Source organism: Hemibagrus wyckioides, linkage group LG07 (assembly GCF_019097595.1).
Source record: "Hemibagrus wyckioides isolate EC202008001 linkage group LG07, SWU_Hwy_1.0, whole genome shotgun sequence".
NCBI classification, from domain to species: Eukaryota; Metazoa; Chordata; class Actinopteri; order Siluriformes; family Bagridae; genus Hemibagrus; species Hemibagrus wyckioides.
Window position 1 is genome coordinate 13,354,901 of NC_080716.1, and position 106,552 is coordinate 13,461,452.

A 106,552-nucleotide genomic window follows, 5' to 3' on the forward strand; every position below is an offset into this window, starting at 1 on the left:
ATAGATAGATAGATAGATAGATAGATAGATAGATAGATAGATAGATAGATAACTCTCAATTGTCAGTTGTATGAATGGAGATAAAATGTAAGTTGCTCTGTATAAGGGTGTCTGTAACTCATCAGTCTGAAGGAGTGACTGAATCTGAAATATTTGGCCAGATAGATAGATGGATGGATGGATGGATGGATGGATGGATGGATGGATGGATGGATTTGGTTAGTCCTATTTCATTTTCTTGAGAAACAACAAATTCTGAAAGAATATGAAGCTGACAAACCATCATGTAAGTCATCAGTCTGAAGGAGCGACTGATCCTAAACACTCTGAAACCCTTTATTCTTTCTTAATATCTCACATTCTCACATTATAACAGCTAGAAACCAAACATGCAGCTTGTCAGCAAGTTAGTAAGAAACTGCAAAGCACAAATACCTCTCTCCTGAGACTTTCACCTCAACGTCAGACATTTTCTTTCTGTAAATGTTAAATAAATAACTGAAGTGTCCACCAAACAAGTTCATTCCTACTGATTAAAAGAGCGATTGGGAATGTGCACCAGTGTTTTGTGGTGTTTTTGGCAGCATGTTGATTGTTTGTAAATTGTGTACTCATTCAGGTGTAATTAAAAGTCCTGCAGCTAATGAAACTGAAAACCAACAAGAAAAAGGAGGCACTGGTAAGTAATCTTTAACCAATTATCAATATGCACATAATGAATAACAACTAACTGTATCATATCAAACAATAATACTGAACTGAGCAGATATAAGGATGATTAATTTTCCTTTAACTCATCAGTCTGAAGGAGTAACTGAATCTGAAATATTTGGTAAAATAGATAGATAGATAGATAGATAGATAGATAGATAGATAGATAGATAGATAGATAGATAGATAGATAGATAGATAGATAGATAGATAGATAACTCTCAATTGTCAGTTGTATGAATGGAGATAAAATGTAAGTTGCTCTGTATAAGGGTGTCTGTAACTCATCAGTCTGAAGGAGCGACTGAATCTGAAATATTTGGCCAGATAGATAGATGGATGGATGGATGGATGGATGGATGGATGGATGGATGGATGGATGGATTTGGTTAGTCCTATTTCATTTTCTTGAGAAACAACAAATTCTGAAAGAATATGAAGCTGACAAACCATCATGTAAGTCATCAGTCTGAAGGAGCGACTGATCCTAAACACTCTGAAACCCTTTATTCTTTCTTAATATCTCACATTCTCACATTATAACAGCTAGAAACCAAACATGCAGCTTGTCAGCAAGTTAGTAAGAAACTGCAAAGCACAAATACCTCTCTCCTGAGACTTTCACCTCAACGTCAGACATTTTCTTTCTGTAAATGTTAAATAAATAACTGAAGTGTCCACCAAACAAGTTCATTCCTACTGATTAAAAGAGCGATTGGGAATGTGCACCAGTGTTTTGTGGTGTTTTTGGCAGCATGTTGATTGTTTGTAAATTGTGTACTCATTCAGGTGTAATTAAAAGTCCTGCAGCTAATGAAACTGAAAACCAACAAGAAAAAGGAGGCACTGGTAAGTAATCTTTAACCAATTATCAATATGCACATAATGAATAACAACTAACTGTATCATATCAAACAATAATACTGAACTGAGCAGATATAAGGATGATTAATTTTCCTTTAACTCATCAGTCTGAAGGAGTAACTGAATCTGAAATATTTGGTAAAATAGATAGATAGATAGATAGATAGATAGATAGATAGATAGATAGATAGATAGATAGATAGATAGATAACTCTCAATTGTCAGTTGTATGAATGGAGATAAAATGTAAGTTGCTCTGTATAAGGGTGTCTGTAACTCATCAGTCTGAAGGAGCGACTGAATCTGAAATATTTGGCCAGATAGATAGATGGATGGATGGATGGATGGATGGATGGATGGATGGATGGATGGATTTGGTTAGTCCTATTTCATTTTCTTGAGAAACAACAAATTCTGAAAGAATATGAAGCTGACAAACCATCATGTAAGTCATCAGTCTGAAGGAGCGACTGATCCTAAACACTCTGAAACCCTTTATTCTTTCTTAATATCTCACATTCTCACATTATAACAGCTAGAAACCAAACATGCAGCTTGTCAGCAAGTTAGTAAGAAACTGCAAAGCACAAATACCTCTCTCCTGAGACTTTCACCTCAACGTCAGACATTTTCTTTCTGTAAATGTTAAATAAATAACTGAAGTGTCCACCAAACAAGTTCATTCCTACTGATTAAAAGAGCGATTGGGAATGTGCACCAGTGTTTTGTGGTGTTTTTGGCAGCATGTTGATTGTTTGTAAATTGTGTACTCATTCAGGTGAAATTAAAAGTCCTGCAGCTAATGAAACTGAAAACCAACAAGAAAAAGGAGGCACTGGTAAGTAATCTTTAACCAATTATCAATATGCACATAATGAATAACAACTAACTGTATCATATCAAACAATAATACTGAACTGAGCAGATATAAGGATGATTAATTTTCCTTTAACTCATCAGTCTGAAGGAGTAACTGAATCTGAAATATTTGGTAAAATAGATAGATAGATAGATAGATAGATAGATAGATAGATAGATAGATAGATAGATAGATAGATAGATAGATAGATAGATAGATAGATAGATAGATAGATAGATAGATAACTCTCAATTGTCAGTTGTATGAATGGAGATAAAATGTAAGTTGCTCTGTATAAGGGTGTCTGTAACTCATCAGTCTGAAGGAGCGACTGAATCTGAAATATTTGGCCAGATAGATAGATGGATGGATGGATGGATGGATGGATGGATTTGGTTAGTCCTATTTCATTTTCTTGAGAAACAACAAATTCTGAAAGAATATGAAGCTGACAAACCATCATGTAAGTCATCAGTCTGAAGGAGCGACTGATCCTAAACACTCTGAAACCCTTTATTCTTTCTTAATATCTCACATTCTCACATTATAACAGCTAGAAACCAAACATGCAGCTTGTCAGCAAGTTAGTAAGAAACTGCAAAGCACAAATACCTCTCTCCTGAGACTTTCACCTCAAACTCAGACATTTTCTTTCTGTAAATGTTAAATAAATAACTGAAGTGTCCACCAAACAAGTTCATTCCTACTGATTAAAAGAGCGATTGGGAATGTGCACCAGTGTTTTGTGGTGTTTTTGGCAGCATGTTGATTGTTTGTAAATTGTGTACTCATTCAGGTGTAATTAAAAGTCCTGCAGCTAATGAAACCGAAAACCAACAAGAAAAAGGAGGCACTGGTAAGTAATCTTTAACCAATTATCAATATGCACATAATGAATAACAACTAACTGTATCATATCAAACAATAATACTGCACTGAGCAGATATAAGGATGATTATTTTTCCTTTAACTCATCAGTCTGAAGGAGTGACTGAATCTGAAATATTTGGTAAAATAGATAGATAGATAGATAGATAGATAGATAGATAGATAGATAGATAGATAGATAGATAACTCTCAATTGTCAGTTGTATGAATGGAGATAAAATGTAAGTTGCTCTGTATAAGGGTGTCTGTAACTCATCAGTCTGAAGGAGTGACTGAATCTGAAATATTTGGCCAGATAGATAGATGGATGGATGGATGGATGGATGGATGGATGGATGGATTTGGTTAGTCCTATTTCATTTTCTTGAGAAACAACAAATTCTGAAAGAATATGAAGCTGACAAACCATCATGTAAGTCATCAGTCTGAAGGAGCGACTGATCCTAAATACTCTGAAACCCTTTATTCTTTCTTAATATCTCACATTCTCACATTATAACAGCTAGAAACCAAACATGCAGCTTGTCAGCAAGTTAGTAAGAAACTGCAAAGCACAAATACCTCTCTCCTGAGACTTTCACCTCAACGTCAGACATTTTCTTTCTGTAAATGTTAAATAATTAACTGAACACATTTAAACCCCAGTGCAAAGTTTATACGTTTCTCTCTTTTTTGTTCTTAAATAACAAAAGGGTTTTTTACCATTCATCATACAAATCCCTATAAATGTGTTTGTAGAATTAGAAACAATATATTGTAAACTGTAAATAATATACACATGCATTAATGCACACATGGATTTTATAAATGCGCATCAATTGTATAAATTAAAATAATGCCTGCTTTAAAGACATTCTGTAAAAAAGAGTCATTTCTCTTCAGAAACACAATCTAGAACATCTGTAACACCAGTGCAGTTGCCCACTAACACAACACAGTCTCCAGATCCGACGACTAAGATCGATGACAAGCAACCGAACCCAACAACCACGTTGGACAAACTCAAAACCAACAGCAAAGGTGCTGAACAAGGTAAGAGAAATGATCATATCATGGGGGATTTGTTTGTTTGTTTAGTTGTTTTCACAAATCACTTTTCACAATTCACAAATCACAAATCAACAAACTATGATGCATATCACAGTTTTTTGTGGCAATTTTTGGTTTTATGTTATGTTTTAACCACTCAGCTGTAGTGACTATTTTCAGACATCATCTCAAGCAAATATTCGATTTATGTCTTGAAAAATTCCTTGTATACCAAAGCAGTTTATCAACATTTCCAATTTTTACATTCATCAGTTTGTAGGTGCTTGTAATGGTGTGAAAAGTCCACTGAACAAGTTCATTTTTCATTGAAGTGTACACAGTTGGGAATGTGCACCAGTGTTTTTAACAGCATGTTGATTGTTGCTTGATTATTTTTCCTGTAGGTCAACAGTCTGAAAACACACCTAAGAAATTTGGTAAGTCTGAGAGCCAATTACAAACATGATAAATGCCTAGGGTTAGGGTTAGCACATACTGTCTTCATATCAGATTTTCAGATGACTCTCAAAATTGAGTTTTTTTCTACCTGGAATAGCTAGGACATTTAAGACATGGCTGAATATTTGTGATTTTCAAAATGCACAGCTGTCATCAAAACACATAAACACAGAGGCAGTAACACTGTTGGAAAAAAAACAGACATCCTTATCGGAATCATCCCAGGGGTTTTGACTGATTATTATGTGCTTAAAATCAGATTAGGAGAGGTTTACATGTATGTATGTAATTATAATGTTTCTATGAACCTTTTTTGTCATTTAAAAAATGACTTCTTTCTGTAAAGCTGCTTTGAGGACATGTCCATTGGTTAAACTGCTGTACAAATATGATTGAAGAACTCTTGAACATAGTCATAATTATCCAGCATTTCCTATTAGATTATAGCCAATTTATTAAACATATAGCTAGATATTTCTACGCATTTCAAGCTTAAAATCAGCTTGTTCTACACTGTCAGAAAAAAGGGTACCGTGGAGGTACAACTTTGTTCCTAGGGGAACAAAAAATTTAATGGTACCTTTAAAAGTACACAATAGGTCCTTAGGGTACAATTATGTTCCCAAAATGAGTTATAAATTTATGACTAGAGGTATAAAATTGTACCCTTCAGGGTACCACCCCAGCGATGGCCACTTGAACCTTAAAAGGTACAGTTTTGTACCTTTCTTTCTGAGAGTGTACTGGCAGATTTCTAATGTGAAAAAATTTTAAAAAGTAGAAGAAGAAAGAAAGAAAGAAAGAAAGAAAGAAAGAAAGACGAAAAATGTAGCTATATTTCCTGCTAACAATAAAAGGATTTAAAACTACAAATGTGCAAAACACTTACAAACAAAGAACAGGAAATGAGAGATCAATTTTCCCATACTGAATATATATTTCACTTGAATACATATCATTTTGCAGTGTAATATTTGTCGCTATATACAGAATAGTGAAAGTACTGTATTAGCTGCATGTGGGTTCTTGCACTTGCACTTCCAAATCTAATTATCTGATGGTGATGCGACTGTTAGCATATAGCTAGTTAGCTTGGGTTAGGACAGCCAGGAGAAACCTAATGCACATAATTTAATAAAGAGAAATGCGCCTTTGAAATTTGGGAACGTCTGTCTGCCTTCACAATCTGAAATGTCAGCATATAATGTTAATGTGATCTTATCAAGTTTCCGACATCGTAAACATTTTCGGTCTAAATTGTATTTTTAATGCATGTGATGATGCACTTTCTGTTTGGCAGCAGTATAGGGAGAACTAAATAAGCCAAAAGTCCCTGACTAAAAATGTTTATGTAGTATGTTCTGTGCAATAGTACCAGGCTAAACCAGTCAGTACAAAGAAAGCTGATTTTTACACAAACTAAAAGATTGCATTACTAATTACTACAGTGATGTAACTGGTGAATACTAGAATAGTTGATTGCCTACTGCTGCAGTAAGTGTACTTCATCTCAGCTTTCCCTGTAGCAGATCTGTGCTACTGACCCTGAGGATCTCAGTACTAACACTCAGCCAGGTTTGGCCACTTGAGAAGAGTCCTTAAGTTGTGTAATTGGATCTTACTTCCGTAATCTCCTCTGGAACAAAATGCCTTGTATCATTCATTCCCTAATATTTCATATTGTTTCCCCTTGCATGAAAAATTGCATAAATACTTTTAAGTCTTGGGCTAGTTTCACTTTAGCCCACTTTCCCACAACCATGTGCACAGTTCAGAGAGCATGGTGTAATGAGGTGCTCAAGCCACTATTTCAATACACTGATGTTCAAAATAATGCCACTGTATTAGATTTTCTATGGGATTAAAGTGTGTTCATGTGGCAGGGTCCCATATTGCTTGTCAAAGAAAGAAGTTGCACAGATTTAGTCTGCGACTCTCAAAAGGTTTTACCGTGAAACCTGGGAGTGTCAGTGATGTGCTCTGTATTAAATGCTGACAAACAAATAACAATCCAGTCTTAACTTACATTTGTCCAGATGTATCACTTCTGATATTACAACACAATATAATAAGTGCAATACAGTCAATCACAGCTATTAGTTGACATAAATAATAACTGTGTTTGGGGAACTTAAGAACATGTGCCAAATGAGGAAATGAGCATCTAATGTACCTTCAAACAAATTGTTGTATTGCAGATGCCAGATACCTCTGGCTACTGGTCTTGGTAGTTGCAGTCCTGGCTGTGGTAACATACTTCAAGTGTTTTAAAAGGCAGACTCTTCCAGGTATCTCTCAAATTCTGTTCTATTAGAGTAAATTTTTTTTATCCTGTACTTGATTTGAAATCTGTCTTCATTTGTGTTTCGCAATAGTTGAGACCATGGACCATGGAACAGAGAAGTGAGTATGTTGTGTAAAAAAATCTGTTTATATATCCAGGATCATTTTGAGTCTTGCTTAGAAATGCTGTTATACACTGATACACCATAATATTATGACCAATATTGGTGTTGGCCCCCCATTTTGCTGCCAAAAGAGCCTTGACCCTGTCATGCACTATGTATTCTGATACCTTTCTATCAGAACCAGCATTAACTTCTTCAGCAATTTGAACAACAGTAGCTCATCTGTTGGATCGGATCACACGGGCCAGACTTCACTCCCCACGTGCATCAGTGAGCCTTGGTCGTCCATGACCCTGTCGCCGGTTCACCACTGTTCCTTCCTTGAACCACTTTTGATAGACACTGACCACTGTAGACCGGGAACACCCCACAAGAGCTGCAGTTTTGGAGATGCTCTGATCCAGTCGTCTAGCCATCATAATTTGGCTCTTGTCAAACTCGCTCAAATCCTTACACTTGTCCATTTTTCCTGCTTCTAACACATCAACTTTGAGGACAAAATGTTCACTTGCTGCCTAATATATCCCACCCACTAACAGGTGCCATGATGAGGAGATAATCAGTGTTATTCACTTCACCTCTCAGTGCTCATAATGTTATGCCTGATTGGTGTACATTTTCTCAGCTACCTTAAACCACTTAGCTAGACAAATTCACAATGCTTGCACTGAGGTTATGTTGTGAACATGTTTCCCTGGGGTCCTAATTGTTTTCTGTTCTTCCATGCTTCTGCTGAAATTTCAGTGCTTCATTCCAAAGGACTGAGAGTAAAGATGGAGTCATGCTATTGGGAGTCAAATCAGGAGGGGAAGAGAATGGTATGTGTACTACTTGACATTTTTAACCATTCCTGCTTTCCATGCCATTCTAACATTTATCCTCCCCTGACCAAATGGTGCTATGGACCAAAGTATCTAAGAAAATATTGTTGCTGTGTATTGTACAATTTAATTCCTTTGGCTTTTTTTGCTGCTGTTATTTAAAAGTTTCTGATGTCCTGCTTCAACTACCTCAGCATGTTTCGGGGACTCCTCAAATTTTGTACACGGTCCAAAGACACTGAGACTAATAAAAAGTTCTAAGCTCATACTAACATTCTGTATACTCTTCTGCTGTTACAATAAACTTCTGCAGCTTAGCAAGGGTAATAACGTCCTCACAGAGCGACTCAATTAATATTGAAAACTAGACTCTAGACTAGATTCTAGACTTGACTCAAAGCAGAGAACTCATAGAGACAAATCCCACTTAAAAAGGATATTTACTCCAGGATGAATGTGGTTCCTTCTGGCCCTGTATTGCCATTTATCTGTTCCAAAATATTCAGCTGCTCAGAGGAAGCCTGAGCTTTTAATAACTCATTGTGAGTTAGAGCAGACAGGAAAGGTGTTTCCTGCTGTTTATCTCTCCACCTCTCTCCCCTTCATTCCACCCTACAAAAAAAAACCAATTGCAAGATGATAGAGAACACTCTCTATCAGTTACTACCTATTCTAGTGAGGCATTATTGTGTAGCGCTGTGCAAATGTCACAAAAATCCCCAAGAGCATTGATTTTTATTTTATTTATTTATTTATTTTACTTGTCTGGTGAACTGTTCACTGGGGCATTGTACATAGAGCTAGCTTTATTGTATTTGGTTGTCCTTTAGACATGCAAAGCCACTTTTACTTCAGTGATTGTGAGTCTGGAAAGAGTCAACATTTGAGAACCTATCCCTTAGGATTTCACCAAAGCATTGTGACTTTTAAAAACAGCAATTATTCTTCTTGTGTTCCTGTTAACTTATTGTTGGAGTAATGAATAGCTACACAATTCTGACAAATATAGTGCAATTATTTAGAGCCGTCTGGTGACTCAGTATAATATCCAGTGTGCCAGACAGAGATTAGCTGGCGCGGGGTAAACTACAGAATCACAATGTTGTCGTGATCAGCTTTGATTTGTTTGCCTGTGACTGTCCAAATAATGACAAAACTCATCAGGAATATCAGATGAACCCAACTCCCCCAACATATTTTCTCCGACTTGTTAGTGTACCCAGCTATAAGTAACTAATGTGTGATTATAATGCTGTTTTAACATAATCATTTAACAATTCTTTATTATCATAGTTGTGTCCTTCATCCTGGAGTATTTACAGTCATGCTAACATGAGGTCTAATAGCTCTATTTTTCATATTCTCTCTCATTGGCTGGTTTTCTGCTCACTTACTGCCCTCTAGTGGTGACAAAGACCTTTTATTTTGTTGCATGTTCTTGTGGCTAATGCAACTGGCTATGGCTTTGGCATGAACATACAAACATACACAGTGATTTGAACGTTTCATTAAATTCATTTCATTGAAATCCTTTTAACCTTGGTGCAGCTGCAGCAAAATAAACAGACAAGCCAAAGCGACACAAGCCAAAAAAATATCAGAAGATTAAAAAGATGAAGATGGCACACTTCAAGGATCATCCTTGAGAATGAAATGAAATGAAGTGACATGTTTTACAGTTGTATACAGTACGTATAAAGCGTATTAGCAACATGAATAAATATGAACAATGACTGCTTTAAAAATGATATTTTTACTGTATATGGGATCTCGAGAATGAGTATACAATATGATGTTATGTTGAGGTCATTTCTGGAAACAAACTTCTGTTAATTTCTGTACATAACAAATTTTAAAGGTGCCATTATATGTGATGCATACAATTAATAATTATTTCATGTTATTTCAAGCTTTAATTTGCATAAAGATATAGGTTCCTCAAATGTGTTGAAGAAATTTATGTTATTGTGAAAGGATTGAAGCTTTGCAGAAAAATGGATATAGAACACCTAATTCTTTTACATTCAAGAAATATATTACTCCATTTTCATCCCCATGCATGGTGATGAATAGAATTTCACTTTTATCTAGTTTTATCATAACATTTATTCAGTGGATTTTCATTTTTTTCATGTAACTTGTTTTTACTCTTACAACCTTTTAGTTTTTCCAAATTAGATGATTTGTACATATTAATAGTAACATTTAAAATTCATTATTACACACACACACACACTGTCTTTACGATTGTGTTTTAAGCTTTGTGCAGTGTTTTTGTCATGTGTTTTTATTTCATTGTAGTTTAATAAATGAATTTTTGTGCCCAATCTGACACATCTCAATCATATATTACTATAATATCATTCAGACCACATACTCTATATTTCTATTTATATAAGAATTATTCCAAAACAATAGTTCATACACCCTGAGCAGCGATGATATTCAGGGTTGTATACTTTCAGAGCTTTTGACTTAAGTCCAAGTGTTATGTCAGTATTTACATAGGTAAAGTTGCACATGTTCTGACTCAGTTTACACACTGGCTTATGTACATTTTCTGGGAATCCATTCAAATTGTTTATATGACCTGTGTGTAGTTCATGGCTTGGTGATTGCCAGATGAATTACCTTAGAGAAGGTTTCTCAAGAGCATCTACATCACTGATTTTAAACACAAGCACTTGTCTTAAGCCAGAAAATAAAATCAGGGAACAGAATGCAGCTTGATGCAGAGAGATGAGCAAGCAGAGGGTTTTGTTTGGTTGCTTGGTTTCAATTATAATTTAATGTAAAATTAAAGCAAGAGAATTAACATTTTAAAAACAGAAAAGACAAATATGCACTATATTGCCAAAAGTTTTGGGGTACCCCATGTCTTTATGGACCTTGCTTTGTGCACTGGTGTACAGTCATATTGGAACAGGAAGGGGTCATCCCCAAACTGTTCCCACAAAGTTGGGAGCATGAAATTGTCTAAAATGCCTTGGTATGCTGAAGCATTAAGAGTTCCTTTCACTGGAACTAAGGGGCCAAGGGTGCCCCAAAACTTTTGGCAATATAGTGTATTATTATTTAAAAAATATTACATATTTATGTAAATGAGAAGATGGGAAGCCTTGATATAGATATGCAATAGGCACTTGGTACATTATTGGCTTATTATAGGCCAGTATTGTAGCATGAATAATCCTTACAATAATAATAATAATAATAATAATAATAATAATAATAATAATAATAATAATAATAATGATAATGATGATGATGATGATAGATACTTTATTGATCCCCAAGGAAATTCCAGATATCCAGCAGCAATAGAGACAGTAAAGACAGGTTGTATACCTTACATATAGTCAGTATACGCAGGGTAATGTGATAACTGACCAGACGTTACTAGTTCAATGCTAAGAACAAAAACTACAAGATATATAAGAAGCATTTAAATAAAGCATATAAATCACAATTTAAAAAGGGTAATGGCAAGATACACAATAGTGAGAGTAACTGAGTAGACCCTGAATCTAACGGATGAGAGAGTTATACATGTAACACCGTGATGTATATAGCAGATGAGCCTTAGCCTAGATCTCCCAGTCCACATTGCCATGTCCCTGTAGAGAGGTGTTGAAGAGTCAAATGGCTCTGGGAACAAAGGATTTTCTAAGTCTGTCCGTTGAGTAGCTTTGCAACTGAAGTCTTCCACTGAACACACTCCTCTGTTTGCAGAAAACTATGTGCACCGAACCAGCTCTCCTGACCACCTTATCCAATCATGTGGCATCCCAGCACACCACCGTGTAGAAAAGCACACTTGCCATGACTGATTGATAAAACATCAGCAGGAGCTTTTTACAGATGTTGAAGGATCCTAGACTCCTCATGAAGAACAGCCGACTCTGACCTTTCTTATACAGATAGTCAGAGTTCACTGACCAGTCCAGTTTGTCATCCAGCTGTAGCCCCAGGTATCTGTATGTAATAATAATAATAATAATAATAATAATAGCAAATCAAATTCAATTTATTTCTGAAGCTACTGTATGAGGTCAATCTAACGAAATTCAAAGTAAAAAAAAAACCAGTCAAATATAGTAACATTTTTTACACTTTTTAATTCTTTATTTGGAGTTGCATTAATACATAACTGTTTACAAGAATTATTCTATCCAATAATTAGTATTATATTTATATATTTAATATTGCTCTCAAATAGCCATAGTTTGCTTGAGTGTATATACATTTTTAGCATAAAACATTGCAGTTACATCAAACAGACAGTGGTACTGGACTTAATGCTGCTGTTTGCTCACACAATAAGAATGGGCTTAACTGACACACCCTTCTGTTTTTGGCTAACGTTACCACCTTGTGCATTTTATACTGGATGTGCTTAAATCTGTAATTAGATGAGAGGTCTGAATTCCAGTGGTATTAAATCCTCACAATGTCATGACACGCCTCTAAACTCTGCCCATAGTGAATTACAGAACTTCAGTGATGCAGGTTTTGAGAATACCTGCCTTGTAAAGGACAAGTGTTCTGCAACTGATAAGACACGGAGCCAAGACGTCAGGGTTCGGGAAGCCAGGCTGTTTGTTTTAAATTCAGCTCTGAGAAAATAGGTTTAACACTAGCAAAAGAAGACAGTATATATTTAACAGAATTGTACTTATGTTAGACAGCCACTGGAAGAGCCAGATGAAATGGTAAGAGCAGCCTTAAGCACATGTATACACATAGCATTGGGACTGTCAACACACAGTCATGCAAGAGACACACCGACCCCATGATGAAAACAATGTCTGGTCTGTGTACGTCTGTGCCACAGCCTGGAGCAGGAAATAGAGTCAATAAATATAGTAAATGTATATCCCAGAATCCTATGTTTAGTAAAAATACATGCTATAAAAATAAAAGGATGTAAACTGTAACTATAGAGTCAGCTGGTATGTGTACATGTGTTAATGTTCCACAGGCTCTGGGTTCTAGCTTAAACAACAAGGCAAGGGAGTTATATATACATCAGCCATTCAACAAATGTTCGTCTTCATTCACTTTATAGATGTCGTGCAATGGTCGGGTAGCATGCTCACTTTCCTATTCAGCTCTGTAGAGTTATTTTTACAAATAGTGGTCAAAATAGAGCAGACGTTTGATGCACAATGGGACAGGCATCACGCTGCCCCATGTTTGCTCTATGAACATTTTGTTTATAAGAAGGTGAAGTACAGCAAACAGATATGTTAATGACAATAAAGATAGATAGATAGATAGATAGATAGATAGATAGATAGATAGATAGATAGATAGATAGATAGATAGATAGATAGATAGACAGACAGACAGACAGTTAACAGTTACTATCAGTTATTAACGTTATAATCTTCTTCTCTAAGTCTCAGGAAGTGTCCTACAAGATCTGGGTCAACCTGATTAGAGAGATTTCACCTGCAATCCATTTGCAATCCCACTGTAATAAGAGCTTCAGATTGGACCAGCTGAATAGCAGGACAGGTTCAGGGTCAGCCAACACAAGAACCCAGGTTTGTGCTATGCAAGTTACTGATAATCACCAACAGCTGTGGTGGTTTGTCATTACCAGAACTGGCTCTCATTTCCTCTCCTGCAAAAGCAGTTCAGCGAATCTGCATCATCATATAACCTAAAGTGTTTGGAGGGTTTAGAGTGGCCTATTAGTTGCTCGATTTAGTTTTATCAGACAAATGTTTAGCAAAATAACAGCTGAAATAATAATCTTTTTGTATAAATGCATGAGATCATTGCATACTCCTGATCTCCTGATAATCCATGTAATTTCCTAGCAAACAGTATCATTGACTGTATATATCATGCTTCTTTTGAATACTATATAAATATATATAAATTTGAATATGTATTTAAAAGGTGTTGCTAATACTAGTAATCACACTTAACAGGAATGGAAATGTGCCTTTCATTCCTTTTGCTTGATATGGAAACACTCAAAGGTTTTCCAAGAAAGCTGGCTTCATATGATGGAAGTTGATGAGTCATTTCATTTACTGATGGAGGAAAAACATCCAGGGAACAAAACACTCCATTCTACACAGGCAGTGATCCCCGGACCAAATGAGCATGAGAATGAAAACACTCAAACAGGCTCAACCCACCACACTGGCCTTCCCATCATCATATCACTGCACTAAACCTCACCACTAACTTATGGCTAAGTGCAGGACGAAATAAAAAAACACACCCACACACACACACACACACACACACACACACTGGTACAGTCAAACAGTGTTCTGGTATTGATTATTATAAAAGGTGTGTGATTGCTAGCTGGATAGTTCTTTCACTGTTGTACAGAATTCATATGGTCAGTGTAATCGATTTTATATATAAATTTATCCATAAAAGGAAGTGCATTTTTGTGTATATCTTCTTATTCACAAGATTGTATTTATCCTCAGATCTGCAGAAGAACTACTTTTGCATAACCTGGTTATTCATCTTAAGCATTAAAATGACAGTGGACAGTAAACACACTGTGAGCTCTTTATTCTCAGGTTGCAGTCAATAATGATGGGTGCATAAAAGGCTGTGGCTCATAGCGCTTACTATGGTGAAGCACTTTGAAGCCAAATTAAAGACAAACAGCACAGAAATCAAAAGACCCATGAATCAAGCAGCTTTGTTTATCATTCTTCTTCTTCTTAACCAAGACAGAATGTTCTGGTACTCCGTTGTATCCTTATTTATGCTTGACACGAGGTGAAAAGCTGTTATGTATACTCAGAACGTTTAGGAGATCATAGTAGAAAAAGGCAAATGGCCCTGGCAGTTGTCAGACATGCCCTGATATAGTATTTTTGAGCTTCCCTTGTATATCCTTGTTTCTATCTCCATTCAGAAAGGTCAGCTGTGTTGCTTGTATACCTCTTGGAGATGCTTCATGCAGGGAAATACGTGTGACTATGTTTTCTTACCAGGATCTTTTTCGTGCCATGTGACCTGCTGGATTCCATTACCCTTGGCTCTACTCTGTGCATATGTGTGTGTGTGTATGTGCCTGTGTGTGTGTGTGTATGTGCGCGTGCGTGTGTGCGTCAGAGATATTAAATCGACAGGGTCACATTGCATGGAGAAAACAGGGTTGACGGCACGGTATAATAAGCTTGTTTTGCTCTGGGTGGTTACTAAAAACCTTCTGTAAGTTCTGTGCTAGGATCAGGGAGCAGTAGAACTGTATCAGCACTGTGCTGAATATGTATTTCCAAACAATATGTTGGTTTAACTGGTGGCTATGTCTCATATGTCCTCATTCTGAGGTTTTGACCAGCAGACTACTGTCAGAGAGCCACTGTATGAAGAACCATGTCCTACACTGATAAACACATTATTTGGACTGAATAGAAAATGGTTTGAGGTTCCATAGAATGCAGTATTTATGATTTAAAGGACATTCTTGGAATGAAGTTCTTTACTTAAGCCCGATTTCTTAATGCTGCTAAGCATACAATTTTGTGATTTCACTATCTTTGGTACCAAAAAAATAAAAAGTATTACATGCAGAAGAATTGGGTCATGCTGGGTGCAGAATACACTCATGACTGCAGATCTTCAAGGCTTTAGTCCAAACACTTTGCACTAAATAGTATGCCTAAATAGTAAACCCAGCCGAGGATATAAATAATCTGTTACGTTGATATTACAGAAGTGCCGGTCACAGTTACTGAGTATTTGTAGGAGGTTTTCCTCCTTCACTTATCAACAAGACTTTCTTTTTAGCTACTGTCAGCTGGTTACCTGTTACTGAGACTGCCTGATTCAGCAGGAGACTTCCCCTTGAATATGCAACCTGCCATTATGTAACTACATTCCTGCAGTATGATTTACAGCACATGTACATATCCTACCGAGGTTTGAAGTCGTAAAATACAGCATGAGTGCACTCAGGATTCAGTTCTATTCCTTTAGCCAACGTCTTCACGACTGTAACAATACAAACTTCACAACAATTTCCTAGCTTCCCAATGAGATAAAGAAGAAATGCCTAAGGGGGGAAAAAAGCTAAAACTCCACCACAGCTGAATCCCTGACCTTACTGACTGTCTCACACTCTCACTGTTATTACTCTTTTTCTCACCTGTTCTCAAAGTGTAAGTGGATTTCATTTGTCCCTAAAGTTGGGCCAGTTCTGTCTGGACACCCCTGACGCAGTACTGGCTTAGAATTTCTATTTCTATTAATGGATTGTCTGGACAAATAAAAGCAACTGAGGTACCTCATGTAGCACAATCGTTTGTTATCTTCACACCACAGCTAGTAGAAAAGTGTATTATTTCTTCAATACAAAGAGGTCAAATGTGAAGATGCTTAAAAGTTTCTCCATAAAACTCATTATAATGCTTGTGCGTTATAAACCGAGAACAAACAAACAAACAAACAAACAAACAAACACACATTTGAACTGTATGACTGGATGGGATCAGATGCAATCCCTTAATTCTTAACCAAATTTTCTGACAGAGACTGGATCTGAGGAAAGTGCCTTGTAAGTGTTGCAAAAGATTTCACCATTTAAATCTACATTCAATTTCTATTATATTTGTATTTGTTATTTATTTATATATTGCTTCTTAGATTCAATTAAAATGAAAACAGATAATAAAAAAAGAAAGAAGTGAGCCTGATAACACTTTTATCTCAGTTTAGTTCGTCTGTGTTGTATTAGACGGAAACGGGAGGAAAGTACACAGGAGGTATAGCAACAAGAATCGCCTTACAGCAATTGGTTGGTGGCGTGGACACTGGCCAATCAGATCATCTGACTCGTGCAAGCGCTGATTGGCTGGCCTAACTTGTGTCTGGAATTTGATACTCTGTTCTGATTGGTGGACGGCGTGTGGTCGTTGTCCGTGGAATCCCATAAATACTGGTCGAGCGTTTTTCGGCATTTCGTTTGGTGTGAATGTTTGAGTGTGTGTGTGTTTGTATGTGTGTGAGGGTTTTTTTTTTGCGTGATTGAACTATTTATATGAAGCCTTTCATGACAAATATATTTTAACTTATTTTATAAAGGTAAGTGCAACCAGCTTTACGTCTATTGTTTTGTTCTGTAGCAGTTCTTTAATAAGCCCGTGACAGGTAACTGCTTTGTTCGCCCTGTGGTATAGAGCTGGAAGTTTTTCTCGAAGTTTCTATGTTGTTCTGCAGAGATGAGGTGAACAGATATGTCATGACTTGGGTTAGTCTGCAGCATTGTTTAGTGCGTGCAGGCTGAAATGTTGGCTTTGTTTAAAATTCCTCCTTTTTTTCCCGTTTCAGCACTTTATAAGCCCAAGAAACTAATCCAAAAAGGGGTTTCCTTTCACAATGGTTGCAACAAGCACACAGAAGAACAAAAGCTCTGAATTCATCTCGGATTTTGTTGATAAAGGATGCGACCAGTCATTCATCGACAACGGTAATGTGTGTATACATATTATTTTTTCCTCCATGTTAATGCATTTGCAGCATCACTGTTATTTGCTATAGAGCCGGGGTGATGTAGATCAGCTGTAGTGCATGTTTACAGCGCTGTGGATGCGGAGCTGCAGGGCAGGAGGCTGGTCGCAGTGACGTCATCGACTAGATGAAGTCATGCTTTTTTAGGCAGCACAGCTCCTTTTGTCAGCCTGAGTGTACATCATCATGCTATAAGCTGCAGACATAAATGTCAGCTTGCAGAGAGGTCTACAATCAAACTGAACGGGTGCTCATTATACCCACACATTATAGCGCTCTTTCATTACATCGCCACTCCCACTGTCTGGGGGGGAAAAAAAGATTGTATTGTGAACACAGGGACATAATTTGCTCCAAATGTGCCCTAATATCTTGGTTAGAAATAACAAGTAAAGGAATGATGAATAATGGCCTTGTGCATGTCTTGAAATGCATGCCCTTCACAAATAGACCCTAGTGAATGACCCTATTTTTTTTTTTTTTTTACTGTTATTATGGGTTACCTGTAAGTATTATGAAGCATGACATCTGAATGGAGAGTAGACAATAACCAAAAATTTTGTGGTTGTTAAATTACACTGGTTCCTTAATGGTAAATGTCAGCTTGGTAAAATGACAGTGATTTGAAATCACACCAAAGATTTGGATTAACCTGCAGCCAGGTGCAGCTTCTTGTGCCTTATGATCTCATTCTTTTGCACCGTTTAGAACTGGACTTCTGGGAGCGCTGCCTGGCCGAGCCGTACCTCAGCGTTGAGGCTTGTGAGGAGTGGGCGTGCCAACAGCTGGCACGGCTGCTTGAGGGCTGCTTGGCACGGGCGAAGACCAGCACTCTGCATTGCACAAGAGTGCTAGTGCCTGAAACGCTGACCCGGCGGGTGGCAAGGGACGTTTTACGGCTGGCGGCAGTCGAACCCTGTGGGTTACGCGGCTGCGTGCTGGATGTGCGCCTCGAGCTGGAGGAGCACCATAAACAGCGGCGCTGTGCAAAGCTTGAACGGTTTATTTGTGATGCCAGCATGGTGCCCACGTTTGAGCTCACTCTAGTCTTCAAGCAAGATGGCAGCAGCTGGTTGAACTTCCGGGACTTCCTGCGTATCGGCACCTGCTTCTCACGTCGCACGCTCAAGCTTGGCCCTGGCTTCCGGCTCGTTAAGAAGAAGCTCTACTCGTCAGCGGCTGGTACCGTAGTCGAGGAGTGCTGAGCCACTGGGTTGATGTTTAACGGTACAATGCACTTCAACACTTAGATGTATGAATGTACAGGGCTGCCTTTTGAACGGCTCGTTTTCTTTTTCCTGCACTTTTTATACTCTGTGATCTAGTTAAGTAGTTTCACTGTATGTTCTGTTTTGGGGGAAGTAGAGAAACGCATTGAGCCATTTGATGCGTTGGTGGAGTTTCATGTCTTTTGGTATAGGATGTTGTACCGATAAATGTGCTGTCTGTTATTTGTATTTCCAGTTATTTCCTAGTGCACAAATGATTGTGACATTAATTCTTTCTGATTGTCACTAGTGTGTAACCAAAACCTTAAATATTAAAAAGGGACTAGCACAGTTTCATATCGGGTGTGTGGAAGAACGGCACGTCTCTCAAAGAAGTGCTTTCTGTGGAGTACCTGCTTGTAAAAACATGCTGCCAAAGGCATTAAAGCTCAGTGTACATGTAAAAATGTTTTCACTGTTCTACTATTGTTTAAAAGAATTTTTGGCTTTTCTAGGAAGTTTGCCTGATCAAAGAGCCTGTTTAGTGCTTCCCCCTCCCCAATGTTCTGTCTTTTCTATCACCTTTGCAGTGCTGTTCTGAAAACTGGACATATTTTAAGAGGTTCCTGTTACAGGAAGTGGAATTTCTTGTCTATTTGACAATAAACTATTTTGAATACATCTGGTTTGCTTCATTTCAGGTCCTTGTACATTTGGCCTGCTGGGATACCAGCACTACTGATGGTCTGTTTCAACAGTACAATACAGTAGCCTTGAGAAATAAATCTAATGTTCCAGCAAAATCTGTTTTTTCTTTTTTTTTTTTTTTTTCTTCTTTTTCAACAGCGTGTACTCTGATTCATGCTGATAAATGCGTTTTTTGCTGAACAGGGAGTTCTTGTGCTTACTGTAATGAGAAACTGGAAGTGTGCCAGCTCTGTAGAAATTGACATGCCTTCTTTGTATTTAAAATTACACCACTTGCATGAATACACTACAGAAGGCCAATGAGAAAGCTACCACAGATTACTGCTACTTGTATGGACATGAAAAAGATGTACTTTTGTGCTATACCCTATACTAGGGGTGTAACACAATGACTATCTGTTTAGTGCACAAAGTGTGTGTGTGTGTGTGTGTGTGTGTAGCTAAAGAAAATGAATATACAGAACAGAAATTATATTCGCTCTCAATCTCCAATATCCTTAAGGTGGCATTTTGAAATGAATACAATACCTCTATACACCTATTTAGATAGAGATAGAGATCACACCTAACAATTGATCAACAGTACCTCACCATTGCGAGGCTTCAAACAGGATGTTCTCAGAGGGAAGTGGCCACCAAGCTTAGAGTATCAGAGTGTCATCAGCAGGTTGTGACAGATACAGAGAGACTGGAAGAGCATAGAAGTGGATGTCCTTTGGCCACATCCCATGTTGATGACCACTTCATTGTGAACAGTGCCCTGCAGAACCGGACGATGAATGCCACTCAACTCCAGGCACATTTAAGGGAGGTGAGAGTCACCCAAGTGTCACGTCAGACCATTCGAAACGGTTTACATCAGCGTGGTCTGTGTGCTAGATGACCTGCAAGGGTACCTGACCACACCACCAGGCACAGGTGTCATCGCCAGGGATCATTTATACTGGACGAGGGACCAGTGGGCCTCAGTGCTGTTCTCTGATGAAAGTCGATTCACGTTGAGCAGAAATGATGGCCGCCAACGATGTTGGAGATGTCAAGGAGAGCGCTATGCATCAGCCACTGTTGTGGTGGTGTTACAGTCTGGGCAGGTGTGTCTACTCAATACAGATACATGTGTCTACATATTGTGAATGGTTCAACATAATTAATCCAGTCATTGTGCCCCTGCATGAACAACACAAGCCTAATTTCATCTTCAAGGATGCTCCAGCTCATCGAGGTCGCATCATTAGGGAACGGCTGCTGGAGGCTGGGGTACCTCAAATGGAGTGGCACTTTCTACAGACCTGAATCCCATAGAAAACCTATGGGATCAGCTGAGTTGCTGTGTAGAGGCACGTAACCCTGCACCCCAGAACCTCAGTGACTTGAGGGCCGCCCTTCAATAAGAGTGGAATGCCAAGTCACAGCAGACAATTAGTCGACTCGTGAACAGCATGAGACGTCGTTGTCAAGGTGTAATTGATGGTCAAGGGCACACGACAAATTATTGAGACACTGACATTTTTTGTTGTGGTATACCCACCACTCTTGTTGGCTTTTGTTTCAATAAATTGTTTGAGATGAGGAAATCACCATTGCATGCTTCTACTTAAATGCCCTACTTTCATGATATAATATCACTGTAGTGTGAACTTTTTACATTTTCCATAAATTTCACCCAAAAGCCAAATATTCTTAACTTTTTGTGAGTATTGTATACGCGCGCACATGCACTATCTATATACACTGTATATTATTGTACTTAATGCACATAATATATGATTGCACTTGACATTTTATCTGCTGTAAATACAACTTGCACATACCTCTCTATGCACATGCTGACATAGCCTTATTTATTGATGTACATATTTACATATTTATCTGCACTTGTTCATTTGCACAGTTCCTACTATTTGCACTTCTGGTAGATGCTAAACAGCATTTCATTGCAATGACAGTAAATGTCTGTCTGTCTATCTATCTATCTATCTATCTATCTATCTATCTATCTATCTATCTATCTATCTATCTATCTATCTATCTATCTATCTATCTATCTATCTATCTATCTATCTATCTATCTATCTATCCTTATGGCAATGAAAAGGAAACATGGTCAATGTCAGTAATATATTTCTAATAGTTTAAAATGTTTCAGTTATATTTCTGCTGTAATAAAAACGTCTTATTTTTTTCCTCACCATGCATTCAACCTGCCTCCCGGGTCATTGGGTGATCTTTGAGACTGTAATTACTTTTCTTAATTCAGATTTGTAGATGTGTTGTAATTCGTAATTTGGTGTATGTAGAAGAGTAGACAGTTGACTAGACAGTAGACTCAGCATGGTCATGTTACTTTATCAGTATGGTGATTGGAGGGGAAGTTGTTTGGTGGGCTAGATGGGGAGGGGTGTTCATGTGTGCGTGTGTGTGTGTGTGTGTGCGCGCAAAGAGTAGTTGTTGGAATGGTGGTTGAGTAAGGTAATATGATCAGGTTTGGTTGCTGAGAATGTTGCGAGTATGTGTGTCATTTTGTTGTGTGCGTTTGTGAGTATTCTGCTTGAGCTGTGTGTTATGACTTTGGTTATGTGGTTTGTCTGTAAGAACTGTATTGTTAGCTATTGCGAAGTGTTTCCCTGGTGTATGTATGTATGTGTTCAAATAGAGTTCAGTTTAATAGTTTGATGCAGAAAGTTTTTTAATTGCTATGTAGTCAATTGTCTGAATAAGCAGAGCGAAAGGTGTGATTTAGACAGTGAGATATTTCCTTACTGATTTCTTTCCAGTTCTTAACTGGTGTGCAGTCCCAAATGGTGTACTTTGTGTGTTGGATTCCCCATAGCCCATTTTATACATCTATTACTCAACCTCTGAGCTTTATGGGTTAACTTTAAATATGAGATGTGAGCTAATAAGCACTGCAGTGTGGTTTGAGGAAGAGGTCTAATGAGCACATTATTATTATAATTATGCAGGATTTGTTACTAGATACAAGTTGAATATTTGGTGTGAGTTGTCTAGCTGTAGACTAACTGTATACACACACCAGTCCTTATAACAGTGCCATCTCTGAATTAGATTAGAAGCAATGTTGCAGTGTCAAAAATGTCTTAAAGTCCTTGAATTGTTTTATAGAGTATTGATGTGCTGATTCAACACTGCTGTAATTGAAAAAATAAAAAATTATGACAGTTTTGTGAAGTAGCACCTGCAGTCTTGCCACTATGGGGAAATATCTGCACTAGTTTTATTTTCCATTTCACCCATATGTCCCTGTTCATTTGAAGCTCAATGGTTTAACATGGAATTTTTCTGTGGTCTTTATGTCTGGGTATCATTATTTCCAGATTTCTAGAAGCTGATTTCTCAAACTTAGTCTAATAAAAAAGAAAATGGCACAGTGCTGTGACCTGTTGCCCCTGTGTGCCCTTGTATGCTTTAGACAGTCACTGAGAAATATACAACTGCCAAGATGAATAACATCATCTGCTGCTGACTCAACAACATCAGAAATAGACTAACAAACTATGATGCAAAAAATATTAATTCCTTAAAATGTCAATTTCTATCAATTTCCAGAGCATTTCTATGGATACTTACAAATGTTAGAAAGACTTGTACAGAGCAAGTTGTCAAAAATTAGTGACATCACTTTAGTGTGATGAACTAATAGATATGAGACTATAGGGCAGGTTGTCAGATTTTGGGTTTGAATGTCTACTATTATTTTTCATGGCCTCACTGCTTTATAAATGTAATGCTAATTCTTCATTTATTTTTCTTGTCCTTTTGGCCAGAGTTCTCCATGTCGCATTTGCATTTGGGGTCTGTTACTGCTGTTGCTCCGGTTGATGACTGAAGATGTGTGAAAGAGCAGCAGAGCAGGCCATCAATAAAACATTTTACATTAGCTGTTCACTCAGCAGGCAGACGCTTTCATCCGAAGTGACTAAAGAGTGAAACAAAATACAATCCAGGCATTTTTATTTAAATGAGGGGAGATTGTCTTCTTGTTGAGCAAACCTCGGGGCTTTATGTCCTACAGAGACAGATAAAGCAGTCCTATAGAGGGGACACAATAGCCAACACCCAGCAAGAAGCAAGTTGTAGTAATCAAGTTTTAAGTTCAAGATGGACTAAACAAGCCTCCTCAGTAAGATATGGATAAATTCTATTGAGCCTGTACAGGTGATACATGCGTGAGTGAATAAGACCAACAGACTGAATATTTCCACCAAGTTCCCTTAATCAAGTGCTTAAGATAAATGGAGAAAGAACATTTCTGCAAACCCAGAAATATATACTCAGGACAAGCAGTTACAAAGCAGCACTGATACTATGAATGATGCAATCTTTTCAGTTTAGACAAACTTGCATTACTACAAAATCCAATATTAACAATAATAAACATTTCCAGGATCCTGAGCTGCAGAGTATGCTTTTTTCAATATGCATCAATATGGGTTCTTCAGTTTCCTCCCAACTCAACTCGGAGAATTGTTGACTCTAATTTGTCCCTAGGTGTAAATGAGTGTGTGAATGTGTTTTGTGTCCTGTGATGGACTGCCAACTCAGCCAGGCTTGTTTTGCAGTCTTGCACTCAGTGATACTGGCACTGGTTCCACCACGACTGTGACCAGGATTGGGACTGGAGGGTTGTCTCAAATCTCATACATATGAACTATTCTACACAATTTTGTAGTATAAATAGTGTGAGCCATGTATTCACACTGAAAATTCCAACAAGGAGAAGTGCAATTAAAGTACCTGGATGATGCACTTATTCACGTGTGGGATGTTGGACACTTCATGCACTCAACACTCACAGCTTTGCTTATGTAGTGTAAGAGGGGCTACCAGGCATGATGTTGGAAAGATGGCCGACATTCAGGTGGACAAGATACACTATATTGGCAAAGGTTTTGGGACACCCAGCCAAATCATTGGATTCAGGTGTTGTTTTTCAGGGGTTGGGCTTGGCCCCTTAGTTCCAGTGAAAGGAACTCTTAATGCTTCAGCATACCAAAACATTTTGGACAATTTCATGCTCCCAACTTTGTGGGAACAGTTTGGGGATGGCCTCTTCCTGTTCCAACATGACTGTACACCTGTGCACAAAGCAAGGTCCATAAAGACACGAATGAGAAAAGAACTCCTCTGGGAAGGATTTCCACAAGGTTTAGATGTGTGTTCATGGGGATTTTTGACATTTGTGAGGTAAGGCACTGATGTTGGACAAGAAGGTCTGGCTTGCAGTCTCTTCTCTAATTCATCCCAAAAGTATTGAGGTCCTCTGTGCAGACCAATAAAAATTGTCCAAAATGTATTGGCATACTGAAGCATTAAAAGTTCCTTTCACTGGAACTAAGAGGCCAAGCCCAACTCCTGAAAAACAACACCTGAATTCAATGATTTGGAGGGGTGGGTTCAAAACTTTTGACAATATAGTGTATCTTACAAATGTCTTTTAAATTAGCTATTGTTGTGTGATATTTATTTTTCACATAGAAAAAACACAGTATAAAATTCACCTAAACCTTGTAGCATAGAATTATTTGCATTCATTTGCCATTGACTGGGAATCAGTTTATACTTCTGGTTAGAAAAAAACCCCCATTCCACTCTCTAAAATTCATACAATAGACAGAAGAGTACACAGTGCATAGTGAAAGTGCATAGTGTATATTATGTCATTTGGGACACAAATTTATACATATTCTTTGTAGTCTCTAATCAGAAAACAGATCCTCATGCTAGTTCAACAGGTCAGGATCTGAAAATATCTAAACTAAACCCTGTTAGGGAGAAGGTAGAACAGGACAAAGCAGTTACTGAATATAAATAAATGAATGCAAATGCATGGGCCACAGGACTACAGAATATAACCTCACTGATAGCTTCATAAGATGTCAGTATTGCAAATGAGAACATACCCAGAGACATATATTATCTGAGTAATTTTTTTTCAACTACCATGGGAAAAAATGTGACTGAAATATTATTTTCATAGTAGTAATATATCTCTTTGCCTCCCGGTACCTCACACTAATTCAGTGATCTGTAAAAGTCTCCAGCTTTTACAGAGCAATGGGACTTTGAGCTTTGAGATTGCGAAAGTGTGTCAAGTCTTATCATATTAAACAACATCAGCATATTTGCATAATTACCTTTCCAAATGGCAAATGTATTATCTACACCCATGAGATGGATTCTGCAGTTCACTTTTGATATGAAACCCGGTGTCTGTAGTTGGATTATAGGGAATGAAAACTGATTCACACACACCAGCATATGCTCTGGCTTTGGTGAAGGGGGGTGGAGTATTGTGTGTGTGTGTGTGTGTGCTCAGCAGCTGTTGTCAGAGTGGCCCAGTGTAATGCATCACTGCTGATTTAGCATTATTTCTTCCAAACTATGCAGCACTTCAACCAGAGGTGGAAGGACGTCACCCATCCTCACTTACAGCCACAACAAGTTGTGTGAAATGATTGTTGATAGGTTTCTGCAAGACAGTAACTTAATCTAAAAAAACAACAAAAAAAACAACAGTATCACTCTTCAACAGCTCCCTGAACATATGAGAAGTAACGTAGAAGTAAAGAACAGTCAGTGTAAGTATAAAGACAATATGTACAAGATTGTCTCCAGTTTATTCTGTTTTTTGCCAAGGAATATAAAAATATATATTTAAAAAAATACCTATTTCTGTTTTTGTCCTGAATCACATATTGTAATTAAATGCACTAGAGATTCAATATACAAAATAAAGCACACTGATTTCACATAAACCACAGCATAAGTGCCTCAAAGCCTGCTACTGATTGCTCAAACTCTCATACACACTGCCTCAATGCATAACTGCATTCCTGTAAGGAACAGACTGTTGCCCTGCAAAGAGGCTTTCACACAACCTGTCCTGTCCTTTGCTTCGTAGCAGGATGTTTTACAGATTGACACAGTAAAAGCTTAATGCTTAAAGCTTTAAAGCTTAATATGTGGGGTCTCTAGAGTATACATGCATCTCTAGCAATACATGGGAACTCCTTGACACTGGATTCATTGGAATTTCCACCAAATTACCATGCAGTATAGCCTAATTATAGAATATCCCTAAATATAACCTTAGTCAGTTGGCCATGTGGAAACAGAATCCCCGTTTCTTAACTGTCTTGGGGTTTTTTTTCCTACAAAAATCTTAATTATGCAACAATTAATTGATTTTATTTAGGAGATTCTGTACAAATATTGCTGTATGTATTGCTATTGTATGTAAACACTCAAGATATCAAGATTTTAATAATGACCCTAGCTGCACTGTATGGAAAGTGTTTATTGCTTCAGTTGACCTTTCCAGTCGACGGCATCCTGTTCACTGTCATTTTAAGAATGAAATCATGAATCATTCTGTCTAGGGATATGCTGAATTCTTGGCCCAGGATGTTTCTGGCTATGGGGTTTGGTGACGATGGTGGTGTGGGCGCTGGTCCTGGACTGACCTTTAATAACAGCCTTGATCAAAACTGTTTTCCATATAAATGTGCCCACTGCATAGAATAGGCTCTCTGTGTGCCAGGATATGCTGGCTAAAAATATCAAATCCTTTTTGCAATGTCACATTCCACTATCCAAAGTCATCAGCTCATTTGCTTTTTAACAATATGCTCACTTAGTACCTTTGTTTACATAGTAATCATCCTTTTTAGTAATTTACCATTATGAGAAAATGTGAAGATTATCTAATTATCTCGTAATATATTATACACAGACTTGAAAGTTACATAAATTGTATAAACATGCATTTACTTAACACATATGGCTCAAAGCATACCTGGCTCTGACTGGGTCATGTCATCTTCATTACCTTTATTTTCCTTTTTCCACTTTAAAGCATTTATCTTTGTGAGTCTGGAGCTGTTTTAACGCAGAGCATCCAGTCTGGGTTTAATTGTTTTGGCCGGGTGAAGATGTTTTTACTGGGTTTTAACAAGAGCATTTATTTATTGTTGCATAACTGTAGTTATATAAAGACAGAGCGCAGAGATCAGATGATTCCAGGACAACATAAGGGTCAGTTACGGCAATGGTGAGTACAGTGAGGCGTGAAAGTGGAACAGTGACATTTGAAGTTTTTATGCACATCCATCACATACTCTACACATAGTCTTATCAAGCATTACTGTGTCTGTGTTCTGGCAGACATCTGGAGTTCCTCACCTCTATTCCATTATGGTATGTGGGTCAAATAATAGTAGCAAGTATGGGTTAACACTGAGCCATCACCTGTCTAGTAAACATCTCAGAGCATCCTGAAATTGTTTGTTAGTATCAAAATGAAATGCATGTTAAATTTCCTATATGCTAAATTGAAATGCTACATTCTTGGATGCTACATACAATGCTTTCCTGACCACCTTTCATCATCTTTGCTGACTGTCTTTACTACTGCACATTATTCATTACAGAACTGTGTACCGGTCAGCTCTGCACGGTCCCTTGTCAGTTATTGTACTCTACTGTCTTGCACTGTTTGCACACATGCACTTTATGCAGGTCTATGCTGTGTACTAAGTTCTGTGTTGTCTCTTGTAGTTCTGTGTTTTGTGTAGCACTATAGTCCTTGGAGCAATGTTGTTTTGTTTTACTGTGTATTGTACCAGCTGCATGTCAACAACAGCTTCTTCACTTGACTTTTTTGTGTCAGTCTCTGCTCTGGAGCTTCTTCACAGTTGGCCCTGACCTTTCATTTGCACAAATTCATGTTGAGGAAGGGCTTGTTCATGACAGAGTGAAGTACTTGGTAGCCAAGATTGTAGATTGCTGCTTTCACAAGATATTTCACCACCTATGACTTCATAATGTGCAATATGTTTTTGTGTTTTTTAAGAGTGTCTTTTATACAGAAATCTTTCCAGAAATACTCGGCTTAACTAATAGAATGCAAGGATTGGGAATAAGTAGTTTTGTTTATACAAGCAATAACACACTGCTATTTCTCAAGCAGTCTAAAAGTCTCTATAAAATATAATTGGGAATAAGAAGGGATTGGGAATAAGTTTTTTTTTTATACAAACAGTAACACAGTGCCATTTCTCATGCAGTCAGAAAAATCTCCATAAAGGAGAATTGAAATTTTCAGGCTGATTATGAACGTTGAGACTTTGACGTTGAAAGAATGATGTGATATTTTAGCGAGTGTGGACTAACATAGCAAGGACCTTCTGTTCTATGCAAGAGCAACTTTCATATGGGAAATGTTACAGATCAAGGCAGATACAGAACACAGCATGCAGTACACAGTGTTAATCTACAAGGACAGGACAGGCTGTATTGAAGCAACACAGCAGGTCTTTTTTGGGTTAGGTCAACTGACTAAAATTGGGACACAAGAAGCATCGTTATATTTAAACATGTTTCAGGTCATGAGAGGAGCAACTCATACAGTATTTTACCCCTGCAACTGCCTACCATTTCCATAACAAGGTTGATAAAGATAAAATGGAAAACGTCACCACACAATTTTGAATCACCAATTTTAGCATTACATCAGATACTACAGAGGCAGAATGCAGAGGTTGTGGTTGTGAGGAATGTGTTTCAGGCCATCTGTTAACCCACCAAGATGATGGACCTGGCATTATATCTGCCCTTCCAATGTTTCTTGTTTTATCCAACAAACGCAGGTTTATATACAGTATATACAACAAAAAAAGCACCCTACACAGTCATAGCAAGTGATAGGTTTATGCTTGAAATTTTCACGAGAGACCGGAAATGGCAAAACTGCCCACAAAATTAAGTACATTTTCTCTCAAAATATTTTAACAGATCTTAAAATGGGACTGACAGATTCTATTACAATCTATTAAAAAAAGTTTATTGTGTGGAATCACTGATGCTACAGTAAATTTGTGAATATGCTGTATATGATTTTACACTAAAAATTCATGATCTTGCAAAAACAGAATGACCTGAATTTAGTCCGAAAGTGAATCATCAGAGCCTGTTTTCTACAGAGAAAGCAGTAATTACTCTTTCTGCTGAGACGAGCACTCTTTCATGACTCAGAACAAAAAAAAAATATCCAGATTTATTTATTTATTTATTTTATTCACTATTTTTTTTATTTCTTATTGATTTTACTTTTATGACACAGAGAGTCGATAAAGCAGTTCACTACATGTCCTATTGTGGATGGTTATCTATGTGGCGAATAAAATTTGATTGTGAATTTGAATTGAAAATCCTGATCAGCTGTCACATGTCTATGAGTCTCTCTTCTCTTTTTCAGGGCGTGTACCATTTTCAATACCTCTAAAAAAAAAAGAAATTGTATATGTTTTTTGTGACTAATGGATTTGTTTGCCTTGTTTTCAGTGAGATCTAGTGGTAAAGGTGCTGGACCACTGATCAGAAGGTTGTGAGTTTGAATCCCAGGTCCACCAAGCTGCCACCCCTGAGCAAGGCCCTTAACCTTCAGTTTGCTAAGTTGTATAAAATGGGATAAAAATGTAAGTTGCTCTGGATAAAGGCATCTGCGAAAAAGCCATAAATGTAAATCTTCATAAATAAATTATGACTATGATTATGGTGGTAAAAGCCATGATAATTGTATTTATTTATAAACTTACATACAGTAGGTTTATAATACTTGTGTAATGTAATTCAATGCTGGTGAAGGGCCATTTTCTAAATCTTGCCCAGAGACAGACAGGGTTATTTAGGAGGTTTCTGAGGAGAAAATAAGGTTGAGAACTCCAGCATGTGTGTGTCAAGTCACATCTCATTGGGAAGTCTAAAGATTAAATCAAGCGTAACTGTGTGATATTCCAACCAGAGACGGTTGTTTTTCTTTCTTTCTTTCTTTCTTTCTTTCTTTCTGTCTGTCTGACTGTCTGTCTGTCTGAGAAATTTGACTCTAGTTTTCATTCAGTAATAGATGCACAATACACCATTCCTGAGATAAAACAAACCACATCAGAGTCAAGAGTAACATTAGGGTTCGTCAGTTCAGATGTCATGTAAGACTTGACAAATTGTTAAACTAGAAATTTGTAAGAGAATCCTGCAAAAAGGACAGTAGCTGTTCTCAGTGCAAGGATAGCAACTACTCCTTAGGGATGCATGATTTTATTGCATTCTTGAAGTTTACATTTTCTTGTCCACCCTTTGCATCACTGCTTGAAAAAGTCATGAGACAAAGAAATACTTGTCTTATTATTTTCTCAGATCATGTGATCATATTTTTGAGAGAAACAGAAATGGGTCAAAAGAGTCTCAGAGGCAGTATGAGCAAATGTGTGTGAAATGTAGAATCATAGTCTGAGGTTTGACCCCTCTCTCTCGCTCTCTCTGTGTGTGTGTGTGTGTGTGTGTGTGTGTGTGTGAGAGAGAGAGAGAGAGAGAGAGAGAGAGAGAGAGAGTGAGAGTGAGTGTGAGTGTGAGAGTATGTGAAAGGGGTGGTGGACATTGAAACACAATACAGTCAGCTTGATCAGTAATGAGCAGCCAGATATCTTTCAGTACCTCTATGTAGGTAGTACTTCAAGCATGTCTGTAATTTTATGCCAGCTATTTGACGGTAACAGATTTCAGCTCTTGCCCTGGGTGGCATGCCATCCTGCCCACTGTACTAACTGTTTGTCTCATGTGCACTGTGCTGAATTTCCACATTTGCCTCATATCATTTTCTACTTTTATTTTATATACATAAACAAGTACAAATACTATTGAAATTGTATTGCCTTAGTTTAGCCAATACATTGGAATAATTAACACATGCTGAAGTTTCCACTGGTTTAAATTTTTGTTGTTCTAGATATGAACGTGTGTTAGATTACTAAGTGTTAAGGTAAATGTTAATACATAATGTAGCTTCACTAAATGCAGTTATATTGGGATATTGTAGCTGTTTCTTTCAACATCTATAAGGGACTGAGTAGAAAGCGTAATAATGTGCAAAGCATGTCCACAAACCTTCAGCCACAAATAGTGTATATATTCACTCACCATCCAGTCAATCACGTGGCAGCAGCACATGGAATAACATCATGCATAAACAGGTCAAGAGCTTTAGGTAATATTCATATCAAACATCAGAATGAGGAAAAAGTGTGATCTCTGTGACTTTAACCATAGCATAGTTATTGGAACCAGGTGGGCTGTTCTGAGTATTTAAGAAACTGCTGATCTCCTGCAATCTCCTATGGATTTTCACATAGAAGAGTATGTGCAAAAAATATCCTGTAAACAGAGTCAGACGAACTGAAATCAGATGTTCTTGTAGCTCATCCACCTCAAGGTACAATGTTTTGTTCATGCTGAGGTGCTTTTCTGCTCATTATGGTTGTAAAGAGCAATTATATGAGTTCCTGGCAGCTCGAACCAATCTTGTCATTTTACTCTGATTTCTCTTATCAACAAGGCATAAAGAACTGTTGCTTGAAGTTCTTGCACCATTCTTTGTAAACTCTAGAAACTGTTGTATGTGAAAATCCCAAGAGATCAGCAGTTTCTGAAATACTCAAACCAGCCCATCTGGCACCAGCATCCATGCCACAATCAAGGTCACAGCAATCACTTTATTCTCACTCTGATGTCTGATGTGAACTTTAAATGAAGCTCTTGACCTGTATCTGCAAGATTTTATACATTGCACCACTGCTACATGATTGACTGTATGTATTACTGTATGAATGTGCAGATGTACAGGTGATTTCAGATGCTATATAGATTATACACATTGTTGTCTCTGTCTATTAAGGCTGCTTAAACATTTGAGATATGAAATGAAACCCTGTTACATAAAAAAGACCATGGCTTCTAGTCAAACTCATACACCAGCTCTCAGCCATTTGCTTTCTGTGTCACAGCAGGTGCAGAATGTCTTTACAATGGTGCCTGCAGCCATCTTGTGGAGCTTCCAGTGATTGCACCAAAGAACTTCCTCTGATCAAAACAATAAATGGTATTTGATACAACGATTGAATTTCAGGGCTAATAGATTGTATTTATTGCACGAACAGTATATGTTGGATATAAGGAGATGTGTTCATTTATATATGTTTTTTTCTTTCATTATAGGAAATAAATTAGAGTGAATTTCTGTTAAAAAAAATTAATAGGGTTGATTTTATACCTTTTGCTGAGGAAAAAATATCTGTCATTTATTTATACCATTATAAAATACTGTAAATTGTCTACAGATAATGAAACAGTTATCAAAATAATATAATATATAATAACAATATAATTTCTAATAATTTTGAATTGCATTATTTTATGAATCCAGGACCTTGAGACACTGATGACTGAAATTGTGTAAAGACCTCATTTTAATTCAGTCTGACACATTCTGAAATGGTCTGTCTGTGGCTGATAGTCATCTAATTGACCACTTCACAGTTTCAACAATAGTCTAATTCTTGATTGGCACATTGTTTAATCATCAAACATTGTTTAAGACTCAGAAGCAGAAATGGGTCATGATATTTTAGCTTTTTTTTTAAATTGTATTTAAATGCACCATTCTGTCATTTTGTGAAAAACAGGACGAAATAGGCAGTGCAATGACATTAATAACTTAAAAGAAAAGATACAGTACACATTAAATATAATATAAAAATATAATATACAAAACATGCACTGATAAGGCATCACATTATGAGCACTGACAGGTGAATAACACTATCTCCTCATCATGGCACCTGTTAGTGGGTGGGATATATTAGACAGCAAGTGAACATTTTGTCCTCAAAGTTGATGTGTTAGAAGCAGGAAAAATGGGCAAGCGTAAGGATTTGAGCGAGTTTGACAAGGGCCATATTGTGATGGCTAGACGACTGGATCAGAGCATCTCCAAAACTGCAGCTCTTGTGGGGTGTTCCCGGTCTGCAGTGGTCAGTATCTAGCAAAAGTGGTTCAAGGAAGGAACAGTGGTGAACCAGCGACAGGGTCATGGGCGGCCAAGGCTCATTGATGCACGTGGGGAGCGAAGGCTGGCCCGTGTGATCCGATCCAACAGACCAGTTACTGTTGCTCAAACTTACTGAAGAAGTTAATGCTGGTTCTGATAGAAAGGTGTCAGAATACACAGCGCATGACAGGTCAGGGCTGTTTTGGCAGCAAAAAGGGGGACCGACACAATATTATGGTCATAATGTTATGACTGATCCGTGTAATTTAGCTTTTCAAAACTGTATTTTAAGGCAACATTCTGTCATTCTGTAAAAAAAAACAAAAAAAAAAACAAACATGAAGTAATAGGTAGTGCTATAACATTAATAACTTAAAAGAAAATGTACAGTACACATTAAATATAACAGTACAATACAAAACATTTGTGTCATCAGATACTCAGTTGTCTCCAGACATTTCCAATTTTTGAACCAAAAATGAGTTTGTCTGTTTGTAATATACAATTCTTTACTGTTCTCTGTAACACTAAATACTCATTGATGGATTAACAGAAGTGTGTTATCTTTATTTTTATTTACTTTTATTTTAAAAACAGTATACAGCAGTCATGTGTGTTGTTGATGTTAGCTTGGACCGAGTTTAAGATTATATATAAACCAACGCTGCTTTAATAAGCAACGTGAGTATTATTTGCATAATTTTAAACCAATTACAAACTAGTAATAGGCCATTTGATTAACAACAATTAAAAGTGAAAAATATTACATAATATTAATAAAAAAAACTTTTCCTATGTTAACAATAATAATAATAATAATTCATAAATCAAAGATTTTCTTTGAGACACCAGTCTCTCTAGTTTACATGGCGACGTGCATCACCGCCTCACGCCAGCAGGACGACGCTGATTGGTTGCTTTGTGAGCGCGGTGTCCCGGATGTACTGCCTTTCTCTCTATATAGCCCTCTGAAGGCGGGAAGTCTGTTTCAAACCGAGACCTTCTGGAATTGTCTGGACGTTTTACGAGAAATAAATTCACGAAATGGTAACGAATTTTTTCTTTCCGTGTTTTTACACCCAACGCCTTTTCGAAAGTTCGTTCGTATTTCATTATATACACGTGTGTGTCCTTTGGTGGTTTTAGCCGACATGCTATTGTCTGTGGCTTAACGTTAGTTAGCATTGAAGCTAACGTGAATTGTGTGATGCAGGCCAAGGGCAAATATTACGCTCTCGTGCTTTTAGTAGCACGTTTTGAGCTAAATTCATCTGAAGCACGGAAGGTAAATTAATAACTAGCGAGTGTGTGTTAAAATGGCTCCATCTCGTGTATTTTTTTAGGCAGGAGGAAAAGCTGGAAAGGACTCGGGCAAGGCGAAAGCTAAGGCGGTTTCGCGCTCACAAAGGGCAGGACTGCAGGTCTGTACCGCGGCTCCTCGCGCTTACAAACACTTCCTTCTCCGTTTGTTTTTATTTTAGTAATTTTCCTGAAAAAAACATAACTTAACTATGTACGGTTTTTCTCTAGAATATGAATGGGAACTTATTTTATTTTAACTTTTTTTTAATTATTCTGGAATAACTCTTAATATGTATAACCGATAATTCCAACTTCCGGCTTTATTATGCTATATTAACTTGTATAACTCCCCCCCCCCCTCCCCCTGCACGTGTCTTCTCCTCCATTCCTTGCTTTCCAGTTCCCTGTTGGACGTATTCACAGACACCTGAAGTCCAGAACAACAAGTCACGGCCGTGTAGGAGCTACTGCAGCTGTTTACAGTGCTGCAATCCTCGAGTACCTGACTGCTGAGGTAGAGAGACTTGGAAGGCTCAGTGGTTCATCATGGACAACACTAACCAGTGTTTCCATGCAAATTAGGCTTCCAATTCCCAACAACTTTCAGCTGTTTTGATTTTGCATGATGGCCCCCACTGTCCCCGGGTTGTACCCTCCATGCAAATGGCTAATATTGTATACATCATGCAAAAAAGAGATTTGAGCCATCCCTAGATTTTAGATTAATCTGAATCACTTAACATTAACGTTGTGCATTACTGGACATGTAGTATTTGGGGTGCATGTATTTTTTTTTCATTAATCAGCTGTAATAAGGAGCCAGGAAAACGGCTCATTCTCCTCAGTAGTGAAATAGATTGGGCATAGCGAGAATGTGCCATATGGAGGCAATGGCAAGATGCCCTAAAAGTGGCTGGTCTGATTGCTTACGATCATGCTGCCCTGTCTGATATCATTACGCTTCAGTAGCTTTTTCCTTCTGCATTAAGGTCCTTGAGCTGGCAGGAAATGCGTCCAAGGATCTGAAGGTGAAGCGTATCACACCACGCCATTTGCAGCTCGCCATCAGAGGTGATGAGGAGCTGGACTCGCTTATCAAAGCAACCATTGCTGGTGGTGGTAAGTTATGCAATCTTCTGTATACCATATTTAATACCTTGTTAAAGATATTTAGCCAGTGCCATAGAGTTGGATTGCTGTTTGAACTAGATAAAGGGTTATGGAATGTGTTGGTTGAATTATAAGCCTTATTATTGATGCCTGAATATTTTACACTGACTTTTCTTCTGTGTTTATTCAAGGTGTCATTCCCCACATTCACAAATCTCTGATCGGAAAGAAGGGGCAACAGAAGACTGTGTAACCTTCCCAGCGAATCGTGTGTGTGGTGCGTCTCAGGATTTGCTCTGGAAGAATTCAGAAGTGTTTTTGTGTAGTTTGGTAGTTTCATGACCTTGTGTTCAGCTTTGCATTTACTCATTTCTGGGGTATTTTTAAACAAACAAACAAAAAACAAAACATGGCTTCAGAGAAGCCAATTTTTATTTTTGACAAGTGTAGTGTGCTTTGTGATTTTTAATTGGTGATTTGTGTTGAATCTGAAAAGTTGGTGGGTTTTATTCAAATAAAACTTAGTGCACTGTATTAACTGCCTGTGTTGTCTTTGCCTTAAAATTAATCCTATTAATATTAATGCCTTTCCATTTTGCTGGAAATATTGCCATAATACATCTTGCCGTAAGTATGCATGAATGTATGGTGTGGTAATTGAGTTGATTTTAAAAACCAAACCTCATTGCAATTGTTTTTAAATGAACACATTGCTTCCATAATCCTATATATTTTGGTCTACAATTGATTAGTGTTTAGCAAATTTGTAGGTTTTTTATAGGGACATTGTGATATTTTGCTAGTTTGGGTAATGTAAAATATTAGTTGATTGTGCAATTGAAGAATAAAAATTGTTTTTTGGTTTTTTTTTTAAACAAGTAAGGCTTACTTGTGCATTTGTGAGTTATTTTAATTACTATTAAGTATGCCTGTCATAATAGCATCTTATTTAAATATACTCACTTCACTTTATTAGGAAAACCTGCACTTTTATACAGTTACCTAATTGATCACCTGGTAGCACAATGCATAAAATTGTTCTGATACTAAGGAAGCTCTTCATTTACTGTTCACATTAAACATAAGAAATTTGGAGGGGGTGGAATGTGATCTGTTACTTTAAATATGACCTGGTTATTGATGCTAGATGGGTTAGTTTGAGTAGCTGGTGGTAGCTCATGTGGATAAGGCTCTGGGCTGTTGACCAGAAGATTGGGGTTCAAGCTCCAGCACTGCCAAGCTTCCACTGGTGGGCCCTTGAGAAAGGCCCCCAACCCACCCTGTTCTAGGGCTGCTACATCATGATGGACCCCAACCACCAAGGATGGGATATGTGAAGAAAGAATTTCAATATGTATATCAATTGATTATCAGTAATGTATATAAAGTTATACATAACTTGAGTATTAATCTTTAGAATTATGGGCATAACAAAGAGTGACAGTTCTGAAGGTTTGATGCTTTGTTAATGAGAGAGATTTCCATTCTAAAGTTGTCCAGTTTGGGTGAGTCTGCCCATGATTTCTGTTCTTTAGCCTGAAAGCCTCAACGTTTGATTTTGTGCGTGCTGAATCTACTGCATTCTGCATTTTTCACCAGAGCTGAAAAGTGTTTGAGTTACTATAAAAAAAATATGTAATAGTTTAGTCCTGCTGGGGTTGCATTCTTAATGTGACAGAGGTGCAGAGTTTGTATAGTGAGTCAGACAGACTGAAAAGACTGTGTGACTGACAATTATTTTGGACTGAGAATAAATTCTCCTGAAAAGTATTTGTGGCAGTGACAAACATCATGTAACACGTTTAGTGCACAAATGTAATACACACTGATCATAACATTATGACCAACTGCCTAATATTGTTTTGCTCCCCCTTTTGCTGCCAAAACCTGTCATACACTGTGTATTCTGATACCTTTCTATCAGATCCAGCATTAACTTCTTCAGCAATTTGAGCAACAGTAGCTCCTCTGTTGGAGCAGATCACACAGCCCAGCCTTCGCTCTCCACGTGCATCAGTGATCCTTGGCCGCCCATGACCCTGTCCCCGGTTCACCACTGTTCCTTCCTTGGACCACTTTTGATAGATACTGACCACTGCAGACCGGGAACACCCCACAAGAGCTGCAGTTTTGGAGATTCTCTGATCCAGTCTTCTAGCCATCACAATTTGGTCCTTGTCAAACTCGCTCAAATCCTTACTCTTGCCCATTTTTCCTGCTTCTAACACATCAACTTTGAGGACAAAATGTTCAATTGCTGCCTAATATATCCCACCCACTAACAGGTGCCATGATGAGGAGATAATCAGTGTTATTCACTTCACCTCTCAGTGCTCATAATGTTATCAGTGTTTAACTTGTGTGTTAGGTTATGATTTAAAGAGACATATGCAGGTAATAACTAAAAGTGACAAGGTTAGAATAATAGTAATCACGGGTAATCCAGACACTCATGGAATATTTTAGAATGCATATAGTTATTTTGTGTTGTTTCCATCAAAAGGTGTATGTATACAGTTACAACTCTGTGCTCTTTTGTTTAGCTTTAGTGGCTCAGAGTCACAGCAGAGAACAATCTGTTTACAGCAGTGCATTTAGATATAAATATTTTACAGAATTTAAGCCAATGTTAGGGTGTGGTCTTGGGTCAAATGACAGCGTTGCAGTATTCAGTTACTGGGGCTTGAACACTAATCAAGTAGATAAGGAAAACTGAGATGGTGAAGTCATAATGATGGGTAATCAAGTCAAGGCTGCTTGTGTAGATACCACACACAACCTTTGATAGATCACTGGATGCAAATTCTTGAGAAGGACAGAAGAGGCAAAATACATTTCAATTCAAATACATAGAATCATAGATCAGTTTTCCATATAATATACATAGTTTATTAAACGGGACTGTGCCATGACCCAATATAACCACAAATGAAATATGCATGCATAATTTTACATACTGAAAAAAAGATATTTGTTTTTTGCAATCTAGATCTTTCTTGCTTTTTGTAGAAATAATTGGATTCATCAACATGAAGAAAGAAACCAGAACAAAACTGATGAAAACATTAAACGAGTGTGGTGAACATCTTTAACACTGCAATACCCAAACAAATCCAGGTCCAATCACTTATTACTACTAGATATTTCAAGTAGGTGAAGATGGCTTAGTGTTAGTGTTTGCCTCACACCACAAGGGTTTCATTCAATTGGAAGGCTTGCTCTGTGTGCACAGAGTTTGCATGTTCTTTGGGGGTTTCCTCTGGGTACTCTGGTTTCCTCCCCCAGTCCAAAGACATGAGTTGTAGGCTGACTGGTATCTCTAAATTGTTTGTAGTGTGTAAATGAGTGTGTGATTGTGTCCTGTGATGGGTTGGTCACCTCATCCAGGGTGTCTCTCACCTTGTGCCCAGGATCCAAGTTTCCTGTGACCCTTTGTAGGATACCCGGTACAGAAAAAGGGATGTATAACCAGATTACTGAATAACTAAGATTATTTTCATATTGTATAGTGAAACCCCCCCAGCCCCAAGGGCCATATTGTGATGGCTTCATGACTGGATCAGAGCATCTCCAAAACTGTAGCTCTTGTGGGGTGTTCCTGGTCTGCAGTGGTCAGTATCTATCAAAAGTGGTCCAAGGAAGGAACAGTGGTGAACCGGCGACAGGGTCAAGGCTCATTGATGCACATGGAGAGTGAAGGCTGGCCCGTCTGATCCGATCCAACAGACGAGCTACTGTTGCTCAAATTGCTGAAGAAGTTAATGCTGGTTCTGATAGAAAGGTGTCAGAATACACAGTGCAGGACGGGTCAGGGCTGTTTTAGCAGCAAAAGCAGGATGAACCCAATATTAGGCAGGTGGTCATAAAGTTTTGCCTGATCGGTGTAGAGTGTAGAGAAAACAAGTACAGGTATTGAGGTTCAGGTGAAGGTGGATTGTGTTGTTTTCTCTAGTGCAGTGATTTCAGAATGCAGTGCAGAATAATGTCCAATAGATGGCGCTTCGGTGATTAGTAATCAATAGAGTTAAAAAAAAAAAGCGCCTATGGCATTTAGGGTTAGGGTTAAATAAGGTGAAATTATTTCATCAGAATTTTTTATGCAAGAAAAGATATTCTGTCTCTCAGATGACTTTTGTATCATTCTTAAACTTCATCAAGATTGTACCGGAAAAGGAAATAAGGAAGTCCAGCGGAAGTAGCAGCACACCGCTACACAACAACTCAAAGATACAAGTAACAGACTAGACACTATATAAACACGTTTATAGTCTTTTTTTTGTGAGTCTCGTGTTGTTTTGTTTAAGGAGGAGGTAAAGAATATTTGGAGTTCTTTCTTGGATTTAAGAGAAACCGAAAGTAAGTCCTCGTGCTTTATTTATTTTTTAATTTTTTAAGCCAAATCCTATGAATGCATTAGAAATGAGGTCAAGATGACTGTCCTGTAGCTCCGTAGATCTTCTTTCTCAAGGCTAGAAAGCCACTCTCGAGGTTAAGTGATTAAAATGGTAAGAGTAATGTTAACTATGGAGTGTGTTTAATGTGTGAGTGTGGTGTTGAGGGTAAATTGTGTGTTGGTTTGGTGTGTAGCTGGCCCCTCCGCTCCCCGTCACCATGCCTGCTCTGTTGGAGAGACCGAAACTGTCCAACGCCATGGCCAGAGCTTTACACAAACACATCATGAGGGAGAGAGAGCGCAAGAGACAAGGTACATCATCACCTTCATCCTCTTACACAAGTGGATTATACGTATCCATATCTAATGTTCGTCTTTTTACGCAACGCAAACTGCTTATACAGAATTAAGACCCATGCTCAGAATTTCAATGGCTTTCTGTCTGACCAGGGTTGCCAGGTCTCAACAAAACGTCCAGTTCAACTACATTTCCAAACTCATGCAAAAAAATAAAAAATGGCAGTATGTTCGAAAATGCATGAGCTTCACACACATACATAATATAAAAAATATCAATATTTTATATTTTCATAATGTTCCATCATTCATTATCTGGAAGACATTTAACATTCCCATGTACAATGTTTAGCTGTAATTTCAGGCAAGCGTGCTCCTCAACCTACATAACAAAATGTCTGACATTCCATTTCTGTCTATCTATTCAGAGCGTCTTACAATTTTATCTCATTTTATGCAACTGAGCAATTAAGGGCCTTGTTCAGGGGCCCAGCAGTGGCAGCTTGGTCGAGCTAGGATTCAAACTCCATAACCTTCTGATCAGTAATCCAACACCACTAAGCTATTACATTCCAAATCTAGGTGAATCTGGCCTTGAGCCTAGCGACCTTGCTTCATCTGTTCCTGAGAACAGAGCTTTAACTGCTCAACTAAAACTGGATTTTTATTAGAGCTTTCTATAGGACAACTTGGTTTCAGATTTGCTTTCTGTCCCCTTGCCTGGCTTGCAGAGGAGGAAGAAGTGGACAAAATGATGGAGCAGAAGATGAAAGAGGAAGAAGAGAGGAAAAGGACAAAAGAGATGGAGGAAAGAATGTCACTGGAGGAAACAAAAGAGCAGGTGAGAAAGACGTTAGAAATGGAAGTTACAGACTTGTCACCAAGGGCTGGATTTTCTTTTCTTTTCTTTTCTTTTCTAAGATGCTCTTATCCAACAATACATAAAACAAACAGGGAAAAATAAGAGCTAATTTAAGTGCTTCAGGAAGAGGTATGTCTTCATCCGGCATTTGAAGACAGTCAGTTTCTTGGCTGTATGGACATCTAAGGGAAAGTTCATTCCGCCACCTCTGTGCCAGAACAGAGGAGAGTCTAGATCTATACCTACCTTGTACCCTGAGAGATGGTGCGACCAGTCGAGCAGTGCTAGTGGATCAGAGGGAGCGAGATGCAGTGAGTTTCTTTTCTTTTCAGGTTCTGGTTCAGTTTACAAAGGTAGTGAATTGTCCTATCTTGTTAGTAGTTAGTTTATTGTTCCATGTGTCAGAATCTAAAACACAAAAGCTCATACTTAGGTTGTTACAGCTAATACTACAATTTATGGACATTCATTATTCCATTCTGGTAACGATCAGGCTGTTTGATCAGGTTTGTTTTTACAGTGGAAATGAATGCTACAGTGTGCATGGGATTTCTTTCGAACTGAATAAACATAATTAGTGAATTAATAGTAAAAGCTACTTGACTTGGAGATAATTAAAACACGGTGTAATATAAGGTTCCTGGGCTGTGAGTCAGTGCTGTATCAAGGTTAACTAAAGTCATCATGCAACAGCTGTATGCAAGAAAGAAGTCTGACAACAGAGGGAGAGGCAGGAGGGAGCGAGTGTGTGTGAGGAAACAATGCAAGTTAGATTAGATTTTCACACTGCACTTAAGCCTGTGGGGTATCGTCGCTCTAAACCCTGCTTTTAACCACAGACAGGGGAACATTTCATAAATTAATTTTAATTTACAAGCAGTGTTATTACCGCATTTTATTAAGAAACCCTGCTCTGATGCAGGTTTAGCAGTACTTTTACAGTGTTAATGCTACACTGAGGTGCCAAATGTGAACAGTGTGGAACAATGTGGTGTTAGAATGTTACTTCTAGATGCTTAGCAACAGACAGACAACCAGTCAGAAAATGAGCAGTGTGTGTTTCATATCAGTCACAGAAACGCTGTGTGTTGTGTAAACAGTTGTCAAAGAATTTTGTATTGTTCTTGTTTTTCCTTTCGCATTTTTCTTTAGGCTTAAAACATCCAAGGAGGATTTATGTGGCGATGTTTCTTCTCACTGATGCAAAAAGCACAAGACAAGCCGTTATTTAAAGCAGCCGTATGCTGCATCTATTCAGTCATGGTTGTTGACAGCACAAATATGCTAATTAAGAATATTAAGACCGGGTTTAGGAATGATAATAGACAGGATTCATTGTCGAACCTGTGTAAAGTATGAGCAGTGTGAAACACGAAGCAAGATAACCCATTTACCCGGGGTTTACTCAGACCCAGGATGAACTATAATAATAATAAGAGAATCTGATTTAATACTTTAAGCAGAAAATGTGTCCAGGAGTTTTAGCTTTATTTTGTTCTTGCTGAACAGAAAAGGCTGTGATTTGACAGGAAGCTAGAGAATTATTATGATCTGATTTTTCCTCATTATGGAATTTGTATCCTTAGCTAGAGAACTTGCGATAGCTAGCTAGTTCTCTACAGATGATGTCGAGTTTGTTAATATTGTTTATATTGTTATATCAGATGAGAGTGCTGTGTTCATTTTGTTCTCTCCGCTGTATTATAGCGGCCTAGCTAAGGCGCTATTACACCATGGAATGTTGACACATGGTGGCTGATGGTAGCTAAAAGATATGCTCTTGTCCTAAACGGCATACCACCTTACTATATAGCATGTCAACATGTCACTGGTTTCGTTACTATTTAGACTACTTGCTGTGCATTTTGTGATTTGAGACCTTGAATTCTCCCCGAATGTGTTCCTTGGCATTCAGAGCAAGCTCTCAGCTCACAGTAGAGCAGAAAAAGTACAATGCTACCCAAATTACGAAATGTTCTTCCACAAGTAGATCTGTGATAGTATTGTTTTTTTTTCTACCAGAGTTCTAAAAATCTCACATCCAGCAGCTTTAAGTAATTATTTTCATAGACAGAAAAGAATTCTCATAAAGAGCCAATAAAAATGCAGCTGCTTTATGAGTATAAACACTGAGCATGTATCCTGAGAATATTTTGTCGTTTATTTTGTTGCTGCATTGAGGCGGGAAAAAAAGCATTTCTGCATATGCCCATGAAGTTGCCAAAAGTATTGCTCAAGCGACAAGACAGGTTCGATGGCCAAAAAAAAAAAAGATGCTTCTGAAGCAAAGAGAGCTTATTCTGATGTCCCTGCGCTGCATTACAGGTTCAGAAGATGGGTGAGAAACTGCAGGGTTTGCAAGAGGAGAAACATCAGCTCTTCCTGCAACTGAAAAAAGTCCTTCATGAAGAGGAGAAGCGCCGGAGAAAGGAGCAAAGGTGTGTGAGAAAAGCTTCTGCGTGGATTTTGTGCTATCTTCACATTTCTATACTGCGTTTTCATCCTTATCCTCTGTTCTAATCGACAGTGATATTACGACCCTGACTTCAGCCAGTTACCAACCCAGTATACCTCTGCACTCAGGACAGCACCTGCTCAGCTTGCAAGGTGGGTTCAACCCATCGTGTTTTAGAAAATGGAAGAGCTTTAAAGAGCTATATCACTGTAAATATGGTATATCTGTTGTATAGCCTTTACTGCTGCCTGTGAAAAAGATACTTTACAGACGGTCAAGCTCCCGGCTGTGGCATTGTTAGAATTTAAACTGTGATAATATCCATCGATAGAGGTGTGTAGTTTTATTCTTCATGTTTTATATATGTATTGATCTTTCAGGTAGTCCTGTGAGCCACAGCAGGCCTGCAGGTCTGTTGGGAGAACGTGGAAAACAGTTGTTTCAGACACCTGGTATCCCTGTGAGTCCGATTTGTTTTTCTTTTTCTCCAAAAATGACCACATTCTGAAACACTGTGCTTGTCTCTTTCTTTTCTTTTCTGTTTTTTTTTTAATCACTGATCTGTATTCGTGTCGATTAGGGCCGCCACTTCCCTGGTCAGTCTGCTTACGCTCCAGGCTCTACTGAGCATGCTCAGTTTTCAGCCAGCTCTGCAGTTCATGAGGCGTATGCAGTCACGCAGGCTCAGCACCCTTCCACCTACGGCCCAGCTGCATCTGTCCCCATCAGCTTCTCAGGAACACAGATCAGGGCTGGTACGTATAAAGCCACTCTGAATGAAATCTGGTCAAGTGGGAAATACTTGCCTCATATTTAATTCGATTTTATTTTAGTGCTTTAAACAACATAACTGGCTATATACTCTCAGAATATACAGTTTAAATATATCAATTTATCCCTAATGAGTGAGTCAAAGGCAGCTTCACCCTAGTGACACCAGATAAATAAGTCCCTTCTTTAACTGTGTATTATATGGTCAAAAATAACCAGAAAATTATTCTCGTTTTAACATGAAGCCTATTTTGTTGAAATTTACAGCTATTTACTGTTGGAATGGTAATTGCAGTCATAAAGCATAGCAATCATAGTCCTAAGCCATAAGAGCAAAACTGTTCGTAGCTCTATTTTTTTTTACATAGTTGAGTATTTAGTAATGTTTCAGAGTAGCTAATGGTGGCAGTGGAAAGAAAAGATGTGCACCCACTAACTTGCATGCTGATAAAGATGCAGGCTACAAATCACTGACGCTGCAGAGCTCGCAAAGATTTTCTGTCTTGACCATGGACGAATGTTTATATAGAAGTAAGATATCTCCAGCAACATTATAATAAAATATGGTGAGTATTTTGGACATGCCACCTGGTCATCTGGCTTCTCTGCTCATTTGACCTTCTAAAGCAAACAGCACCAAGCAATATGTAATGTAATTGTACATGTCATCGGTTATAAAGTGCTTTTATTTTTAACCAGTTACACCATGTTCACTCACTTGCATATGATGTCAGTAAGTTAATAACAATATGGCTTCATTTTATTTTAATCCACTTGAGGATTTTTAAATGATTTGATCTGTGGTTAGCTTTTAAGTAGAGCATTCGAGATTCCCTTGCTCTCACTGTTGTGTGTGTGTGTGTGTGTGTGTGTGTGTATCGACTCTCATGGCAAATCATTTTCTTATCCATGCTAGTTTGTGTTACTATAGTTACCTAATAACAAGCTTTGTTTCATCTAGTAGGTCAGGTATAGGGTTTGTATTTGCGTTTTCATAAATACAGACACATGTATAAGGGGATTTGGATCCGGTGACTAGGTGAGGCAGAGGTTATGTTCATAGATACTGTTTGAGATGATTGTGTTTTGTTATTGGTGGATTATCACATTGGAAATAAGCCTTACACGACTGCATTGTAGTCCTAAAGGAATGAAAATGGTCAGCAACCTTACTTGGATAGGCCGTGGCATTCAAACAATGATTGATTAGTATTAAGGTGTGCCAAGAAAAAATTTGTCACATCATAGCACCACCTTGAACTTTTAACACAAGACAGGAGTCCATGGAGTCCTTCTGTTGATGCTAAATTCTGTCCTTACCATCTGCACGTCGGAGCAGAAATCAAGATTTCTCGGACGAATTGATTTTGAATCTTTTATTGTCCACTGTTGGTGAACTTGTAGCCTTAGGTTCTGGTCGTAAGCTGACAGTAGTGACACCGGCTGTAATTTTTGCAGTTCTAGCCCCAAGGCTGCCCTGAGGTTGAATATATTGTATGGATTTCTGCTCTTTTAGCTATTTGAGTTAACTATAGACTTCCTGTCAGCTTGTCTGACCGTTCTCCTCACACCTCATTCAACTTCACCCACAGTTTCCACCCACTGACCTGCTGCTCACTGGATGTTTTCCTGTTACTCTCTTTAAAGGTGCTTCAGCTTTCCAGACCATGCCCTACCTGCCCCATCAGCCCCAGGGTTACGCTGTCCACAGCCACTTTGCTTCTCAGCCAGGTAGACACAAGCTTATTATTATTATTATTATTATTATTATTATTATTATTATGACACATTCTTTGCTTTTGCTTTTTCTGCTTATCAGTAAGTAGCGAATGATCATCTTTGTTTCATTCACTGTTCATGCTCTTTTGTCACCTATTATAGGATTTCTGCCCAGTGCCAGTATACCCCTTCAGAAGCAACTGGAACATGCCAATCAGCAGTCCGGCTTCACTGACTCGGTAAAACCATTTCATTTCTGCTTTCATTTCATTCCTAAAAACGTACTTGCACCAAGGAGTAAAATGGTGGTGGGACCTTTCAATATGCTGGTGGTGCCTGTTCAGATAACTGTATTGCATATAAGATGACATTCACAATCTTTTGACAGAATGGACATTAGTGTGCATTGCTGGTAGGGCTGCACGATTCTTGCTAAAATGTGAATCACGATTTTTCTCCATAGGAAATAAGATCACGATTCTCTCACACGATTATCATTTTATCAACCAAAACATTTATTGCACTCAAGTGAAAAAAGTGCTACACAGGACTTTCAGTTATAATAAAAGTGCTGGACTTAAAAGTAACAAAACATAGTTTCTTTTCCTTATTTTAGACCCCTTAAGGTGAGTAACTTAAAAGCTGTAAGCTGTTGAACATAAACAATAGAATGTTAACAATAATGATTAAAATAATTAGCCCCTGTGCTTTTAGTACACTCCAACTGGCCAAATTTAAAGAACTTAAAGGTTCTTGGCCAAGAACACTAACTGATCAACATTTTGAGTGTTTATTGGAGCCATGTCTTTAGCGATGTGATGAGCGATGGCGTTAGTTATGTCTTTGTGCCGCTGGGAACTTGAGGGGTATAGGGAAGCACCGTGTAATGTCTGAGTTATGGAAGTTTGTGTGGTCTGGCGGCTGGTATTTTTTGGTGTGGCTCCCTCGTCCTTCATGGCTAACTCGTACTGTATTTTGTGGTGATGTCTGAGGTGGTTGTAGAGATTGGTAGTGTTACCTTGCGGTGCTGCCACGATGCCAAAGCATTGCTTACAGATTATGGCTCCTTGTGCATCATCGTCGGATTTAAAACCGAAAAAGTTCCACACCGGTGCAATGTGCTCCTTTATTCGGTACCAATATTATTGCATTGTCACTCTCACCGTCGCCACAAGGACTTTCTTCACTGGCGCTCATTTTTTCTCTTTTGCGTGAAAATTGCCACTCCAAATCCAAGACGTGCACTGACTATCTGTTTGGTCTGCCGCCTTCTTACACGTCACTTGGACACTTGTGACAGTGGAACTCAGCAAATGAGGAAGAGAGAGGAGATAGGGTTTGGTTTTACACTGTGTTTGACTGATATATCATGTTGGATTGTTGTAAAATAATCACGTGAATGCCGCGTCTGAATACAGGGAAATATCGTACATGCAAGTGAATCGCCGTCATTTAGAAAGAAGATTCTGTGTGAATCGGGACCGTGATTCTTTTTTCGATTAATCGTGCAGCCCTAATTGCTGGTTTGCTCTAGTGTACATTTTTTGTGCTAAACTATGCACACACTCACATGACAAGCAGAGGCTTGCCATAAACTGTCCTTATAGATTTTTTTTTTCATACAGCCCTAGATGTGAACTGAAAAGTGCTCAATACTGACCTAAATTACTGAAGCCTGGATCATTTTTTTGCATCAGCATGTATTGTTTGTACTGAATGGGCCATTTTTTCATAGTTACTAAGAAGTCCTCATGAACACCACCTAATGTCTGACAAACTTTGTAGCTGGTGTGACACCAGAGTGCACTGGTTTTCATGTTTCACAATGTTTTTGAACCAATTGTTTTCTGTAGTTGCAGCATGTACAGTATTTGCTTTTACAGTGAAGTGATGTCTTTGTTTCCTGGTTATAATTCTTGTGTATTCATGGTGAATTTGACTACAAAATACATTTCATTCATTCTGTTTAAGGAAGTATGAAATCAAACACAGTAGGTGCTTCATATGCATATCAAATGTACACTGTTTGATGTTAAAATTAATGTGTGTGTCTGTTACAGGGTGCCCTGAGGCCTGTGCATGCACAGGCTCTACATGTAAGTGCTGCAGGACTGCTGCCTACACCTTCACTGGCTGTTCAGATTCCTACCGCAAAGGTGAGCTCAGCAAGGAATGCTTTAAGGGTCAGTCAGTATGTTTACATGCAACCATGCTGGTAATCAGAGTGATGGTTTTATCAGATACTTCAATAAAATAATTCAATAACTAGAAAAAAAATAGCATGGGGATTTCTTGTATCAGGTTTAAAAATACCAGTTCAGTGGTATGAACACAACATCTGTGCAAGTTTCGGTATGAATATATACTGATCAGGCATAACATTATGAGCACTGAGAGGTGAAGTGAATAACACTGATGATCTCCTCATCATGGCACCTGTTAGTGGGTGGGATATATTAGGCAGCAAGTGAACATTTTGTCCTCAAAGTTGATGTGTTAGAAGCAGGAAAAATGGACAAGCGTAAGGATTTGAGCGAGTTTGACAAGGCCAAATTGTGATGGCTAGACGATTGGATCAGAGCATCTCCAAAACTGCAGCTCTTGTGGGGTGTTCCCGGTCTGCAGTGGTCAGTATCTATCAAAAGTGGTCCAAGGAAGGAACAGTGGTGAACCGGGGACAGGGTCATGGGCGGCCAAGGCTCATTGATGTACGTGGGGAGCGAAGGCTGGCCCGTGTGATCCAATCCAACAGACGAGCTACTGTTGCTCAAATTGCTGAAGAAGTTAATGCTGGTTCTGATAGAACGGTATCAGAATACATATTGCATGACAGGGTCAAGGCTGATTTTGCAGCAAAAAGGGGGACCAACACCAATATTAGGCAGTTGGTCATAATGTTCTGCCTGATTAGTGTATGTAATGCACATAATGAAACTAATATTTCCACCGTATTACAATGTTTAGGGTACATGTAAGATTCAGAACTAAATACAGAATCTGCAATTGGATTCAATTCCATCAGTAGAAAATATACGCATGTAAACATGCCTAATGAAATCTTGATTTCTTATTGTACACATTTTATTTTCTTTTGGCTCATATAATCTCATTTTAATTTTCATTTATTCAGGTTATACCTTTTGTGGTGTGTATGATTTTTAGATGCATTTTACTTGCTTAACACTCAACTCTTAATATTTCTGTTTCTATTTGACAGGCCCCATTTCAGAGCTCTCCTCAGCCAGCTCCCCGTCATGCTTTCCTCTCCCACCCACAAGCTGGACAGAGATTCTATCACCATAGCAAATAACTAAAAGCAGACCATGTAAAAAAAACAAAACAAAAAAAAAACAACTCATGTGGCCATTACCAAATTGACCATCACACTGGGTTAATAAGGGTCAAATAACCCTGTACAGGTCAGATTTGGATGACCTCTAAATGTAAATACACTTTTCATGTAGATATTTTTGTGGCTTCTCTTAAAAACATTACACAAGGGAAAGATTTCATTAATGAAATCACCCTTCTTCATACTTTTTTCTTTTGTATAATGGATACAGCTGTCAAAATGACTAGATCATAGATTTAATACATTTGTTTAAATATGATATGAAATGTCTGAAATAGAAACAGTCTTAGGAGTTTTGTTCAGACTGAATAAAAATACATGTGTGAACAGTATGTGGGTTTTTTTTTTTTGCATATCTCATATATACTCTCTCATACTGACATGACTTCCAGAACAGATTCTGTATTAGGTTTACAGAGACAGATGTTTACACAGACAGATGTTGATTACTACTGTAGAAGTTCCACTTGTTTGTAAAACAAAATTATATTTGACAACCATGGCTAGACTTGATTTCTGCTGAAAGATTCTTAAATAATTGAGTATGGGTTTTATTTTTGCTGTCTCCTGGCCAAAGCCTTCTTCATTTACAGTTAGTCCAAAATTATTGGCAACCCAAAGGAAAACTAGAAAAAGAAGCTATCTTCCACTGTAAAATGACTTGTAGCTTATTAATGATTCATGGGAGGCTGCTCTGAATATTAAATCAAGGTTTTAAAGTTGAAGCTGATTAGGAAGGACTCCCACATGCACAGCATTTCAAGATGAAACTGAAATGGCCTGTACAATATGTTTCTGTTGGTCCTCTTGGTGAAGTCAATTATTTTACTAAACTGTGCCTTGGCCTCTAGCAAGGGGAAAATGTCCCAAATCATCAATTACCTGTAAATGTTCCATAAACGGTACATATTCCCCAGTTAACATTAGGTATGATATAATAATTTATGTGGAAGGAATGAGGATAGTTTTAGGATGTCTCCTACTAGGTTTGTGTGATTCTAATGATTTAATCATCTTGACACAGTATTATGCTTCCAGAAAATTCTTTCCAACCTTAAATGCATGTTGTTTAGGAGCGTCACAATTCAACACTGTATGCGAATACGAGCCATCGCTCTGACATAAATCTGAAATAAGTCGTGTAGTTTTTGAGCTGTCTGCCTGGAAGCCCTACTGCCCTTCCCGTGCTCATAGAGCTCTCAGGAGTCATGGGGAGTTCTGGCATTCTCCAAAGTTAAACAGAGAAAGTATGTTCAATGTAGCTAACATTAGACAAGTATAACTGTTAACTATAGTTATTAGGACTGCCAGCAAAATATTTCAGCTGAAAATGGTCAGAAAAAACACACACTTGTTTTTCTCACCAGACAAGAGCTATGCCAGTCAGCACCGAGATGCGTTTATTTTGGGCAGCAGCATCAACATTAGCGAAAAATTGATTGTTTTTATATATATATATATATATATATATATATATATATATATGTTTTTTTGTTGTTGTTGAAGAATCACCTGAAAATCCACCATGCAGCTGAGTTTTCACACTTGACGCTGCCAGCCAGCAGTTCCTGACTACATCGCTGGTAATAATTGCACCCTACTGAACTATCCTTAAAATAGAAACAGTAGAAATGTTTGTTGTCTTTTTCTGGTTAACCTGTCTCACATTTTTAAGTTTGCGGACGTCACAGCAGTTGATGCAGGGTTTTTTTTTTTTTTTTTATCATTCTCATCACAATTAGGTCAAAATTCTCTCTCTCTCTTTTTTTTTTTATAACTTCCCTTCCTATGTAACATCCTATGTCCTACTTAATACGAGCTACACTGCATTTCCTTCCAACTAAGATTATTATTCCAGTCTACTTAACTTGAGGTTTTTTTTTTTAATTTAATGTAAATACAAATATTTTGCTCGTTTGAATCAAGAGATCCATTAAATCTGTACAAAGTCAGCATACAACGGTGTTGCAATAATGAATGCCCATCAGACACTGAAACAGAAATGTAGGCGCTCATTTTTTAATATTAGGGTATGAGAATTTCTTGGTTTAATACAGCTGTTTATCACAGTCAGGGTACAAACAAAAGTTCTGCTTAGGTAATATGAAAGTAAAAAGAAATTGTCTTAACACCAAGTTACCAGCATAGAGAGCCAAACCCATAGGGATAGGGATTCACCAAATTAAACTGATCATTGGAGAATAGCCCCTTTAATGGTGGTAAGGGAATGACAGTTATGGTTATCTCTTAGCCTGAGACCACAATCTTTGCCTGCTATACTCCCCCTATGTTTTTTTTCTTTCGTTTTTAACTAAGGAACCGTGTGCCTCCCCGATCAATGACCTTATTCAGACAAACCATTTTAAGACTACAGTTCTCAACATTTGGTGAAATCGTTCCTCTACATGAAAATGGATTAAATTTGACTAATGCTTAAAAATGTGTAAACAGGACAGTTTTTTATTAACCAGTTTTTACTTCCCACTAAATACACTTGCTTACTCAATATCAGGAAGCCCCTTCATCTTCTATATTGTGACTATCAGAAGATAAAGGAGTGGGTGAAGAGAGAAAAGACCACACCACACCCTATAACACATGGTCTTCTTGTCTTTTACCACAGTGCCTGTATTGTAACTGGCCTCTGCGCTTACTTAGCAAGCCCAATTTATAATGGCAAGGGTGATAATTGGGACAAATGTAAATATTAAAAAAAGGGGAAAACAAACAAACAAAAAAAACAAAACAAGCCAAAGACAAAATGAGAACAGACACTCATGTTAGTACAATACATATGATGTGCCTTTACAGTTCCCAAAGCCAAAGAGCTCATGTGTCATTCTGCCTTTTTCTTCCTCTAATATATACATTCAAAATATTGTTGATTAATGTATATTCAGTGTATTTACAGATATTTGTCCATTTGCAACCATTTCCAATTATTTATTTTTTTTCTCCTAATTTTTCAACCCAAAGACAGGCTAAAGTACATAAAGAAGGGGAGAGAACAAAGAATTAAAAAATAAAGAGAGAAAACAGGGGGGGGGGATAGCATTGCTGTGGCGTAATTCTCTCCTTCTGTCCAGGTCCAGTGCATCTTGCCAATACCTGAGAGAAAGTGAGAAAAGGGAAGGCAGAGGAAGAACAGGCAGGAGGTAAGGTAGCAAGTCAGAATGAAAATCAAAGGGTTCGAGTACAACTAAGAACAACAGAAAAGCATATAAAGAGGAAATTTGCAATTAAAAGGGTCAGAGGGAAAGGAAAGGAAAATGGACAGCATCAGTAACTAGATTGACCAAAAAAAAAACTATAGAATACATCCAAAGTGGCAACTTGACAAGATATGTCAAAGTTTTTGTTAAATGTTACGTAACTGGGAATTGAGATGGTCTGTATTGTTCAAAAATTTAGCAATCGAGTGGTTAAAATAAAAAACTAATTCAGCATACACTACACTGTGGCTACAGGAATCATTCTAATACTCATGCCAAATATACCACTGGTTAAAGGTTAATATCTCCTGTATAGCAGCAGCCTTTTGATGCTTTTATTCATCAACAATTAACCTCACCATGTTAACAGAACCAGTGTAATCCAGCTAGTACAAACTACAGAACATGCACAACATCCAATATACAATTTCTTCATCCATCATGTCTGTTATGGTGTACAGAGCAATGGGATTACCAAACAACAAAAAAAACAAAAAAAAAAAAAACAAAAAAAAAAAAAAAAACATACTTTGTGATACTATGGTGGTCATGCAAGCACCAGTGTGCAAAAAGCAAACCATCGTTGTCCCGTTTCTAATAGTGAAATCTATACATTGTGTTGTACAGAAATGTATCCCCAGAATACACAGTTAATTGAACACACTGAGTTTTTGAACTAAATAGTATATTTTATTGAGATCACCACATGGATAATTATTTGACTGAAAAAAACTTTTAATTGCTGGAATATAACGTAAACACTTGGATTAGTGCTTTGCTGTTGGCACACTAGCGTAGCACAGTTACTCTCTAGCAGGTGAACATGCATACACGTACACACACACACGAGAGCTCTGTGTACCTGCAGCGTTTTATTTAGTCATGGCTTTAATGGCCACTGCAGCCTCCTCATTCATTGCAGACAGGACACTGATCTGAAAAACAGGCAAGGTAAGCAATTAGTCCTCCAGTTATATAAAACGTTTTTACAAAGTAGTGTGAGGGTAATTGAGTAGAGTAGTGTTGAGCCAAAGGCATTTACCAGGATCTCCTCTCCAGCCTCATACTTGCTCTCAATCTCTTTGCCCAGATCTCCCTCAGGCATTTTCAAGTCTTCTCTGACCTCACCACTGTCCTGGAGCAGAGACAGGTAGCCATCCGTGATGCCAATCAACTGTGGATAGGGGTAGGATTTGAGGGTTAGAAACATCCCAAAATGTCATTATATTTCTAAATACCAGGAGTGTACAACTCTCGTTCTGTATCATTTATTTCACTTGTTCTAAAACATGAAAGGATCAGGTCAGCATATCAGACATTTTTTACCTGATAGTCCATTCTCTTGATGTTGGGGACATCCATATTGTGAGTTGAAGGACAGATATCTTCATATTTTTTGCCAGTGAAGATGTCAATGCCAACCATGTGGACCTGTTAATACAGGGGGAAAAAACAAGAGTTAAAGAGCTTAATTTCCATCTTTTTGTAACTTTATGAGCTGCATGGTTTCCACAGAGCAACTACTGGTCATTCAGTAACATATGGTATACAACAGATGCATTTAATCAAATTACATTCTGAATGAAAATAAGCTCAGGGCATCTCTTATGGCTAAGAAAATTTTCTGTGTTGTTGTTTTACCCAGAAACTAATCCAGACTTAACCCTTGGGCTAAAACTAGATAAACATTTTATTTCATGATGTCCAGTCACCTTTGCGTGTCCATGTTTGCCAGTTTTGGAAGTTGACATCTCCACAATCTTGCATGGTCGACCCTTCAGCACTACAAAGCCGTTCTTGCGCAGGGCAGAACACTGCATGGGGTAAGTGGTGGAAGCCCCAGCATCTCCTGTCGTGAAATCCAAATCAGCATCTGCCATTATGTATCCTGAAGGCAGACAAACAACCATGAAATTAATTATTCTGCTCCTAGGTCCTGGAGTTCATCATGTTGATAAAATACCGTTACAAAAAGTTGGAAAGGTGTCAAGCTGAATATGGTGATTCTCTGATGACCAGCCAAGAGTGAAAATTGTGTTAATGAAACTTTCAGGCCGTCTTGTTACTTTATAAGTAAATGTTTCATTGAGGTATAATATTGAATAATACTGCATCTTGCTAGCTCGAACAGCAGCGCCAAATTAGGTAACACAGGCAAGGCACCTGTTAGCCATGCTCCTGCAGAAATCCTTACAACTATATCTATACAAAAAAAAGATTTTAAAAGTAATCATTAATTATAAAAATCTGCGTGATCTTAAATTTACCAGCAGGTAGTGAAAGAAAAAAAAAGTGAATAATGCCTGCAGTGGCGATGCATGTCGGCGCGCACGCGCTCACGTGGAAGGGCCCAAACGTCAAGTCATGCTGTCTCCATGCTATCAGCGTGTCGGCGAAAACGGCTTATTAGCAAGCCTGCACGGCGTGTCAGCCGTTTTAATTTTTTATCAGCTTAAATATGATAGTTTGACATTTGGAGCTGCCACAAAAACCGGTCCCAGTTTTCCATTTCCATAATGTGGCGGTAATCCGCCGGCGCCGGCATGCTAACATGCTAGCCACAGTGGGTGAGACTGAGCAGGCCCGCTATAGAGCTACACACTGCGAGTCACACACTGCGAAACAAAGCGGGCTGAACTGAGCCTGGGGTTTAACTTCACTGCGGCCTACAGCTCTCACTCGAGTCCCACAGAGCTCAGATCTCACCGCGGACACGCTGGTGCAAAACACGGCGACGTGGTGAGCTCGAAAGTGAGCGCCCAACTTTAGCCCGTTAACGCCTATAAAGCTAACACGAGGTTTGCTCTAAGGGCGACGGGCTGCGCTAATCCGGGACGCTTCATGGCCGGCCACACGGGCTTAAGTTATGATCTGAGTCATTTGATCTCTTGCCAAGATCTCATGATTTAACTCGGCCAGATCTTCGAAGATGTATTTTTTCACATTTTGCAGTTCCGCAAAGTTGAAGCTGAGGCCTAAAGAAAATTTTTGGCGTCATCCCGACATTTCCCATCCCGTGAAAATTAACGCAAACACACGGAGCCTTAGGCCCAGCTGGAAAACCGCTTTGTCTGAAGTTGGTTCGGTAAAACAGCTCAAGTTCAGCGTGCAAAATGAAAGAAATGGTAGCTGAAGATGATCATGTTTTTTTTTTGGAAGGAGGGGACTACTCTAAAGCGAGCTCGCGCCATATTACCAGGTTATTTCAAAGCTTCAGTTCGTCTACTTACCTTATTTGCGATCTTTTCCCACCCTAGACGTTACGGGGCAATCCACCAACTGAGTTAGTCTTGCTTGGACGTCTCACTTTTTCACTGCTCGCTTATCTCGGCTGCTCGTGGCTGCGCACTACCCCTGTTCTGACTTAAATCAGCTCTTTGGACGCTACCGTCATTCCAGGCGTTTATTTATTTCTTTCTCACTCTCTTTCCTTTTCCGACTGCAGGTCCGAGCCTTTACCGAGGCCACACGCACAGGTTAGCAGCCAACACAAGTGTGAGCCCCAAACTCTCTCGCGCGTGCTAGCTTTTCTCTGTTCACTCTCTTTGACTCACCCGCACCGACTCAGCCACACATTGCCATGAAACGAACCTCAGCAGTTTCCTCCTCACTGCGCATGCGCGCTTGCCCTTCGCTCTTTAAATTCTATAGGCCGGGCGGGGCACGCGGTCGCGTGAGCGCGCACTCTGCCTCGTGGCCAGTTGATCCATTAGCGGAAAAATAAGATCTCTCATTATAGCAGTGTATATCAATAATGCGGGCGAAATGCATTTACAGTGTTTTTTTTGTTGTTAACTTTGTACTTCACAAGTTCGATTTACTTCCTCTCTATAGACACGCTTTTGTTCCACTCCCATTTATTCTTCCAGATCGGTTCCGCTAGTTCGGGGCGGAAAGATACGGCAAAACCATATTCATCAAAACTCTACGTAGTCCGTTTTACGCACGCCACGATTCCTCATTTTCACGCATGCGCATTAGCGTCCACATCCGACGATATCAACTTTAGCATATATGCATATTCATAATAATTATTTATGATGAGATATAAACGAACATTTGGAAACGTATACATGAGGCTTTACTGTTATTTTAAGGGGGGAAAATCCTACATTAACAGATTATTGCAACGTTTTTGCAATCTCAAAGAATGCAACAAAACTAAGTTTTTTTTAGTTTAGTTTAGTTTTGGGATTTTTTTTACAGACAGGAAACAAATGTAGGCCATAAGGCATGGTCATGGTCAGTGCAGTGTTGCCAGTCTGTGGTTGTTTGGATAAATATAGCCGTGTGAAACCTGAGTCTGGCGAACTTTTAGTGGTAGAAGAGGGTAGCGTTAGGGAGGCTAAGGACGGGCATTTTCCTCAACCGACGCTAGAGTTTGCTCTCAGTGTTTTGGCCCAGACTCTGGGGTGTAATTTATCACTGACGGCTGTACGACTTGATATGTGTTTAACAGATGGCTGGTGCTGTGCTGCACTGGGTTGGGCTGGTACAGCGTAGTCTTTACAAAACATTATCGTGGTCTTCTTTAACAACACCTAACGAGCTATTAGCGAGAATCAGTGACAAATTTATATGATGAATAAAGCACCTGTTGAACCTGTAGACAGAGATGCCAGATCATGCAAAAATAAAAAAAATAATAAAAACCGTATATCGTGATCGTCATTAAGTTCACCTTACATCATACATACAGCGTACAAGATAATACACAATACTATATTGTTTTTGCACAAAGGTCCGAACATGATATCGCCCAAGCAAGCTCAAAAACTAGCCCCTTCCAAACCATGGCATTTGAAGTTTATCACATCATACGAACATACGTGCCTAAATAAAATATCAAATAAATAACAAATAACAGTAATAAAACTGATGTATTACCAAACACGTTTGTTTGTTTGTTGTTTTTGACACAAAGTTTCTGACATAGTTTAGTTCAGTTATCTATAATACCATACATAAAGAATATCTTAGAGAAGATCACTAGAACACTTTGCAATTGGATTTTTAAAAAATCGTCGTTTTACTGGATTTGGAATAATACCAGACTTAATTTGCAGCCAAAAAAAACTTTTGCCGAATGAAATTTGCTCCAAAGTTAATAAAGTCATAACCCACAATGGGCTTTATCACTTATTTCTCACTCCAAATTGATGAAGTCAAGGCGTAGCTGCAGCTCACGGATTGGTCAGCGGCGGACCAATAGGGGCGCGGCTCGAGCACTCATTCCAGTCTTGGACTCGGGATAAAGCGATTGAGGTGGCGGCTGTAGGGAAGTTTTGGCAAGTAGGAGGGAGGGGGACAAATGAGCTAAAATGACCGACACAGAAGTGCAAGGCGCTCCTCTGTCAGCCCCGGAGACTGGACCAGCTCAGCCTGAGCGAAAAGTGATTGGTAGGAATTTCTTAAATAATTCAGCCTGTTAGAGAAACAACAACAACAACAACAACAAAAAAAACAAAACAACGAAACGCCACCTACGTTAAGAATCCTATCCTCGCACTAAAACAGGCAGGTTTAATGGGTTTGTTCACACGTCATGCTTTAGCGTTTCTTAATTTGTTTTGCTTTTCGCGTCTGAACCAAATAACTCGAGTTATTGAGAGTGTTTCAGTTTGTGTGCTGTTCTTGAACCAGGAGCACTCAGCCTACTTCCACGTGTTACTCGTTTCTACTTGTCCTCTAGTGCGCTCCTTTTCACAACGCTGAGATTTCTCTCCTGCGTTGTTTTGATTTCTCGTCTACTTTTTCTTTTAACAGGAGAGTTGTTGCAAGCTTTGTTAATTGCATGCTGTAGCTCAAAGTTTAAAGCTGGTGTTAGTAAAAAAAAAAAATAATAAAAAAAACAGAGTATCAAGCAGTGCAACAAATCAAACACGCTGAAGAAGAAGAGCCATAATGGCGTTTATAGGGATAAACTTTATTCCTGAGCAGCCTGTTGCTTATCTATGTGACCTGAATGCTCTCTGGGCCTTTACTCCGTCGCCTACTTGTTTTATTACGCAGACCAAAACTCTTTCTGCATGATCATATTTCTTTGTGTCAACTTTCACATAATTTCCGTCCATGTGATTTAATTTTTTTTTTTTAGGGGGGGTTGTTTTGGTAAAAATGTATTTGGATGGTTTAGGATTTGACTGGACTAGGCCACTTCAGTCCTAAGTGGAACAATGTTGTTAAATCAACATTTACAACGCTCCCAATTTTTGTGGTTAATTATTTACACTCCAGGCCTAAGCTCTGTGCTTGGTACAACATTTGGAAGTGTGGTTGGTTGTGTAAAAGTGTCAGTCTCTTTATGGCAGGCCTTACGTTTGTGCTATTTCAGCTACTTTGGTGCAAGGAACTGTGAAATGGTTCAATGTGCGCAATGGCTATGGCTTCATCAACAGGTACGTGTTAAATCCTTTCAGTCAGTAATCTTTGATTTGAGAATATTCATAATGCTCTTCTTTTTTTTTTTTGTACAAATCTGCATAGTCTAAACCAGTTTTTGTCTTATAGGAATGACACCAAAGAGGATGTGTTTGTACATCAGGTGAGAAAGTATTCATGGACTTGACACTGTGTGTGTCACGTAAGCAGAAAGTAGAAAACCTCATAAATATTAGCGTTTAGTCAAGCCACAGCTTTGAGGATATAATTCGGTTTCTTTAGCGTACATAAGCATTAACTTTGTGTATAACACTGTTGGTCAGTTACTGTGTACCAGGTGAAAAGGTATAACTTCACTTGCTTGAGGATAGTGCTGCACATCTCTGAGGACGATAACATTCCAGTGATGGCTAATTATCTAAAATGGAAGATGGAGGACAAACCTTTTCTTTTTCTCTTCTTCCAGTTTTTCAATATTTGTTCGCAGTGACAAGCTGGTGTTACTAGCTACCACGAACCCTGATTTCCTACTATAACCTTTTCACCTCATGAAATGTGAAAATACAGAGAAGCACACCGCTCAAAAGTCATAAACTGGTTATCCTGAGTTTGTTGGCTAAAAAAAAAGTCACAACCAGGTTCCTAAGGATAAATTGTCTGATCAGTATTCACTAGCTTCCAGCTAAAATTGATAGAAAAATATGACCTGTACTGCAAGGGGAAAAAAACTAAACAAATAAATTAAAAAGTCCTAAATGCCCTCTGACGATTTTGTCTGTTTCACATCATCTCTCGCATTCCCCGATGATGTTGTCTGTCACCATATAGTCTGACTTCATACCTAAAATTCAGCTATGATGTTTGCATGATCTGATCTGGAACATGAGAAATGTGTATACGTTTTCTACAAATTCCAACCAACACCACTGACACCAAGCTGTAGTATATTCTTTTATACCACAGTGACCTTTATCTGTTCTGTTTGGTTAGAAGCAGTTTTCTATATCAGCAGCTGACAGTAGTTCCAGCTGTAGGGAAAGTCGCAGGTTTATGTTGAGGCACCTGTTGTAATGTTATCTCTATAGTAACAACTATAAGTCCAGGGACATGTAAGGCAGTTTCTCCTACTTAGCTAAAAGTTATAGTAAACTGGTTAAAAATAGTGTTTAATAAATGGTGTCTAATCGTGATATGGTAAAGCTTTCTGTGTAGAGACATTGCATATTTATGGAATGAGTCTCCAATGTCAGAACTCTACAATATAAAACAGAAAACTTCTCTATCTCTGTTGGTGAGAATTTTTTTTAAGGCTGCTGCAACACTGAACTTGTTTAAATGTAACGATGAATGGACAAAACATTTATGTAATACTCTTTATTAACTCTGTCACACTTGTTGAATTGCCCTAATATAAAGGAACGAAAAAAATTTGGATGTAGTTTTTGTGTGTTTGGGGGGTTGTAACAGTACCTCCACCTCATATGAGGTTGCATCATACTGCCTTGTTGTTGAGTATTTCTCAATAACGGCACCCTCAGTCATGTTTTATTGCTTGGGTGAATACTACGAGTGGCCAAGATTCCCCCTTCCCTTTAAAAAAAAAAAAACAAGAAAAAGAAACACTGAAATATCTGCCCTTTCAATTATATTTCTAATCTAATGCCTAGATTTATAGTAATACTATTTAATGCATTGAACCCAAGAACTGGACAAATTGACTTGATTAACAAACTGCGTACATATGGCAATAGATATGCTTCTGCTTTCTCCACTTTTTTTTTTTTTTTAACAGACTGCAATTAAGAAAAACAACCCTAGAAAATTTCTCAGGAGTGTAGGGGATGGGGAGATTGTGGAGTTTGATGTTGTTGAGGCAGTCAAGGTAAGTGTCATTAGTTTTAAACTTGTCAGATGTTTATCAGATCTTGGTTACACAATACATGTTGGGTTTGGTTATCTGGTAACCTCTGTTTGTTTAACATAGGGCTCAGAAGCTGCTAATGTGACTGGTCCGGGTGGGGTTCCAGTTAAAGGCAGCCGCTACGCCCCAAACAAGCGCAGGTTCCGCAGGCGCTTCTTTCCTCGTCCTGCACGGCCAGAACAGGATGATGGGAAAACTGGTGATTCCTCTGCTGGCCCCACTTCTGAGGGGGAGGGACAAAATGGAGCTCCACAACAACGGCGCCGCCGTCAGCGCAGGAGACCAGATACACAGTCACAAACTGAGGTGAGAGTCTAGTGTGCCTGTATTTACATAACTCTGCTAAAAATGTGCATTCTCCATGTAGTCACGGTAAGAAGTTCTTGTTTAATAATAATGCCTTGAGGGTTGATTCATGCTGCTGATTGTTGTGGCGTCTTGCTTGGTTATGGTACATGGAATGTGCATCTTTTTTTTAAAAAATTTGACGTGAATGGGATTTCAATTATTGCACTTTTTTTTTTAATGATTATTTTAAAGGGAGAATCAGCAGGTGAGCAGAAGGAGGTAGCAGATGGTGGTAGCCAACAAAGACCACAACCACGCAGGTTCAGACCTCGATACCGCAGGTGAGGCTTCATGACTTTGAGAAATGATCAGGGAATGCCTCAGGGTGTGTAGTAAGCCTTTGCAGTTTAATATCTGAAATTCATTTTGAGCCAACGACGTATTGAAATAAAATCTGCGGGTGTTTCTTAGGCCGTTCCGTCCTCGTCCACCTCCTGGAGCCAATCAGTCGGGCACTCCTGCAGAGGGCCAGAAGGAAACTCCCAAAGAAGGTCCGAGCAACGGAGAGCAGGCAGATGGGCAAGCTCAGAAAACACGCCGACAGTTCAGCCGCCGTAGACAAAGGAATTCTGACTCGACAACCTCTAAAGTAAAGGATTGCTGTTAATGAGATGATTTAGGAAAAAGAAAAGTCATTTGGCTGTTAGTGTGTGTGTGTTGGTTTAGTCATGTGATGAGGTTGGAGATTTAGCTGTTATCAAAATAAATTGGACATCACAATGCACACAGAAGCAGGTAGAGTTCATGAGTGGCCATTTCTTTACAGGATGGTGCAGATAAACCTGTCAAAGCAGAGCCTTCTACACCTTCTAAGCCAGTTGATGCCAAAGCCTCCCCGAAAACCTCACCAAAACAATCCCAGAAAGGTTCTCCAAAAGCAGCTGAGGTGAGAGTAGAGATTTAGTTTTGATTACATGCTTTCTTGTCCTTAATTTTAATAGTATAGGTTTTTTTTTTTTTCCCATATAAGATGTCCGAAACCACACTGATTGGTGCATGATCATTTCTCATTAGTATGCACAATAGCATGTTGCAGTACCTGCCCCATATAGCAATTTGAAGCCTTGATCATGTTAATTTTTTGGTGCTTTCAAGGATAAACTGAGTTGATTAGTAGTGTTAACCTTAAACAGCATATGTTTTCCTTTCCTATGGTTGGTGGCCCTCTCCAATACTCTGGAAATATCTCCACAGGCTCCTGATACCATGCCTGTGGCGTGACTTCTGTGACCTGGAAGAACTCGAATGACCCTGGCAAGAGGTGGGGCTAAACTGGTGCAATAGATCCATGGGGTATAGAACTGCAACGTTCATACAACAGCTGCAGCCAAAGTGCAATGGATAGTTTAAGATGAATGACTTGTTCAGTTTTAATTGATTCCCCTGTGTTTAACTTCTGCTCAATGCAAGATATAGGATAGCAAATTTTTAAACATGGTAATAATTTAAATTGGACTTAGGCTTTTAATCACATTTTTCATGACCACATTTTAAATGATTGTCTACATTGGAAATGTGCACAACTATACATTTATTAAGAGCGTTGTCAAGCAAAGTATCAACAAATCAAATACATTAAAATTTCTGTTTTCAATCACCAGACCTGAAGCTTGAAAAAATTGCATTAAACTGATCTGTGCTTAAAGTGGAAAGAAAATATTAAGATGAACATGGTGACCATTTGATAATGAATACTTTTTATAATGCCATGAAATTTATCAAAGAACCTCCAGAGAATTTGGTCACTCTTTATGAAGTTATAAAAAAAAAACCAAACTAAGTCTTTTTATAATAGTATGCCCATAAGTACTGAATGTGGGCCAAACAGCTTTTATCACACCTTTTTTTTTTTAAATTTTAATTGCATCTTTTCAGATTTAAGAGTTTCTCTTAACTATACCCTTTTTGCTTTCCTTTATCTTGATCAACATGGGTCCTGTTGTTCATGGCATGGATTGTTGATTGCGTCAAATCCTGAAATTGTCCATTCATGGAAAGCTGTTGGCAGACTTGATTCCAAGCACCAGATTTGGTCAATGTAAACAAGATTAGATTGTGCATTTGTAAGCATTGTGCAATTGCAGTTGTTGTTGAGTCTCTCGTCTGATGAAAGTTGATTTGAACAAGCAGGTTACTGGTTAAATAGTTTAAGTCTCTGGAGATTTTGGCAACAAGATTATTTTAAATTGTTACCAGTGGGGAATGTGAAATATTGCCATTGCCATCCAAAGCATAATAGTATAAGGACTGTTGTATATTATTTTATTTATTTTTTTATTGGTTTGACTTATAGGAAATAGAAATAAATAAGAAATGGCCTATAGCCACATTAAGCTCACCTGCCTTACTATATTGTGGATCAGAAATCATTTTCTGATTGGTCATGGTTTTGAATCTGCAGGAAAAACAGGAAAGCACTGTTATCTCCAACAATTGATTCCAACTATCCTAATAGTTGCATTGTATGTTGATTAGTTTCAGAGTCATTTGTATTTGCCACCATTTAGTAAATTTAGTGTGAAACGGTCTTGGGTTCTTCTTTTTTTCTTTTTTTTTAATTCCGCCCCCTCCCTCCTAGTGATGACCTTGCCGTAATTTTATGATGTCTTTTCTGTATAGGTCTCTGGATGAAGCTGAGGTGGTGTTCCAGCAACTGATGTGCACACTACCCTTCCTTCCTCCATACCTCTTGCCCGAGCTCTTTAGTGTGGACCCTTCGTTTGTTGAGTGAGAGGGAAGAGAAGTGACGAGTATATTTTGGACTTTAATGTCTTAGGGGGATCAAAAAAAAGACTTGCTCAGAAAGCCCGACATATTTGCATTGTCTCCCTTTTGAATTCTGTGATTATGGGTGTGAGCAACTGAAATGAGAACCAGTTTGGCCCTTTAAGTTTGGGGGAAAAACTATGAATGTGTGTATAGGGTATGCCTCCATTCCCTTACTAATTGCTAAATTGGGGGAAAAGCAATAGGCCTATTAATAAAATATTCAAACTGGTTGTTCTTTTTTTTTGTTTGTTTGTTTTTCATTTGTTTCATTTTTTTTCGGTTTGGATTTCTTTGGAAGGGATTATGTGCAATGTCATTAAAGTGAAATATCTATAAAACAGTGCAGAACAGTCCTCCAGTTTGTCCTTGTATTCAATTGTCATGCTTTGGTGAGAAGGAAAGCTTTGAAAAAGAATGTCCTTTATGTGTAACCGGAACCCTTTTGATAAGGCCGACTCTGTTTGCTGAATAATCGTAGCTTATGAAAGTGCAAATTTATTATAGTAGTCACAAGTTTGTAAGTCTATCACTGAAAGGAGAGACTTGATGTGTTTGAAATTGGACATTGGCAATAGGTTTCCTGACTTCCTGTTTAAACAAATTAGCACAAAATTAGTGTTTAAATGGCTTTAAACATGCAGTTTGACATCAAGGACTTGACCCAGTCTGTGATAGGAACAAGGCTGGTTAAACAACTCCTTGTCATTTTATTGCTAACATGGAAAACAGTACACACAACTCACTCACTATTGTCAAACTACTCGGCTATATAACTTATCAAATATAACATTAATTCCAACATCTTAGAATTGCTTTATACACCAGACATACTGAACATGGCATTGAATACCAAAATTATAGGTCCTTTTGTTTCTCCCTTTTACTAATACCACAATGTAAATCTTGTCCAAGACTGACTCACATAAAAACAGTTATTTGAAGCAAACAGAACATGCTAACTTATTTTTTTTAAAAACCTTTTACTAATAAAGTTCTGACCAATTAAAAAATAAAATCACTCTATGCACATTAAGCCCTAAGGTTCTTCTGGTCTAATTCTAATAACCATTCCTTTTTACTGGAGTTAAATATTATATAAGAATTATATGTTTAACAGCTGCTACTCTTCAAAGTACAAAATTTGGAGTAAAGCCTCTGATGGGGACTCCCCAATAACAACTAATATAAAATTCATCTGTTTGCGTGGTGCTGAGATTTATATTTACCTTGGTCTGTCCATGCCTCAAAAGTAGCACGTTTGTGCTAGAATAAAAAAGATTTTAGAAATTCTTGAAGCAATCTTAAATATATGTCAGTATTAAGGAAACTAGCACAGCATGTCAGTGTAAATATAAATATATAAATATAACTGGCATTTCTTCTCAATCTCTGTTGTGCAGATAAAGTGCAGTAATCCAAGTCTCCCTGAAACACCTGTCTTACAAAATTCTTAACAAGCAGCATCACAGGTTTTAGTCTTCTTTCATTCTCTCATTGACTTTCATTTCCCCTAAAACACCATCAGAGGGTAAGGTGTGTTCCAGTTTGTATCCCTTCATCAGATCTCCTTCCTCCTCTTGGGCATCACTGCTCTGAGCTGTCTGCCCCCAGATACTCCAGCTCTGTACTGGGCTTTACTAGATCCATGTTCAGGTCCATATCCAGCATGCTTTCAGGACGGCGGTTGAAAGCGGCAGAAATCTGGTCAAAGGTCTTTCCTCGAGTTTCAGGAACCCGAAAGAAGGTGAACAGCAAGAAAAACAGGAGAAGTGCCGCAAATATGAGGAAGACATATGGACCACAGAGGTTCTACAGGATAAGGAAAAATATGTAATATAGTGAATTTAAATGATGTAAATGCAAAATTGTCCTTAATTTGCACAATTTTTCTGATTTCTGCATATTTGTACTTACAGCAACATACTGGAATCCCATGCCGATGATGAAATTCGCTGTCCAGTTGGAACATCCAGCCACAGCCATGGCTGCAGGTCTGGGCCCCTGAGAAAACAGCTCTGCCACAAAAAACCAAGGAATGGGTCCTGGTCCCACCTCAAAGAAGGCCACAAAGCCAAAGATGGACAGCATGCTGATGTAGCTCATCCATGGCACGCTTTCCTGGTGAACAGATAATAGTTATTAATGGGAAAAGCTTGAACAATGGATTAAGAAAACCCAGATAAGGATAACAGAATGAGAGAAGTTAAGAAATGCACTGGGTAAGTAAAAGAATGGCTGTCGGACAAAAAGTCTGTGAAAATGTGAAAAAGGAAAACAGAATGCATAGTCTAGCCAGTTCAAATAAACAAAATTGGACAAAATTGGAACACAATGGCTACAAACAAAAGGTGCTAACCAATAAACTGAGGGCGATTGTCATGACTACTGCGCACACACACATTCCAGCCAGTCCCAGCATGTGCAGCGTCCGCCGGCCCATCCTCTCCACCAAGAAAAGCTGTTCAGTAGACAAAAGAATTGGAAACAGCAAAAAATGTGAGTTTATTTGAAAGATTTTGTCATTTAGTTTTAATGCTAATCAGTAGCTTAATAGCAAGTTATAGAAAAATGATTGGACAAATACAGCAGTTTGCAGAAACCCTGCCTAAATAAGGTACTTTTAAAAAAAAGTTATATTTTACTCAAATTCTGATGCAAATCATGTGCTTCAGAGTTAAATCAGGCCTCTTAAATTTGCCTTCATAGCAGACATGACTTCTGTACTATGGAATATACTGAGCTGGATAGCATCTTGCTCTACAAAATATAAAAAGCTGCAATATTAGAAAAACTGCTATTTTAGACTTGTATGTTTTCATCTAGTGTAGTTTAAACTAAATCTAAATCTCATTAGGTAACAATGAACACCAAGTATTCAAAGAAATTCAAACAGAACGTTACTGATGAGAACAGATAATGAATAAAAATGAAAGCCTCTGAGCATTCCTATGTGTACTCTGTACTCCGTAATGCATAACTGTCAAATCCAAACACTGTCTAAAGCAAGCTACCACATGAAACAGAGATCACAGTAAACTGGTAAGGTTTTCTAATATGTTTCACAACGGACTGGAGCAAATGTACGTCAGATCACACATCAGCACCCCAGTGCAACAATGCACCTGAAGGTTACAGCAAAAGTGGAGCAAAAGTTAATTGAAGTCATATACGATGGAATAGAAGTCATGATGGCGGTAGAATCATGCAACAGGTACATGATAAAAATATAAAGCATGTTGTGTTTGAAGGACTAATGAACAGAATTTTAGCATTCATTAAAATAAGCCCTTTTTCAGTAAAACAAAAAACTACCAGAAATATGGACAATCAGCTGGACAATAAACTAAAAAAAAAAAAAGCTACATATAAATAAATGCCCTTTAAAATGTTCTTGAGTTACCTAGTCAATGGTATGGTCTGAAGTTTTGAAAGTTATCCAAGAAACACTGAGTAAACACATGGAATGGGCAGCATGGTGATGATGTCTGTGTGAAAAACTGTACACGCTAAAAAGCTGACGCTATTTCCTGTTGAAAATGCTATTTTCCCCTGCTAAATACTGAGTTCTCTGCTCTTCCTCTCCAATTATTTTGATTTGGTTCAATCTTATTGCAGGTTATTTCATGCTTGAAATTAAATCCTTTTTTCCAGCAACAAGTTATGTAACAGTGTGTTTCAGTCTGTAAAAGTCTTACACTTTATAGTCATGAGTAGGGTTTGAATATTTATAACTTCTGGAGATCATATGACATTTCTACCTGTGTTTATATTACACCCAATGGTATTAAAATACCACGACCTTGTAAGGCAGAGAACATTTTGCCTTCTTATCTTGTTTGCTCTTAGATAAGATGTTAAAGAGTAATGGGATATGAGGGTTCTGGTCATACCGAGACCACAGTGAAGGCAACGTTCACAACTCCAGCACCTATGGTGGCATAGACTGGGCTCTCCACTCCAGCCTTCTGGAATATGCTGGTTGAGTAGTAGAAGATCTGGGGATAAAAAAATATATCTATGAGTATTTTATGTAAACTGTATATATACCAAACCTTTATTCGTATTAGTGCTTGGAAATATGATTTAATAGTAATATCAGGAAGTATTACATTATGCCACAATACAGTTTACTGAAATAATAGACATCATCAGGATATTTATATACTCAGATTAGAAGCAGTCGATTAAATAGCAAGAGTTTTCAAAGTGGAAATATTTCTATGTATTTTTATATCATACCTAGGATCTTCCTGGGCTGGAGACATTCAAAACTAGACAAGTTATGTGTGATTTTATAATATACAGTGACGTCAGGCTTGGATCACACTGATGTTCACATGTGTTTAACGAACATCCCATTCCAGATTTAATCCCTTTTTGCTTCTTTTAGTAACCTCCACTATACTGGGAAGGCTTCCACTAGATTTTGGAGCATGGATGTGGAAATTTGTGATCATTCAGCCACAAGTGCATTAGTGAGATCAGGTACTGATGTCAGGTGAGGAAGTCTAGGATGAAGTTCCAGTTCATCTCAAAGGTGTTCAGTGGGGTTGAGGTCAGGGCTCTGTGCAGGACACTCTTCAATCCAAACTTAACAAACCATGTCTTCATTGAGCTCGCTTTATGCACAGGGGTATTATCATACTGAAACTGGTTTGTGCCTTTTATTTCCAGTGAATGGAAACTGTAGTGTTACTGCATACTGTATAAAAATATCTTATACAATTGTGTGCTTCCAGATTTGTGGCAGCAATTTGGGGAAGAACCACATATGGGTGTGTTGGTCAGGTGTCCAAAAACCTTTCACCATGTAATGTATGTACACATGATGAAGTAAATGCACACACTCCCTTTTAAGTTGTGAAGTAATAATACTTTAAACTGATGTGAAATTGCTTGAAGTTTAGATAAGGGAAATATTTCAAGTCAGCCTGTATTTTTTTAACTATATATAGAAAATGTTGAAAACTTTCCCACGTCAAGGGGCTTCCCAGGCCACCACACGTGTTTGTCATATTGCTCAGAAAGTAACTGACATCATGATTAAATGGAAGTATTGAACGTGTGATCATATTTGTTATATGTTTTTATTTAGGCCACATGTGTCTGCATTAAATTAAGTCTTTATTATTATATATAGAAAATACATGTTATTCAGTGGCAGTTGTGCCCATTACTCACAGCATTGATTCCTGACAGCTGTTGGGAGAGCTGCAGCAGGATGGATATGATGATGGGCTGCCTGTAAAGCGGAGAGCGGAAAAGCTCGGCAATAGACACCTTCCTCTCCATGTCCATCCTCCTCTTCTCCTCTTTCATCTCTGCCAGGTCTTCACTCACGTCCAGTCTTCCAGTCAGACGTCTCAGGCCTGGTTAAAACATAAAACATACTCAGGACTGGCTAATGCAGCCAGAGGAAAAACTAAAACAAAAAATTTTATGAAGAAACAATAAGGTAATAATAATCTTAATCTCAAAATGAATCTTTTTGAATATTTCATTTTTATATCACTGACTAAATTAGAAACTCATTTGTGTGTTAAAGACAAGAGTAGACAGTGTATAAGACAAACATATATTGTTCTCCAGGTAATTCATTAAAGATCAGCCTTCAGTTACAGAACCTGTTTGTGTTGAATGTGTTTCTGAAGTTTCACCAAATGTGCTGATACTGGGTGTGGCAGTGTATTGCAAGAAAAATGGGCTATCTGAGAATATGAAAGAAGTTTGTAATATCACAGAAAGAAGTGCATTTTATATCACATTCAGCAGGGTAGATTGAATTACATTAATTTGAGTTGATTTTTTAGACACTGACTATTTTTATTGGAATAAATATTTATAAATCTAAAATAAGTAATCTAGTTTTGTATATATATAGTATATTGGAATATATATATATATATATATATAGAGAGAGAGAGAGAGAGAGAGAGAGAGAGTTATTGGAATGTTTGGAAGTTTCTTGTGTGCAATGTCAGTATTTATTCTGCTTCTTTTTGGCACAAGAATGCAGGTAAGTATATATTTTGCACTGCAGTGGCACTTGGTACAGCTTTCGAACACGTGGAGACTTGCTTTCAGCACTGTGTGATTTATTCTTCGTGTCACCTCACCGCTCTTGGCATGGTGTTCCTGGCAGCGGACAATGTAAAGGAAACGAGGACTTTCTGGACAGAACGGCAATAATGCCATCTGTAGGACGGTTGGGATCACTGTAATGCCCAATAACACAGGCCATAACTCCTCACTGCCTAGCAATGACTCCAGACCTAATATCTGCACAGAAACAAATCATGATAAAGATAAAGAACTACAATGTTTTTGTCTAAAGCTTACTAAAACTCTTACAGGTGTAATTAATGTGGAGATATGTGCTTTTGGCAATAAAGGGATTATATGATTACCTGAGCAATGAGAATGCCAGTGACTATGGCTAACTGGTGTAGTGTGCCCAGAGCTCCTCTCAGGTTTGTGGGTGATATTTCACCCACATACATGGGCACCAGCCCTGATGCCAGCCCTGAGGACACATCAAACTGTTTAGATCAAAATTCTCCATTTTGAACATAACAGGTTTCATAAAGTGGTTTGTGATACAATGACACTAATTTACTCTGAAAACAAACATAAAATGTTATGATCCTGAAAAAAGTCTGGATCATACTTTAACAGATAAACTAAGATGAAACAGCTGGCCAGATGACACAGTTTGGGTTGCTATTCAGCTGCTACGCATGTCCATTAAGCAACTTATAGTCAAGGCTGTTTTTCTCTAAATTTGTAAATATCCCCTTTAAAAAAGTATATGTAATAAACATAGTAGAAAAGATAAAAAAAAAAAGGATAGTAAAGGATACTTCAAATATCCTATTATTTTGTATTCTTGTATTCTTTGATATGAACAAACAAATATATGGTATTTAGCTTCATGTAGGATAAAAGCTAGAGTCTGATGCAATGGCTCAAGTGTAGAAAGGGCAGCTTTACTGAATAAAAATCAGTCATTCACAGTTTAGTTCCAAACATGATTATGTTAAGTGTATGCGACTGTAATGGAAAGTATATGTAGTGTGCTCGATACTTGCAGAAAAATAATATTAATGTTAATGATGAAAACATAACTGTCAGTTTGCCAAATCGAATTTTTAATGTTACCTTATGTATTGAAGTTAACAAGACATTTAAGTGAATTTGTGCAATTCTTCCAGTTAATTCCATTTTTTAAAAAGAAAATACTCACCACAGTATGCTCCAATAGTGAAACGTCCCAAAATCATCATCTCAAATGATTTGCTGATTTTAGACAGTCCCATCAAGCCTCCACCAATGAAAGCCAGGAGATTATTGATGAGCATGGCTTTCCTCCTATGAAAACACACAACATACCACGATATTAATCCTAGTAAACTATACATCTCTCTAAGTGTCCGATATAATGGGTGTGTTATTTGATACAGTAACTATTCTGTAATGTTTTGATCAGATCATGTGGGAGCTCCTTGCTCATTACCCTTGGGTGTTCTTCTCCCTGTAATAAGAGGAACTGAATGACTGAGCAAAATGTCTGCTTTTTAATGTCGGCAACTAAATACTGACCCATTTAGAAGTGAACTGGGGACGCATCGTGCTGGAGCTCTTTCTAAGTAAGTTTTATAATTAGTCATAGGTGACTTATAGAACTTAAAAGATTTATTTGAATTCAACTCAATTTTACTTGCATAGTAATCTGACACTGTCACAAAGCAGCTTACAGAAATCAGTTAGACAGAGGCGAGGCAATGACAATGGTGAGGATAAAGTTCCTGTCAATTAAGCAAGTAGATTTGTTCATTATGGTATATCTAAACAAAATTAGTAATGTAAAACAACAGATTTTTGCAGAATACTGTAGAATACATGTGTAGCAACTGAATTATAGGAATCAACTCACTAAAAATTAAATACAATAATTCATGCCATGAGAATAAAATAAAAATCAGGACAGAAGAACATAGTTATGGAAGTGATAGGAACAATATAGGCTTTAGTAAAGTGTGTAGTACTAATGATTTATCACTAGATGGCTTCACTAGCTGACGATGGTGTTCTGCTAAAGACACTGCACAGCTTTTGCATTCCTGTGAAGAGTTAAGTGACACTACACAACTTTAAAGCAGCTACTGAAGATTAAAATGAATCAATAAATAAAGCTGTTTTTTGAGTGTTTGATCCTTTTCTGTTTTCACTTCTTCTGTCTCTTTGAGTAGCTACTATTAATAGTGCAATGTTGCTTGTAACTCTAATACAGTGGAGGCATTATTTGTATAGTCACCAAATACAATATAAAATATACATAGTAATAAAAGTTTTTTTTTTTTTTAACTATGCTTGTCACATATACATTTCAGAAAAGTGAAATTCTTTCTTCACTTATCCCAGCTTTGGAAGTTTTTTTTAAATAGAAATACATGCACCATCAATATTATTCCACACTATAATACCTGCCAAGCCACTCGGAAATCATTCCCACACAGAAAGAGGAGAGCATGCCTCCGATAGAGAAGATGGCCACCGAGAGAGACCAGAGAGAAGTGAGTGTGGACTCAGGAATGGGATTTGAGTAGCGGTGTATCCATGTTGAATTATACTCATTCTCAATAATCTGAAGAAGAAGAGAGGAAGATGTGGGGGGGGGATTACATTAGACTTACAGTATAAAAGCAAATATTTGTAGGTTACTTAAAGATGAACAAAATGAGCCAGTCGTTCTTTTAATAGCACTTCACAGTTTTTAAAATGTGTTTGTTTATACAAAACACACTATTTGTATAGTGGTGTATTAATTTAGATGTGGGCTCACCAGCGGAGGAAGTCATGTACTGTTAGACAAAATTGCAATTGTAGATTGAATATTTCCTGTCAGAAAATTCCAACAGTGTGTTGTTTGTTTACATAACAGTCAGAGAGCACATGACATGAAAAACTATTTAAATGCACCATCAATTGGTCTTAAAAAATGGGAATAAAAACAATTGAAAATGTCATATATTTTCAAAATATTAGCTTTTGAAAGGTTTCCAGTTGTGTGAGTTATTTAGCACCCAAACAGAATTAATGTATTGTATAATAATACATTCTTCAATATATATTTAAACTTATTAAACATATTAAGGGATATGAAATATGAACAAATTGCAATTTATAAATATCTTTCTATAAATACAGTTAAATACAGACAGTTAAATAATCAAACAGACTGGAAATATGTAAAAATAGACTGACATACAAGACAAGTAACAAAGGAAAAACTGGTGGCCTTGTTATGCTGTGGTAGGCGTTTTGTTGACTGTAAATTAATACAGTTATTCAGAATGGTCACCTTTTTTCAGTAATAAAACCTTTCTGTCCCGATGGGACAGAAGATGACACTGTCTCCACTCACTGAGCTCAAGGACTCACTGAATGGTAAATCAACAGATCTCTACCCAGTTAAACAGCTATGGAAGATTCTGGATAGTGCTCTCCACAACTATCAATAAACCACCAAGGGAATATTTTTTGGTAGAATAGTGTTCAGCCCTCCAATAGAGCCCTCCTTTTTTCTCTGGCTTCCTCTGCCTATTTAGCCATTATGGGGCTGGATGTGCATGGTTATGCTGCCATGCCTAAGGTGGAAGAGACACTTGTGGGCTATCTCTCCCCTACTCCATCTAGGGCCACTTCACCCCTTGTGGGGAAGGCCTATACAGCAGCAGGCCAAGCCGGTGCCTCCCTGCACACCATGGCGGTTTTGCAGGCCTACCAGGCTGACCTGCTGAGGGAGCTTGACTGCGGCGAAGGTCTGAGCCCTGACGCAGTCTCTGAGCTGCGTCGAGCCATGGATCTTGCGCTCCGTGCCACAAAGCAGACAGTCCGCGCCATAGGCCATTCAATGGCTGCGCTAGTTGCAATGGAGAGGCATCTGTGGCTCAATCTTACGGGGACAAGTCCTTTCTCTTAGATGCCCCGATTTCACCTTAGGCCCTAAGGTGCTGTCGTCGACCGCCATCAGGAGGTGAAGCGTCAATCGCCATCATTTAAAGAGTTTATTCCTTAGACTTAGCCTAAAGGCTAGTGTGGCAGCCCGTGCCCCCCTACCAAAATTTAGGGAGGCCGGCCAGCGGGTTCGGGCTCAGGCCCATCGGGCAAGACCTGACCTGAGATTGTTCAGCTCCGCCAGACGGGCCATGAAGGGCTAGGGTTCCTGGGAGGGGAGAGGCTTTCCCTACCCTCTACCCTACCACCTCTGGCATTTCGGGGGTTGGTAGGACCCACCCTCGCTCCCGTTTCCTTTATACATCTATCCCCCTGGCCTGTACTTGCCAGTGCACTGTTTCAAGACACTGGGAGGGAAAACATGAGTTTGACACCTTTCTCAGACAACCTGGCAGCATGGAGACTTCTGCCAGGTGTCTCTCAGTGGGTCCTAGATACCGTAAAGAAAGGGTACAGGATTTGCCACCCGTCCCCCTCAATTTCAGGGAGTGCTGCCCACTATCATCAGCACACACCAAACTTCGTTCCAACTTCGTTGAGGAAATCTCTTTCCTGTCTGAGAAAAGGGGCCATAGAGCATGTTCTGGCGGATTTATGGCCAAGTGGAAGTGGATCTGTTCACCTCCGAAGACTCGACACACTGTCCGCTGTGGTACTCCCTCTCTCATCCAGCCCCTCTGGGCCTGGATGCTCTGGTGCAGACCTGGCTGGAGCTGCATCTGTACACCTTTCCCCGGTAGCTCTGCTCCCACAAGTCCTAGCCAGAGTGCGCCATTACGGGGTCCACCTCCTTCTAGTGGCTCTCCGCTGGCCCACTCGAGTTTGGTTCATAGACCATGTCTCCCTCCTAGACAGCGCTCCTTAGGAGATTCCCGTCAGGGAAGATCTTCTCTCTCAGGCATGAGGGGCGATTCTCCACCCCCGCCCAGAGATGTGGAAGCTCTGGGTCTGGCCCCTGAGGGGAGGCAGGCTTTTTATCAGAGGTTGTGGAGACTCTGCTGAATGCTAGGGCTCCCTCCACGAGGAAGCAGTATGCTCTTAAGTGGAGGTTTTTAGTCTCTGGTGCGCTAGGCGCAAGCAGGACCCAGTGCGATGCCCGATTGGTACAGTGCTGGGTTTACTACAGTCTCGCCTCTCTCGGGGCCTGTCCCCCTCTACCTTAAAGGTGTACATGGCCACCATCTCTGCAAAACATGCTCTTGTCCTCGGTGCCTCCTTAGGTAGGCACCCTCTGGTCTCTCACTTTCTGCACGGTGGCATGTGGCTGAGGCCTTCCTGCAGACCATGCCTCCCTTCCTGGGACCTCTCGGTGGTCCTGCACGGGTTGCTGAAAGCCCTCTTTGAGCCCATGAAGTCAGCCTCAGAAGTTTCTGAGCCTTAAGAAGGCTCTGCTTTTAGCCTTGGCCTCCCTTAGACGGGTAGAGGACCTGCAGTCTCTATTGGTTGTCCCCGCCTGCATGGAGTTTGCCCTTGACATATCCAAAGCTATCTGGCACCCCAGGGCTGAATATGTCCCAAAGGTGCCTAGGTCCTCCGGTCATCCTGCAGGCTTTCTACCTTCCGCACCATAAGTCGGCGGAACAGGAGAGGCTGCACTTGCTCTGCCCAGTCAGAGCCCTTAAGACTTAATTCCCATAAGTCCTTCTCCTTGTTCGTCTGCTTTGGGATCTGGAACAAGGGCTTGGCACACTGGGTGATAGAGGCCATTACCCAGGCCTACAAGGTGCACAGTGTTGCTTTGCCTCTAGCGGTCAGGGCTCACTCCAGTAGGGGTGTCGCCTCATCCAGTGCCCTGGCTAGGGGTGTTCCCCTCTGGGAGATTTGTGCTGCAGCAGGCTGGTCCTCTCTGCACCTTTATCAGGTTTTATAACCTGGACTTGGACCCCATCTCAAGTCCTGCAGGGCTAATGGATGTTCCAGGTCCGCTCGTGCTCTCTCAAAGCCCCTAGGACAGACATCGACCAATGTGTGGTGGCATGGGTATTGACATTCCCATAGCGTCAGTCATGACACAGCATTCGAGTTCCCTCAAAAGGGAACTACAACAGGTTACATATGTAACCCGGTTCCCTGAGAAGGGAACGAGATGCTGTGTCACTGGCCACACCCCGAGCGTCCTTTCGCGCTTCCCTCAGACAAAGGCAAGCTGAATGAATGTGATGTAGATGCCCTTATATGGACATGCTGGCGCGTATTCCTCCGTCACGTGTCCTATCCGAGTAAATGAATTGGCGTGTGTGTACACGGAGCTTCAGACACACTTCCTCAACAAAGTGTTCCCATTGTGTCAGTCATGAAGCAGCATCTCGTTCCCTTCTCAGGGATTTTGGTAGGGGGGCACAGGCTGCCACACTAACTGTTGTAGTTTACAATTGAAAGCCTTCAAAATAGTTGCCAATTTTCCCAGAAGGTGTCTCAGCAAACTCAGAGAAATAAAGAAAAGCCCAACAGCTGCATAATGTGACCTGCAGGCTGTAAGCACATTTAAATATTTATGTTTATGACAGTACAATCAAGAAAAGACTGAACAATTATGGCTCCCAATGAAAGGTGGCTAGGAAAAAGCGCCTTCTCTCCACATGGCAGCATGATGTGCATGTGAACAAATCACAAATGTTCTGGAATAAAATCCTTTGGGCTGAAGAGGCCAAGGTGAAGATATTTGGAGAAAGCTAAACAGAGCGTATCAACACAAACACATCTTACCAGCTGCCAAGCATGGTGGTGTAGGGGTGATTATTTGGGTTTGTTTAGCAGCCATAGGATCTGGACACTTGCAGTCACTGAGACAACAATAAACTCCATTTTATTCCAGAATATTCTTGAGACATATGTGAGATATTTCCAGCAGCTGAAGCTAGGTTGAAATTGGGTCATGCAACAGGACAATGATCCCAATCCAACCAGAAAATTGGCATCTGAATGGTTAAGGAAGAAAAAATTAAGATGTTTGAATTGATGTTTGAAGTCAATGTGAAGACTTCGACTCCACTGAGATACTGTGGCAGGATATTAATAAAACTGTGGGTACAGAATAACGTGAGAGACTGATAAACACCTACAGAAAATATTTATTTCAAGGTTATTGTTGCTAAAGGTGGTTCTACATGATACTGAATTATAAGGTCTGGCCTCTGACTTAATTTACTTTTAGGAAAAAATAACTGCATCTACATATATATAGGATATTAACAGATTTCAGTATATAGGTGACAACTTTTTAAATAGATTTTTTAAGTAATAATAATTTTGGTGATAATATGACTATTATTATTATTATTATTATTTTTATTTTTATTTTTTATTTTTTTAAATAATAATAATAATAATAATAATAATAATAATAATAGTCAATAAATAAATAAACAATCTCATTCATAATTTCATTTAAAGCATCTGTTTTTTTGTTGTTGTTCAAAATCAAAAGAGAAAGGAACATTTGCCTTAACAGTCCAGACTGATGCCTAATATTTATGCTGCAAAACTTTACAGTAACAGCTAGGATGACTATTATCAATTTGCCTTTATCAAAGCTACATATATTAAAAAAACAGTGCAGTGGTGTTGTAAAGTAAATATTGCATGTGTTTAATGGTTGCTTATCACAAAAGCAAAGGCAGCCATGGAAATATATGACCTATGGAAAGTAGGCATTTTCATGGTGATAATCAAAACTAAATGTACACTGACAGGTGCTCATGAAGGATAGCGCACAAGGTTTCCTTATGACTAATACAGTATACATTATAAATGTTCTTTACATACAGTAACTAATTCTGCTCCATATTTTCAGAACAGTAAAGATCCTTGGTATTTCAGTGTCTTAGTTGCATGCATTACTTCTCCTGTCTCTAAAACCTCGAAAGGTTTTCCCCATTACAACAGCATGGCTGAATGTTTCTGAATGTGATACCTGAGCTTGATGGGTGCATGCGTGTCTGTCGCTCTGTGGATGTGTAGACAGTTGGGGGGATATTTTTGGTGTCTGTTACCACATAATAGATGCCACCACACAAATCCATTTCAGTGATAATACAAGCTTCATTGTTTTCTGTAGATCAGTGTTTTATTGCATATTGCTGTATTTGTATCTTCATGTTTGCTTCACATTAAATGTAACTGAGAGACCTTCAAGACAGAATCAACTTAACACATGACACTTTATATCTCTTGAATTCTGAGTTTTGTGAATAAGTTATATATTAATATATATGCTGCTATCACTGGGACCTCAATACTTAGTTTTATTCCCTTTGATGTACCGCATATTCTGGAATAACGATAAACCTTTCTTGATCCTTGAATATCAATAAACTTCAGCAACTGAGGAATTATTTATGGGAGTAAGCAACAGTCTAGTACAGCCATACATCATACAATCGACACCGATTAGTAGTTATTAAGATTTGTTTTATGAAAAGGAACACAAAAGTGTCTTGGACATGTCCTAGACAATGAATAATTTGTTTATTATCATACACAAAATCAGTCTTACTGCTTTAACCCATTTCTGACATCCTAATAACACCTATATTAGTGCATGTCATGTACTGATATGCAGGGCCAGTGGCTATACCTAGATGATTACCACCTTTTACAAAAATCTATTAAATGAATACATCAAAACATTACCTTCTGAGGAGCATTGATGACTCCGATATTGTATCCAAACTGAAGAGAGCCCAAAACTGCTGTGAACACTGACAGTGCAAGAGTTCCTGTTATCCTCTGTAGAACACACACACACACACAATCATAAGTAGAACCTATGACTAAATGTCATAACATAACATATGAAACATGTCATAACATGAAATTCATATTAAATTCTAAAATCAACAAAACAATATGTATAACAATAGTATGAACATACATTTATAAAATTGAATATGTCTACTAGTTCTGTTCAAAAATACCAAAAAACAAAATAACAAACAATTTCCTATTTTTACCCGAATAAAAAGGATCTGGGAATATGCATTCATAAATTCCAACCTCTACACTACCCCCACTACCCTGGTTATGTTATGCTGTTTGATATGATGTTCTCTGTAATTACAAAAGGCCAAAGACCACACTGGAGAAATGTCACCTTGTATGTGTGAACCACAAAATGACTCAGAGTCCTAAATGGAGATATTCGTTCATCAAAATTCTTTGAATCATTGATGTATCTGCCTGACCCTACAGTTTTTACTCACAATACATTTACAAGGTACTGTAGCTATGTAATTCATAGGTAGTTAAATGCTGATTTTTTAAAAATACAAGTTTAACACACGTGAGTCAGCCAGCAAATCACTGCGGTTCTCTGTTTAGCACATCATCCTCTAATAATATCAAGTCAGGATATGTTCTCTTAAGCCCTATTTACTGAATTAAAAACTAAGCTCTACTCTAGCACATATATATGAATTTAATCAATTAGCATTTAGAATGTCTTTTAAGATTGAGTCTGATAATGCTGATTTATATAGATAAACACAATTATGATGTTGTATCCTACATTTGATTTTAACATGTCATGGTAAACCCTTAAGCACAAGAGGTGTAACAGTATGTGTAATAAATAATATAAGTGTAAGTAGAAAGAACTAGTGTGATAAATGGTCTTTTTTACACAGTTTTTTAGTAGACCACTGCTGTGAAGTTTGTTCACTGTGCACACTGCTGTTGTTGTGTGTTCACTGTGGAGTGTTCACACCTGTCCTAGCACTGAGTGACAGGAGTGCAAGAAGAGATGCTCTATGATAAGCAAGGCACTACAGCTTTAGCTGCCAAGTACTTTATTTTGGCAACACAACTGCTTTTGTTATCTCTCAGCAGGGGGCTGACCTCTGCACTTAAAAGGATTACTATCTGTCTCCATAGCCTCATTTATTATGTAAAAATCCTTATCTTTACACGCTGTGGTAATTTATCGCAACAACCATTTAACAAATGTTAAAACACATGATGTGAACTCATACATTCAAACCAGTTTGAACCTTAGGACCGTTATTATATAAACTGTTTTAATAATGTTGGAAAGAAGTTGAAAAACTTCCTAAAGATAACATTTTGCATTTGTATTTCTGATGAAGCATCTGCTTATCTTGAGTGCTTTAGGTTTACCTGTGTTGTGTTGCTGTCTAAAGCTCTCTATTATGTTTAAGTAACATTTGACCTCAACACGAGTGACTATGTTCACGTATCATTAACGTCCTCTAAATGGAGGGTATAATAATCCTGTCCGAAGCACAACGGAACTCCTGAAGCTCTCAGCCTCATCATATTTGATTTCGAGAAATGTGCTGTTAACCAGAAAGTTTTATCCCCATAAAAATGTTTCTAAATCATGATCTAGAATTGACCTACTCACATTTTTTGAACTGCATTTTTTTTTTTACTATAGATAACAAATAATTCATAGCAGCTCCTTAATAAAAGTACTTGAGGATTAATATCTGAATAATAATGTACCAGCATGTGCTTAATCTTGTTTTCATATGATGTTAATGTTTCTATAAATAAGTATCCCTTTTAAACACAATACTGCATGCTCTGTGAACAGAACAGCACTGACCAGTCTTACAAACCTGCTCTCCTTGTGAAGGTCACTTTCTTAATATAAGTAAGGCCTTGACATGTTTAAAGTAGAGTTAAGCAAGTGCAAATCACAGAAAGAGTGCCGTGCAAGATTCCTCTTACACAATGTGAAACCCATGCTGTGATTTAAATGTCAAAAAGTGGTTCATTAATGAGGTTTTTAAAAGCCGAATTAGTTTGTTTCTTTCCAAAAGGTGACTGTCAGTGTAAGCAGACAGGGATTTTGCTATGTGTTCTGGAAGAACTTCTTGTGCTTGTTTTAACGCTTATTACAAATACCACCATTTGTTAAAATATGTTAATTAAAACAACAACAACAAGAATAATGTATTTAGGGTTGTTGTAAACAATACAGCATACGTGCTCATATGCTAATATATTTACTTTCGGTTAACTATTATTTATCCACATATTTTATCTGTTTTTATTATTTTGCAACTATTTTGCAAGTTACAAGTGCCTTAACCAATTTCCTTCAATACTACTAATACTACTACTAATAATAATAATGCTATTACTACTACTACTACTACTACTACTACTACTAATAATAATAATAATAATAATAATAATAATAATAAATATTATTATTATTATGCTACTACTATTGCTAATAATAATAATAATAATAATAATAATAATAGAAGAAAAAGAAGTATAATACCTCTCCTCCAAGCTGCTGAAATCCAGGCGGCATGGTTGAGACTTTTTTGTTTTTACTCCCCCTCACACACACACACACACACACACACACACACCCGATCCACGTAGTGAAATTGAAAAACACGTATCCCAGACCAGTTTATTTAGTCTAGCGCTGAGAAGACACTGAGCTCTAGGAGAGTTCTCGCAGCACGCGCAAATGTTTTCTGCCTATGCAACCAGTGCACGCGCACTTTGGATTGTGAGCGTCCTCGTGCACCTGTGACGCTGTACCGAGCGGAGCTGTAACGCGGTAACGCTACAGCTGGGCATCATCGCCTTGACCCTGTCCGTCATTGGCTGAAGGAGCGAGGCGTGTTTTTTGTAAGCTAAGTGTACCGTGAGCCACACAGCTGAGGGCACGTTTCTTTTTTTTAATCCACTATCACGGTGAAGTGAGAGAAGTCTATTCATGCCTTTTTTTTTTGAATGTCCTGAACTTGCAAACATGCACACTAAAGCATATGAAAAGGTACAAAACCTAAATGTAGCCATATCCTAGTCTTAGTCTTTGCTATAAGATTAAGTTGTGCTTATTGGTACTAATTTGGATTAGTGCCACACTGAGGTTCTAAAATAGAAAAGTGAACCAGGTTCAAAAGGTCAGCATACACCAGAAGGATGAGGATGTAGTTCGAACTTTAGACAAAGTGCCAGTGACAAGGCTGATGGCTTGCCATTGTCCACGATTTGCTGTAAATAAATCTCTTACTATTTTAGATTGCATGCCGAAGGGGTCACACACTGAGCCAGCACCCCCTCTCAACCCCCAATCCTACATAAAATGACTAATCCTCTCCATGAAATAACAGGTGTTTCTCGGTCCTAGGTTGAACCAGTGTGGTCTCACAGGACTGGGGTCAGTAAGGTTCAGTGGTGGAGAGAAGTCTTACAACAGTGGAAAATGTCAAGACTGGTTTTGTCTCTTGCCGCCTGCGGCATACCTTCACATCATGCCACATTTTCCTTTCCACCTCCTCTCTTTTCTAGCCCTGGCTGGCCTGTTGTCCCTGCCCCCTCCATCTGTCACCACACGATGTGTCCGAATTCAGAAGGAGCAGCTAAACCTGACACCAGTCAGCTGAATTAAGGGCCTCAGCCAGTGTCATGTGGGCCTCAGTAAACCCAGAGAAATCTAATACTGCGCAACCCATTCAAGTAATGGACAACTCCCACAGCTCCATACAGAAATGAGCAGCGGCAGGACAAACGTGACAGACTTCAAATAAGTGTAGAACATTGACGCTAAAGTTACATCAGATAGACATCATGCCACTGTGATCCCAACCTAAAAGATCACGGATAGACAAGAGGGTAAAAAACGTAAAAGGACAGAGAACCTATTATTCTCTCTCATTTGTCCACAGACTCTCTGACACACCCACTCACACACAGTCAAACAAGCACGCCATGTAACTTCTGCCTAAACAGGTGACAGCTTTAGTCAGGTGATTGAAATGTGAGGGAAATGTTTTGTAAATATATTTATAGTCCTCTTCATAGATGATGACACTAGTGAAACACACTTAAGATATAATGCCTGTTAAAATACACAGTTGGATACCAATGCTTTCATTCATCCATTTTCTCTACCGCGTATCCTACAAGGGGCCACAGGGATCCTGAAGCTTATCCCAGGGAATTCGGGGCACAAGGCAGAGGATATCCTGGCACAATTGCACGCACTCACACACCATGTACAATTTAGAGATGCTGACCAGCCTTCAGTGCATGTCTTTGTACGAAAACCCCCAAATCACTGGGATAGGTGCTAACTCCAGGCACAGAGGCAGGAAACCACCGCGAAACTTTGAGGTGAGAGGCAAATGTACTAACCACTAAGCTATGTTACAGTACATCTGTTGTGGCAATAAAAGTAACATTTGCCTCACCATCTTGCTGCTCATACTTATGACACCCATTTTTGCTTATGATTAATGAATAATATACTGCAGTATAAGTAGCATAACTAACAGCAGCATGATTTTTGTTTTGTTTTTCGAACTTATTAGAAACATTTGTAGTAATTTATAAAGCAAAACACGCTTTAGAAATTAATTTTAGTTTTAAAATAAATGTAAAATATGTAGTCATGTACAGTGTATTAACAGATATTTTTTGTAGTCAGGGTACTATGCTTCCAGGTGTTGATGTCTGCTATGTAGTCAGTATGTACACCGATCAGGCATATTATGAGCACTGAGAGGTGAGGTGAATAACAGTGATTATCTCCTCATCATGGCACCTGTTAGTGGGTGGGATATATTAGGCAGCAAGTGAACATTTTGTCCTCAAAGTTGATGTGTTAGAAGCAGGAAAAATGGACAAGCGTAAGGATTTGAGCGAGTTTGACAAGGGCCATATTGTGATGGCTTCATGACTGGATCAGAACATCTCCAAAACTGCAGCTCTTGTGGGGAGTACCCGGTCTGCAGTGGTCAGTATCGATCAAATGTGGTCCAAGGAAGGAACAGTGGTGAACTGGGGACAGGGTCATGGGCGGCCAAGGCTCAGTGATGCACGTGGGGAGTGAAGGCTGGCCCGTGTGATCCGATCTAACAGACGAGCTACTGTTACTCAAATTGCTGAAGAAGTTAATGCTGGTTCTGATAGAAAGGTGTCAGAATACACAGTGCATGACGGGTCAGGGCTGTTTGGGCAGCAAAAAGGGGGACCGACCAACACGATATTAGGCAGGTGGTCATAATGTTATGCCTGGTTAATAAGACACCACATACACTTGCACCACGCACACACGAGCAGTATTAACATGATGTGATGGTAAATGATGAGAGAACACAAAGTCACGTGATATTTTAATGATTATTTGGATGATTCGCAACTGTTTCATTTGGTATAAGTGTTCGAAAACTTTTGAAGTATCCGCTGAAAGCAGCATTCACTTCCGGAAGAAAGGCCGCTGAGAAAGTGGGCGGTCACGGTAACAGCTCGAGTTAGGTTAGAATAATCCATAGACCAAATTTACTGACATCCATGAAAAAAAACATCTCTATATACACACACACGTTCTTGTATTCTCCTCATGATGAGAAACAAACCCGGCTTTCTATCAGTTTAAAAGTAAACTTCTACTGGATAGTTGACGCTGATTGGCTGTAGTGAATACGTCATTTTCCCCCGCCCACTGTTTGAGGAAGCAGCTCGCCACGCTACCTCTGTTTTGTTTGGATTCATCGAGAGCCGCATTAAAAACGGTTACAGAGCGCCAGAAAGCCACGTAGTCCTCAATGAATCTGCCTCAGGTTTCCTTCTGTGACTAAACGCAGAGCGCTAAAGCATTTTCTCACTTGGATTCAACCTCACTCGGAGGCGAGGTAAACCTTTTGAATGAAAGTGAAACGGCAGCAGGCCACACAAGTTAGCCAAGCAGGAAGTAAAAAACACGGCTGATGAGCTAGCGTGATTCGTGCGTGCAGGTTAACGCTTTCTTGCTTTCATCTACCCTTTTCACGTCTAGATAATAGTCTTGAGCGTTTCATCTTGCACATTACTGCCACATTTAAAGCACTAAATGTACAAATACTTGATTTATACGCGTGTTTGTGGCTCTCGCTGTGCGCCTCTGCACTCAGGCCTGGCAGATCGGGTGCAACAATTAAAGATTCTTCACACTTCTTCTTCCTTGTTTACGTCTTAAACGTGTTAAAGACACTTGTTTGTTAATGAGGATCGTGAGTACGTTGCAGGATGTTGATGTTGAGTCGTTGCGTGAAAAAAAAAAACCATTTGTTGTACTTGGAAATCTTGTTTATAATTATTTTTTATTGTTTCCACTTCATCTTGATTACTTAATTGGCGCATGTTCCGAAAACCCCAAATCAGTGGCAACACGGATTCTCTTAATTCTAGCACTTGCTTAAAAGAAACTCTCTAAACTCTTTTTACTTCACAACAAAGTTATAGACTGTTCGTATTCCTAGTGAGAATCCATGTAATTCATTGATGGAGACTACAAAAGCACCTCTGTAAGTCTGTCTAGATAAGGGTGCCATAAAAATGTAAGTTCCTGTGCAGCTGAAAGCATCAACACGCGTGTGCTGATTTTTTTTTTTATTTTTTTTTTTTTACTCCATAGAAGCTCAACCTCAACACTTTGACAGAAATCTTATGCACATTTTAAAACATTAAAATCGTTATATATCATCTCCCCATGTGTTCTAACTGCCACTCGGACCATTTGTCTCTTCTTGCAGTTCCCATCGCCTCTCTGTTTTTCCAGTGAGGCCTTGTGACAGAGCGCAGCCATGAGTGATCTGGAGAGGACCCTGAGCCAGGACACCTTCGAGCAGGTTTGGAATGACAACATGTGAGTTGATACATGATATAGATTAGATGAGGTGTGGGGCTTGCTTTCAGTATTCTGTGTGATTTGCTGACCCAGAACAAGGCTGAAGCAAAAAAAATTTCAAAAATCATTGAATTCAGTGGTTGGGATTTGGCCCCTTAGTTCCAGTGAAAGGAACTCTTAATGCTTCAGAATGCCAAGACATTTTGGACAATATCATGCTCCCAACTTCGTGGGAACAGTTTGGGGATGAGCCCTTCCTGTTCCAACATGACTGTACACCAGTGCACAAAGCAAGGTCCATAAAGGCATGGATGAGTGAGTTTGGTGTGGAGGAAGTTGACTGGCCTGCACAGAGTCCTGACCTCAACCTGATAGAACACCTTTGGGATGAATTAGAGCAGAGACTGCGAGCCAGACCTTCTCATCCAGCATCAGTGCCTGACCTCACAAATGCACTTCTAGAAGAATGGTCAGAAAATCCAATACACACACTCCTAAACCTTGTGGAAAGCCTTCCCACAAGCTGTTATAGCTGCAAAGGGCAGGCCAACTCTATATTACACGTATGTGCATGTAAAGGCAGTTATCCCAGTTTTGCCGTGGCTCGCAGTCTCCGCTCTAATTCATCCCAAAGGTTCTATAGCGGGTTGAAATTAATCAGCACCTTCTGAGCAATATGATTCTGTAACTGGGCTATTTGTTAAACTAGATTTAACAAAGTACCTTCTAACTATTTGTTTGATTTATTCATGTGTGTTCATTCACAGGGGTTTGAATCACCTGCTAACAGAGCTGCCAAGAGCTGACAGTGATGCCTGGCTCATGGCTGTGAGTTTTTTTCCTTCTTCTCTATTTGTCAATATTATGTCATTAACTGGCACATACTATTGTATATATTAAACATATTAATGACTTGAAGCATTTCTTGATGTTAACATACTTTTAATTTGATAGGCCTTGCCCAGTGACACCTTCAGTGAGAACTTTGATCACCTGGAGCTCACAGAAGACCCTGAGAGTGCTGGCATAGCTTCTCCGATCCTAGACAGTCTGCCCCCTCCAGCTGCAGTGGTGCCTTCCACCAGTGACTATCCTGGAGAATATGGCTTCCAGCTCCGCTTCAACCAGTCCAGCACAACCAAATCTGTTACCTCAACGGTTAGTTGTAGAGGGCAGCATGGCTGTATTTTCACCCTGAAGTTAAAAATCTTAAAAGTTTAGAGTTTAAACTGTAGCACTGAACTTTTGTGGCAAAATAAGATGATGCTCAAAACCACGAGCATTTCATTTTTAATGCCCTATTCTTGTATATAAGAAAGACTAATGTAATTTTTTTTTTTCTTTTCCTAGTATTCCACATCTTTGAATAAACTGTACTGCCAGCTGGCAAAGACTTGCCCGGTTGATGTCCTGGTGGAGAAAGTTCCTCCTCAGGGAGCAGTGCTAAGGGCCACACCCATTTATAAGAAACCTGAGCATGTGTCAGAGGTGGTGCTGCGCTGCCCTCATCACCAAAATATTGCTGAGAATAATGAAGGTATTCTTTTTACATCGTAAACAGCATCTCTTTAGAAGAACCTGGAGGTTATCTAGGCATGTGCCAGTATTTGGTTTAGCTTGCCACATGCTACAAGTGAAGCTTCTTTGCATATTTAAAGCCTGGAGTAAAATCATTTCAGCTGTTCAAGAAATGTTGAAATCTAGTTACATGCATTGATTGTTTTGACTTTCTGGCAAAAATTCAATGCAGGCGCTAATGTTAGAAAAGTGGGTAAAAGTGACAGGGTGCTACATTTCCATACACAAGTCACAAGTTTGATATCAACATGATGCATTGGTGCATTTTAGACATGTATCTAAATACATTCTAAGGATTAAAAAACAACCCTGACCAGTGTCGCAATTTGCAAGTATGCAAAATATCACTCTAACCATGTGTGGTTTAATATAAGGTCTATTGTTCTAACTTTGATCCGATAAGCTGCTATGCTCAGTTATAAAACATTATAAAATTCTAGATAGATGCAGTTACTTTTACTTATAACCAGCAAGAACATTTCAGCAATGTGCATAAAAACAATTTACAAAACAAAACATTTCTACATTATCTACATTCATGATGATCTCCTTTTAAAACAGCTTTTATTATGTTTATGCATGTAATTGCACTTCTAATGCCTTGTTTTTAATGATATTTGTACTGTTCTTTGTGCTTTTCTGAATACACCATGGTATTTGTTAATGTCTGTTTGCATATGCACTCTGTGATTGCAGCAAGAGGTCTTATTTTATTCCTGTTCTTCTCACAGGCATGGCCCATCGCAGCCATCTTATCCGTATGGAGGGAAGTCAGAAGGCTCAGTATCTAGAGGACTCAAACACCAAGAGGCAGAGTGTTACTGTTCCCTATGAGTATCCGCAGGTTATTTGTTGAATTTAAATATTAAAGTCAAGAGAGTAGTTACTCCATTATTATATATGGATGTACATTTGATTCTGGCAATGTCTAGGATTTTTAAATCACCTTCTTAAGTTCCTGTTTGGATTTGTGTTCTGGTCAGGAGGGTGTATGTGTAATTAGTAGGTGATCATTTTGGATACATTGCAGTCATAGTTTCATGAAGTGAGATTTTTTTAATGGCAGGTCGATAAACCAGTTGCTCTCACTACCCACACTTTTTTGCCACTTTTTTCCCCTCTCTGTCTGCAGCTGGGTTCAGAGGGAACCACTGTCTTACTAAATTATATGTGCAACAGTTCTTGCATGGGAGGCATGAACCGCAGGCCCATTCTTACCATAATGACTCTTGAGACACATGAGTAAGTTCTACTTTGCTCCTTCACTGGTATTTCCTCCACTCATTCTCTGCTTGTAAATTAAACAAAAATGTCTCTTGCCAGTCGGCAGGTTTTAGGTCGACGTTCTTTCGAGGTCCGTGTGTGCGCCTGCCCTGGACGTGACCGCAAGACTGAAGAGCAAAATCCCAACAAAAAAACGTTGAAGACAGCCACAGGAATTAAGAGAAGTAAGAGCCAGGGTAAAATTGGAAGTTGATAGGGTGAACAACACTTATGAATGGGGCTTAGGCTAACCTCTGATCCAAAACTCTGCGTGAGATATTGATTTTTTGCCTGATCTGCAGTTTTGCATTTTAAAATATAAGAAGTGATTTCATTTTCCACATTAACTTGTCTTGTTCATACCAAGCCTGCATACCAGCTGAATTTGTTCAGTATAAGTAAATAAAGCGTAGATTTTTCTCCTGTCCTAGGGATTCAAAAAACAAACAAAACTAATACACGAAAAACCTGAACAGTCTTTTTAATCCTGAGCCACTCATTTGTCCACCTCTGATGAGTCTCTGAATTGCCGAATTTTATTAAATTCACTTCCTCTCCTCCTTTCATTATAGAGTCTCCAGGCACAGAATCAGCCCTCCCCTCACAACATGCTGAATCAAGTAAAAAGATCAAGATTGACTCCAGTTCTGAGGAGGAAATCTTTCATTTGCAAGTGAGTGGAGAAAAATACAGTCTTTAACAAGCACTCTACTTTATAATCTTGTTTCCTGCCAATGAGGCATAGAATTACTATTTGTTTACTGTTGATGTCATAAAGAAAAACCTTTAATCTTCGATCGTAGATCCGTGGAAGAGAGCGGTTCAATATGCTAAAAGCAATTAATGACGGTTTGGAGTTAATGGATGTGATGCCTACTGAAGATATGGAGAAATACAGAAGGAAGAGGTAAAAGAATCATATATCCAGTAAGACATGCATAAAGTTATGTCTGTATTTCAGCTCCAGATCTGACCCCTAGCATATCTTTCTTTCCAGTACTTTGAAGAACTTGAAAAAGAGTGGAAAGGACCATCAACAGCCAAGCCGTGGGAAAAAGCTGCTTCAGAAAGATGAGAAGACAGACACTGACTAAAAATGAGCCCCTTTCTCTTATTGTTCTGTTTTGTGTGAACGTTTCTTCACTTTTTATGTTCAGCGTGTTTCACTGCCTTATTGAAACTTTAGAAATGGCTGACAAATTAAAGGAATAAACAACTTTCCTAACAGATTGTGCAAGTCTCTGGAACTGTACTGGAGCAATTGAACATCTTCCCCTAAAATAAATGTGATTTTTGTTGTTGTTTTTGGATTATGGTATTGATTTGCTCTGAGCCTTCATTCTAAAAGGACAGATGGATTTTAATGCCACCAAAATACCTTTACACCATTCAGTGTTTTCCTTTAATTTGTCACCCTGTGTCTATATGCTTAAAGCTTTCCTAGATTGCATGTCAGTGCAGCATTTGATGCCTCATTTTAATACATTTTTTATATAAATCTTGTGATTCATAAGATGGATTAAAATATTGTGCTAATGCAAAAGCTTTTATCGCTGAGGCTTTGCTAAGTGATCATGTGCTGTGTGGTACTTGATGTCAGCTCTCTCAGGTCAGTTTTTGTAATAGACAGATGTATTTTTCCATGTCCTTCTATTTTTTTGTATTTTCTAGTCATTCCAGATATATTTTTACATGACAAGCTGTTTTTTTTGTATTCTGTTGTTTTTTTATGAGATTTTTTGCTGTAAGCACTCTGTCTTGTTCAGTGATAACAATGAGTTAAGCCATGTTTATGTCCACATATACAAATCCTAACAGCAGTTCATGTTCTTTTATATTTTGCTACATAAAAATTGCATGTCAAGAAAGCAAATAAAGAAATAAAAAGGCGACGTTGTGGCCGTTCTTATTGCTAACAAGTAAGGTTGTTTTGCTATCACACCTCTGCTAAATGCAAATATATTGATAACTATTTCCTGGTGCTTTTATCTGTCTGCGTACATTCAACAACCTCATTCAAGTGGCATCCTTTACCAGTTGAAGGTCAGTCTGAACTTAAATTGAGATTGTGTGTGTTAGAGGGAGCTTCATGTGTGCTTCTGGTCCTGATACATGATTGCTGATATCTTGTTTCACTGAGAAAATTTTGGTTTGTTTTGTTTTTGCCTGGACCTGTGACCATCATCCTTGCGATCTCAGCATTGTAAGATGTTGTTGCTGGGGTCTTTACTTTTAGTTGGTAAGTTGTAACTTTAAGTGTCTTCTACAGTTCTAACTTGGGAATTACTGGCAAATGATACATGAACATTTTAGCTACAGCACCTTTTTAAAAAACATTACTAATTTACTTCCCATATAAAGGTAATAAGGTAAGGTATATATCCTATTTTACCATGTACTATTACTATGAACGTAGACCTTGGCTCTAGGAACTTACTGTATTGTACTTCCTGGAATACCTTGTCATTTGCATGCACATGTAGATTAATCTTTAAAATATTTCCGTGTTTGAGTCAATAATTAGTCATTTAGTTTACTCATTATGTGTATGTTTATACCTGTACCTTAAAGCAACTAAATAAGAAAAAAGCAATATTTCCTTGAGTTAGGGTCAGGTCTTTGGTGAAGTATATGTTTAGACAGTGACCAGCAGTGCCAAAGTACTTTATTAAACCTTTTCGGCTGTTCTGTTTGGTAAAATACCAAATGTCATATTTGCATCAGGTTTATGTATTATGACAAGAAAAATGAATTTTAGTTTTTAGTGCACACATTCTATTTAAAACCATAATAATCATCGCTGAAAAAAACTGGTTCATTTTGACAGGTTGAATGTAGCTGTCTCATTTATATGTATGTTTCCAACTGTGTGGATTAAATAAAATAAATGCAGTCATAATAAGTATATTATGTAAAGTACATAATGTACTGTGCTATTGTAGACTAAATAGTAACTTATTAGGAACATTATTAGGATTATGAGCGACTCCATTGCATGAAAGGCCAAAAACCAAAAAGTAACCAAAAAGCCACATGCTAACATTTCCAAGAATCTGGTAGTGTAACAGGATGGAAATGTAAAACTGTGTGCAGAGTTTGTACTACTCTTTCCATATATTCAGGATATCAAGTACTCCGTCCTAATTTGTGGCAATTTTTGTATTTTAAAATGTGCAAGAGAAATTTTAAAACAAAAAAGTCAATATCTTTTCCCATTTCAGCCAAATAAATAACTGGAAGCCATGTATTAAATAATATCTGAAACAAGATATTAATTTGTGAACTCTAGTTGCACAATTCATGGCTCTGATGAGAGTTAGTGGTCTTAAAATATTAAATTGTTGCCTATTAATTTGTGGATGCATATTATTAAATAATAACAACCATATAAATTAATATAACTACATATAACAATTTAATTGTTTCCTTTAGTTATGCTGTCAGATTGCGATTTGTTGCTTTATGTGAACTTTTACCAAGCAAGGGCTTGAGAGTAAAATTTTGTTTCTCAGCTATGCCACCAAAGGCTTAAAAAAGAGTCAAAAATCCTTTATATTTTTTCACCTGTCTTTTCAGCGGTTTCTGTTATATGCGTAGAGAGAGACTATTTTTACCACCTCGATCCAACCACATGGGACAATGCTAGGCTGCGGTGTCAGGCCTGTTACAAAGACTTAACCACCATCACCCCATTAAATGCAGAGGTTATCGGACTGAACCTTATCTCGGACTACTGGATCGGCCTGCGGCAAAACATGAGTGGTTCAAAATTCTGGGCACGATGGGCCAACGGTGAGCCTGTCGTCTACCAGAACTGGTATCCTGGTCATCCTGTGCCAAAGAAAAAGCCTGAGATACAGCCCACATGTCCACCACCTCCAGTTATCAACAATACAAAGACAGAGGTGATGCAGTGCCCAGCTTTCATGAAACTCTGTAACTGTCTAAATTCATCTAGTGGCTATGAAGACTATTTGATGGAAGCCACAGAAATGTTCAACACAACTAACAGTACTGGGAAGAAGTGTCCAGCCCTGGCAAAGCTCTGTGATTGTCTAAATTCAGCTGAGGAAAATGAAATGTCTCTTCCAGAATCAACAACAACTCTAGCTCCAACAACGCTTCTATCTACAAGTACAATCCCCCCAGCAAGTACTATCAGTAGTGACCTAGAGCCTGAATATATTGAGGATTCCTGCGTGGTCCTGCTCAGCTTTGGCATGTGGCAGGAAAAGCAGTGCAATGAATCCCTGCCCTACATCTGCTATGATGGTAAGGATACAGCAAGCCAGTTTGACTCTAATACATTTTATTTACATTTGTTATTACTAGCAAATCCAGGCATGTAAATGCTTTGAATAAGGTATTTCCTGGTGGTGTATTAAGAAACTCTTGGACTCTTGGGTGTTACAGTTAGAGAATAGGTTTTTTACCTTATTTTTAAGGGTCATTTTTATTTAATGTACTGTATGTAGGTTAGGAGCTGTAATTTCTGAAATATGCAATGGTCAGTGACATTTGCTTTTGTAAAAAAGCAGTCTTTAAAAGTTGGTCATCATGCTGAGCTGAGTGTTTCAATTATTACTGAAGAGCATTCCTGTGACTGTAACCGGTGCCTCCTTGATCCTTAAAACAGCCATAAATCAGTTGAAAGAATCCATATTTAATGGCATAGCTATTTTGTGAGAAATCAAAAACAAAGACATAAGAGGGCACTAGATCAAGGGCATACTGTACATGCATCTCTTATGCAGACATCTTTATTTTAGACATATTATTTTACTGAAATTAACAACTAATAAACACAAAAGTCTCTTCCTGAGGTACTTAAACTAGCCCTTTAAAAAGCTTCGTCTGTTTGCTTTTCCTGTGATGTCAGCAATTCAGCATATACTGTATTTTACACATAATTGAAGGTTAGCTGATTGTCTGTGCAGATCTGTTAACTTTTGTTGGCAGTACCTGTGGTGTGGCCTAAAGGTGTGATGTTACTCATCTTAACACAATTTGGCAGGATAGATTTTGTGATTCAATGGTTGAACACAATGGTCTTTATCAGAACGTTGAGCCTTAACCATTGAACAATTTTAGATACACAGCCTTGTACAGATGCCTCTGAATCATCTGCATAACTGGTACATATTTAAATCCATGACTGGAAATTTATAGAAGAGTGTACAAGGAAGTTGAACAGAACACAAAAGCCTTGTTGTATGATTTTGATGCACATTGATGTGTGGCTGAGTGAGTGAGAGATTATACTGTAACTTCCTTCCTGATGATCCTGCTATCAGGGCAGTGTTCAGCTGTATTGATGATTAACTCAATGTAGGAAAATATAAATATCCCACTATATATATATATATATATATATATATATATATATATATATATATATATATATATATATATATATATATATATATATATATATATATATATATATATATATCTTTACACCTTTACACTCTCATGCTACAACTTCATGCTTGCACCATTAATGTCATTCTATATATCCAGGTAAACTCAACTCACACTGATGGTTTTTGTTTAAAGTATTATGATTTGATAATTTTCTTTATCTAAAAACACAGCTAAAATGACTTTGTATTTAGTACATCCTTTGGAAAAATGTTTTTGAAAGGGTCTGTAAGTGTTCATTGGACAATTAGTTGTTCTGTTTCTTTACAAATTAATAAAAAGATTATATTATATTATATTATATTATATTATATTATATTATATTATATTATATTATATTATATTATATTATATTATATTATATTATATTATATTATATTATATACTGAAATGCCTCTGGTTTGTAATTTCTGTATCAACTGATCATTCAGTTCACCCCACTAAAAGCATTTTTTTTTTTTCAAAGAAGCCTTCATTCTTTATGCTGTACCCATTTTCTGCAGAAATATTTTATGGTGATGTGAACATTTCTGACGAGACACAAAGCAGCGCTTTTCTGACTTGGAGTGTGGCAGGTGTGAATATTTCTCGGTACAGAGTAGAGATCAATGGCAATCAAACAGTAAATATTACAAATGGGACAAGCTACCAGATTACAGGCCTGGATCCTGGAGAGCTCTACAGAGTGCAGATAATCCCTGTGAAGTGTGAACGGGACCTCAATGCTCAGAATATCTCCTTCTACACATGTGAGTATAAATCGTAGACATCCAGCAATCTCTGTTAGGGATATTAAATGAATATTTTTGTGTAGTATTTTTAATGATATTAGTTGGATATAACAACACGACGTTGGCTTTAAGATCCTTCAGTGACACTTGAGACAAAGGAATTAGCCTGCTTTATTTTATTTTATTTTATTTTATTTTATTTTATTTTATTTTATTTTATTTTATTTTATTTTATTTTATTTTATTTTATTTTATCTATCTATCTATCTATCTATCTATCTATCTATCTATCTATCTATCTATCTATCTATCTATCTATCTATCTATCTATCTTTCTTTTTGTTGACTGCAGCAGTGCAGAGATTATTATAATGAGAGGTGATTCTATGCATTCCCAGACTAGTTTACTGATATATTGCCTGTATGAAAAGCATGTAACAAGTATCTTCAGCTGTCTAACTTAAATATGAAATGTTTTCCATATGTCATTTATTTGGATATTTTTATGGTATTGTTTATTTCCTTTATGCTGATACCAATAGTATTTTTTTTGTATTTAAATAACTAATATTTGTTGTCTAATGTACTCAGCACCATTTGTTGCATTTTTTGTTGTTTGTTTTATGTAAAATCCTCATGCAGGTTTTTTCTCCCCGAAATCTTTCTCCTAGTGCCAGAGGAGATCAGAAATCTCACCAAAGTGAGTGTGGAAACAACCGTAATTACCCTCAGTTGGGAAGTATCAAGAGGATCTAATGTATCCTATTTAGTAACTACACAGCCGGGGAATTCAGATAAAATTTGCCAAATAGACAGCTCCAGACATTGCTCTATAACCCAACTTCAACCAGGACAATTGTACAATTTCACAGTTAGAGCTGTGGTCAATAGAACCACCTTTGGAAAGTCAGATTCCATTCCTGCTTGCACCAGTGAGTAATCCAGTTACCTTTATTAAATTCTCTTACATTTAACAAAATCTCTGACATTTTTATTTAGTTAAAAGTATATAAATTATTTTGTCACTGATTAGCATGAAACTAAGAAAATAATACACCAATCAGGCATAACATTATGAGCACTGAGAGGTGAAGTGAATAACACTGATGATCTCCTCATCATGGCTCCTGTTAGTGGGTGGGATATATTAGGCAGCAAGTGAACATTTTGTCCTCAAAGTTGATGTGTTAGAAGCAGGAAAAATGGGCAAGTGTAAGGATTTGAGCGAGTTTGACAAGGACCAAATTGTGATGGCTAGATCACTGGATATAAGGGATCAACACAATATTAGGCAGGTGGTCATAATGTTATGCCTGATCAGTGTATACGCAAAAATTTATACTATTCAGACATCTAAGTTTGGAAATTGTCCAGGATTTGATCTATAAATGCTGCTGATATGTAAATGCAATGCATAGCATTTGTGCAAATTATTATTGTTATTAAAATAAAACAGATAATAAATGATGTAATAAATTGTTGTTTAAATTGCCCATTTTTAAAGAGAAGAAATCAGAATTTATGATTTGACGCCTTAAGTCCATAGCGATTACTATGGGTTGTTTGCTGCTAATATTTCTTTCACTGTAGCACAAACAGTATGTTCTACTTTAAAAAAAATGAAACTGCCAACTTACCACCTTGTTTGCTTGTGAACCTAATTTCACAGAGCCTTCTAAAGTGATGAATCTAACTTCTTTAAACAATAATAGTACCTCCATCACTGCAATGTGGGATTCACCTGATGACAACAGATGGCAATACAGCTATAACATTACTCTAGACAATAGAATTTTCACTAGTGATTCTAAAAACATTACAATGCCCAACCTTGTACCTGGTACTAAATACACAGTAAACGTGTCAGCATTTGTACCAGCCTGCTCTGAGAATGGAGAAACAGCTTCCATCAGTGCCTACACCAGTGAGTCCAAGATTTCTCTTTTTCTTTCTATTCCTTTTTTAGTGCTCTTATTACATGTTTTGTATGAGAGAACTATTATACTGTAATGGCTGGTATTAGATAGGATGGTTTAAATCTAATCTTTCCAATAGCTTGAGAATGAAATTATTCAGAATGATGTGTATTGCAATGCATTATATCACATGGTCTCATCAATAGCAAAATAAGAATGATGTGGGGCAAACTATGAGTTCTAGTTGCTCAAGTCTGCAGGGATTTTTTTTACCATACTAAACAATAATGTTCTTATTTAAATGAACTTAAGTTTCTGTCATCCATCCATTTGTATAATGTTGTACTTAGTTTATGTACATTTAGTTTATCTCCCAAAAGTATTTTAGGGGAGGATGACAGAGCCTCCCCACAACTCTAACTGTTGTTTAGCCCCGCTAGCCCATCTACCACATGTATATTAGCCGCCCCATGTTAAAGCTATCTGGCTCTGCAAATTATATTAATTACTGAAGAGTCAATAATAAATTATTCAAACTTTTTCCAAGGTGTCATTCCTATGAGCAAGTTCAGTCATGTGGCATATTAATAAGATTATTATTCACAAGAATATTCAAAAGTGTTTGTTATGAATTCTGTATCATTTTTATTTTATTTTCTTTAGTACCGATGTCCGTGAGCAACCTTCATCTGATCACTTATAATGACAGTATTACTGCAACCTGGGACCTTCCAAATGGAAATTTTGCTTGGTTCAATGTGACTATCTCTAGCTCCATGAGTGAGAACATCTCATGTCCCACTAACATTACCAACAATCTGAATTATACTTTCAAATCTCTGAAATCAGCAGCATTGTACACTGTTAGTGTCGTTACTTATGTGGAGAAAGACCTGAATCCAAGCACACCAACCACTGAATCAAATTATACCAGTAAGTGTCAATAGCTTTCATACCACCAAATTTAAATACCAGTTCTATGACAGTTTTACAGTCATTTCACTTTTTGATTCAGTAAAATGCTCCATGACTATATATTATAAAATATGGACCACTCTGATGATCCTTAATAAATATATATATTAGCAGTGTCACATGCTCCATTTTTATAATCCGTCTGCTATTTATTTTCTTTTCTGTTCTTAGGACCTAATTCACCTGGTACAGCCAAGGTGGAAAACAGAAACAGTAGTACTGTATGTTTAAGTTGGAAAATCCCTGAGAATTCACAAGGGGTTAAAAATATTACTTACTCAGTGAAATATCTTTCTAATTTTTGGAATGATAAAGGAAACCAGAACATAACTGACAATACCTCTGTCATCATTTATGGATTAAAATCTGGCAGCAAATACACATATAACATCACTGTCCTAGCTGGAACTTTGGAGAGTCTTCCCTCTGTGACCAGCGGAATAACAGGTAAGGAAATGATAACTTGATTACATCAAAAGCTTAGGCACTATATTTTCTGCTGTTATAAGTCTAGACTCTAAGTTAAAGTATACTAATTATGGATGAGGGGGCATGGTGGCTTAGTTGGAGTTTGCCTGTTTTCCCTGTGCTTCAGGGGTTTCCTCTGTGTACTCTGGTTTCCTCCTTCAGTCTATAGTCATGTGCTGTAGGCTGATTGGCATCTCTAAATTGTCTCTAGTGTGTGGGTGAGTGAGTGTGTGTGTGATTGTGCTCTGTGATGTCTTAACATCCTCTCCAGTGTGTCCCCTGCATTGTGTCCCATGTCTCCTGGATAGACTCCACGTTCCCCACAACCCTGCATAGGATCAGTGGTACAGAAAATGGATATATAGATATTCATTTAGGGGAAGGGCAATTTTTCTATTCTTTTTTTAACCACGTAAAACCAAACCAAAAATTACAAGCGTAAATCAACACGTGTATTTATTTTTTTTAATCTAAGATTAATATGAAAGTCATGCTTTGTGTGTCGCTTATATGAGAAAAGCAAACGCTGAAAACCCACATTAAGGAATTCCTCAAAATAATAATAAGTAATTTTGTTTTTAATTGTTTGCTGTAGGTTAACCGGATTACAGAATAAAAATGTTTCATTCTTCTGCTTTGTATTAGTCATATGCTGTGTCCAGTCAGTAGTAGAGAGCATGATATTAAATAACAACCTACTCTTCGTTGTGTGTTAATATAGATGTGTTTCTCAATTTGCTGTTGCACTTTTGGCTTTGTTGTTATCTACTAGAATCTGTTGTGTCACTAAAAGGTTACCATATATAGAAGCTTTTACATTAGCAAACACATTCACATCCACAGTTGCATTCAGATGAATAGTAATAAGTACATATAAAGCAATAAATACCAACAGGTTTTTATGTACAGTGGCCTGTAAGTAAAATAAACATAAAATCACATAAAAAAACAAAGACACAAGAAGCATCGTCATATTAACCAGTAACCCCAGATCACATTACTAGTAAAGTGTCAGAATTCTGGAAAAGTATGTCTACTGCATCTCAATAGTCTGTGAAATTGTAGTTTGTTCCTTATTTATGCACATATACAGTATTCTGTATTGCCATGTTAGGCATTACAAATGCTGTAGTCAGTTCACTCAGCAAACAATAATTAATGGTGCAGTTACTAGAAATGTTAAGTGTTATGTGACTTGTGTATTAATGAGTCAATAGGCAAAAAAGAAACACTGTGATGAAATGTTTTTAATTGTAATCAGCAGTTTTCAAGTCAGGAGACCTGAATCCACATCATTAATGTTAATGTGTGTAAGTGTTTTCAGTTTGATGAGTCTGCATGGTAATACAAGGTAAAATACAGAACATGGAGTGAAACCATGGCATGTCCCCACAACAAACATGCTGTTCATTGGGAGTTAAATATAAGACATAGTGGTGTTGCTGTGAGTGCTTTATAGGTTTATTAGGTATATTATTGTTTGAATCATTTGTAAATGGCTCTATCCAAGATCTGTGTATAAAAAACACCTTGTTTTTCTTTGTGCAGAGCCTGTAAATAGAACTCTAACCATTTCACTGCTGTGTTCCTCTTCCACTGGGCTTTACTGCATGAGCAACAGCACTAAGCAAAATGTCCTTAACAAGGTGAGTGACAAATATATAAATTGACAGTGAAGAATTTTGACTGAAATAACAGTACTAAAAGGTTACCACATCCCAATATCTAAGTACAAATATATGATGCAATATTCATATATTTTACAAAGATTCAAGTCTAAAAGTAGACATTTATGATTCTTATCAGAAACTGCTTTTTTTGGGGCTTATGTACTTTAAAAGTTTATAAACGTTTATGATGTCTTGTAGAGCAGTGACTAAAAAAGATTTGAGTTAACCCTCAATGAACCAGACACCAAAAATGCAGGCTTAATTTCAGGAAGTGTTGATCAATGAACATTCAATTGCCTTTTCTAAAACGAATAACTACGGTCTTGAATAGAATGTGTAGATTCCACTAGCTGGGTTATTGATGTCGTTATTATAGATGGGTTATTGATGTACATTTTCAGCATTGATTATTCATACAGTTTCACTCTTTGATAATAATTTCTGGTGAGCCTTCCTCTTGAATCTGAATTCTGTATCTTTTTCGTTGTTTTTGCAGATTTACAGTACTATTTTGGAAACATTTAAGGATAACATTTTCTGGAACCTTACATTGCATTAGAGAAATGACAAGAATGCACAAATTATTTTCTGAATGCTTGCAAGACTGTCAGTTTTGCTTCTTTAATGTCATTTAAACGACTGTGATGTTCTCTGCTCTTTATGTCAGTTTTATATTTATTACAAGCCATGATGCTTTACGTCTCTTATAATTACATACTAAGGATAATTCATTCTCATATGTAAGTTAATCAAAGAATAATGTAGCTGATTGTGGATTATAAACATATTTATACTTAATGGGAGAGGGTACTCTCAATAAAGTTTGAGATAATAAATTCATTTTCGTGTCCAGTTTTCTTTAATCATTAGCTTAATGTTCACATGTTTAGAAGTAAACATAAATATTTTAATTATTCTGATATATCAGATCATCTGGCTTTGATTATAGCTTCACAATCAAGTACTTAGAGTACTTAGGCACTTGTACATTTATTCATATATGATGAATTCTTTTCACATGATCACATATTGTTTATAGGATGTCACATGCATTTACTTCATGTTCATGTGTATTTCCAGCAAAACATTTTGAATAAAATGCATCTTCACATGTTTTTCCTCATGCTATTAGGCTATATACACTATATGACCAAATGTTTCTGGACACCTGGCCATCACACTGATATGTGCTTGTTAAACTTCCCATTCCAGTTTTAGTGCCCCCTTGCTGTTATTATTACCTATCTGGGCTTTCCACTAGATTTTCAAGCATGGCTTTGAGGATTTGTGATCATTCAGCCAGAATAGCATTAATGAGGTCAGGCACTGATATGGGCTGAGGAGGCATGGGGTTCAGTCAACATTCCAATTCATCCCAATCGTGTTCACTGTGGTTGAGGTCATGGAGTTCTTCCATTCCAAGCTCGGCAATCCATGTCTTCACAGAGTTTGCTTTTTGCACAGGGGTATTATACTGCTGGAACATGTTTCTACTGTTCAGCTCTGTAATTCAATCTGTGTTACAAGAGAAGAACCACATATAAATTTGATTGTCAGGTGTCCACTAACTTTTGGCCTTATAGTGTACTCACATATGAACACCTTTAAATAACTAGATGGTACATTGTACTTGCAATGTTACTTACTTAAAGGCTAATTATCAAATGTTATTTTAGGTGGATCTACTTTTCTTCAAGTTAAATTTGAGTCTCCAAAATGTCTTCATTTAGTCTCTGGGCTCAAACACTATTTAAATATGAGTCAGTGTTAACAGTGGACTATACATAAAGAACTCTAAAAAATTAGACTACCAAAATTAGACTACTTTTAAATACACGGATAACTTTGCTTTCCGTGGTTGCAATGCTGGAAAGAAACGGTAGGTGGCGTGGCTTGACAAGCTAAAATAACCTTGTGTCTTTCATTCCATCTAGGGGAATATGACCTCAATAACCTTTATGACTGGCTACAGGCGATGACATTTCCCTGTTGCAGTAATGAGCACAACCCTGTAGAACTAATCTGAAGGCTTTTTTAGAAATAGTTTAAAGTGGACACACAGTGTCTATCATTTACCAAAAGTCATTAATACTAATAATGCTGAAGAAAAAATAACCTTCAAACGAAATGGTATGTACTACAGTTGTATGCAGGCTATACAAATATACCTCACTGCACTGGAGAATCTTTCCTGTTAAGCAAGCATGTTCAAGTGGTAATTAATAATAATAATAATAATAATAATATAAAGAAGAAGAAGAAGAAGAAGAAGAAGAAGAAGAAGAAGAAGAAGAATATAATAATTAGAAATATAATAAATTAATTAAATTGCTGCTATTAAAATAAGCAATTATATGCACACCAATCAGGCATAACATTATGACCACTGAGAGGTCAAGTGAATAACGCTGATTATCTCCTCATCATGGCACCTATTAGGCAGCAAGTGAACATTTTGTCCTCAAAGCTGATGTGTTAGAAGCAGGAAAAATGGGTAAACGTAATGATTTGAGCGAGTTTGACAAGGACCAAATTGTGATGGCTAGATGACTGGACTGGATCCAAAACTGCAGCTCTTGTGGGGTGTTCCCGGTCTGCAGTGGTCAGTATCTATCAAAAGTGGACCATGAAAGGAACAGTGGTGAACCAGTGACAGGGTCATGGGCAGCTAAGGCTCATTGCCATCCATGTGGATGTTACTTTGACACATACCACCTGCAGACCATGTTTCATGGAAACGGTATTCCCTGATGGCTGTGGCCTCTTTCAGCAGGATAATGCACCGTGCCACAAAGCAAAAATAGTTCAAGAATGGTTTGAAAACACAACAATGAGTTTGAGGTGTTGACTTGGCCTCCAGATTTCAATCCAATCGAGCATCTGTGGGATGTGCTGGACAAACAAGCTCCACGAAGGCCCAACTATCTTAAAGGATAATCTTGCAGGATAATCTTGGTGCCAGATACCACAGCACACCTTCTGGATCTAGTGGAGTGGACCAACACAATATTAGGCAGGTGGTCATAATGTTATGCCTGATCAGTGAATATGTAAAACCACAAAGGTTATTAACCACAAACCGGCATACCGCAAAATAAATCATGGGAATTATCATCGGAAAAGCAAGAATAACTCCAAGACTCCAAACAAAAATAAACTAATAAGCAATGTACGTATTGTTTATAATTTCTAAGAACAGTCGATTGCTATGAGCTTTAAAGCTTTGTTATTAACTCCGTAATCACTGAGCCAATGTTTGTGTCCATGTCTTGAAATACGTTTCCAGTTGAGAAAGTTAGTTTTAAAGAAATGTTTGGTCATGCAAAGTGTTGTATATGTCCTTTAATGTTTTTATTATAGCTAATCAAATATCACAAAACATTTCATACATGTCCCTACAACGCAGGGCCAAAGAGATTATTCCACTTTTTTTTCCCATTGAAAACCTAGATTGTTTACAGTTTTATAATATTTGTTGATGTTGCTTAGGCAAAAAATGAAATGAAAGAAGAAACTATTTGTTTAAACAACATTAATATACATATATTTATTTTGAAAAAAATAATTCAACAATAATGCATTCAGCTGATTTGTTTCGACGTTTACTAAAACTGATAAAGGTTCATTTTTACTTCTGAGATTTATGAAATATGAATGATACCAGTTAGTCCCGGCAGAACAGTCTGCTGTTGTTTTGCGTCACACTTTTCCAGTTTCGTCCAATCCGATGCTGCATCAGCTCGAGCTTCCGGTCAGAGCTCGCGAGTCTGGAGGACGCAGTAAGGCTGAAGACGTAATGATGCTGCGCGCGCCCTGCACACTCTCTGTTTCTCACACTTCAGCAACGACTTGACGACCTTTTAACAAACTAACATTAACCTGGATTCGGACAATATGGGTAAAGAAGACATGGTGTGCCGACCAGCAGCGCTGAAATTCACTATCGATCACATCCTTAACAAGGACTTTGATGCAAATCGCCAAAATTCACAGCACACCTCAGAGAGCAGCTGTTCGTCGTGTGAAGACCAGAAATGTCATGAAACAGGTGATTTAAACATACACACACTTTAAAGTGCATTTAATACTAATGTGAACATTACGCTCTAAGAACACTAAACTAAGCTTTCTTTGCCATTATTGCGATACTTTTCGTGTGCAATGTGGATATGGTGCGTGGAGACGATTATTTTAGTGTGCCTTTAAGTACATACATTTAAAGGTATGCACGTGACGGTATATTATACTAAAGGTGTGCGCGTGACGATGGCACGTGAGCGACAATGAAAGGTAAAGTTTAGTACTCTTTCCCCCTTAGACATGTCCGTGTAATGACCGCAGTGTGTTTGTTTGACAGAGCACAGAGGTAGCGACGTCTATGGTCACTCTCTGAGCATCACGATGAGTGAAAAGTTTCCTAAAAATCCCAGCAGCAGAGAAAACCACAAGAAGCCCAACCCGCTGGCGAAGAAGAAAACGCGCACCATTTTCTCCAAAAGACAAATCTTCCAGCTGGAGTCGACTTTCGACCTGAAGCGCTACCTGAGCAGTGCTGAGCGAGCATGTCTGGCCAACTCCTTACAGCTGACCGAGACACAGGTGAAAATCTGGTTTCAGAACAGGAGGAATAAACTCAAACGCCAGATCTCCACAGACGGGCCGTACAGAGGAAGTGTTGGGAGTAATATTTTTGGAGGATGTTTGTTGCCCACTCCTGTTCCACTTCTGTACACAGGGAACTCTCCTCCACATTACCTGTATCTCTCCCAGGCCAGCAAATATTTCAGCCTTTTCGATGGAGATACGTGATTTCTCACAACACAGATGTTTGCTTTTTTTTTTTCTTTTTTTTAATTGCATGGAGAATACGCAAACATCTGGAAGCACAACACTGGACTGCAAGTCATTTTAACTTGTGATCATAGCTGCACAAAAATAATTGAACAGTAAATCTATCATGACTATTTTACTATGCAAGATGTTAATAAGGGGAACATGAAACAATTCCCTGATAGGCTTTATAACGCATGTGACAGTCATAAAATGATGAAATCACATCATTTGAAAAACCAAAATACTGCTGTAGAAAAAGACAATCAATGATCTTTTTTAAAAAATTTGAGTTAGAAGTTAGTTTTTATTCTAAGAAAAACACAGTGTTTGCTTTAATCAGTATCACTAAACCATGGAGCATTACACTGCAACATGCTGATCAGTGCAGTTTAACTGTGAACTCATTTAAACACAAATGTATTTTAGAATAGTTTAGGATATCAATATTTGGTTTTCATGATTTTGTTAAATATATTGTTCTTTGTGACATTTCTGGCAACTGGGTTATATTTCTATAAAATACCTCCAGCTCTTATCTTGGTGCATTTTTTACTCTTATTTAAATGAAGTGAGTAAATAATCTAAACTGCTAACTGTAAACTAATGATATATATATATATATATCATATTTTTCAAATCAAAATTGTTCTTAAACATTAAAAATTTGGCAGTAAACATTCAAAGAAGTACACATATATGTATGTATGTTCGCACACTCTCACACATTGTTATATATTTGTGCAAATATATATTGGGAAAAGAATTGTTATTTGAAGAGCGTTCTCAGAGGCCATAGTTAGCTTTGTTCTCCAATTTTTCCAGGTCACTTAATCCTTTTGTGGTCAAGCTTGTCTCTGCTTCCATCTTTCAGAGCAAATTAAGCGTCTGGTCGAGCCAAAATGTGCATACAGCCTCCAAGTAAATACTTAGTATTGATTATTTACACCTTGTTCTCATGTATATGCCAGCAAATCTGACTGTGTTCAATAAATAAATAAATATGCAACATTAAAAACGCCCAAGATATGCTAAAGAAAGCTGAGCCATATTTATATTATATTTTATAATGTATTATTATTATTATTATTATTATTGCCTCATAATAGTTAACTCTCATTCTCTGAAAAAGACTACTTCCACTAAAGAACTACAAAACAATATCAGACCATTATATTCTTTTGTCAGCGTATTTAGTTTACTTATACCATTCTAAAGGTATTTACAGGGTGTTCCAAAGGTCTCCTTTGAATGCCAGCATGCCTTCATTGTGCCTTCAGTGGATGTTTGTTGACGTCCACTTCTCAGTTTCCGTCTTTCTGAATTTGTTTCAACAGACGTTTGACAAGAGTGTCATGAGACTTTGTGACAGCTTCCCGATCCAGCCATGAAAATGATTTCAGTATGATTTAATATTAGTAATATATATATATATATATATATATATATATATATATATATATATATATATATATATATATATATATATATATATATAGATATTTTTTTTTTTTTTTTTTTTTTTAAAGAGAAAGTGTTAAACATTTTGGAAAACATTTTGCAAAAAGAGTGTTAATTTGCCCTATGTATGCAGACTTTGGGACACCTTGTATAGATATAGTTGATTTTTATCTCTGTCGTTTATTTTTTGAAGCACAAAACAATTACATCTCTGTAAAATGTCTCATTTCTTGGCCACATCATGGTTTCTGCAATAGAGCAATGTAAAAAATGAATAAATAAAAACCTAAATATTTGAATAAACCTGAGCTTTTACCCCCAGTAAATCAGGTTTGTGGTTTTATTTGATTGCATTTTCTCATATGCAGTCAAATACAT

The 106,552-nt window shown here is 38.0% G+C and overlaps 10 protein-coding genes across 34 annotated transcripts in view; 8 read left to right on the forward strand and 2 right to left on the reverse strand.

The window, feature by feature from the left end:
* The window catches only part of LOC131356430 (neurofilament heavy polypeptide-like), a 24,097-nt gene extending 13,731 nt beyond the window's left edge, over positions 1-10,366 (forward strand). For 9 of the 20 annotated variants that reach the window (XM_058395455.1, XM_058395457.1, XM_058395459.1 and 6 more), the window contains 10 exons: positions 620-679; positions 1,501-1,560; positions 2,354-2,413; positions 3,231-3,290; positions 4,205-4,354; positions 4,756-4,788; positions 7,009-7,098; positions 7,186-7,213; positions 7,963-8,036; positions 9,588-10,366. In XM_058395455.1, the coding sequence (XP_058251438.1) occupies positions 620-679; positions 1,501-1,560; positions 2,354-2,413; positions 3,231-3,290; positions 4,205-4,354; positions 4,756-4,788; positions 7,009-7,098; positions 7,186-7,213; positions 7,963-8,036; positions 9,588-9,601 (629 nt within the window). In that variant the 3' untranslated portion in view covers positions 9,602-10,366. The remainder of the gene's footprint in view (positions 1-619; positions 680-1,500; positions 1,561-2,353; positions 2,414-3,230; positions 3,291-4,204; positions 4,355-4,755; positions 4,789-7,008; positions 7,099-7,185; positions 7,214-7,962; positions 8,037-9,587) is intronic. The other 11 variants (XM_058395456.1, XM_058395463.1, XM_058395465.1 and 8 more) reach the window with 5 other exon arrangements.
* A 6,587-nt stretch (positions 10,367-16,953) lies between these two features.
* Positions 16,954-19,426, forward strand: LOC131355563 (DNA damage-inducible transcript 4-like protein). The gene is made up of 3 exons (XM_058393920.1): positions 16,954-17,111; positions 17,358-17,496; positions 18,246-19,426. Exons 2-3 carry the CDS (start codon positions 17,406-17,408, stop codon positions 18,740-18,742), a joined length of 588 nt encoding a protein of 195 aa, XP_058249903.1. The 5' UTR covers positions 16,954-17,111; positions 17,358-17,405; the 3' UTR covers positions 18,743-19,426.
* A 14,861-nt stretch (positions 19,427-34,287) lies between these two features.
* Positions 34,288-36,299, forward strand: LOC131355479 (histone H2A.Z). The gene is made up of 5 exons (XM_058393785.1): positions 34,288-34,400; positions 34,697-34,774; positions 35,056-35,169; positions 35,645-35,774; positions 35,957-36,299. Exons 1-5 carry the CDS (start codon positions 34,398-34,400, stop codon positions 36,016-36,018), a joined length of 387 nt encoding a protein of 128 aa, XP_058249768.1. The 5' UTR covers positions 34,288-34,397; the 3' UTR covers positions 36,019-36,299.
* A 3,631-nt stretch (positions 36,300-39,930) lies between these two features.
* On the forward strand, positions 39,931-49,929 carry LOC131355964 (G protein pathway suppressor 2-like). 2 transcript variants are annotated; one of them, XM_058394611.1, is made up of 11 exons: positions 39,931-40,121; positions 40,353-40,470; positions 41,187-41,296; positions 43,643-43,755; positions 43,845-43,924; positions 44,153-44,232; positions 44,353-44,527; positions 46,191-46,274; positions 46,425-46,501; positions 48,323-48,418; positions 49,480-49,927. In XM_058394611.1, the coding sequence occupies exons 2-11, from the start codon at positions 40,377-40,379 to the stop codon at positions 49,570-49,572; spliced, it is 1,002 nt and encodes a 333-aa protein (XP_058250594.1). In that variant the 5' UTR covers positions 39,931-40,121; positions 40,353-40,376; the 3' UTR covers positions 49,573-49,927. The 2 variants fall into 2 exon arrangements, with proteins under 2 accessions (XP_058250594.1, XP_058250593.1); XM_058394610.1 differs by lacking the exon at positions 39,931-40,121 and adding an exon at positions 40,128-40,270 and having other exon boundaries at positions 49,480-49,929.
* A 1,688-nt stretch (positions 49,930-51,617) lies between these two features.
* On the reverse strand, positions 51,618-56,437 carry LOC131355965 (eukaryotic translation initiation factor 5A-1). 3 transcript variants are annotated; one of them, XM_058394615.1, is made up of 6 exons: positions 56,057-56,437; positions 54,539-54,714; positions 54,153-54,257; positions 53,869-54,000; positions 53,689-53,761; positions 51,618-52,722 (listed from the first exon to the last, which is right to left on the reverse strand). In XM_058394615.1, the coding sequence occupies exons 2-5, from the start codon at positions 54,704-54,706 to the stop codon at positions 53,699-53,701; spliced, it is 468 nt and encodes a 155-aa protein (XP_058250598.1). In that variant the 5' UTR covers positions 54,707-54,714; positions 56,057-56,437; the 3' UTR covers positions 51,618-52,722; positions 53,689-53,698. The 3 variants fall into 3 exon arrangements, with proteins under 3 accessions (XP_058250598.1, XP_058250597.1, XP_058250596.1); XM_058394614.1 differs by having other exon boundaries at positions 51,618-52,813; XM_058394613.1 differs by lacking the exon at positions 51,618-52,722 and having other exon boundaries at positions 53,311-53,761; positions 56,057-56,436.
* Positions 56,438-58,066: 1,629 nt separating this feature from the next.
* On the forward strand, positions 58,067-64,831 carry LOC131356380 (Y-box-binding protein 2-A-like). Its single transcript, XM_058395351.1, has 10 exons — positions 58,067-58,226; positions 59,161-59,224; positions 59,337-59,370; positions 61,000-61,089; positions 61,192-61,434; positions 61,669-61,757; positions 61,888-62,065; positions 62,243-62,362; positions 62,671-62,737; positions 64,096-64,831. The coding sequence occupies exons 1-9, from the start codon at positions 58,148-58,150 to the stop codon at positions 62,695-62,697; spliced, it is 924 nt and encodes a 307-aa protein (XP_058251334.1). The 5' UTR covers positions 58,067-58,147; the 3' UTR covers positions 62,698-62,737; positions 64,096-64,831.
* Positions 64,832-64,907: 76 nt separating this feature from the next.
* On the reverse strand, positions 64,908-81,777 carry LOC131356379 (solute carrier family 2, facilitated glucose transporter member 4-like). 2 transcript variants are annotated; one of them, XM_058395349.1, is made up of 11 exons: positions 81,515-81,777; positions 78,895-78,990; positions 72,729-72,889; positions 71,489-71,613; positions 70,653-70,768; positions 70,362-70,524; positions 69,427-69,614; positions 68,136-68,240; positions 66,602-66,703; positions 66,160-66,363; positions 64,908-66,054 (listed from the first exon to the last, which is right to left on the reverse strand). In XM_058395349.1, exons 1-11 carry the CDS (start codon positions 81,545-81,547, stop codon positions 65,830-65,832), a joined length of 1,518 nt encoding a protein of 505 aa, XP_058251332.1. In that variant the 5' UTR covers positions 81,548-81,777; the 3' UTR covers positions 64,908-65,829. The 2 variants fall into 2 exon arrangements, with proteins under 2 accessions (XP_058251332.1, XP_058251333.1); XM_058395350.1 differs by lacking the exon at positions 72,729-72,889 and having other exon boundaries at positions 64,909-66,054.
* Positions 81,778-84,688: 2,911 nt separating this feature from the next.
* Positions 84,689-90,594, forward strand: LOC131356662 (cellular tumor antigen p53-like). Of its 2 annotated transcripts, XM_058395811.1 has the most exons (11): positions 84,689-84,887; positions 85,767-85,879; positions 86,629-86,689; positions 86,816-87,019; positions 87,212-87,398; positions 88,171-88,283; positions 88,572-88,681; positions 88,763-88,887; positions 89,275-89,375; positions 89,506-89,609; positions 89,700-90,594. In XM_058395811.1, the coding sequence occupies exons 2-11, from the start codon at positions 85,818-85,820 to the stop codon at positions 89,794-89,796; spliced, it is 1,164 nt and encodes a 387-aa protein (XP_058251794.1). In that variant the 5' UTR covers positions 84,689-84,887; positions 85,767-85,817; the 3' UTR covers positions 89,797-90,594. The 2 variants fall into 2 exon arrangements, with proteins under 2 accessions (XP_058251794.1, XP_058251795.1); XM_058395812.1 differs by lacking the exon at positions 84,689-84,887 and having other exon boundaries at positions 85,767-85,862.
* A 137-nt stretch (positions 90,595-90,731) lies between these two features.
* Positions 90,732-100,686, forward strand: LOC131355696 (receptor-type tyrosine-protein phosphatase eta). The gene is made up of 9 exons (XM_058394115.1): positions 90,732-90,941; positions 92,279-92,974; positions 94,627-94,872; positions 95,526-95,786; positions 96,524-96,778; positions 97,434-97,703; positions 97,917-98,192; positions 99,762-99,859; positions 100,380-100,686. Exons 1-9 carry the CDS (start codon positions 90,911-90,913, stop codon positions 100,440-100,442), a joined length of 2,196 nt encoding a protein of 731 aa, XP_058250098.1. The 5' UTR covers positions 90,732-90,910; the 3' UTR covers positions 100,443-100,686.
* Positions 100,687-103,658: 2,972 nt separating this feature from the next.
* Positions 103,659-106,120, forward strand: LOC131356393 (homeobox protein HMX3-B-like). Its single transcript, XM_058395374.1, has 2 exons — positions 103,659-103,931; positions 104,241-106,120. The coding sequence occupies exons 1-2, from the start codon at positions 103,778-103,780 to the stop codon at positions 104,690-104,692; spliced, it is 606 nt and encodes a 201-aa protein (XP_058251357.1). The 5' UTR covers positions 103,659-103,777; the 3' UTR covers positions 104,693-106,120.
* The last annotated feature ends 432 nt before the right edge of the window (positions 106,121-106,552 follow it).

Bases quoted from the DNA above. Each gene is read 5' to 3' on its own strand.
- LOC131356380 (XM_058395351.1), top strand. From the start codon at position 58,148: ATGACCGACACAGAAGTGCAAGGCGCTCCTCTGTCAGCCCCGGAGACT. The intron at 61,435-61,668 runs GTGAGAGTCTAG...ATTATTTTAAAG, and splicing joins ATACACAGTCACAAACTGAG to GGAGAATCAGCAGGTGAGCA. The intron at 62,066-62,242 runs GTAAAGGATTGC...ATTTCTTTACAG, and splicing joins CTGACTCGACAACCTCTAAA to GATGGTGCAGATAAACCTGT.
- LOC131355479 (XM_058393785.1), top strand. The intron at 34,775-35,055 runs GTCTGTACCGCG...CTTGCTTTCCAG, and splicing joins CACAAAGGGCAGGACTGCAG to TTCCCTGTTGGACGTATTCA. The intron at 35,170-35,644 runs GTAGAGAGACTT...TTCTGCATTAAG, and splicing joins TCGAGTACCTGACTGCTGAG to GTCCTTGAGCTGGCAGGAAA.
- LOC131355964 (XM_058394610.1), top strand. The intron at 40,471-41,186 runs GTACATCATCAC...CCTGGCTTGCAG, and splicing joins GAGAGAGCGCAAGAGACAAG to AGGAGGAAGAAGTGGACAAA. The intron at 46,502-48,322 runs GTAAAACCATTT...TGTCTGTTACAG, and splicing joins AGTCCGGCTTCACTGACTCG to GGTGCCCTGAGGCCTGTGCA.
- LOC131355965 (XM_058394615.1), bottom strand. From the start codon at position 54,706: ATGGCAGATGCTGATTTGGATTTCACGACAGGAGATGCTGGGGCTTCC. The intron at 54,258-54,538 runs GTGACTGGACAT...CTGTATTAACAG, and splicing joins GCAAACATGGACACGCAAAG to GTCCACATGGTTGGCATTGA. The intron at 53,762-53,868 runs GTAAATGCCTTT...CCTGTTTTTCAG, and splicing joins AGGCTGGAGAGGAGATCCTG to ATCAGTGTCCTGTCTGCAAT.
- LOC131356393 (XM_058395374.1), top strand. From the start codon at position 103,778: ATGGGTAAAGAAGACATGGTGTGCCGACCAGCAGCGCTGAAATTCACT. The intron at 103,932-104,240 runs GTGATTTAAACA...TTTGTTTGACAG, and splicing joins CCAGAAATGTCATGAAACAG to AGCACAGAGGTAGCGACGTC.
- LOC131356379 (XM_058395349.1), bottom strand. From the start codon at position 81,547: ATGCCGCCTGGATTTCAGCAGCTTGGAGGAGAG. The intron at 70,769-71,488 runs GTGAGTATTTTC...ATGTGTCCTCAG, and splicing joins CACTATTGGAGCATACTGTG to GGCTGGCATCAGGGCTGGTG. The intron at 69,615-70,361 runs GTGAGGTGACAC...TGTTTTAACCAG, and splicing joins GGAACACCATGCCAAGAGCG to GCCTGAGACGTCTGACTGGA.
- LOC131355696 (XM_058394115.1), top strand. From the start codon at position 90,911: ATGTTGTTGCTGGGGTCTTTACTTTTAGTTG. The intron at 92,975-94,626 runs GTAAGGATACAG...CATTTTCTGCAG, and splicing joins GCCCTACATCTGCTATGATG to AAATATTTTATGGTGATGTG. The intron at 95,787-96,523 runs GTGAGTAATCCA...CTAATTTCACAG, and splicing joins TTCCATTCCTGCTTGCACCA to AGCCTTCTAAAGTGATGAAT.
- LOC131356662 (XM_058395811.1), top strand. From the start codon at position 85,818: ATGAGTGATCTGGAGAGGACCCTGAGCCAGGACACCTTCGAGCAGGTT. The intron at 88,284-88,571 runs GTTATTTGTTGA...CTCTGTCTGCAG, and splicing joins TTCCCTATGAGTATCCGCAG to CTGGGTTCAGAGGGAACCAC. The intron at 89,610-89,699 runs GTAAAAGAATCA...CTTTCTTTCCAG, and splicing joins GAGAAATACAGAAGGAAGAG to TACTTTGAAGAACTTGAAAA.
- LOC131355563 (XM_058393920.1), top strand. From the start codon at position 17,406: ATGGTTGCAACAAGCACACAGAAGAACAAAAGCTCTGAATTCATCTCG. The intron at 17,497-18,245 runs GTAATGTGTGTA...TGCACCGTTTAG, and splicing joins CCAGTCATTCATCGACAACG to AACTGGACTTCTGGGAGCGC.